At 49.2% G+C, this 102538-nt stretch overlaps 1 protein-coding gene across 3 annotated transcripts; it reads right to left on the bottom strand.

Moving 5' to 3' along the window:
* Positions 1–797: 797 nt before the first annotated feature.
* On the bottom strand, positions 798–98197 carry DPYSL5 (dihydropyrimidinase like 5). Of its 3 annotated transcripts, none has more exons than XM_003125320.4 (13): positions 98140–98197; positions 57449–57713; positions 30855–31013; positions 28569–28748; positions 27419–27487; positions 25521–25565; positions 22825–22900; positions 21598–21754; positions 15842–15983; positions 14091–14233; positions 11906–12113; positions 5581–5749; positions 798–3721 (listed from the first exon to the last, which is right to left on the bottom strand). In XM_003125320.4, the coding sequence occupies exons 2-13, from the start codon at positions 57707–57709 to the stop codon at positions 3636–3638; spliced, it is 1695 nt and encodes a 564-aa protein (XP_003125368.1). In that variant the 5' UTR covers positions 57710–57713; positions 98140–98197; the 3' UTR covers positions 798–3635. The 3 variants fall into 3 exon arrangements, with proteins under 3 accessions (XP_003125368.1, XP_084875983.1, XP_084875982.1); XM_085019857.1 differs by having other exon boundaries at positions 97998–98197; XM_085019856.1 differs by lacking the exon at positions 98140–98197 and adding an exon at positions 97191–97218.
* Positions 98198–102538: the final 4341 nt, after the last annotated feature.

A 102538-nucleotide genomic window follows, 5' to 3' on the forward strand; every position in this document is an offset into this window, starting at 1 on the left:
TCTGGCGTAGGCCGGTGGCTGCAGCTCCGATTGGACCCCTAGCCTGGGAACCTCCATATGCCGCGGGAGTGGCCCAAGGAAATAGCAAAAAGACAAAAAAAAAAAAAAAAAAACCAAAAAAAAAAAAACTTTCCAACTGGGAGAATCATTTAGCAAACACCTACAAAATTTAGTAAAAAAAAAAATACAAAGTATGTGTATATATATATATATATATATATATATATATATATATAGCTACCTAAGGAAGCTGCACAAGGAGCTTGTAGCCCATAAAAGGGAATAATGTAAGCTCATAAAAGAGGAAAAACTAAAATTTAAAAGCTGTATGAGGGAGTTCTCATTGTGGCTCAGCCGGTTAAGAACCTGATGTTGCCTCTGTGAGGAGGCGGAATCCATCCCTGGCCTCTGTAATACCTCAAGCTGAAGTGTAGGTCACAGTTTCACAAGAGTTTTTTTTTTTTTTTTTTTTTTTTTTTTCCTTCTTTTCAGGGCTGCACCTGTGGTATGTGAAAGTTCCCAGGCTCGGGGTCAAATGTGGGCTGCAGCTGCCAGCCTACACCACAGCCAGAGCAACTCAGGGGTCGAATTGGAGGTCTGCAAAAATGCAGAGCAATGCTAACCTCAAGGGCATGTAGATTCTGCTCAGGCTTCTCCCTGAGGTGCCACCTGCCACCCAACACAAGGGAAGACCCAAAGCCAAATTGCTTTTAGCCATCGAAGCCTCAGCTCAGCCACTGTAGACACGGTCCCCTATCAAAGTCCCTCTGCTTTGAAGAAACACAACTGAGACCAAGTGAGAAGTAGCTACAGTTTAATACAAACCTGCACCAGAACACAACGAGTCGGGCTGTTTTGTTTTTGCCTCCATCGGGTGGCCAGAGCACAGGACCATGTGTCGTTCTGGGGTTGACACAATCTTAGCACCATGACATTTACAGAGGAGTGAGGAAGTCACTTGGGTGCTGGGTGCTGGAGCTCCATCCCGACCCCAGGCTGTGCAGCTGGAGGGGGTTTGGGTTTCCGCGTGGTTCTGGGGTTCCTGGGGCAGTACTGGAAAAGCCCTCATCACGGCATGGCTTGACCGGGACCTACTGTGGACTCCTAGCACTACACACACGCACACACACGCGCACACACAGGAGCACAATTTTCTTGTAACTTAACCCCACAAACCTAGAGAGCAGCTAAGGCAAGAACAACAGTATTTATTCAGCAAGTACAAGACCAGTTCGAGAGCTGCATTCAGTGCAACCAGGAGCCTTTTCATTCCAACCAGGAGCCGGCAGCGGGGCTGGTGATGGAGCTGCCCGGGCGCGGCACAGGGGCAGGAGATGGGTGGGTGGGGCGGGGCGGGCCTTTCCTTTGGTTCCTTGAACCTCCTTTTGATTTTCATCTAGAAGCTCCTGGGCAAGGGCAGGGTCTCTGTAAGGAGTGGGGGGGGGGGGGTGAATGAAGCGGAAGGCCTTCAATGGACCACGGCACCGCGTGGCCTCCCAGAGCCACGGACCATGCATCTCTCGGGCGGAGGCACTCAGAGAAGGTAAAGCTTTCCTAGCCCAAGCAGGGATGCTCTGCCCGCTGGCCACCACCACTGCTCGGCTCTTTGGCATCTGCCCAAGGCCCATGACCCAGCAAGGGCTGCCAGGCATAAAGATGATGGGCGTCATACCAAGGGGTCAGCGTCACAGTTTCCCAGGCTCAGATCCCTACGGACTGTCCCCATGGCTACCGCCCTCCGTGAGTGCCTTTGCTGCCTCTGCTTCCCGGGTTCCTGTCTTGGTCCTCTCAGCCCCGAAGTGAGGAAGAGGAGCATGAAAGGAGGAGTGAGGAGGCGAATGCAGCTCAAACCACCGGGCACCCCTCAACGTGTACCTAGTTCTGGCTCAAACGGTGACTATGCATTAGTTTGCCTACAAGCAGAATCTAGCTACCCGTGCCAAACGAAGCGGAATGCCTCCTGGGGGAGTTAAGTCTTCTAGTTGGTTGAAGGCTCAGGAGGGACCCACACGAGACATCAGGCCATTCCTCCTGTCCCCAGCTGGGGTAGACAGCGACATTCCAAAGGGCAGTCCTGGACATTTCTGGAGTCAGAAGGCCTAAGCTTCCCGGGCCACATCTGTGAAATGCGGAGGGTAGCACACGCTTTGTTGTCGTGAGGAGCAACTGAGAGCTCACAGATGGAAGCACTTGGAGAACATGAGAAGGGCCACAGAGAGGTGCAGGGTATGCCCACAGGCCCAAGAGTCCAGGAGCCACGCGTAAGCCTGGGGGCTTGAACCAAATGTGCCATGTGATGCCATGTGACCTCACTTCCCCGAGGGGGGACAAGACTTAGCAAGGGCAGCCTCTAGGGTTTCCATGGAAACCTCCTGGAGCTTCTGGAGGCAGGGAGGCCCCTACTGGGAGTAAGATGGAGGCCACCAGCAGGTGAGAGCAAGGTGCTGACCACAGGGGACCATGGGCCCTGTGCAGCAATGCAGGCTCTGCAGCCAGGTCCTGCTGGCCTGGTCTCCTACCTGGCATCTAGCTAGCCCACTCCCCCGAGTCCTGCTCCACCTCTCTTAGCAGGCATGAGGCCTCTGGCCAATCACACGGGAGGAGCGGCTGGGCCTCTGTCCAGCAGGGGGATGCTTCCAGGCAGCTGGGTGTGTGGGGGGATTAGTGCTGGGAGTCAGAGCTGGGAAGGTCTCCAGGGCAGGCATCCTGGCCACCCTCTCAGAAGGCAGGAAACTAGACCAGGCGGGGAGGGGAGAGGAGAGGAAGGCTCCAGGTAGGGAGAAGGCCCGCGAGTCCCGTGGCCCCTCTCGCCCCCGTCATTTGTGCCCTCGGCTGTCTGGTTGGTGTCGATGCAGCATCTCCTCAGGTCCACATCTATTCCTGTTTCTATGCTATGCTAGTGACACGAAGCACCGTCATTGTTCACAGGATGCACAAACAAGTCAAACCAAACCACCGCGCAAACCAAACGTGCAAAACAAAATCATGTACACGCGCTTGGCACCAGCCTCACGCCTGCCCAGCCAGCGCTTCTGGGCCTGGGACTCTGGGGGCGGGGGAGCAGCCGGCAAAGGGTGCAGGGTGTCCCAGCCACACCCAAACAGGGGCCGGAGGTGAGTCGGGGAAAACGGGACGTCCCGGGCAGGGCTGGGATGCTGACACCTGTCTGACTTGGGGAAAGTGACCACCGGGCGAGGGGGCTGGGGGAGGGAGTCCTTTCCTTTTAAAACACATCTGCTAAAATGCTCTGGACAACTGGCAGGTTAGCCAGGGGCAGGGCACTAAGGTCAGGGCTTTCCCAAGGCCAGCACGGGAGGCGGGGGTGAGGAGGGGCTGGGCCAGGCTCTATGCATTGGGCTCTGTGCATAGTATGGGCTTCCTGGGGCCCAGGAAAGCCTGCCGAGGCCGAGGCAGGAAAGGACTGCAGCAGGAGGAACACATCTCAAAGTGCCTGTCAGGGTTGGCTCAAAGCACAGTGAATCACGTGTCAGACATGGGGAGGGCCTCCCGGGGCCCGGGGCCCCGTCAGGTGGTGTGCTGCCCAGCCCGGCCTCTCCTGCCCCTGAGCTGCGGCCGGAGGGGGTGCGGGCTGGTGGCAGCGGTGCATCTTCACGTGGGGGGGCTGGGCAGTGCTTTTACCAAATGCCGCTTGACCTGCCCCCCGGGGGTGCAAGAATCCGGGCTGAGGCTCGCTTTGGAACATGGTCATCGATCTGAGAACCTGCAGGGAAGGAAGCAGAGCGTGAGCTCCTCTGGGAAATAAAACCAGGGTTCTCTGTGCACAGGATCTCATTTACTCCTCCATCCCATTTTACAGGCGAGGAAACTGAGGCTCCCTGAGGTTAACGTGACCAGTGTCACACGGTGTAGAAGGGGTAGAGCTTGGATTTGAACTCAGGTCTTCCTGATTCAGAGCCTCCACGATCAACTGCCCTGCCCTGCCACCTTCCCTGCTCCCTGCCCTGGAGGGCTGGCCTCTTGTCACGCTCACAGACCACGGAGCTGCCTGTTAGCAGGTGGGTCTCTGCACGCGTGTCTCAGGGAGCAGGAGAGGCAGAAGGAAGGGTGTGCCATTGTTTCGGAAAATCGAAGACCACCGCCCCCAGAGGCCCCCACGTGGTGAAATCCTGAGACTTAGAACAGGAGGCCTGATGTCCCAGGGAGCGCAGGGGGGACATTCTTCAGCTTGTCCCATTGAGAACAGAGTTTGGGGCACAGGGAAGGTGAGAGGCTGCCTGATGTCTGCGGAACCTGAGAGCCATTCTGCTCAGTCTTGGCTCTGTCCCGACTTGGGTGGGAGCCAGAGAAGCCAGGAGCCAGAGGGGGCCCGGGGCTTTGGGGGCCTGGCCGCTTCTCCTGGGGCCAGCTGTGGCAGGAAGGGCCGTGCCCAGGCAGCGTGGCCATCTACACCTCCTGGACTGGCAAAGCCGGGGGGCCCCCACTCCACACCACAGACGCCCCTCTGACTCCCCGGGCCTGGTCACTGGTGGCAGAGGCGGTGGTCCTCCGGGTGGGCAGGAGTTATCTCTGGGTTGAGGTTGGCTCTGAGAGGATGGGGAGGGTGATGGAGAGGCCCCTCCCCACAGGCGATCAGCTCCTCAGACAGAACCCCAGGCGCTGCTCGCAGCACACGGCTGGGCACAGAGGCAGCTCAGCGGGCAGCCGTGCTCCCTGGCGGGCCCCTGACTTAGCTCCCTGCCTCTCGTGTCAGGACAGCTCGTTTGTGCGTCTCATCTCCCCCCGTAAACGCCATGCTCCACTGCGGAAAGATCTGGATCTTGCTCCTCTCGCCTTCTGGCCCCAGCACAGCTTCTGCCAAGCGGAGGCTGGGTCTGTGCCTGGGCTGGTCTTAAAGGCCGTTTCGGGGAGACCTGGTCCCCTGGCCTTTTCAAGTAGGGATCCCAGCTTCCAGCAAAGCTGCCTGCGGAACCAGGGCATCTTACGGCCTCTGCCTGTTCTCCAACAACGCTTGCTTTCAATGTGGCAATGACCCCCCCACCCCCTTTAACTGCTGCCGGGCACCTGGGCTGCAGGCTGCCAGCAGTAAAGTCGCTAAGCACAGACACACCCCATATGTTCTCACTGTGTTACATACAACTGCAGAATGAAAGAGGGGGCGCGGGAGCAAATGTGGTGATAAGGTGCAGGAGGGGAGATATGAGATACCAACCAGGTCTTTCAGAGAGGCTGGCGAGGAGCAGGACGGGAAATGGGGGTGCAGCCCCACGTGCCACATTCAACCCTTCTGAGCTCAGCTCATCTCTGGGGCACCCCTATGTGCAGGGCCCTCAAGATGCTTCAAGGGGGGGAAAATCTCTGAACGGAGAACCATGGGGAACGCACCAGAGCCTGTTAGAGTGGCTGGTGCCCAGGGACCAGGAGAGCCCTCCTTCCCTGCCCCCCAGTATTTGTGTGTCTCTAGCGGGGGGAGCAGCAGCTTAGGGGAGGGGAGGGAGGAGACGGTGATGAAAGCAGTGTGGGTCCCACTGCCTGAGCAGAACTCCTGGCCCCTCTGCCCTCCTCCCGGCACCCCAGTTTAGTGGAGACGCAGGTGCCAGGCCAAGCGGCCCTTGCTTTTACCAGAGAGGCTGAAGCTGGATTCATGAAGGTCCCTCATGCCCCCGTGTCGGGTGACGGGCCGGGTAGGAGTGTCTGCGAGCGGCGTTCCCATCTCTTTTTTCCCGGGATGCACCACGATGGCTACATCCCCCAGGTAGGGAGTGCGGTCCACCCCCTTCACCTTCAAGGTCTAGTGAGGATGGAGAAGGAGAGAAACAGAGAAGCGGATACGGTTAGAGCACAGACCCCATCAATCATCGGGGCCAAGACATGCCACCCCCAGAGCCTCCTTGATGGCTGACAGGACATTGGACGCCGCCCCTCAGCTCAGGACCCAAATGACTGCATGTGACAAAGCCTTCCTACATCTTGAACCAAGGAGGTAAACAATCTTCTCGTACCTCCTACATTGTGTGTGTGTGCGTGTGCGTGCATATGTGAGTGGGTGCGCACGTGTGTAGAGCAGATACCCCCGGCTCCCCCTCGTCATGGGTGGGTCCTTTCCAAGGTAGCAGGGAGACCCCTGAGGCGGTCAGCTTTAGAGAGCACGCCTCACACGGAGCAACGTCATCCCCTTCCTTGCCAGGCTCTCACGAGGCCATGCCTTTCGCGGTGACCTGACCACGCTGTGGGAACAGAGGCTAAATACAGCTGATGTGGCGCTAGAATCCCCCACTGGCAAGAGTAGTTAACTTTTCGCACAAAGGCAGTAGAGTTACGAGCCTGTGTTCTGCCCCACACCGCCTAGGTGCTGATCCCAGCTCTGGGGCTTGTAAGCTGTGTGACCTTGTGCCGGTTACATAACCTCTCTGTGCCTGTCCTCTTATTTATAAAGATATAGACTTGTTATGAAATCAAATGACAGAGTATCATAAAGCTCTGGCACATGGCAGGTGACCCCTACGTCCCAGCAGCTGTTATTCGTGCAGAATTCATTGATGGCGCTTAATCGTATTAAAAAGCGCTCGTGTAGGAGCAAGTGTACTGGAGAGTGTGCATGAGGTCTGACATAAAGAATCTACACCCCAGGCCCTCACTTGAGGCAACCTCAATCTCCTCGCTGCTCAGGGCTAAATGAAAAGCGCCTTGAGAGAAACAATAGACACGGGTGATTTCTGGAAGGCTCTTCAATTTACATATTCCTTTGCATCCTCCAAGAGAGCAGCCCTCTGAAGCATTTTAGCCTTTAGCGGGCTGCACTTGGGGGTTCCAGTAGTGAAAGGCAGGAGTAGAGACCCCAGGTGAATCTGAGTGAGTGACCTTGGCAGGTCACCCCTCCCAGCAGTCCCTGGCTTCTTGGCTTTATTTTTTAATTTTTTGTCTTTTGAGGGCCGTACCCGCGGCGTATGGAGGTTCCCAGGCCAGGGGTCGAACTGGAGCTCGTCACAGCCACAGCAACGCAGGATCCGAGCCGCATCTGCAAGCTACACCACAGCTCATGGCAACTCTGGATCCTTAACCCACTGAGCGAGGCCAGGGATCGAACCCAAAACCTCATGGTTCCCAGTCGGAATCGTTTCCGCTGCAACACGATGGGAACTCCTGGCTTCCTGGCTTTATGCGCTGGGCCCTACCCTAGAGCTGTTTTCTTCCCTGAGGTCGCTGCTCTGTAGGGGCTGCTCATTTATAATTTTTGGAAAATGAGTTTTTCTGATAGTCTTCTTTTTCTGCAGACATGTATTCTGTTACATAAGGGCTGTAACAGAGAAGAGGGAAGGACTGGCTTTTTCTTGAGGAACTCACGTTGTCCCTACAACAAGTGCTTTGGATAAAGGGACTTGGAGTTGAATTTATGTCAATCCTGGAGGCTGGGACTCTTCTCCTGTGGCTGGCCCTAAGAGCAGCCTGCTGCGAAGCTGACATTTTTGTGAGGCTGGTTTTGAGTCAAACACTTTCTCTGCCCTCTTTTGATCCTATTTTCTGACTAAAATATCTTTTTTTTTTTTTTTTTTTTGGAAAGCCACTGAACTGTGGCCAGATATTTTTTCAATATATTTATAATTATATTTATATAATTATATAATTATTATATATTATAATTGTATATAATTTTGGCCATGCAGAAATTCCCTGGCCGGGATCAAGCCACAGCAGTGACAATGAGCCAAAGCAGTGATGACAATGAATCCTTAACCCCTAGGCCATAAATTGAGATACAATTCACATACCATAAAATTCACCATTTAGAAGAAGTATATACATCAGTGGTGTTTAACATATTCACAAGGCTGTGCCACCATCACCACTATGTAATCCCAAAATATCTTCATCACCCTAAAAAAATCCCTATATCCCTAAGTGGTCACTCCCATTCTCCCCTCCCACCAGCCCTAAGCAGCCACTAATCTATTTCCTGTCTATGGATTTGCTTCATCTGGACATTTCCTAGAAATGGAATCATATAATATGTGGTCTTTTGTGACTGGATTCTCTCACTTAGCATGATGTTTTTAAGGTTCATGCATGTTGTATGTAGCACTCCATCCTTTTTTACGGCTGAATAATATTCCATCGTGTGGATATACCACATTCATTTATTCATTCAACAGCTGATGGACTTTGGGGCCTTTATGAATGATTCTGCTGTGAACACTCATGCACAGGATTTTGTGTAGACATATATTTTCATTTCTCTGGAGTATGTATATGCCCAAGGGTGGAACAGCTGAATCATTTTGGCAACTCTGTATCTAACTTTTTGGGAACTGCCAAACTGTGGTCCAGAGTGGCTGCACCATGTCACATTCCTTCCAGCAAAGGATGAGGGTTCCTATTTCTCCACATCTCCACTGACACTTGTTATTTTCCCTTTTCTTGTTTCAAATCACAGCCACCCTTTGTCAGATGGTCTTGTGTGGGGATGCGTCACTCTTACAGCTCTTTCTGGCACAACCCTCCAGAGGTGGGGCTGAGGTCTCCTGCCACTGTCCACATCTGGAAAGCATTCTGGAGATGGAGCCCTTCACCTGCTCGAGAGACTGAGTTTGCTTTGGGCTTGAACACTGGGAAAACCAGAGTCATGCTTGTCTTAGGTAACACAAGTCTCTTCCCCCACTGAAGACCTGGCTTTGGATTTCTTTGGTGTTTTTTTTTTTTTTTTTTTTTTTGGCCTCTGGGAAGGAAGAGTCTTTAGTTATTCTGACGGCTCTGGGCCTGTGCACGTGGAAGGCTCTCCAGCAGAGTTGATCTTTTGGTGAAAATATGCCCCATGTAATCTTACGCTTTAGGTGATGGCTCCTCAAATATTAATTTGACTCTCCCTGGCTTTCATCAAGAGTAGAGGGAACCACACAGCGGCACTACCTCGAGGCCCCTGAACCTATGAATCAAGAGGAACTCCTTGGCCACAGACATGCTCGCATTTCCCTCTTAGGCCTTCGGTGGCTCAGGACTCCCTGTTTGCCTGATCCTTGACAACTGTACCCGGTAATCGGAGATGGGGAACGGAAGTCACATTACTGATGGGCATCCCCCTGCCCTGCCACATGCTCCTCTCTCAGCACAGAAGAGCTGGCCCGCAGTTTGGGAAAGTGGTTTTTGTGAATGAACTTATGGCAGAGGGGCTTCATGGAGGACCAGACTCAGGGTGAAGTGAACTCTTGGTTAGGGCGCTCGGAGAGAGCAGGAAGGCCAAACTGCCACCCCACCAGATGGAACCCCCTTCCTTCTGGCCCTAGGGCCAGCCTAAGGCGGGGGCTTCACGGGTCAGCACGAGGGAGGGTGTTCAGGAGCAGCTGGGAGGGCAAAGGCTGAAGGAGCTACTCCTGAAAGGCTTTGGGGGGTTCAGGACGGAACAAGGAGGGGGAGCCCAAGGCACTCAGCAAAGGAATCTGGCTTTTACATAAAGGATTTGCTTAAAGATAATAAGGAGGTTTGGTTTAAGAGGAGAGGTCATGTGACCCTGTGATGGCAAGGGTGCCGAGTCAGAAAGAGCTCTTAAAAGCCCTGGTCCTGGAGGTCCCCTTGTGGTGCAGCGGAAATGAACCCCACTAGGATCCATGAGGAGGCAGGTTGGATCCCTGGCCTCGCTCTGTGGGTGGGGGAACTGGCATTGCCGTGAGCTGTGGTGTAGGTCACAGACTTGGCTCGGATCCCATGTTGCTGTGGCCGTAGTGTAGGCTGGCGGCTACAGCTCCGATTGGACCCCTAGCCTGGGAACCTCCATGCTGTGGGTGAGGCCCTAAAAAAGCAAAAAAAAAAAAAGCCTGGTCCTAAGATATTATTAAGCAAATTTCTAGAGTTCAGTGGTAGGACGGCGGTGGAGTCTAGTTTCAGTCAAATCCTTTGCATCTCTGGTTCCCCTGGAAGCCAGAGCCAGTGGTGAGCGGAGAGCAGGGGACCCGGGAACAGGAAGCTGATGCTGATCTGGGGCATCGATCCCAATATGGGGGTGGGTGGGGGTGGACAGGTCACCTGGACGGGGGCCCAGAAATTGCCTCCCTGCCCCCGCTGGTACTTAGAACCTCAGGCTAAAACACACGGGCCATTTTACAGGGTCTCCCTGCTTGAGTGAGAAACAGCGGAATGACAAGGCCGGTCTGGGCAGAAGCCGTCGCTGTTACTACCCGACTCTCATCCAGACGCCCTTACTGTTACCACCTCCAGAACACAGATTAGGCGCCTGCTGTGTACAGAGGACCGGGATGTCCTGAGGGAGAAAAAGAGAGCAATAGAGCAGAACACAGGAGAAGCCAGGTGAGGGAATTTTAAAAAAAGGATGAACATGTCTCCAGAGCGTCGTGATTACAGCAGTGGCCTCCCAGAGCCTGGGCAGGAGAGAGCCGTTCCACCCAGAGAGGCTGGGGCTCCTAGGCCCTTGGTTGTGATACTTTTTTTTTCTTTTTTCGGTCTTTTCTAGGGGCACTTCCTGCGGCATATGGAGATTCCCAGGCTAGGGGTCTAATCGGAGCTGTAGCCACTGGCCTACGCCAGGGCCACAGCAATGCGGGATCCGAGCCGCGTCTACAACATACACCACAGCTCATGGCAACGCTGGATCCTTAACCCACTGAGCAAGGCCAGGGATCGAACCCACAACCTCATGGTTCCTAGTCGGATTCATTAACCACTGCTCCACGACGGGAACTCCAATTGGTCATGATACTTTTAAGCACACTCACGCTTTCTAGATAGAATCCGGAAGCAGCTAGGAGGATGGGCTCCGGATAGGCAGGAGCATTCTGAACCACAATAATACTGCTTTATGCCAGAGGAAGGGGAGGGGAACCAGCATGATGCCTCGCCTGTCAGTTTGTCAGATTCACTCTTTTCTGATGATGCGGGTCCTCCACCCAGAGGAGGTCAGGGCTGCAGCTCGTTCCCAGCACCCAGAGGTGTCAGGAAAGGTTTGGGTTCTCTAGGGCAGCTCTCGAGGATAAGGCTGGACAATCAGTACCCAAGCACAAGGGAAAGCCAGCCTGCTTTGAGGGGAAACGCTACTCAGAGTTTGGGAGTCCTGGGGATGAGGTAGGGCCCCAAGCTGCAGTGAACACCCAGGGTGCTTACGGAACTGGGGGACTGGCTGAAACTCTCAAGACTTCAGGCCGCCCCCACACTGCAGATCTGGCCTGACCATATCAGTGTTGGGGGGCAGGCAGACTCAGAGAAGCTCACTGTAGTCACAAGGTTGGGGGGGGAATTGGGGAAAGAGAACTTGGGGCCAATATAACTCAGGCCAAGCCAGGCGTCCCTGGCCGGAGGGACGACAAGCGGTCTAGCGGTCAGGGGCAGCTGTGAGCACCTCGTAGCATTTCTCTGGCTCCAAGGGAGGTGGGGACCCTTCCTGATAAATTTCACTTTGTTATAGGTTCTCCCCCCCTTTTTTTTTTTTTTTTGTCTTTTTAGGGCTGCACCTGCAGCATATGAAGGTTCCCAGGCTAGGGGTTGAATCGGAGCTGTCATCGCAGGCCTACACCACAGCCACAGCAATGCAGGATCCAAGCTGTGTCTGCGACCTACACCACAGTTCATGGTAATGCCGAATCCTTAACTCACCGAGAGAGGCCAGGGATCGAACCCGCGTCCTCACGGATGCTAGTCGGGTTCATTAACCACTGAGCCACGATGGGAACCCCTCCTTTTCTACTGTTTTGATTGTTCCCAAAGTGACTCTTGAGGCAATAAGATTTGATGGAAACAATGAGAACACCTTTGAGATTTAAGACACTGGAGTTCTCTTGGGGACAGTGGCTACGGATCTGGTGATGTCACTGCAGTGGCTCGAGTCACTGCTGTGGCGCAGGTTCACTCCCTGGCCCGGGAACGTCCACGTGCCCTTCCCCTGCCCCCCCAAAAGAGTCACAGAAGATGTGGCCAGCAGGGCCTTCGACCTCCCCCCACCACGCACCTTTTCTCTCTGGACCAACTTCTTGTAGACGGTGTCTGGGAAGGACCTCAAGGGACAGAACTTGCCGGTGCCCTCGGCACACATGAAGACGCCGTTCTCATACACGACCCGCCCCCGGCTGATGGTGACCAGCGGGACGCCGTGGCAGCGCATGTTCTCGTACAGGTTGAAGTCTCCTCCCTGCACCTGGGTGCTGCCTGAGATGGTCCTGCGGGGAGGCAGTGGCAGGAGAGAACACGGTGAGAGGACCTAAAGATGTCACAGCTCAGCGGGAAGGGAAGGTGCTGGGCGGGAAGGGAAGGTGCTGGGCGGGAAGGGAAGGTGCTGGGAGGGAAGGGAAGGTGCTGGGAGGGAAGGGAAGGTGCTGGGAGGGAAGGGAAGATGCTCAAGGGGAAAGAAGGGTGCTCAGGCAGGAAGGGAAGGTGCCTGGAGGGGAGGGAAGGTGCTCAGAGGGAAGGGAAGACCTTCAAAGGTTAGGATGAACTGTGTCCCCTCCAAATTTATATGTTGAAGTCCTAGCCCCCCGTATCTCAGAATGTGACTGTATTGGGAGATAATTAAATTAAAGTCAAATGAAGTCAGAGATGAGCCCTAATCCAATCAAAGGGGTGTCCTTCTAAGAAGAGGAAATGGAGACACTGGAAGTACACACACAGAAGAAAGGCCTTGTGAAGACGGAGGGAGAAGACAGTCTCTACAAGCCAAAGAGCGAGGCCTCAGAATGAAATCAACTCTGCTGACACCTTGATCTTGGACTTCTAGCCTGCAGAACTGTGAGAAAATGAATGTCTCCTGTTCAAGTCTTCCATCTGTGGTATTTTGTTACAGCAGCCCTAACTGACTAACACACGGGGCTAAACTGGAGGGGTCATTCTGCCAAGCGCCGTCGCTAACAGCCACGCCTGCAACAGCACGAGGGTCCAGCCCTCTCATCCCCCATGCAGAACCCGGCTTCTCAAGTGGCCTCACGGAGAAGCAGTGTGGGGATGGGTGCTGGGGTACCAGGTGAACTTTCTTTGCAGTTGGATTTTTAACCTTCACAAGCCTAGCGCATTTCTGTCTATCTTGTTCACTGCGAGCTTGTGCACCTTGAAAAGTCCTCAGCAAGTGGTGGCACTTAACAGATATTTGTTGACTGAATGAATGAAATTCATGTACTTATTTCTTTGAAGCTCACCACTTTATTTTATTTTATTTTTTTTGCCCTGCCATTTAAAAAAGTTGTTGTCTGCCAATTCTACTTTATTTAAACAATTTTTTTTTTTTTGGTCTTTTTGTCTTTTCGGGCTGCGCCAGTGGCCCATGGAGGTTCCCAGGCTAGGGGCTGAATCGGAGCTGCAGCCACCAGTCTACACCGCAGCCACGGCCTCAGCCACGCGGGATCTGAGCTGCGTCTCTGACCTACACCACAGCTCATGGCAATGCCGGATCTTTAACCCACTGAGCGAGGCTAGGGATCAAACCCACGTCCTCATGGATGCCAGTCGGGTTCGCCAACCACTGAGCCACGATGGGAATGCCATAATTTTTTAATTATAGTTGATTTACTATGTTCTGTCACTGAAATTTAATAGTAAACAATTCCCTTCTCCTCTGCCCAAATCTCTGAATTAAGAGGATGCTCTGTATCCTGTAGCTTAATAATTCCCGAGGCACTTCATTTCTTCACTCAACCTGTGCTCATTAATGCCGTGGGTGTCAAGTGCTGTGGGCCGGCGCCCACACGCTCAACGAGAGAAGCAGAGTGTTGGTGGAAGAGCCTGGAACTGAGCGTCGGGACACCTGCCTGGTTCAGCCACTTATTAGCTATGTGATGTGGACAATCCCCTTCTCTCTGGCTTTAGTTTATTCCACAGAAAAATCAATGCCAGGCTCAAGTGCTTCTGGGGGCTGCGTGAAAAATAAATGAGGTCCTTGATGTGAGGCAGCTGTGACAAACTGTGAAGTGCGGTGCACATGGAGCTGCACTGCAGCAGGTCTTAAGACCATCTTGTTCACTCTTGTGTTCCTAGTGCCTGGACCATGGGGAGCTCTCAAGTATTTGTTGAACTAACTGAACACACGTCAGGGCCACCCTGATCTATGCTAGAAGCAGTGCAAAGACAATAAGCTTTTGGGGTGCTGTGAAACCAGCTCCTTAGACACCCCAGTCCCTCTAGCCCGGGAGGCTAGCAGCGGGTTTTACTTGGTGGCTTCTGGGTCCCACACCACCACGTCGGCATCGGCTCCGGGGATGATGCGGCCCTTGCGGGGATACAGGTTGAGGATCTTGGCTGCGTTGGAACTGGTAACGGCCACAAAACGGTTCTCATCCATCTTCCCTCCAACCTGGAACAGTGCAAAAGAGTCTGGTCAACCAAAGGCCCTGCGTAGGTGTCTCAACCCCCCTCCCGTCACCCTGGCCCCTGGCCCGTGGGCTGGTAGTTGGTTGGAACCCTGGGGCTGGGAAGGACAATGCCACGGGCATCGTCTCAGACGAGCCACCTGCTGGGTTTGGTTCCACACGCTTGCTGATTCCTCTTTCCTTCTTCCAACAACATCAGGGGGTGGGCCCTTGTTCCAAAAGGTGGCTTTCCTGGGGCAAATCTACCTCCTGTTTGTAAGAGTGATCTTCTCGTGTGTTCCCTATGGATAAACCAGGAGCTCCCCTGCATCCACAAAGCGGCACATACTCTGTGCTGGAAAAGCATCTTATCTCCCCATCCAGAGAGCACCGTAGGGGATTCTTGAGCTGCCTCAGGGGGTCTCCCCTGAGCTGGTGGCTTAGTTTTTACGAATTCCTAATCTCTTTGGGCTCACACTCTATGCTGCATCCTAGCTGTAATAGGTCAAGACCAAAACTACGTATTCTTCATGGGCAGAACAGGTGGTATTCCAATGCAGTCCCAGTCTTTATTTTTATTATTGGACAAAATATGTCAAGAGCCTTAAAAATGTTCATATCCTTTGACTCAGAAATCCACTTCTAGGACTCTGTTCTCAGGAAAGAATTAGAAATGCTGACATACACCCGTGAGCAAAGAGATTCTCTCTGCAGCATTATTTGTAAGGGCAAACAGCTGCAAGTTCCAAACATCAGGGAAGGCTGAACTGAAGTACAGTACTTCCATCAGAGGAAATATTACTTAGCCATTAAAAAAGATGTTTTTAGGAGTTCCAGTTGTGGCTCAGTGGGTTACGAATCCGACTAGTATCCATGAGGATGCAGGTTCGATCCCTGGCCTCCCTTAGTGGGTTAAGGATCCAGCATTGCTGTGGCTGTGGCATAGGCTGGCAGCTGCAGCTCTGATTAGGCCCCTAGCCTGGGAACTTCCATGTGTTGCAGGCATGGCCCTAAAAAAGCAATAAAGAAATAAATAAAGGAAACTGTTATATGAAAAAAGATGAACCAAGTTAGTGAAGTAATGTATAGGTCATGCATAGAACTAGAAAGAAATATACCAAAAGATTAGTAATTTTTCAGTATGGAATTACGGGGATTTTTTTTTTTTCTAATACTTTTCTGTAGTTTCCAAAAGTTCATACTAGGTCTTATGATACTTTCCTGATAGGGGGCGGGGAGAGCCTTTTTGTTTTTTTGTTTTTTGTTTTTTTCTCTTTTGGGGGCTGCACCTGTGGCATGTGGAGGTTCCCAGGCTAAGGGTCCAAACGGAGCAGTGGCTGCTGGCCTACACCACAGCCACAGCCACATGGGATCTGAGCCACGTCTGCGACCTACATTATGCCATAGCTGACAGCAAAGCCGGATCGCTAACCCACTGAGGGAGGCCAGGGATCGAACCGCATCCTCATGGAAGCTAGTCGGGTTCGTTAACCGCTGAGCTACGACGGGACCTCCTTGTTTTGTTTTTGAGTGAAGGGGAGCTGTGGTTGACCCAGTCCTTCTAGGGGTGAAAGTTCTTCGAGGCCCGGAGGGGGAGGGGTCCGGGAACATACCACGCCTCTCTCCCAGATGACACTCATGCGGTCCTGCACGCCGGTCACGCCGTGCGGGATCTTGGTGAAGTCCTCCTTGCCCATGGCTTTCTGCTTCGTGGTGAAAGGCCGGTGATCTGATGCCACGATGTTCAGAGTATCACTGGGTAGAGAGATGGATGTGACCAGTGAGGGGAGGGAAGGCCAGGGTCCCAGAGGGTGGGGACAGGTACCAAGAAAAAGCCTTTGCCTGGGAACCCGGCAAAGCTGGCTTCCATCTTGGCTCTGCCACTTCGCAGCAGCATGAGCTCTAATGAGTTATTCTGTGAGAGCCTCAGTTTACACGCCTGCAGAATAGGAGTCTGTGCCTACTTGTGGCGCAGACTGCCAGTGTCGCAGGAGACACGGAAAGTCTTCGGGATGTCGACTTTTAAGAGTTACGATATCAGGTGGAGAAAAACTGAACAAGAGTTTAGCTGAAGTGAGAGGGCAGATGTCATTTTACTTCCATGAAACCACATGCCAGCTCCCTCTCCTCTCCTCCCTCAACCCCCACCAGGCTCTCCTGGCAAGAAGCTCGTGCCTGGTCAAACGCTCAAGTTCTGTGTTAAGCTTTGCTTGGATGCGGGGGCTCTCCTGGCCCAGCGGGAGGAGAAGGGACGAGACACAAGAGAAGTCTCCCCTGATCAAGCAGCCATGGCGGGGCTCTCCAGGGGCTCCTGGACCAGCTCAGAACTCAAGGCACGGCGGCAGCCCACCACCCCAGGACGGAGGCAGACTGCGGGGTGGTGTTCAGAGATCTCTGTAGGCCTCAGAGGTGGTGAGACTCGGGGGCGGGGGGGATGTTTCTGTCACCCAGGACAACTTCAGAAGGAAGTACCCTTGGGGGGCAGGGAGGGACTTGGCTGTTGATGGAGAGAAGGACAGCAGAGCGGGGGGCCTAGAGGCTAGTTTAACTCGTAGCAGGTCCCTCAGCCTTATGAGTGCCCGTGCGCCATCCAAGATGCCCGCTTCAGAAGGGCAGCTGGGAGCAGAGGCATGGTTTGGTTCGGTGAGGAGGCATATTCTTTTTTTCTTAGGGCCGGACCTGCAGTGTATGGAGGTTCCCAGGCTAGGGGTGACATCAGAGCTGCAGCTGCCAGCCTACCCCACAACCACAGCCATGCCAGATCCTTAACCCACTGAGTGGGGCCAAGGATCGAACCCGAATCCTTATAGATACCAGTCGGGTTTGTAGCCCGCTCAGCCACAGTGGGAACTCCAGGAGGCCATATTCTTAAGGCGGTCAGTTGTTCGAGGCAGGCTGCATATGGGGCCATCTCCACTGGGGGCCTGGCAGAGCTCTGGCCAAATGACGGCGATCCTTGGCCAAGTTCACAGTGAGACGGCTGAGCTCCTCCCTGGCACAGGCTGGTATCTCCCTGCACCAAAGACACTGCTCTGGGCCTGCTCAGAGACTGCGGGAGGGGCTCTTCCACACAGCAGGTCCTCCCCGGGCTCCACATGGTCCCCAGTCCTGCAGACCCCACCAGAGATGAGCACAATCTCTAGGTTTTCACTTTCTCCTTGGTGGGCCTGCAGACACCCAAGCAGGGCTCAGACCAGAAAAGGTGCCCATCAGAATCACAGGCTGCTGGCTGGGGACCCCTGGACCCCATGCTTAACTGACAAGTCTTTTTTTTTTTTTTTTTTTCGGTCTTTTTGCCTTTTCTAGGGCTGCTCCCGTGGCATATGGAGGTTCCTAGGCTAGGGGTCGAATCGGAACTGTAGCCATCGGCCTACACCACAGCCACAGCAATTCGGGATCCAAGTCGAGTCTGCGACCTACACCACAGCTCACGGCAACGCCGGATCCTTAACCCATTGAGCAAGGCCAGGGATCGAACCCGCCACCTCATGGTTCTTAGTCGGTCGGTTAACCACTGAACCATGATGGGAACTCCATTTTTATTTTATTATTATTATTTTTTTTGATGGGACCCAAAGTATGCAGAAGTTCCTGGGCCAGGGATCGAACCCCCCCCCCCCCACAGTTGTAACCAGAACCACAGCAGCGACAACACCAGATCCTGAACCCACTGAGCCTCGAGGGAACTCCTGACAAGTTTTATTGAGCACCCACCTTTCTAAAAAGGTCCCTATACAAGTGCTCACTAGGCAGGAGTGAATGAGGGGGGACACATTCCAGAAGGACTTTTGGGGTCCCCTGATGCTGCCCTGAATCTAGGAGATATGACACGTCCATCCCTACTCTTAAAAGTTTAAAACATCACTGGCTTGTGTTGAGTACTTTGAAAGTATATATATTCAAATAAGGAAATTTCCGGTCCCACTGAGAAGCCAGATTTTATTTATTTTTTATTTTAAAAATTTTTTTTTGTGTGTTTTTATCTTTCCTAGGACCGCACCCATGGCATATGGAGGTTCTCAGGCTAGGGGTCCAATCGGAGCTGTAGCCGCCAGCCTATGCCAGAGCCACAGCAACTCGGGATCCGAGCCACGTCTGCGACCTACACCACAGCTCATGGCAACGCTGGATCCTTAACCCACTGAGCAAGGCCAGGGATCGAACCTGAAACCTCACGGCTCCTAGTCAGATTCGCTAACCACTGAGCCATGACAGGAACTCCGAGAAGTCAGATTTTAAATAAGGACACATCCCTACACCTCTAGATTGTACTTTTTATCCTGATATATACGAGGAAGTCATACCCTAAAGTAGATCATTATGAAGCAGCTCCTATTTTCCTATAGAAATATGGTAATTGGTGTCTGGATTTTCTATGAAGTATTTTGCATGTCAATTATCACCAACAGTGTTATAAAAGCAAAATTACGGTAATCATAAATCCCTAAAAATGTTAAAATCATGCTCCAAATGGTATAAAATTGCACACATTTACAACATGCACTGTTTAAAAAAAAGAGATTCAGACTCTTCTCATAATAGTTCCCATGAAATTATAATTCTATTTAAAGGTATAGAATTCAGCTAAATAATTTAAATAGATTTGACAAAATAGGGTAGATATAAAAACTTACATTATTCAATTAATAAAGCTTTTCTCCCCCTGCCTTTTTAAATTTGGGGGGGGGGGGTTGGGCACTGCTTGGTTCGGGTGGGCTGAGGGACTCGCTACCTCTGTTCTTTCAGTACATTTGCTTTTAGTGAGCAGAGGTATTTCAACATATTCTTTGACCTTGGAACTGGGCCCCGTTTTTTTTCTCCTCTTTTGGCTTTCCCTTGGCATATGGGTTAGCCGCAGTTGCAACCTGCAACAACGCCAGATCCTTTAACCCACTGTGCCAGGCTGGGGATTGAACCTGTGTTCTGGCGCTGCAGAGATGCTGCCAACCCTGTTGTGCCACAGTGGTAACTCCTGAGCCCAAATTATTATAGTGGGTTCTTGAGACTTGTTTGTGTTCATTGTGTTGATAATGATGAAAAAGAAGATGGCTTTTCTCAACAATAAGCATTTTTAAAAGTAAGAGCTGATCCTATTATGGTTCAGCAGTAATGAGCCTGACTAGGAGCCATGAGGATGCAGGTTTGGTCTCTGGCCTCGCTCAGTGGGTTAAGGATCCGACATTGCTGTGAGCTGTGGTGTAGGCTGCAGATGCAGCTCAGATCCTGTGTTGCTGTGGCTGTGGCAAAGGCTGGCAGCTACAGCTCTGATTCGACCCCTAGCCTGGGAACCTCCATATGCTGCAGGTGCGGCCCTAAAAAAAAAAAAGTAAGAGCTGATTGAGCCTTTCTCCCTTTCTTACTCTCTCAGTTTGGTTAAATCTGTCAGAGCTGCGCCTGCTCAGAGTCACAGCAAAGCTATGGGACTGGCTAGAATTACTGGCGCAGTGCCATGGCACATCCTGTCCCTCCAGGTGCCACCTTCACCCCAGGACCCTACGGCTTGCACTCCTGTCATACTTGCAAAGTCGCACACTGCTCTTTACGTTGTTAACATAGCAGGATGCCGAGTGGAAATTTTCCAGTTGTTAGCCTACCAGGACTGAAACCAAAAGGACACAGATAAAATAAACACCCCATTATCTAGTGACAGCCACCTCCACTGGGACTGGTTATCTCCCTCAGCACCCCCACCATCACCCGAACTGAGGCATATCCCCACCCCCAGTTCCGTACAAGCAGAAGGCGGGGAGGGTGGCCGAGGCGGTGGCAGAATGAAGAGTCTTGCGGTCTTTCCCTTCTCCCTCTTTTCATGGCTGGAGTGGTGCTTCCCTACCCTGTGCCCTCTCTACCCCGAAGTCAAGGAGGGGACATTTCAACAGGTTCACCTGCGGAGAATGGAGGCGACAGTGGGCACCTGCCTTGGTGGGGGATGGGTGGGCCTGGGGGAGCCCCTGGGGGAGAAAAGCCGGCGGTTGTGGGGGTGTGTGTGGCAGTGATGGGGCAGCGCTTCCTCTGGGCCCCAGACGCTGTAGAAAGTGGCCAGGCTTAAGGGACTTGCTAGTTCTCCGAGCTGGGAAGGTGCCGCTAGAAGAGATCAAGCTGGACTCCATCTTCCATGTCAGGGGACCGCATGAAGGTGGCTCAGTAGAGCCCGTATCTGGGCACATGTCCTGCACAAGGGGGACCCCCCGAAGCCAGTCACGTTCAACCAGAGAAGCAGCAACAATGACAGCAGGAGTCCAGCTCATGCTTGGGTGTGGAGCAGAACCCCCGCACTTCCTTAATCTGACCCCCACCGACTTCCTGAGCTGGGGGTGGGAGGGGAGGAAACTGGACTTTGAAACTGGATTGGACTTTAATAACCAAAGAGAAGACAAAGCAATGGCCTTTACCGTTACCTACATGTCACTAGAGGAAAGAAAGAATTTGCAAGCAGTTATTAGGGCAAAACAAAATCTTTTCATGTTTGTGTCCCACCGAATTCAGACAGCTCTTTTTTTTTTTTTTTCTTTTTGATTCTGATTGAATGCAGAAATGCAGTATTAGAAAAAGAGGAGCTGGAGGAGTTCCTGTCGTGGCTCAGTGGTTAACGAACCAGACTAGCATCCATGAGGACGAAGGTTCAACTGGCCTCGCTCAGGGGGTTAAGGATCCAGCGTCGCCGTGAGCCGTGGCGAAGGTTGAAGATGTGGCTCGGATCCTGCATTGCTGTGGCTGTGGTGCAGGCCGGCAGCTGCAGCTCTGATTCAACCCCTAGCCTGGGAACCTCCATATGCCATGGATGCGGCCCTAAAAAGACATAAAATAAAAAGGAAAAAGAAAAGAAAAAGAGGAGCTGGGGAAACGGAGGTCTGGAGGCAGAGGGAAAGGGGAAAAGAGGGAGAAGGCACAGAAGAACAGGGGGAAGAGGAAAGAAAAGAGGGAGAAACATCCAGAAGGAAGGAGAGATGCACAAAGAGAGAAAACCACATGGGAAACAAGGAGAAGAGGGAGAGGAGAAGAAAGAAACCCTGAGAGAAAGCTCCACGATATTCTGGGATACTCCAGAGACCACATCCTACAGCCCCCCGAGGTCTTGAGTGTACGACACCACTGTCCCTCGAAATTCCGAGGAGCCACCGTTCACAGGTTTACACGCACTCTTTACTTGTCATCCCAGAAGCTCTCACCCTACATCGAGGGGTCACAGGAGCCCCAGGGGATGGCAACTCCCTGACGGGCAGTGGAGAAGGAAACCAAAGCACCATCGTCCTCTCCGCACAACGAAAGCAAACTTCGGTCAGATGTGGGGCCTCTGCGACGTCACTGAAACCTCTACACCCTCCCAGGGAGGCACGCATTACGAGAGAACACTGCAGAGACAGCTTACTTGGCCAGCAGACTCATGAGGTAGGTGGAGGTGTTGGTGTCCAGTCTCAGCGGAGGCACCGTGACGTAGGCGGCCGCGTGGGACCAGTCCTGGTGGTAGTAGTGCAAGCCGGTCAGTGTGGCGTGAGCAGTGGTGGTCTCGGCCAGCACAACCTTCCCTGCAGGAGGAGGGGTCAGTCCATCACCAGGAAGCCAGGGAACCTCCGAGATCGCGGGTCTGAGCCCCTCACGGCACAGGCGAAGGAGCCTAAGGCAGCGAGGAAGGGCCTTGCTCCAGTATACTTAGCCCCGATTGTGAACACAGCGGGGTTCAAGGCCAGAGTGCTCCCTGTCCCCGGGCTGCCTCTGAGCAAAACAGGAGGGTGAGGGCGCCGAGGCATGATGTGCATGGGGGAGCATGTTCTGGCTGGAGCATGGGCGCTGCAGGGTGCTGATGGGAGGGTGGGGGGCTGTGAGTGCTGTTTTCTGAGCAGGTGGGTGCAGGTAGCAGCTTCGGGAGAATATCAGAAGTGGGAGGCTGGGACAATAGTACAGGTGAGACACCCAAGGGGGTCCCGCTTCGGGGGGTGGGGGGAGGCGGGCTCTAGAGGGCCGCAGCGTGGGAAGGCTGGAAGCCCTTGCTCCTGGTTTATAGCCCCAGGTTTGTGACCATGACCTGTTTCTCCTGTCATCATGACCTCACTGGCACCCCGAGCTGGGCTGGGAGCACTAGCACATATGAAGCCTTCGGGTGTTGGCAGGTGCTCAGCAAGAGGAGACACACGGGTGCCCTGAGGCTGGTACACAGGGTTCCAGGTGGCTCTGAGGGATGATGGGCCCACAGACTGCCATTTCTCCAAGGACTTCCCAGGCCTCCCCTGAAAAGCCCGTTGGAACCGATCCAGGATTGTGTGTTGGTTACCAAGGCAACCACTAGTAAAAACCCAAGAGACCGAAAAAGATACCAATTAAAGAGCTGATTGAAAACTTAGAAAATTTTACCAGACCCAGGAGATGCGACAGACACTTCTGTAAAGCCGTTATGCATGCAAATGTACAAAGGAAAACACTGGTTCTAAAGGACTGAACCTCGGCTAGTGCAGGGTGCCTCTGAGGAAGAGAGGAGGAGAAAAAAGAGAAGGGCAGGCTCGGAGCCTGGCCCAGGAGCTGGGCCGGAAAGTGCACGGAGCTGCCGGGCCCCATCTGGCTCCAACCCCACCGCACAGCCCAGCCCAGCCCACTGACCCACCTTGCATCTTAGCAGCTGCAATGACGTCGCCAGCCGAGATGCTGGATACGTTGACCAGGTAGATGGGACAGTGAGTCTAAACACAGGAAGCACATGGAAGGAGAGCATGTCAACCCCTTAAACCTAACAAGCACCGAAGTCACCGGACCAACTCAATCCTGGCCCCAGGGCCTCCACCTGTATCGCTCAGCCCCCACCCTCGGGGTGACGGTCTTTGGACGGGAAGGCAGGGCTGGCAGCTGCAGGCTGGGGAACCCCACAAAACAAGGAGGGGACAGGCAGCGCCTGGCACCAGGGCCCAGCAGGAGACATCGGGGCAAGATGTCAAGGGCTGAAGCTCACATTTTCTTTCTTTTTTTTTCTGTCTTTTTAGGGCCACACCCACAGCATATGGAGGTTCCCAGGCTAGGGGTCCAATCAGAGCTGTAGCTGCCGGCCGACACCACAGCCATAGCAATGCTGGATCCAAGCCGTGTCTATGACCTAGACCACAGCTCACGGCAATGCTGGACCCTTAACCCATTGAGCGAGGCCAGGGATCGAACCCGAATCCTCATGGATCCCAGTCGAGTTCGTTAACCGCTGAGCCACGACGGGAACTCCTGAACCTGACATCTTCTACCAGCTAACCCCAAGACTATTTACAACCTAAAATGAGGGACTCAATTTCTTGTTCATGGATGTGATGACCTAGATAGAGACAGCTGCATATCATATAAAATCATGAAGCCTGCTACCTGCAGGCTGCTTTATCAATAGACACAATGTACCCTGGAGAAGAAATGAGAGGTTCAAGGTTCAGAGTCTACACCAGACAGAACCCGTCTTGCAAATGGATACTTGGATTATAATACTGATTTTTAATTAATTAATTTATTTTTTTCCTTTTTGTCCTTTTAGGGCCCCACCCGCAGCATATGGAGGTTCCCAGGCTAGGGGTTGAATTGGGACTGCAGCTGCCGGCCTACACCACAGCCATAGCAACGTGGGATCCGAGCTGTGTCTGCGACCTACACCACAGCTCATGGCAATGCTGGATCCTTAACCCACTGAGTGAGGCCAGGCGCTGAAGCCGTGCCTGCATGAGTGCTAGTTGGGTTCACTATCCACTGAGCCACGATGGGAACTTCAGATAGTAATACTGATTACCTCTTCCCCTACCAGGCTGTGCCACCGTGGTCCTTGGCTTCATTTCTCTGGGCTTTTGTTTGAGCCAAGAAAATGAGTGGCTCTTGTGTTGTTCAGATTTTTCCTTCTTCTGGAGTAAGTTTCCATTAGGAAGTAATTGATAACAGAACTGCTGTTATGACAGTAAAACAACATCCTTATCCAGCTCTGAGGCCTCCCAAGGGCTAACGGGAAGCTGTTTACCCACGTGTTATTCTGACACCGTCTTTGCTATCAAGTTAGGAGGAGAGAGAATTTAGGGACTGGCCTGACATTTGATGTGCTTGCCACAGGTTTCCCGACTGATTCTGAGACCGCTAGATCTCCAACCTCTGTGTTCCCTCGCTGTTGCGAACACCACACCTTCTGCCCATGGCCTTCAGGGTAGCCCAGGTCTTTCCAGGAGAGAAGTTCTGAAGTGTTAGCGCCCTAGCCTCTCAGCAGGCTTGTGAAAACAGATTGCTGGGCATCAGCCCCAGTTTCTGATTCAGTGGGTCTGCACAGGCCTGGGCATTTGCAATTCTGAGCTCCTGTTTCTAACAAATGACGCTGATGCAGCTGGTCCAGAGACTGCACTCAGAAAACTGGTTAGTGTTCTGGAGAAGGCAGTTCAGATTGTCTGAGTAAGTCAAACTCTTTAGTGATGGTTTAGGAGGAGAAATGACCTTGGCACGGTGTTCTGCTATTTATAAAGAGATTTTCCTTCCATGACTCCTTTGTGTTTTTTTTTTAACTAATTTTTGCATTTTTATTTGTGCTTTTGTGTCCAAGAAGGCTTTGCCTAGACCAAGATTACAAAGATTTACTATGATTTCTTCTAACAGTTCATAATTTTAGCTATGGTTCAAAACAAGTGGCTGCACCTGTGGCATATGGAAGTTCCCGAGTGAGGGGTCGGGCCACAGCCACTGCAGAAGCAACGCTGAGTAGTTGCGTTGTGACACACGGGAAGTTCCCATGACTCCTTTGATGCTTACAACTATCCTGTGAGGAGTGGGTGATAATATCATTCCATTTTTCAGATAATAAAATAGTCTGTCAGAGTGACTTGCATACGAGCTTCTCTTTGGTCCAGGCCCTGCATCGCTAGCTTGTTCCCACCCTACCCTGCATCAGCGCCCCCTTACACTGAACCGTACCAGGGAAAAATTATGAATGGCCCCAGGGGCAGAGGTCTGAATCATGGTTCTCTATGGAAATGTCTCTCTATTCCTTCATAAGGATCAGATTCCAGTTGTCGTGAGGCTCTGTGGTCCCCACCTCGCCCTGCCCCCCCGGGGGGCCATTTTTCCTTGAGCAATGAACCAGGTCTCAGCAAGAACAGTAGGGTGGAACAGAGAGCCGGTGGCAAGGAGGACTCCTGCCAGGTCTGTGGGAATAACAACATGTATTTCGCAAACGATGGTCATTTGGGGTCCTGTGAGCCAGGCATGGTGCTGGCAACCAGGGCAGAATGGGACTCCACTGGACAGGCTCGTTGCTAATCCCAGAGTTGAGCATGGGCTTAGGGTGAGCTGGGGTCAACTTACCCTGTTTGCAATGGTGATAACCCGGTGAGTGGCTTCTGCTTCCAGCTGTTAGAAAGAAGGAACAGGAAGGAAAAAGCCTTTAGCATCTCTCCAAGCTAGCTTTCTTCTGCCTGGCACCCCACCTCATGGAAGCACTGGGATGTCTGACACAGAGTCAGAGGCGCCAATTGCCCCCGCAGGGGCTGGCTTGGGGTGGGGGGAACTCTGGGCATCCAACCACCTCTACTCACATTGAGAGAATCCTGGGACTTCGTGTTCTAGGCACATCTTTGCCGGATGTTACTCAGGGCTTCATTAAAGGGCAACAAGGGAAGAGCCCTTGTGGGGCAGTGGGTTAAGGACCTGGCATTGCTGCTGCCGTGCGAGGGTTCGATCCCTGGCCCAGGAACTTCCAAAAGCCATAGACATGGCCACCCACACCCCACCCCCACCAAAAAAAAAAAAAAAAAAAAAAGGAGAAAAAAGGCAACAGAACAAGGGCCAATGAAAACCTAGAGTCATATCTCTCCCTGGTTTCTGGGGCATTCTCTGCACAGCCATCTCAGAACTGTAGCCAGGGAACAATACTGACTGATTTCAACCTGGAAATCAGTCTTGGTCAGGATTTCTGAACTGCACCACTACTGATATTTTGGGTGAGATGATTCTTTGCTTGGGGCCTGTCTGGGCGCTGTAGGCTCCTGAGCAGCATCCCCCCACCCTGCCGACCGGATGCCAGTAACATCCTCCTCTTAAGCTAGGATAACCCAACACATCTCTAGACAGTGCCAAATCTCCCTGGGGAGCAGTCTCCCTGGATGCTGCTCCCCTTGAATCGACAGATGATGATGGTGATAATTCTTGCTACGGCTACCACTACAGTCAGCGCCTCGCGCTGCCCCTCATGTAACTCCAGGGAGTCCCGGCCTGTGCCCATTCCCTGCCCACCTCCATCCTCCCAGGCACTCTCAACGCATGGCCTTTGTTGCGTCTGGTGTATCTTTCTCTACCAACTCTGAGCTGCCCAAACAGGAGTGACATTCAAGGGCTCTCACAGACAGGGACCCACCCAGGGCAGAGTGAAGGGGTTCCCTCTGCCCCCGCCCCACTGTCCCCCAGGCTGACCCACTATATGCTAACTTGGTTCCTGTGTGATGGCAGAACCATCACATCCTGTCTCCAGCTCCTCATCCCTCAAGGCCTCCCCACCAATCCCTCATGGACATCCGAGCAGCAATTTGCGTTTAGAGCTTTGAAGAAATGGAAAACAGCTTCCCCTGACCAGTGGCAGGGGACATCCGAACGGGCCACAGGGCAAGAATGCATTATTTATCTTATGTGGTCCTTGAGAGCCGAATTCTTCAGCAAGGGAGGTCTGGGGGATTTGTGTCGACTCCCTGCAAAACTGTGCAAGGGTAAACCCAGAGGGCAGGAGGAGGGCAGGGTTTTAGTTGCTGCCTCAGTGAGGGGACAGGAAAAGGAAGAGCACAGACATGCATGTGCACCTCGTTTCTGGTGGGAAGGGTCCAGAGTTTTCCTCAGATGCTCAAAAGGATCTAATCTTCAAAATGCTGATTCCCGGCTTAGAGTCTGGAATTCCTTTCAGTCTGTCTTTTCTCTCTTGATTCAGTTTTGGGCAAAGCAACCCCTAGCATATGCTCACATGGCCTCCCCGAGATCCTTAAAATCAGAACCCAGTGAGGTGGGTCTGGTTTCCCCAAAGTTGTCTTCCCCGAGGAAGGTCAGCTCCAGATCGGGTCAGCTGGAGGAAGCTGTTCCCTGGGAAGCTTCCAGATGGGAATTTCATGCATGGAGAACACGATACCATACACTTTCTATTTACTGATGTCTCTTGTATCCTAAAGATTCTGTGAATCTACAGGTGAGACGTGGATGAAGGACAAGGAAGTCTGCCTCACCTCCTCTGGACGGCTGATCTCAATTCCTTCTGGGCCCGTGATACCCAAATCTAGCGCCTCCTTAGCGCCCTGAATAATAGCAAAAGAAAGAAAATTGAGAGAATCACAGAGACACAAAAAAGACTGAACCCGAGGGATAATAAAGTATGCTGGACACAGCCCATTCCAATAGGCTTGCTACTTTTCTCACTTCTGTAACACTCATCTTCTAAAGAGGCAGGATAAGTCCAGGGCTCCCCTGAGTCCCAGTTTATAATGATTGCAAATTATCTTTCCTCTTAAAAATACAGTTCAGGAGTTCCCTGGTGGCCTAGCAGTTAAGGACTCAGAGTTGTCACTGCTGCGGCTTGGGTTTGATCCCTGGCCTGGGAACTTCTGCATGCCATGGGCATGCCCCCCCCCCCCAAAAAAAACAGTTTGGTCACCAGCCAGGAGGCCTGGAACATCAAAGACAAGCACTCTTTATTGATCTGAAAATCAGAATTTCCTCATTGGAAATCTAGTTAAATCTCTAGCTTCTAGCAATGTCTAGATTAGCCCTCACCCCAAGTATCCTACTTAAGACCCAGGAGTACAAAGGGGCTTGTCTGTCTTGGTACCAGTGAGAAGGTCTATAAGACCTCAGCTCCGCTCAGGAGATACAGGAAAGTGGAACGCAGACTCATTTATTCTGTATGGCACATCTCATTAAAAACATTTCTTAGATGGAGTTCCCGCTGCGATGTGGTGGCTAAGGACCTGACATTGCAGCAGCTGCAACAGAGGTTACAACTGCAGCTCAGATTCGGTCCCTGGCCCAGGAACTTCCTTATGCTGTGGATATAGCCAATAAAAAAAATTTTTTTTTCCTTTGAGGTGTTCCAAATTCTTTTGCTATAATTTACATATCATATTAGAAAGAAGGCATCATCATCCAAGAATTAGAAACCCTTTTGGACTTTTTAAGAGAGATTTGTTTTTTTACAGACACTAGAAAAGTTTGCATCTTTTGCACAGAGATTTGTCATCTGGGATGTTCCATCTCACACTTTCTTTCATAGTTTGTTTTATCTGAACCCTGTAGGATGGGGTATGGGTGGTCAGAGCCCCGCCTGAGAACTGTCTCTATTGGCGCGCACTGCACTTCCCCCAACATTCCCTACTGCCTTGCCTCTGCCACGAGCTCCCCATTTTCAGCATGGACTCGGGGGATCGCCCCAATATCCTTGCAAGCGTGCAACACTTGGTACAGCTCGCTGTCCCGAAGCATATACAAGTCCTTGTAGGTCATGAACATCTGGAACGAGTTGACGCCTTTCTCCCTCACCAGGGTCTCCATTTCTGCTTTCACCTGGAGAGCAAAATACAAAGGTAATACCACGTGAATAGACGTAGTCCAGAGGCTGACGCGCGTGTACTGGCCCGCGTGGAGGTGAGGAAAGTCAGTGGGTGGAGTCACCACATGGCCACCCCGTAACCTCGCGATATCGCACTCTCCACCCACTCTACAGGCTACAGTGAGATCACGTGAGCAAATGGATGCGGAAGTGCTTTGAAAACTGACCAGCGCTACCCAACTGTAGAAACCGTATCTTGACCTTCTGGGCATTTTTTTTGTCTTTCTTTCTTTCTTTCCTTCCTTCCTTCCTTCTTTTTCTTTCTTATTTTTCTCTTTCTCTCTCTCTCTCTTCCTTCCTTCTTTCCTTCCTTTTCTTTCTTTTTCTTTCTTCCTTCCTTTCTTTCTCTCTTTTTCTTTCTTTCTTATAGAGGCTTGTCCTGTGTGTTCATCTCCAAATCAACCTTATTGTTAAATGCACTAATGACTTTTACACCTATGGCCACAGAGAAGGTACACTAACGCTAAAAATCCAGAGACCTGTGGAAAATAGAGTTTAACAAAGCCAAACATGAACCAAAGCTATGTAAATGAGGAGATTCACCCCAACATTATTTATACTAGAAAAAACAAAAAAAGGCGGGAACATTTGTTCAGTAATAGGAAAATAAACTGTGACTCATTTCCTTGACAGAACATTAGGTGGCCATGGCAGTGATGGTCTGAAGACCATACAGCCAAATGGAAAATGCTCACACCTGAGCGAAACAGTTACTGTGTAAAAAGCAGGTATGAAAAAAGACCAGAAGGAAATAAGCTAACACAGCAATAGTATGTTGGAGCAATTGAATTAGGTGCTTCCTTTCTATTTTTAAAATTTGTAATTAGAAGAAAATTATTTGATTATTATAAAAAAATTCTAGATGCATAAAAATCCTCATAACCTCTGGGACTTAGGGGTGGCTGGCCTGACCTGGCCTCAATGTTGCTGAGAGTCTGGGTGCACCCTCTATTCCATAGCATCACTGGAGGAGGGAAGGGAGAGAAGCCTGGGGTGTGGGTCACCCACCCAAGAGGTGTCTGAAGTGGCCAAACCTCCATCTGAGATAAGAGATGGCTGACATTTAGTGTGGTCTGCACCTTTTGCAGGGAACCAGGAGGGAGGACTTCATGGGATGAGCACCAGTTTGCAAATAATGGGAGAGAATGGGTGAGTCCCAAGCTCAAGGCTTGAACCTGAGGGCAGAAGTACAGCCAGGCTTTTAGCTACCATCTCAGATGGGAGTTGGCCCTTCTGAGAACATAGGGTCTACAGCTGGAGAGCACAGTAAAATTTCTTAACGCTTGTTTATTTTCACAACTCCAGGTCACCCACACAAGTACTGGCACAAGGTGATGAATAAACACTTGACGAAAGAGTGAATATCCAGGCTGCTTTCCTGGGGTAATAAGAAGTAACTCCAGAAGTGAAGCAAAATCTAAATGCCTGTCTACCTGTATTCAGGAAGAACAAGGAAGTGGGAATCTGGGAAAAGGGGGCTGGACTCTGGCCCTGGGGCCTGGGCAACAAGAGGTCAGGAAAGCCAGGGGCCCAAAGACCGAACGGAGAAAGGGCCCAGTGGTAGCTGACCTCAGCTATGCCCCAGGAGCAGCCTGAGGGTGCTCAGAGCAAGAGCTGGGTCCCAGTGGGAAAGAAATGCCTCGGTCCATTGCACCCGGCTGCACTGAGCCAGGATGGGGCCCTCTGTTCTGAGACCTCAGTGCTGTCACTCCAAGCACAAAATGAGATGACCCTTGGGGCCTGACCTTTACTGAGCTGGCTACTCAGCAGCACCCCCTTGGGTATCAGTGGCATGTAGTGTAAAGCATCAGGACATACTGAGAGCTTTGTGGTCAGAGCAAGGAGCCGGCGCTCCCTCTGTGTCTGTTAGAAAACTGGCCCTTTAAGCAAGACAGGCCCACCCACCCATCCCCTCCTTATAGAATCAGAAGTGTTTTTTCTTTTGGCATTTGAGGGAGTTAGGATGATGGTGGGAGGGGTATTACACAGCACAGGAAAAGCATCACCCCCCAGCTGGCTCCCACGGGTTCTTTTGTCAGGGTTCTCCCCACTCCTGTTACCTTGGGTGCCCACCAGGTGATCCCCACGTGGAGGGCATAGTCACAGCAGACCTTGGGGTCGGCCAGACCCCGGCACTTCTCATAGGCATCCACGAGGGAGGTCTCCTTGTCAGGCAGGACATGGCCGATGATCATGGTGGTACCTCCAACCAGTGCTGCCTGAGGGAGGCGGGGAAAAAAAAGTCTCATCACAGCTCTACCTGAACCTAAGTCGCTGGTGTAGGGGGGGGTCCTTGGATGGACCCTCAGGACAGCCACAGACCCCACCGCTCGAGAGGCTGGGAGGCAAGTGCTGCAGCGTTTGGGAAACTGTAAGGAGCCATCTGTTGATGCAGGAGCCAGTGTGAAACCTTCATCGTTCCTGGGGCTCCAGCACACAAACCTGCTGCTTGGTGCTCTGGAAAAAACCACTTTGTGTGTTATCCGAGCCTCTATTTCCCAATGAGAAGATTCCCCCCAAATGATTTCTGGCCAACTTGAATATACAGATGACATAACCAAAGGTCTACTGTAATAAAATATGTCTATTTATAATATTTATTATTTTAGGTACACATAGGTATTTAATGTTAATGTGAATACATTGTTTTGTTTTATTCTCTCACATATAAAGAAACAGTTCTAGTCCAAGTTTTTTTTTTTTGTCTTTTTGCTATTTCTTGGGCCGCTCCTGCGGCATATGGAGATTCCCAGGCTAGGGGTCTAATTGGAGCCATAGCCACCAGCCTACACCAGAGCCACAGCAACGCGTGATCTGAGCCGAGTCTGCAACCTGTACCACAGCTCACGGCAACGCCGGATTGTCAACCCACTGAGCAAGGGCAGGGACCGAACCCGCAACCTCATGGTTCCTATTCGCATTCATTAACCACTGCGCCACGACAGGAACTCCTAGTCCAAGTTTTTACATGATCTTTAACATCAGGATCTTTGTCTTCAGTTCTTCCAAGAACATTAGCTTCACCTCCATCTGTCTTGTAGGACCCTGTACGATTTACCAGTGAAGAATTCTCTTATCCACAGTCTCTGCAAGATACCGCTTAAAAAGAAACGTTTTAAAAAGTCTCACTTGCCATCACAAAGCACACTCCCAGGAATAATTACTAACTCTGTATTAGAGAGCTGCCCCCATGTAATTTTTTAAAAACTACTTTGGTCAGGAGACCTCCACGAATTTCCCAAACTAGCATTGACCAGAGGCTAATTTCATTGGGCCATTTTTCTCCCATATAGAAAACACAGTATTGTTCTCAAATAAGAATAATTGAGACAGGCCTCATAATACATGAGGTTTTGTGAGGGCTCTGATGTAAGGTGACTCTCTTTTCCTGATGAATTAAAATGTGGACAAAACATGCTCTTCTATTTGGATCTTTACAGTGATGTGGAATCAGCCCCAGGTTCAAGTCCCTGCTATGCCACCTCCCAGTTGGATCATGTCAGCCAGCTTACTTAACCTCTCTGATGCAGATTCTTTTGGTTTTTTTTTCCTTTTATCTCATTTATTTTTTAAATATCCTGATGCTGAGTCTTTATACCATAGGGATAGCTCCCTTGCTGGATAGCTCGGAAAGTCCAGGGAGTGGTCACTTTGTAAAGTTTTGTCCTAATATGTGTGTTTAATTATTCAGACTTTAGTTGTTTATCTCTGCTGTGCGAGAGGAAAATAGCACCATGAAATTGTCTGAATGATTTCATGCTTCTCTATTCAGTTAAATCCTTGATCCCAAATCAGAAATATTGCTGGGGAATAAAGGACTGAAAAAAAAAAATAGTTCCGTGGCCAAACAACAAGTACAAAGAAAGCTCTGGCAACACTGATTTTCCATGCTGACCCTGGCTGAGCCGGAGACTACCCGCCCCTCCACAACCCCGTTTTCCTGGGAAACGTCTTGCATAGATTATAGCCACCAACAGAGGGTGCTAGTTCTGCGGGACACACATAGGAACCGTGGTGGGGGAGGCAGAGAGACAGAGGAAAAGGGAAGAGCAGCAGATTGCAGCTCTACTAGCTGGCTTCTATTTCTGATTTTGCTGGATGGTGCCAGGCTGATTCATCATCCTAGCAGGTGGCGGTATTCTGTTTTGTCCTGAAATGCATTTTGAGGTTTCACGTGCGGACGTGGGGGTGTCTGGTGTATTGGGATTTTACACACTCCACTGTTTTACTTTTTCTGTGGTTCTAGGTTGTTTTCCTTTGCACTCCCTCAGGATGTCTGTAGCCTCGGATGGAAAGAAAAGGGAACCTGGATCAGCGCGGTGTAATAAGAGAACCAAGAACGTTCTTAATATCCGTGGGTTTCTGGGCAAGAGCAGAACAGGAGGTCCACCGGCTGCATCTCTAAAGAGTGAAAAGTTACAGATCCAGCTAACAAATGGTTATACAGAATATGTCCTATGCTCCTACTCTAACAGATATATCTTTATAATGACTGAGAAGGCCAGGCTTGAGTTTAGAATTCTCAGGGCCCTTGCAGTTCTGAGCTACCCTGAAGGCGATATTGGCCTTCAGCCTCTGTGCCTGCCTCCAGCCAACACCCTGCACCTTGGATGCATCCTTCAGCCCCCAGGGCTAAGCTCTGCTCACCCCTGCAAGATGCTGCTCTGGGGCCTTGGCGTGCACATAGTGGTGGTCTGGCCCCTAGGAGGACAGATTCAGGCTAATATGGGCCCTGGCAGTGCCCACAGGAGATGCCAGAGCCCCGGAGTGTGGTCCGGGATTGGGACAGTGGGCTCTGGGCAGACATGGCAAGGTGGCCTAGGGTCCATAGCCCCCAGCAGAGGCTCCTCTTGCCTGGACTCAAGGAAGGTAACTGAAAACCATTCTGGGAAGGAGCATCCAGCAGTGGTCCTGACTTTCCCAACAACTGGCTGCAAATCCCACGTGCCTGTTCTGTACCCCACCTCTGAGGGGCCCAGAGAGGATCAGGTGGTAATGGACGTGGGAGCATCTATACGCTGGGAAGGGGCACATAAATATCTGGGATAATTCTTCCTGCTGCTACCCTGGGTCTCAAAAGCAAGAATTTAGCTCCCCCCGCTGCGGGTTTGGGAGCCCGGACCAGATGCTGGATTCACGAGAGCTTGTTTCCTCCCAGGCGAGATAAATGCAGAGCTGGCTTCCCAAATATGCACAGTTCCCACCCACGGGATGAATGCCGACAAGCTCAGTCTTCGCGGGAATGTAATATCACAGATGTGACAGACCTTTTTACTGTCATCCCACGCAAAACAGCCTGGGAGAGATCCACAGCAGAGCGTGACCCGATCCTGTTCTGGAGGCTTTCAAAAGGATTCTGTTTACGATCATCAAAAGGAAACGGGACTGTGTGACTGCTCAATGTTCACGACTGTTTTGATGCAAGAAAAGTAAGCTGTGAACGATCTTTAGAAATCAATTGAGATGATGTTCTCGGAGGCTAAGTCCTCACATGGAACAAGGGTGATGCTATAATGAGAGAAACAGGCAGAATTCAATATGTGTACCCAAGATGCTTGGAAGCATGTTTAAACACACACACACCCACACAAAGGGAAAAAAAATGGAAGGAAATATACCAAAACACTAACAATGACTGTTTGGGGATGATGAGTTTCTGAGTAATTTATTTTTTCTAATTTTCTGAACTTTCCTCAATAGACTATGTTACTTTCATCATCTACATAAAAGTGAATTTGGAGGAAACGAAAACTATTTAAAATTTAGGCACCTATGTTTATGTACTTAAAATACTTTCTTTTCAAGTCATGAAACACTTCAACCACACGTTAAATATAGAGAAAATAGTACAACACAGACCCATGAACCCACTACTCATGTTTGACAGATGTTAATGTTTTACTCTATTTACCTTACATGCTATTTAATTAAAAAAAAAAAAATGAAGAGTTCCAATCCAAGTGAAGCTTTCCCTCCTGTTCTCAACCCTCTCTCCTGAGGTTGATATAAATTTCTCCCATCCATGTTTTTACGCTTTTACGATATTTGTTTTGCAAATTCAAAAAACGCACACAAGTGATATTATACTGCCCATGTCCTCTTGCAACTTGCTTTTTTTTTTTTTTTTTTTGCATTTTAGGGCCACACCTGCGGCATATGGAGGTTCCCAGGCTAGGGGTCGAATCAGAGCTATAGCCGCCGGCCTCCACCAGAGCCACACAACACCAGATCCGAGCTGTGTCGGCGACCTACACCACAGCTCATGGCAACACCAGATCCTTAACCCACTGAGCGAAGCCAGGGATCAAACCTGCTACCTCATGGATCCTAGTTGGATTCGTTGCCTCTGTGTCATGACGGGACCTCTGCAACTTGCTTTTTTATTCAACGTCTCTAAGATTCATTTATGCAGATATATTTCATTCATTTTAATCAATTCACTGTATGAACATCCTGCAGGTATGTATTCATTTCTGAGTTCACGGAGGTTTACCACTACATATAGTTTGGGGACCCTCACGCCTCGAGGGAATTCTCCGGATTCAGGGTGTACGTTGCCAGGAAGTGGAATTGCTGTTCAAGATGCATGCATATCTCCAATTATGCAAGACACGCCATGGAACCGCCAACTCAACAGGGCCTCCTGGAGCCTGCAGGCTGACCAGAATTGCCCCTTTATCAACCCAAGCCCTTATTTTTTTTGACATAAACTACTATCCAGCCAAGCAGTCCCCATTGAGTATGTGGCATTCATTTATCTTGTGAATGAGCCTTCACATATTTCACTATTAATACGGATTTGGGTTTGTTTAACCAACAGACCCAATATCATTACATACATCTAGTAAGATATGAAACGTAATTTTACTATTTCAAAGTGTTACCATTAGTTGGTCTTTTTTTTTTCTTTTTAGGTCTGCACCTGCGGCATATGGAAGTTGCCAGGCAAGGGGTCGAATTGGAGCTGCAGCTGCCAGCCTACACCACAGCCACAGCAACGCCAGATCCGAGCTGCATCTTCACCCTACACCACAGCTCACGGCAACACCAGATCCTTAACTCACTTCGAGAGGCCAGGGATCGAACCCACATCCTCATGGATACTAGTCAGGTTCTTAACCTGCTGAGCCCCAGCAGGAACTCCCACCATTAGTCTGTTTTGGATATTTATGACGTACTGCTGGGTAAATCAAATAAATCGGCATTTATTTGATGCCCAGTCATGTCTCGTCCATTTGTTTCCTAAGAAAAACCAGTATACTGCATGGCAATCCCTTTAGACAGTTTCCAGGCAAACCCTTGGCGTGAACTTGTACTGAACTCACCTAAACCTGTTATTATGAATGTCATCTTTATGCTTCAGAAATTATGCCACGGTGGGCCCAGGGGGGGTCTCCATATTGACCAGGGCTCCGCTCAGCAAGTTGGAAGGAAACTTCACATATCATTTGTTTGCTGACATCCCAGTGTTGGAAAAAAACAACGCACTGGCCTTTCCTGGTTTCATCAGGACAAAGCTCTTTGGAGAGTCACTCTCTCCCATCTTCTACGTTGCTGCAGCTCTAATCACGTTTTGCTGAGGTCCCAGTAGCAGTGGTTTTTTTTCTCTGCCCTTCCACCCACCCCCCCCCCCAAAGGAAAAAGTTTGGTTCTCGGACTCCAAGGCCAAGAACCAATAGCTCAAGACACAAACTCTGTAACCTTGCTGATGAGAAGGCACTTGGGCCAAAGCTTATCTGTGGGGTTTTTCATCAGGGATGGGGTGGGACTTCCTGGAGCATTTTCATACTGGTGCTTAGAAAAGCAGTGTGTTTAGGGGTAAGTGACTGGAATCAGAAGAGCAGAATCTGCTAGTATCTAGATGAATGGATCAAGGGCAACTCCATCTTCACAGAGGGAACAACCCCGCACTGAGAATCGGATAACAAGCGTTTGGATGTGTGTTGCAGACCAAATCCAGGGCACTCCTTTTGTCATTTAACACAACGGAGAAAGCCATCATTTGTTCAGGTGGATCTGCTTCTCTTGGAATTGCTGAATCACTTCCTTTTCTTTTCACATTAAAATTATTATTATTGTTTTTCTTTTTATGACCACACCTGAGGCCTATGGAAGTTCCTGGGCTGGGAGTTGAATCAGAGCTGCAGCTGCAGGTCTACACCACAGCCACAGCAACACTGGGTCCCACCTACACCACAGCTGTGACAACGCTGGATCCTCAACCCACTGAGTGGCACCAGGGATTGAACCTGCATCCTCACTGACACTGTGTCGGGTTCTTAACCTGCTGAGCCACAACGGGAACTCCAAGATTGTTTTCTATCTTCTACTCATACTCACTTGAAATACAAGAGAAAAAAAAATAACCAGCTCAGGGTTTCTCTTTTACTCTTGGGACATGAGACACTCTCAAAAGAAGGGTCTGAGCATTTCACCAAGTGAGACGATAGATGTGTGGTACTTATTTTATTTTATTTTTGTCTTTCTGCCTTTTCTAGGGCCGCTCCCACGGCATATGGAGGTTCCCAGGCTAGGGGTCTAAGTGGAGCCGTAGCCACCGGCCTACACCACAGCCACAGCAATGTGGGATCTGAGCTGTGTCTGCGACCTACAGCACAGCTCACGGCAATGCCAGATCCTTCACCCACTGAGCAAGGCCAGGGATCGAACCCGCAACCTCATGGTTCCTAGTCGGATTCGTTAACCACTGCGCCACGACAGTAACTCCGGATGTGTGGCCCTTAGAAGCATATGCCTGGTACTCAGTGAACACCGTTCTCATCCTGCAGCATAAGCCCACCAGTCAGGGCCAGCTCCATGGGTATGGTCCTGTGCAGTCCCAGAGTGCCCCACATTTAGAAGGCTTCTGTCCTAGTTTAATCTCTGCTGTCATCTTGAAAGTCTTAAAGGACCCTCGTATTTTTATCAGCTACACTGACCTGATCTAAGGTGCTCACGCTCTTAACAGCCTACACTGGCTTCACCGCCGACTCATCAGCTCACACTGGGGCTCAGAACACTGACCCTTTCTCCAGCAATTTCCACCTGAAAGCTGACCCTGGCCTCATCCTTTTTAGGAGTTTTCCAAACACTTTTTTTCTTTTTTAAAGTTGTATTGAAGTATAGAAGATTTACAACTTTCTGATAATATCTGTTGTGCAACAAAGTGATGCCATTATCCATGTACACTCATCCTGAAGTTCCCGTCATGGCGCAGTGGAAACCGCTCCGACTAGAAACCAGGAGGTCGCGGGTTCGATCTCTGGCCTCGCTCAGTGGGTTAAGGATCTGGCGTTGCCGTGAGCTGTGGTGTAGGTCACAGATGCAGCTTGGATCTGGTGCTGCTGTGGCTGTAGTGAAGGCTGGCAGCAACAGCTCCGATTCGACCCCTAGCCTGGGAATCTCCATATGCCGCGGGTGTGGCCCTGAAAAGATAAAAAACAAAACAAAACAAAAAACCCACACATGTACACTCATCCATTCTCTCTTGGCTTCTTTTCCCACATAGATTATCACAGAATATTGGGTAGAATTCTCTCTGCTATCCCCGAACATTTTCTATCAAATGCTCATTTTCTCTAAAAAACAAACAAAACAACACAAACCTTCCCCCCAGCTAGCTTTTCTGCAGGATGCCAAGTGATGCATGATTGCTCCGTGGGGCCACCCACTGTCTGTCTGGCTCCATACAGCTCCCAAGCCTTTTCTTGACCTGTTGAGCTCATTCTTCAGCTGGCTGGTTTTCTCTAATTTGCCCGTTTATACTTATAGTTAATTGCACTCCTAAACATGCTTTATGTTTCCCTCCTACCTTCTGGGTCCCAGCGTCCACTACATCATCTAGCACAGAGCCCCAGTTTCTGACCCTGCCAGGCTCCCAGGCTAAGCACTACCGTGTCTAAGACTCACCCTTCGTTCTTTAAATTTTCAGCCAAGGCGACAGGCAACATTCAATTGGCAATATGCTTTGGGAAAAGGACATTTTCCCACACTTAATCTGCCTGCCATTTAAAGGCACATTAATGCTATATTTGGCAGCAAAATAGCATAGTGACAAGAACCAGACTTTAAGGCAGGCAGCTAGGTTTAAATCCCAGTTCCGTCACTTATGGTTATGAGATCTCGGGCAAGTTATTTATTGCTTGGAGCTCCATTTTCCCCTTTTGTAAGATGGGGTAATAACACACCCTTGTGGGGTTACTAGGAGAATGAAATAAGACAATGCACGTAAAGGACCTGCAATGCAGGAGCCCAATAAGTACGGGTGATTTATACTATTATTACAACTATTACGGTTAATAAACAATAGGCATAATTTGGAGGTAGCACGAATGTGCACACCACTTTATGTGCATCAGATGCTCCAGATAACGTGAGAACTATAAGTACCTTAAGGTGCTCAGAGTCCAGGTAGCAAACAGGACCAAAAAAGTCCCATTTCGAATAGAAATGACTTCAACAGGAGTTCCCGTCGTGGCGCAGTGGTTAACGAATCCCACTAGGAACCATGAGGTTGTGGGTTCGGTCCCTGGCCTTGCTCAGTGGGTTAACGATCCGGCATTGCTGGATGTAGCCACGGTGTAGGTTGCAGATGCGTCTTGGATCCCGAGTTGCTGTGGCTTTGGCGTAGGCCGGTGGCTGCAGCTCCGATTAGACCCCTAGCCTGGGAACCTCCATATGCTGCGGGAGCGGCCCAAGAAATAGCAAAAAGACAAAAAAAAAAAAAAAAAGACAAAAAAAAAAAAAAAAAAAAGAAATGACTTCAATATAATGAAGATACAAAGCAGCACAAGGTAACATTCATTAATGATGACACCAGCATCAAGTTCAAAAGAAGACCAGAGGAAGGGGAGGATACAGTAGAACGGGCAGGTCGAGAGCTGGGAGCGGGGGTAGGAAATGAAGGGGGCAGAGCCAGGGGCACAGCTGGAGGACAGAGAAGAGACCTGTTTGGTTTTGGCTGAGGCCGTTCTGATTATGACCCAACTGTGGGGACCTTGAAGAGCCTGGGGTCCATTGCTCAGCAATGTTTAGTGACTCGTGTTCTGCGGAGGTGGTGGTGGTGAGGGGGCTTCGGGAGTGCGGGGTTAGGGCACGTTTGCAGAGGGAACTCTGGTCACCTTCATCCCTGGACACGTCTGTAGTCACAGCAGGCTTTAGGCAGAGCAAGAACGTGAAAACCAGACTCCAGGACTGCGCCATATCAACTCAACGGCAGTGCTGAGATGATGGACCTGAACTTGGGGACTGGGATGGAAGGACACGTGTGACACCTGTTTCTGAGAAGCAGCAGCCAGGTTTGATGACAGAAGAGGAGGTGACATAGACAATGGGGGAGGTTTTAGGGCTGAAAAAATAGTAGCAGGAGAGGAACAGCCAATAGGAAGGAAGGGAGTTTTTACTTATTTATTTTTCTTTTTTCTTTTTTTTTTTCTTTTTGCCTTTTCTAGGGCCGCTCCTTCAGCATATGGAGGTTCCCAGGCTAGGGGTGGAATCGGAGCTGTAGCCACCAGCCTACACCACAGCCACAGCAATGAGGGATCCGAGCCGCGTCTGCAACCTACACCATAGCTCACGGCAATGCCGGATCCTTAACCCACTGAGCCAGGCCAGGGATCGAACCTGCAACCTCATGGTTCCTAGTCGGATTCGTTAACCACTGAGCCATGATGGGAACTCCTGGGAGGGAGTTTTTAGACATCTTGGAGTAGAGCTGTTGAGGGACACTCAGGCGAAGAAGAAAATCACTAAAACTACTAAAACCAACATCCATCAAGCACGTACTCTGTGCCTGTTTAATTCACAGTCCGGTGAAATACGTGTGTTATTATTCCCATTACTCGGATGAGGACACTGAGGGTTGATGTTCATATATATCTATTAGGTTGGGAAGGACCTCTCTTCCCAGTCATCGGGGTCGGGGGGACAGAGGAGGGGATGATCGGAGGGGAGGAGAGCTGAGGGTGCCTAGGCCCTTGGCCCCAGATTTCCGAGCAAAACAGAGGAAAAGTTGGGGGAAAATTAGGAGTGTTGGTCTGAGCCGAGATGAGCTTTAAGAAAACTATGTGGGGCGTTCCTGCGGTGATGCAGTGGGTTAAGAATGCAACTGCAGCCGCTCAGGTCGCTGCAGAGGTGTGGGTTCCACCCCTGGCCCAGCTCAGCAGGTTAAGGATCCGATGTTGCCACAGCTGTGGCGCAGGTCACAGCTGAGGCTGGGATTTTAAACCCAGGCCTGGGAATTTCCCTATGCTGCTGCTATGGCCATAAAATAAAATAAAAATTTTTAAAAAGAAAATGGGGAGTTCCCGTTGTGGTGCAGTGGTAAACGAATCCGACTAGGAACCATTAGGTTTTGGGTTCGATCCCTGGCCTCGCTCAGTGAGTTAAGGATCCGGCATTGCCGTGAGCTGTGGTGTAGGTTGCAGACGCGGCTCGGATCCTGTGTTGCTGTGGCTGTGGCATAGGCTGGCAGCTACAGCTCCGATTAGACCCCTAGTCTGGGAACCTCCATATGCCGCGGGAGCGGCCCAAGAAATGGAGAAAAAAAAAGAAAAGAAAAGAAAAGAAAATGGTACAGGAAATATGCTACAGAATCAACAAGAGAGGGACTGAACTTAGCATGCCAGGGTAACACCTGCTCTGCGAAGCCAGGGGCAGGGACAAAGGAAGCGGGCTGGGATGCTGAGGGAGGGAGGAGCCCAGGGTTGGGGACGCCGACCAAGAGGGCCAGGCGGAGGAACAGCACCGCCAAAAATGGGGAGGGGCCCCAGAGCAGAGTCTGGCTAGGGCTTAGTGTGACCTTTGAATTTTTATGTTTGTTAGAGATGCAGCTGCATGCTCTGATGGTATGTGGAGGCAGGATGCTCTGGTGGGAGAGGCCTGAACTCTGGAGCCTGGCAGGCCTGGACCCCCGGTCTGGCTTTATTGCCAAGGAGTCCCGTGGTCCTGAGCACGTGGGCTCTGGCTTGGGGGGGGCATATTCGCAGAAGGAGGGGTCCCTGGGAGAGGAGGGGGCTGTGGCCGATGGGTTGAGTTGGGGGCAGGCGCCCAGGCTGTCGCTATGAACGTGGGAGCCATCAGTAACAGATCACCTCGGGGGAGCAGATGGGTGGGAGGAGAGGCAGTCGGGTAGGATCTCGAGAGGCCACCACGGAGGAGAGGAGAAAGATGAAGGCAAGGCCAGCAAGGGGATGGGGAGGGACAGCCAAGAGGCGGGAGGAAGTACAGGCTGCAAGGGCTTGTGGAAACCAGGGAAACCTCCCAGCAAGGCAAGAATCTCCCTGGCTCACTGGCTTCAAGATGAGATGAACTGGAGTCCCTCACGGCTTAGTGGTTAACGAACCCGACTGGGATCCATGAGGATGTGGGTTCGATCCCTGGCCATGCTCCGTGGGTTAAGGATCCAGTGTTGCCGTGAGTGGTGGTGTAGGTCCCAGACAGGCTTGGATCCTGTGTTGCTGCAGCTGTGGTGTAGACCAGCAGATGCAGCTCTTTTTCAGCCCCTGGTCTGGGAACATCCATATGCTGCAGGTGTGGCCCTAAAAAGCAAAAAAAAAAATGAGTTGAGCTCTCTAGAGGTTAAGATGCCCAAGAGGGAGACCCAAGCTCCCCCTCCAAGAGGTGAGCAGACCAGGGTAGCCTTCAGGTGTCAGGGACAGTGAACACGTCTGCTCGGGAAGCCGTGGCTTAAGCCTGCCTGGCTCCTCCTGCTCAGCAGGTAGACCCTGGTGCACAGCGCAGCACCAGCCGCAGGGCTGCAGAGAGTGAAAGGTCTGAGACTCGCCGTGCGGTCCCCAAGCCCCCACTTCCCTTCAGCCTCATCCATAAAGAACAGGCCTGGCTGCCAAGCGCTGGGAGCAGCTGGGTCAGGCACAGGTCAGAGGAGGCTGTGCAAGAGCTCCGGCTCCCCCTTCTCTTCCTTCTGCGGCAAATTCCTAAGGACAAGGAGGTGCCGGCTCTCTCCAGGGCTGTTTGCATAGCAGGCCGGGGGCAGAAGCACTGGCAGGGGCTGGAAAGGCTAATTTCGGAGAACCTCAGAGAGCCCCACAGGGAAAGATGGTTCTTGGCCCAGGGATTCTCACCTCTGGAGGGGCCGAGGCAGCAGCAGAGTAAGCCGCGCTATACAAACTCTCGGATGAAGCTAGACCCAGAGAGATTCTCCTGGAGGGATGCAGACAAGCCCCGGGTCTTGGTCCCCTCCTCCGTCAATGCCCCCAAAAGCCTCAGGAGAGGGTCACCCAGGTATATTTCATAGCAAAATACTTTCCTCATCTAATCTTCACAACCACCATGTTGGACACATGTTTTCACCATTTCAGATTTTTTTTTTTTTTTTTTTTTTAATGGCCATGGGTTCGAGCATATGGAAGCTCCTGGGCCAGGAATCAAATCCAAGCTGCTTCTGCGACCTATGCCGCAGCTGTAGCAACAACACTGGATCTTTAACGTACCCGTGCGCATGCGTGCGGGGCTGGGGATGGAACCAGCAACATCACAGAGACAAGTTGGATCATTAATCCAGTTCGCCACAGCAGGAACTCCCTTCACCATCTCAGCTTTTGGAAGAGGAGCCGAGACTGGGATCTAGGTATTTTTACTCCAAATCTCACACGCTTTGTAACACTGAGAATAGACCTGATACCAACACACAGTAACTAAGCTTGGAGCCTCCTAGCCTGGGGCAATCCCACCCCAGCTTCAGGGTCTCCCAGAGGGTGTCCTTGAAATAGACAACAGATAAGGAAGTAATAGCTCGGCCCTAACATTTTCTCACTTTGGCACCAGGAATATCTGACTACCGAGTGGTGGGAAAAATGTAAACACGTGCATGGTTTTTATTGTGCGATGATGCACATTTCTGTGTGTGAGACATTGCCCTTAAACCTTGGAATGAATTGTGTTCATGCCCAGACCCAACAGACTAGCATGTCCTGGGGACACACAAACAGCCTGCTGGCAAAACAGCAAGCCACTGTCACAGAAGCCATCGGACCGCTGTGGCAGGGAGCCCTTGGGCTGAACTCACCCGCAGGAGAGAAACTGACATTTAGTGACAGCCTGTTCTGTGCCATATTCCTAACATTTGCTATCTTATCTGATCCTTAAAATGACTCTATCATTGAAATCAAAGACTCAAACAGATATTTGTATATCTATGTTCGTGGCATTAGGTATAAGAGCCAAAACGTGGAAGCAAACCAAGTGTCTACTGACAGGTGAATGGATAAACAGAATGTGGTATATGCATAAAGTGGATGTTATCCAGCCTTAAAAAGGAAAGAAATTCTGGCACATGCGACGACACGGTTGAACCTTAAGGACAGTACACTGTGAAATAAGCCAGTGACAGATTGAAAAACTATCTGATTTCCCTTATAGGAAGTACTTAGAGCAGTCGACTGCACAGTGATGGAAAGTGAAATGGTGGGTGCCAGGGGCTAGGGGCTCGGGAATTGGGGAAGTTAGTATTTAATGGCTACAGAGTTTCACTTGGGAAAGATGAAAAAGTTCTGGAGATGGAAGTTTTTATTTTTTTTTGGTTTTTTTTTTTTGGCTTTTTGCCTTATCTAGGGCCGCTCCTGCAGCATACGGAAGTTCCCAGGCTAGGGGTCTAATCGGAGTTATAGCCGCCAGCCTACGCCACAGCCACAGCAACACGGGATCTGAGCCTCGTCTGTGACCTACACCACAGCTCACGGCAACGCCGGATCGTTAACCCACTGAGCAAGGGCAGGGATCGAACCCGCAACCTCATGGTTCCTAGTCGGATTCATTAACCACTGAGCCATGACGGGAACTCCGAGATGGAAGATTGTGGTGAGAACATGGTGAAGGCACTTAACGTCCCTGAATTGTATACTTTAAAATGGTTAAAATAATAAATTGTATGTTACATGTATTTTATCACAATAAAATGTTAAAAAATGTGATTCGGCAGGGTAGAGGTTACAGTTCTCATTTTACATGTAAGAAAAACGGGGCTCAGAGGAAATCCCGCAGCCAAGACAGAATCAGGGTCCACCCACCCCGAGAGCCCCAGGTTTCCTCTACATCTCGCCGTCCCTTCTAGAGCTTAGGGGAGCCCTGACCTGACTGCGGGTTTCCTCTGTCAGAGGATGGAGAAAAGCCCAAGCGAAATTAGACCTAACTGCAGTTCAGAAACAGAGAGGTAGGTGTAGCTTGGGCTTGAATGACAGGGCTAAAGCTGAGAATTGTGCCAACATCTAAAATTATGAAATGAGGAGCTCCGGGCGTCTCTCTAATGCGGAATAATTATCTTCACTGCCGAGCAGCCAATTTAAATTCATTGTGTTTAATACAAAGCCACAGAACAGAGCAGGCTGTCTCCCGACATGCGGTTTCCATGGAGACGGGAGATGATCCTCAGAGGGAGTTATGTGGCAGAGAGGATGCGGCTGCCAGCTCCTGAGAAGCCAGGGGACCTGGGGAAACCGCTCTAAAATAGAGCCGAGAGAAGCCCGTTGTCGCCCTCCTCGGCAGAGCCCCTTCTAGTCCCAAAGCAGGAAAGTTTACAGGCACGCAGGCTGCGACCATCTATAGTAGAATTCCAGGCTGCCCACAGATGCCAGAGAGAAGGGGTTTATCAACGATCCAGAAAGGAACCACACATCACCCCACTTGCTCTTCTTCCCTCATCGCCTTCCACGTTGGTCAGTCCTCACTCTGGTCCCAAAGCGAAGTGATAACAGTGCCATCAAACTGCCGAGGGAGGCCACCCTGGGACCTCCCTGGACGCCTGGTGTTGAGAGACAAGGGCTGGAGTCCAGGCTGGGAGGCAGGCAGACCTGTGCCTGTACAGGTAGCTTGGCAAGGGATTTCACCCCTCTGAGACCCAGCTTCCCCACCTGGAAAGGAAGGGAAATGAGGCCTGCCTAAGGGGGGCTTAGGTGTTGGGGGGATCAGGTGTTGCTGAGAGCTGTGGTGTAGGTCACAGATGCAGCTCAGGTCCTGCATGACTGTGGCTGTGGCGTAGGCCGGCAGCTGTAGCTCCGATTTGACCCCTAGCCTGGGAACTTCCATATACCACAGATGTGGCCCTAAAAAGCAAAAACAAAACAAAACAGAAAAAACATAGGCAAAATGGAGTTCCTGCTGTGGTGCAGCTGGTTAAGGACTGAGTGTTGACACAGCTGCTATGTAGGTCACAGCTGCGGCTCAGATTCAATCCCTGGCCTAAGAAATTCCATATGCTGCAGGTGTAGCCAAAAAAAGGGGGAGGATGTGAATTCTTCATTAAATATATACACAGATCAAATCAACACATGGAAAGATGTCCAACATTAGGTTCTAGAGAAACACAAATGAAAATCGCAGTGAGCTACCACCATGCATCTGTTATAATGGCTAATATTACCCAGTGATAGCAAAAATATGAAGCAATTGAATGGAGTTCCTGTCGTGGCTCAGTGATGAACGAATCCGACTAGGAACCATGAGGTTTTGGGTTTGATCCCTGGCCTCGCTCAGTGGGTCAAGGATCTGGCGTTGCCGTGAGCTGTGGTGTAGGTCGCAGACACGGCTCGGATCCTGAGTTGCTGTGGCTGTGGTGTAGGCTGGCGGCTACAGCTCCGATTAGACCCCTAGCCTAGGAATGTCCATATGCCTCGGGAACGGCCCTAGAAAAGGCAAAAAGCCAAAAAGGAAAAAAAAAAAAAGAAGAAGAAGAAGAAGAAGAAGAAGGAATTTAAAATGTTACAACCACTTTGGAGACCAGTTTGGTAATTTCTTTTCTTTTCTTTCTTTCTTTCTTTTTTTTTTTTGGTCTTTTCAGGGCTGCACCTGTGGCATATGGAAGTTCTCGGGATAGGGGTTGAATTGGAGCTGTAGCTGCCACCCTATACCACAGCCACAGCAACACCGAATCCCTGACCCACTGAACAAGGCCAGGGATTGAACCCGTAATCTCATGGATACTAGTTGTATTTGTTTCCACTGCGCCATGACAGGAACTCTGGTAATTTCTTAAAAAGCTAAACATCTCCTAGGCATTCCACTTCTAGGTAATTACACAAGGGAATGTAAACTTATGTCCATATAAACACTGGTACACAGATGTTCATGAGAGCTTTGTCTGTAGTAGCCCAACACTGAGCAATGCTGAATCCAAGAAACCAGACCAAAAATGGAATACATACCATGTCATTCCATTTATAGAAAATTGTGAGAAAATGCAAATTAATCAATAGTGACAGAAAACAGAGCAGTGTATACCTGGGGCAGGGAAGGATTACAAGAGATAGAAAGAAATTCGGGGGGTGATGGGTATGTTTAGTCTATTAACAGTGATAGCAGAGTTCCCGTTGGGTGCCTCAGCGGAAACGCATCTGACTAGCATCCATGAGGACTCAGGTTTGATCCCTGGCCTTGCTCAGTGGGTTAAGGATGAGCTGTGGTATAGGTGACAGACACAGCTCAGATCTGGTGTTGCTGTGGCTGTGGTGTAGGCCGGCGACTACAGTTCCAATTCGATCCCTCGCCTGGAAACTCCCACATGCCTCGGGTGCAGCCCTAGAAAACAACAACAACAACAAATGTGATGTCTTCACAGCGTATACATATGTCAAAGTGTATCAAACAATACACTTTAAAAATCTAATGTTTATTGTATGTCAGTTATACCTTAACTTGTTTGGGGGAAAAAAAAAAAAGCGTAACACATAGATTAAAAAAAAAAAGAAAAAAAGGTGGCTTCCTGAGTTATCCAATCATAACTTTCTTCATTCTCTTCATACTCTTCCCAAGAGCAGGGTTCACCAACATAATGGAGGTTAATGGTATTTTTAAATTTTGAGAACACGGTGGAGAGTTTAAAGAGGAAAGTTACTTACAGATGAGGGGTTGAATTCATTCATCGCTAAAACTGTGTGTGTGAGGGAGTGTGTGTGTGTGTGTATCTGAGAGTGAGTGTGAGAATGTGAGCGCGGGTATGTGAAAGTCTATGTGTGAATGCGTGTGTAGTGTGAGAGGTAAACATCGGCTAATGAGAAGGTTCTCTCTTTTTTGGGCCGCACTCCAGGCATATGGAAATCCCTCGGCCAGGGATGGAATCTGAGCTGCAGCTTCAACCTATGCTGCTAGCTGCAGCAGTGCTGGATCCTTAACCCGCTGCACCACAGCGGGAACTCCAAAAGTGCTTAACGAGAGTTGGCCTATGCTTTATCCGCATATAGTCACGAATGTAGGATTCTTAGAGCTCCTAATTTTGAGTAAACAAGAAGTAAAAAAGGATTAGGAGAGAGAAGAATGTGGTTGGCTGCAGGGATAATCCGAGGGAACAATGAGGCAGAAACCAACAATGGGAGAAGATATGGTGTCTAAACACATTTCTACCTGCTAAGGAACCATCCCAAACCACGCACCTGACATTCAACACAGAAAGATGGCAACTGCAGATCAGAGGCAACCTCGGTGAGGTTTGGGAGAAGAGATATTTCAGCTGAGATTTTTGAAGTGTTCCATAAGGCCATATGCAACTTTTTTTTTTTTTTGGTCTTTTTAGGGCCGCACCCGTGGCATATGGAGGTTCCCAGGCTAGGGGTGGAATCAGAGCTGTAGCCACTGGCCTACACTACAGCCACAGCAACTCGGGATCTGAGCCATGTCTGCAACCTACACCACAGCTCACTGCAACACCGGATCCCTAACCCACTGAGTGAGGTCAGCGATCAAACCCACATCCTCGTGGATGCTAGTCGGATTCGTTAACCGCTGAGCCATGACGGGAACTCTCAAACATTTCTTGAAATATTCAAAGAAATACACAGGCTTTAAGAAAAGAAAAAGAAGAAAAATACATCGTACCATATGCATCACTGAAGTATACACACAGGATATATTTTTCTTCTTCCTTTTTTTTAAACTCCAGAGGATGGAGTACAAAAGTGGAATTCGTATGAGGTATGAAAGGTTTCCAAGATGCTTGGGTTCAATCACGAAGGATGCATTTATCTCTATTCTTGAACCAAAGGTTTTAAAAAGCAATAATCTCACTGTATAGATTAATTCTTTGCCAATGCTCTCATTCTAGGATTTGAGGAGCTGCTTGGTCACCGCAGGAGATTTTTTCCAATACTGGATGTAAAAATTTGCAAGAAATGATAGGTCTCCTCTCTCCCATTTGTTCTAAGAAGGGTCAACCTAGCCTACAGGTGGGCCTTACAATTAATGGAGATGTTGAATGAAAGATGCCAGCAAGGTTTTTGTTAAGCAAGGTACCCAGTCTGAAGCAGGACTTCTCTTTAAATAGCTCCTGCTACCTGCTGAGACGGTGACTGGCTATTTCTACTTTTAAGAGAAAGAAAGGAGGGGGAAAATTATCTAGAAGTTGTTGTCATTACTATTAGGCTCCATTTGAAATCCAAAACACACCCAGTCAACCCTGACGGTAGAGATGGAAATCAATCTTTTAGCTCCTATTTGATGTCTAATGGTTTAATACATGTGCTTGTGAGGAAACTGTACAAATGGATTTTTCAGGGTCTGGTCCTCAATCACATCATCTATTTTTTTTTTCTTTTTTCTTTCTCTTTTTATTTATTTATTTTTTTTTAGGGCTGCATCTGAGGCATATGGAAGTTCCCAGGCTGGGGGTCGAATTGGAGCTGCAGCTGCCAGTCTACACCACAGCCACAGCAATGCCAGATCCAAGCCACGTCTGCAACCTACTCCACAGCTCATGGCAATGCCAGATCCTTAACCCACTGAGCAGGGCCAAGGATTGAACCTGCATCTTCATGGATACTAGTCAGATTAATTTCCACTGAGCCACAACGGGAACTCCAGCAATCATCCGTTTATTTAACAAACACTCCTATCGTGCTTAGTAAGCACCAAGTACTATTTAAGTCCTTTACTATTATAATTCAACACACATAAAGTATTATCAAAATCTCCATCTTCCAGAGGAGGAAACTCAGAGACAGAGAGAGCATAACTTGTCCGAATCACACGGCCAGTAAACGTGGGGCTGAAATTCACACTCTGGCAGCCTACCCCGGGCTGGGCTCACAGCTGCCACCCTAGGCCAACATTCGTCTCTTTCTTGAGCATCTACTACACATTCAAAGCCATGCAAGCCTTTTTTTTTTTTTTTTTTTTTTTTCTTTTTAGGGCCACACTCACGGCATATGGAGGTTCCCAGGCTAGGGATCGAATCGGAGCTAGAGCTGCTGGCCTACACCACAGCCACAGCAACGCCAGATCCAAGCCGCGTCTGTGACCTACACCACAGCTCACGGCAACACTGGATCCCTAACCCACTGAGCAAGGCCAGGGATGGAACCCGCATCCTCATGGATCCTAGTCAGGTTCATTAACCAGTGACCCACGAAAGGAACTCCTAAACCCTAAACCCTAAACCCATGTGAGTCTGTGGGGAGTCACAAGTTAAATACAAATTGTAGTCTCTGCTCCTCAAAGTTTTCAATCCGCTGAGAGACAACTTTAAAGGAAGCAATTTGAAAGCCCAAGGATGACACCTTATTTCAGCTAGGCAGAAGAAAGTGGAGGGGTCAGTGGATCCTGGGGCTGGATGAGCTGGAGGAAGTTCATGGCCTGAGCTTGGTAGGTCTCAAAGGGTTCCATGGACAGGTGGGAAGGGATGGCAGGGGGGAGCGTGGGATGTTCATAGGGGAGGGGGCTGAGAAAAGCCCTTTCCTGATGGCTGGAGACACGTTGGGAGTGGGGATTGGATGGACAGGGCGAGGTCCACTGGGGAGCTGTCCAGGGTGAAGAGCCAGGACTTCAACCCAGGCAACGGGGAACCACTGCAAATTCTCAAGCAGGACATGACCCTGTGGGCAAACCCAGGGACATAGGCTGCACGGGCTCTAGAGGGAGAGCAGAACAATTTCATTACAAAGCCAAAGTGGTGGATCAGATAACCCAGGAGACTGGAAGACAGAGCCAAGGCCAGGCCCGGGGTGGAAGCAGGTAGGCACAGCCTGGGGACTAACATGTATCGTACATAGAGTCTGTGCCAGGCCCTGGGTCAAGTGTTTTTCATGCATCATCTCATTTAATCCTCTCAACAGCCGTTTGTAAAAGGTAAAAAACTGTCCGCTCTAAGGTCCTGACATCAATATTACTCCTCTAGGGACAGCGGTGTGTTGGAAAGCCGCCCTCTCGGGGAGGCAGAGCGCTCACTCCGCTGTCAGTCTGATGCATCAGGTCTGTGATGCTTTGATCTGGTCCCCGCAAATTTGGAGCCATACAGCGCTGGGTAAACTATTTGCATGCAGCCCACCGAGAGGTCGCAGGCTCTCTGGAAGCGGGGGGTGGGGGTGAGGGGTCTGTCCAGGTCTGGGGTAGTGAAAAGGGACTCAGACTAAGAAACTTACATTCGGCCGAACTGCCTCTGGGAGCTGGGGCCACTCATCCACTCTCACTCCCTATCAGTGGGAGGGCAGGGCTACATTTCTGAGGTCCTTTCCAGCATTTTACAGGAATGAAGACATACGTGGACTTGGGAACATCAATTAATAAGCAAGACCATATGAGCCCAGATCCCAATAAGCAGAAAGTGTTACTGCAGAGCTAAAAGACTGGAAAGACGTTTTGGCTAGAATTACAGAAATGGACAGAATACTGGAGTCACGAAAAAAGAAGGGAAATGAGCAGCATGTGAAGGTTTAATTCCAAAAGAGCAAGTATCAAAGGCAAAATAGCAAAAACAATCTGCCCAGTGGATAAATGGGCTCCTTGGTAAGGATGCTGGCAGGCTGGACAACAAAGGGAATTTATTTACATCCCAGCATCAAGTCTCAGGACTCTGATAGGTTGAGTCCTCTACAGTAGGAGGGGGAGGGGAGGTCAGACCCTCCGCTGGGGGTGGGATGTGGGCCATCCTAGCCCCTGCCACCGAACCTCCCCTAGGCCGATCTCGTGCTGGCCAAGCACTCCCCCAGTTAGGATCTGGCTCCTCTTGTGGTTTGACAACAAGAATAGATGTCCTGCTGCTGCTGATTTTGAGTTAGTGGGAGGCTGTCTCTGTGACCAGATGGTCCTGGCACAGATAAGAGAGAATCCTTGGGTCCTCAAAGAGGGATAGACCCAGCTGGACTTCCGTTTGATGACATCTCCCCTATGGCCAATTTCCCCCTCATTGATGACGGGTACAGACCAGAGGGCAGAACTCAGAGCCAGGGACACTTAGAAGGTACAGGGGTTATGGAGTTCCCGTTGTGGCTCAATGATTGACGAATTTGACTGGGAACCATGGGGTTGCGGGTTCGATCCCTGGCCTTGCTCAGTGGGTTAGGGATCCAGCGTGGCCGTGAGCTGTGGTGTGGGTTGCAGATGCGGCTCGGATCCCGCGTTGCTGTGGCTCTGGTGCAGGCTGGTGGCTACAGCTCCGATTCGACCCCAGCCTGGGAACCTCCATATGCCGTGGGAGTGGCCCAAGAAATGGCAAAAAAAAAAAGACAAAAAAAAAAAAAAGAAGGTACAGGGGTTCTAGGTCCCTGGCAGGGGACTGGGAGCCCAATAATGGTTCCCTATAGTGTGACCAGAAGGAGAGAAACAAATAAATAAGACTGGCAGGGGTGAAGCAAGGCAGGTCCCAGCTTTCAAAGGGGATTCAGATGTCATCCAGGCATATAAGGTGAGGGTCAGACGGGCAACAGAAGCAACAGCCAGGACAATGTGCCACTGAAAGCAGCCAAGAAAATTCCTCAATAATCTGCCTGCGAGTGTTGGACTCATTGGGGATTCTTTAAAAAAAAAAAAAAAAAAAAAACGGATGGGGAGAGTTCCTCTTGTGGCTTAATGGGTTAAAAACCCGACCAGTATCCCTGAGGATGCGGGTTTGATCCCTGGCTTAGAGCAGCAGGTTAAGGGTCTGGTGTTGCCGGGGCTGTGGCTGCGGCTGTGGTGCTTCAGCTCCAATTCAACCCCTAGCCTGGGGACGTGCATATGCCTATCCCTCCACCGGTACCACACAGTCTTGATGACTATAGCTATGTAATAAGTCTTGACATCAGGGAGACCGATTCCTCGCACTTTATTCTTTGTCAAAACCATTTTAGCGATTTTAGCTCCTTTGCCATGCCACATGACTTTTGACAGTAATCTTGCTGCTATTTCTACAAGATTCTGATAAGATCGACATTCAACATGTCTATCCATTTGGGGAGAATTCATGTCTTTACTGTCCCATATGCTTTAGGTGTGGCCCTAAAAAGCAAAAAAAAAAAAAAAAGGCAGAAAAAAAAAGGCAAAAAAAAAAAAAAAAAGAGGCAGACCTAGAGATGCTGGTTTCCTTGGTCTGGGCCAGGAGTTGGGGTGGGGACCTGGACACGTATTTTTAAAAAACTCCTCGAATAGTTCGACTGTAATTTGCTTCCAAAGATTGAAAACCATGGGCCTCGACAGTGGTTCTGGATATATTTTTAGGGGGGTGGGAGGCAGAAAAGGCACCTAGAAAGGCTTTTTCCACTGTCCAGGCCTGCCCCCTCCCTCCCCATCTCAGCGAAGGGGCTGTGCCTGCAGTTTAAAAAGCCTGACGCTGATATCCCCACCGGGCCAAGGGGAGCCATTGGGGGGGTGGAGCCCAGCAGCCTGCATTACCGTTCTTATTATGTAATATTAGATGCACACAAAAGACTAAATAGAACTTAGAAGTAAGCTAAGCAGACGATCCGAAAAGACCCCGTGACCCAAGTGGAATCCTGGGCCTTCATGAGCACAGCGGGTGTTACCCGCGCTCCTCCTCCACCTGCGCCGCCCCCGCCTCCCCACAGGAGATCATTTCGCCTTTTGATGGGGTTGGCATTTTTAACACGCAGGGGGCCTGGCACCTCTGGAAACCAGGTTCTGGGCCTCTGGGAGGGCAGGGCCGGCAGGTTGGGAGGGTGTGGAGGGGGCGGGGAGGAGGATCAAGCGACTGGGCTGTGACCAAGGGAGGCAGAGGCAGGGGAGCCAGGCAGAGCCTGCCACGGCCTCGAACAGAAGCAAAGGCAGGCGGGCAAAGCATTTGTTAAAGAAGTGCTAGAGAAATCCCTTGAGACCCAGTACAATGGAGACCCAGATGCTCTCAGAAAAGCCAGCCTTTCAACTGTTTTGTTTTCCCAGCCCGGGCTGCCGCTGCCAAATTGACAAGCGTGCAAGAGCTCAGGGGGTACAGTGTTCAAGGCCCCACGGATCTGTCGGACAAGAACAAAAAGATGCAACTTGATCTCTCTTTCTCTATAGGCTGATCGCACGGGTGCGCTTTTCCTGGGGGTTATTATTCTGTTATAAAACCGGATGCTTAAAGCGAATTTTCTTGGAAGGTGCAAAGTAGGTCAGCTGCACTTTTCTCGGGGTGCACGGCCTTGGCCTGAGAGCCACAGGCTGTGTGAATAATTAAAGGCACACACCCCTGAGATCAGCCTTGCAACAGGAGAGCCTTTTCTCTCCCCAGGAGATTATCAGGAACTGGAGGCAAGAGGAAGCCAATGAATCCAGCTGTAGGAGCACAGAGGGGGAGGGGCGGCCCAAGAGTCGGGGAGGGGGGTCAGGTACAGGGCAGGAAGCCAGTTCTTGGGAGGCCGAGATGTCTGAGGCAGAACTCCAGGCAGGGTCTGCGGAAGGGGTCTCGGGAGGACTGGGTCAGGGGCCGTGTTATGCAACAGACACTCAAGAGAAGCTGGGGCACAAGGAGAGAGTCCGATCTTGCTCAGGGGATGGAGAGAACAAAGGGCCAGTTGAGGTGACACCCAGCAGCCAGAGTGGCTTGGGGTCTATGGGCCTTTAAGTTCCCTATAACTAAGGCCTGGCATGGCTTGGGGGTGCCTGGGGTAGCCTGAACCTGCAGAAACCGGGAGAGGTGGGACTTGATCACACAAGGGCTTTTCTGGGAAGCCTGGAGAACACGAAGAGTCAGCCACCACCTGGCACAAAGACGCACAGGCAAAGGTCCTCATTGGCTATAAGGAGCAGAAGGCTCTCAGGGGAGGGCTCGTCACTCCTGGCTAATGAGGCCCTGGCAGATGACAGTGTGGAAACTAAGAAGAAGGCCAGCCTGCACCCCCAGAGGCTTGTAGGCAGCATAGTGACAACATGGCACTTGGCCCTGGACTAAAGGTCTCCCAGGTGGGGACAAGAACCAGCAAGCTATAATTTTTGCCACACGGCTGCACAGTATACCCGATTTTGGGTGGGCACTGCAGAATGGACCCCAGCATGGACGGGTAGAGTCGTCAGACTCGTGTTGATGGTACGCCCAGAGGCTTCTCTTACACTCCTCTTGGACGTATAAATTGTTACAACCAGACCGGAAAAGCAATTGGGCAGTATGTCCTAAAGCTGAACACGTGTGTCTTCTATGACCCAGCAATCCCACGGCCAGGGCTGTGCCCAGCAGAACTGTATACACTCATTTGCTAAAAGACACATACAAGAGGCTCATAGCAGCAGCGTTTGTAATAGCCCCAAAGTTGCAACCCCCCAAAGGCCCACTGACAGCAGATCGGCCAGGCACCATGTGGGCTCTCGTACAGTGGAATACTATAAAGCGATGAAAATGAATGAAGTACGACGCAACAACATGAGTGGATGTCGCAACAATGATCCCGAGCGGAGGAAGTCAATGCAAGTGTCCAGACTGCCTGATTCCAACTACATAGAGTCAACTGCCCAACCAACCTACGGTAAAGCCACTGAAAACCACCAACTTCTGCACTTTAAATAGGCGAATTGTATGGTGTGTGAATTTTATCTCAATTAAGCTGTTATTTATTTATGTTTAACCATGGTATTAGACATCAGGATGGTGGTTTTCCTTGGGAGGGGGCCCAAGAGGGGCTTCTGGGTGCTGGAAATGTTTGGTTTCTTGATTTGGGTGCTGGCCACAAGGGTGTGTTCAGTTGCGACAATGGTGTGTACTTGGAATCTGTGCACTTCTCGGTATGGATGCTGAACTTCACTAAAAATGACAATAGCAATAACCACAAACTGAGCAGGCCCGGCCTGGCTGGGCTCAAGTTCATGGGGATGGCGAGCTGGATGTGCTCCCTTACTTCACATGACCGACACCAGGGTCTCCTCAAGAGACCCTGCAAGGGTGTAAGAGCATCATGCGTAGGCCCCGGGGGAATTCTCAGAGGAGAAAGTGGGGAGGGTCCACCAATCACTTCTCCTCCCTGGGTGTGGCTCAGGTGGGCGAGCCAGGGTATTAGGGTGCCAGGGTATTAGGCCTGGGAGCATCCTTGTCTCTGCACAGGCTGGGCCATGGCTCCTGTGACTCCTCATGGCCCCGCCTTCCAGGGGTCTGATCTGCTGCTCCGGGACTGGGCCACCTGCCTGTGGGGGGCCAGCCCCCATCTGCCTGGCAGCCCCAGCCAGGCTTTTTATGGTGGTTTGGGGGAGCCTTGTCAGTTACTGCCTAGCAGCAGGAGCATTGGAGCCCACAGAAAGATGGATTCCAGGGGGAGATCACTGAGCCTGGGAGAGGGGCTCCCTGAGAACCCTAGGTAGAACAGAGGTAAGATTTTAGGATACAGGGCCACTGAGGATTGGAGGCGGTGGGCCACAGTGGGACATAGGACTGCAGCCACTGAGCTAGTGGCTGGTGGGTTTCTTTCACCCAGGGAGCATTAGAGGCCCAGTCCTTTAGAAATCAGACAGTACAATGGGCGGCAGCCAGCCAGCCTTGAGATTCTGATTCAATTCTGCATTTGAAAAACATCTTCGTAGGTAAATCGGAGGTACAGCTGGATATAGAGACCCACATGGATAAGAATGAATCACTTATTCATTCGACCAACATTCACTGATTAGCTCCTCTCATTCCAGGTCAGTGCCAGGCTCTGGGAAAGCAGAAGAATATGGCGAGGACTTGCCCTTAAGGAGCGCATAGTCTGGTGTCCAGGGAGAGGCCTGTGTGTGACAGATACTTCCAAGGCAGAAGGGTGGCAGCAATGACAGGGTTCCGGAGCACAGCGAAAGGGTGAAAGAACCTGTTTGTGTCTCTTTTGGCGAAAGGTAATTTCCTCTTAATTTCACCTGTCTCACAGGTCTGAATTTTGGTATCTTGCTTTTAGGGACAGAAAGTAGCTCCGGCCCAGCTCAGGAATTGCTAAAACGTGTCCATGATAACTCACTCTGAAAAGAGGATCCGCCACCAGTATTTTTCAAGCTGTTTTTAAAAACAACAAGCTAAGGATGATAATAGGAGACAGCTAACTCTGCCTGCGTCATAATTTCTACCATTAAAATCATCTAGAGGAAGCAGATCTATTTTTCACAATCTTCGGGAAGTTAATTTAGCTTATCACACATAAAGGAGTTCATCAGACAAGCCCCCTCGTTCCCTGCCACATCCATGCAGAATAACAAACACCAGCTAATTCTCCTCTTCCTCTAGGTCTGTATTACATGACATACAAATAGAAAAGTAAAATCAGTTCCTGGCTTGAGGACCTCAGTAAGCAATGTGATCAGCAAAACAGGCCCAAATGCCTCCTTTTCCACAACCATGGAAATCTATGCTGTTTAGCCTGGAATTTCCTATTTGAGTGGCCCCGGGGCCCCTTCAAGAGGACCCTCCTCCTTTCAGCGGTACAGTGGGAGCATCCTGTTCACTCGGGTTGGGTCTGGAGCACCCCCAGAAACTGAAGCCACAGAGGAAGGCACCGTCAGCAAGCAGAAGCATTACCTTGGTCCCGTGGTAGAAGTCGTCCACGCAGGTGGCGTTCATGAAGGTCTGGTGGAAGTGGGTGCTGGTGTCGATGCCTCCAGGGATCACGAGTTTCCCAGTGGCATCAATCACCTTGGCCCCTCCGGGGATCATGAGCTCACGGCCCACCTGCTGGATGATGCCATTCTCAATGTAGACATCGGCCTCATGGGTGCAGTCGTCATTCACAACCTTGCCTCCTTTGATGAGAATCCGCACGCTGGCTGAATTGGCAAGCATGTTCCTGTGAAAGGTGACAGCGGGGGTACTGGTCAAGGTCAAAGTCCCTTTTCACCATGACCAAGGTCCCACCCCTTCTCATGAGAGCCCAAACTCAATGGGCAGAGTCAGTGAGCAGGAATGGGGAGGAAGGGTCTCCCTAGCCCGAGAACACTGGGCTTATAGCCAGCTGGGGTCACAAGCCTCCCACAAACATCACAGCAGGACTTGCTGGGGAATCACGACACCACGGCAGTCAAGAGTGAAGCTGGAGCCCCAAGAAACATCGATTTTCACCTTCTCGAAATGATATGGGGGTTCTAAACATTTTCATACTAACTGTCTCATTTTATTCTTGAAACAACCCAAGAAGTGACATTTTATAGATGAGAAAGCAGAAATTGCTAATAAGGAATTTATGGCTACTACGTAGCCAAGACAAACTCAGAGGTCTTGTATGACCAATGTCCCCGCTATACCGCTTGGTCCTGAAGATAACAGAGGCTCCTGGGGTGTGTCTCAGACCAAATTCTCCAAGCCTCATAGCTATTTAATTCATGTCATTCTTCAGATGGGTTCTGTCTCAGTTCATTCTCCTGTGTTTGCCTCAAGAAGTCCACTATCACACTGATGCTCCACAGCCAGCTGCACATGATAAGCTCCTCTGAGGAGTTTTGAAAAGCTCTGCTCAAGTCCCACCCCCCAAAGCTTCAGCTTTATTTGGTCCAGAAATGAGACCCCAGAATCAACATTTTTTCAAAAGCCATAGAAGTCTACCATACACTTAAAAAAGAATTAACACCAATCTTTTCCAGAATATAGGGAAGGAAACTTTCCCAAGTCATTTTATGAAGTCAGTATCACCCTGATACCATAGACAAAGACAGTACCAAACAGCAACAACAACAACAAAAACTGTAAAATAATATCCCTCATGAATGTAGATAAAAAATTTCTAATAAGACATCAGCAATTATAATTTGGCAATATGTAGAAGCATGAAGAACCCTACCATGCAAATGGGATTACTTGCAGGGATGCAAAGCTTGCTCAATATTTGAAAGTCAATGTAATCCACCATTTTAACAGGCTAAAGAAGAAAAATCGCATAATCATATCAATTGATGCAGAAAAATCACTTGACAAAATTCAACATTCATAAAAAATAAGAGGCCTAAAAAAAAAAATTCAACAATCATTCATGATTAAAAACTCTCCATGAAGTAGGAATAGAAATTAACCTCCTTGGAGTTCGCATAGTGGTGCAGCAGTAATGAACTGATTAGTATCCATGAGGACATGGGTTCAATCCCTGGCCTTCTCAGTGGGTTAAGGATCCGGTGTTGCCACGAGCTGTGGTGTAGGTCGCAGATGTGGCTCAGATATGGTGTGGCTGTGGTATAGGCTAGCAGCTACAGCTCCTATTCGATCCCTAGCCTGGGAACCTCCATGTGCCATGGGTATGCCTCGCCCCCACCCCCACGAAAAGACAAGAAGTTAACTCCGCAAGTTGATATTCACCAGGTTCCCTCAAGGTACAGCGGGTTAAGGATCTGGCATTGTCACTCAGTGGCTCAGGTTGCTGCTGTGGCATAGGTTTGATCCCTGGCCCAGAAACTTCTACATGCTGTGGGAGCAGCCACAGACAGGCAGACAGACAGACAGACAGACACACGAGAACATCACCAAAAAATCTACAGCTAGTATCAGAATTAATGTTGAAATACTGAATACTTTCTCCTAAACTTGGAATAAGGCAAGGATGTCTACTCTCACTAGTGTTAATAAACAAAGGAAGTTCTAGCTAGCACTATAACAAAGGAAAGTGAAATAAAAGGCATATAGGTTGAAAGGGAAAAAATAAAACTTCTTATTTGCAGGTGATATGATGAGGGCTAGGCAGAAAATCCCAAAGAATCTACAAAAAAATCTCCTAGAACAAATGAGTTCACAAGGTCACAAGCTACAAGATAACATACAAAAAGCTATTGTTTTTCTATATACAATGCAATGTGCAACAAACACATTGATGCTCAAAAAAATTGAAATACTCGGGAATAAATCTAAGAAAACACAAAGTATGCTGAAAACCACAGTATGCTGATGAAAGAAATCAAAGAAGATATAAATAAGTGGAAAGACATACTATGTTCATGGATTGGAAGACTCAACATAGTAAAGATGTCAATTCTCCCCAAATTGATAATACATGTTTAATGTTGATCTTATCAAAATCTTTTATAAATAGCAGCAAGATTACTGTCAAAAGTTATGTGGCATGGCAAAGGAACTAGAATAGCTAAAATGGTTTTGACGAAGCATAAAGTCCCTGATGTCAAGACTTATTACATAGATAGTAATCAAGACGGTGTGGTATGGGGGGAGGGATAGGCACATCCATCAATGGAAGAGAATAGAGACCCAGAAACAGCCCCATACAACTGATTTTTGACAAAGGTGCAAAAGCAATTCCACAGAGGGAAGATAATTTTTCCAGCAAATGGTGCTGAAGCAATGGGATATTCACAGGCAAAAAACAAACCTCAGACTTTATACAAAAGTTAACTCAAAGTGGATCATATACCAAATAGCCACATTTGACACCACTGATTACTCCCTTCCTCTTAAAGCTCTCCCTTCCCTTAGCATTAAATGTGGTCATGCAATGGAGGGGGACAAGGACCAAGGAAATCTTGACCATTGCTTTGCAGATAACTGTTTTAAGGCACATGTGTGGGAACTGCCTATACAGCTGTCAAGATCTTTGTGAGTAAAGGAAAACTTGAGGAGCGTGGCTGAGGGAAGGTATCAATTTAGGACAGGGGAGACCCAAGATTTTTCAAGCCGTGAAGAAGGAGTCAAGGGAAAGAGATTAAAGTTGGAAGAGATCCCAGGATTATTTATGGTATAAGGTCTTGAAGGAGTAGTGTGGAATAATGATGGCCATCATGGATGGGAGACACTCACCTGTCCACTTACATGGTTGACTTGATAGGATTATTCTAGTAAATGTGTGAGGGAGGTTTTACGATGCCCATGTCACAGATGAGGAAAGATGCGAGAGGACAAGGGCCTGTAGGAAGGAGGTATGTGAAAATGCCAAAGCGGTGGGGGTACTGGGGAGTTTGTGTTCCCTCTGCTCTGAAAGGCAGGAGGCTGAGCGCCCCTGGGAGTAGTGAGGAGCGAGCCAATGGGAGGAATGTGGGAAGTGTGGAGGAGCCACAGTGGGGACCTGGGATGAGAAAGGGAGTGTACAGAGGAGAAGAAGATGGTGCTGAGGGCAGCTCACACAGCCTTGGTCACGGGGATTTAATCAGAATTCCATCCAGGAGCACCCTTTGGTTGATTCATCAACTCTCTTGATCCTTCGGTATCTGAACAGAAGGATTTTCATTGAGACTTAGAAGATACAGGACACAGTCTGACAAGGGGAGAGAGTCTACATCATTGCAGTGTCTCTGTGTGCTCAAATAAAGGCCACATGTCTGCTCGGTGAACTTGTTCTCCAGGATCCAGTCAATTGCCCCCTCTTCTGAGAAGACTTCCCCGACCCCTCTGCACCTTTATGGCACTGGAGTCCATCTCCACCTCCAGACAAAGTCCTCAGAGTCAAAGACATAGGAGTGACCATTGTTTCTGCCCCATGCTCGTCCCCAGTATCCAGTATAGAAAACTCAAAAGTGTGAACAAATGAATGGATGGCTGCAGCGACGTGTTGCACCCCAACAATTCAATGCTTTAAAGCAATGAGTGGTAAGCCAATTCCACATTTGTTGTCTGGATATTTGGCAGCTCTATGTCTAGGATAATGCTCAACTTCCATCCCTTTTCCAATACCACACATATCTCTGGGAACAGAGCAAAGGAAGCAACTTACTATTTATCATTCTCATCATTTAATTTTGCCTGGGAAGCCTGTGTCCCAGGATGAAAAGGCCTTGGAATCTGTTGTGGGAATAGTTCTTATAAGGAAGTAATTCATCTATCTGGAGAGCTTAGCCTGCTCTCCTGGACACGCTTGGTTAGGCAAGGTTTTTTTGGTTTGGTTTTGTGTTTTTGTCAAGTTGACCACGCTGGAGTGCATGGACTCTCCAGCCCAAGAAAGTTTACGGTGTCTATTCAGCCTTGACTGGTCCACTGGGGACAGGGAGCATCTGCTGCTGGGGGTGGTGTTGGGAAAAAAGACAGGTGGCTGAGAGTGAGTCCTGTCCCCATACACAGCGACATTGTCCCCCGTGAACATCTGGTCCCTGCCAGGTATTATTCCAATCTCTGGGGAGAAAGGGCCCCTCCCCTAGAGTGGAAGGGACTGGGAAGAGAGGCAGTGAAGAGGAGTCAGGCAGGGCAGAGGGACGGCAAGACAGGGACAGTCACTGCCACAAGCCCATTGTCTGAAGCTGAAATGAACTTTTGTTCTAAAATCTGAAAACTAGAGTTTAATATGCAATAATCAGGAAAGGAGTTTGATTCTTAGGTGATGGACACCACCATGCTGCCCAAAGGAAAGCCCAGAAAGTCTCACAGTGCAGCCTCTCTCTCTCTTATTACAAAGCCAAGGCTAGGTGTCACCACAAAAGGAGGGATGCAAGTTCTCAGAGGGACATGATGGTGATGGTAAGACACACACCTAATTTTCTGTGCAAACAGATAATCCTCGCCTTTTAAACAGCTTTAAGTAGGAGGAAAAATAGGAATGTGTATGCTGGGAAATTGCTGCCTAGTCATTATGTCAATGTGGTAAATGGGAATATTGATCTGCTTATTAATGCAGAACATGTGCTCATGGCACACACCTGGAAGCTGGAGAGCCTGAAGGGTGATGTGATAATGATTTACAGGGGATTCTTGTCTGAGCTTTGATGCTGGAATCACAAGCCAAGGGTGTCTTCTTCAATAGTAATAAGAGTAAGAGTTCTTATTAAGTTCGAACACCCCGTGCCTGGAATTTAATTCACCCGGCAACTTCAAACTTCGAGACGTAGGAACAAGGCAGGAAGTATTAGCCCTGTTTTAAGAGGCGGAAACAGAGGTTTTGAAAATAACGGGTAGACCAATAAAGGTCACACAACTCCAGGATCTGTGACTTAAGGGAAAGTTTATCGGAGTTAACTCTGGGAAGAAGAGATACAGGAGATGTTTATGTTCTCGATAGTTTTATATCTGTTTCAAATTTGATGCAATAAACTTGTATGATCTTTTGGAATCTGCCAATTAGTAAGTTTTTTTGTTTTGACTTTTTTGCTTTTAGGGACATACCCGGGGCATATGGAAGTTCCCAGGCTAGGGGCTGAATTGGAGCTGCAGCTGCCAACCTATGCCACAATCACAGCAACGCCAGATCTTTAACCCACTGAGTGAGGCCAGGGATCGAACCCGAGTCCTCATGGATACTAGTTGGATTCATAACCCACTGAGCCACAACAGGAACTCCAAGAAGATTTTTTTTTAAGCTACAAAGAAACTAGAAGGAATCCAGCGTGACCTTCCTTCACGTCCAGTGGGCTCAGTCCCTCCCTCTGCCATCCTCTATGCGAGATGAAAGAAGGACCTGCTACCACCAACTATAACCCTGAATCTTTCTCTAGAACCCTTTGCTGCCACCACGACTCACCCTGTCTCTTCCTCTTCCTTGGTGGAAATCCCTGAAGGCTAATCTGGCTCTGAAGAGGCTGGGCTCCCTCATTAATACCGGGAGTCCTGGAACATTGCTGGCCTGGGGATCCCCTTTACACAGGCTTGATTGAGCCAGGCCTGGAAATCCAGGCTGGACTCGGCTCCTAGGACTACTTTAGAGGGGACTCTTTATTCTCAGAACTCAGAGGATACTGTGGATGAGCTTAACAATTAGGGAACACCTACTGTATACTGGGCCCTTCCCTAAGCCCATCCTATACATTATCTGATTTGATCCTTTGATCCAGTCCTCTGAGATCCATAGCATCATTGCTCCCATTTTTTAACCATAAGGAAGCTGGTGCTTAGAAAAGTGAAAGGAACTTCCTCAAGGTCACAAGGCTAGTTTATAACAGAATGGGGACTGAAAGCCCCACAGTCGTTTGTTTGTACCTTCCCCAGATTCGTATGCTGAAGTTCTAACCTCCAGAGTGCCTATATTAGAAGATGAGGCCTCTAAGGAAGTTTCTAAGGTTAAACGAGGTCATAGGATGGGGCCCTGAGCAGACAGGATTAGTGTTCTCATAAGCTGAGACATCTGAGAGCTCCCCTCCCAACCTCCTCCCATATCCTGCAACAAACTCATGCCCAGAAGAAAGGCCACAGGAGGACAAGTGAGGAGGGGCCATCTACCAACCAGGAAGAGAGCCCTCACCAGAAACCAAGCCTGTAAATAATGGCTTCAGTCTAAGCAGTGGCCTGGCCATTAGGTCTGATTCAGCATCATAATATCAGCTCCCTCCAACCTTCCTGAGACTTCCAGCTTCAGACCGAGGGCTGCAGTCATCAGAATGAGCCGCAGGCCTTCAGTCTTTTGGGGTTACCAAGGCCTAGGAACACTCCAGGCCCAGACAGGTGTGTCTGGATAACATCATAGCACAGTTGCTTCATACTCCCTGTCCGAGGTGCTTTTGGAGAATATCTTTTTAAAATGAACGCTTGTGTGCACAAAAACATTCTATAACCTCATTGCTTCCCAGTATCAAGCACTGGAGACAGCTCTGAAGGCCTTGCTCTCAAGAAACTCCATCTAGTGGGTGAGAGACCCACAAATAATCTCATTATTAAGTGGCTAAAGTGTTGAGGGGATACTTTGTGCCTAAAGGCCTTAACTCTAATTTTTTTTTCTTTTTTTTCTTTTCAGGGCCACAGGTGAGTGGCCACATGGAAGTTCCCAGGCTAGGGGTCAAATTGGAGCGGCAGCTGCCAACCTACGCCATAGCCACAGCAATGCTGGATCCAAGCCATGTCTGTGACTTACACCATAGCTCACAGCAACACCGGATCCTTAACCCTCTGAGCAAGGCCAGGGATGGAACCTGCATCCTCATGGATCCTAGCCTGGTTTGTTTCCACTGAGTCACAACAGGAACTCCACCCTAACTCTAACTTGATTTACACTTGGTGTCTCTCGCCATGCACCAGACACCAGAGCTGTGGCTGGGGGAGCCCAGCAGGTTGGTGATGGTGGGGGTGTCTTGTGACACCAGAGTCCTCCCTACACATTTCTACATTTCCAAATCGTCTACATCCCAGAGATGTCTAATCCAACCTGGGCCCCCCTCCCTGTTGCCGGGTGTGACGGTTGACATTCTTTATGCTTCTCACCTCCCCCAGTAACCTCATTAGCACCTCATACCTACAGCTTTCCCTGCTGGTCTTCGCTAAAGGAAAGAAAGTCGCACAGGCATCTTTTCCCACAATGTGCATGCTGTCTGTGCGTGTATGAGCAGGAACCTAACAGAGAGAGGGGGTGGGTACGTGGGGCGATACCTCGGACCTCTTGGGAGAGTCCCCCCAAAAGGGAAAGGGTTTGAGTACAGGTGTGGACACACATGCTCCTAAGCAGGGCCCATGCCACGGGCCAGGGTGGTCTTACCCTCTGCTCTGGTCGGGGCAGCGTATTCAGAGAACGGCCTTGTCAGTTGTCATGGTCAAGAAGGTCAGGGTCAGGTTTACGCATTTCGGATGCTTCAAGTCACTGATGTTATTCCAAAATATAATAACTGTATAGGCAGAGCCAATATCTGGCTCCCTGGCTTCCTACATGCCATAGATTAAAGGTTTAGGCTCTCTCTCCCCCAAATTCATCCACTGAAAGCCTCATCCCAATGCGATATTGGAGACGGGATCCCTGGGAGGTATCCAGGTCATGAGGGTCCTATAGTGCCCTTATAAGAGAATTCACAAGGAGTTGCCGTCCTGGCTCAGTGGTTAGCGAACCCGACTAGCATCCATGAGGACGCGGGTTCAATCCCTGGCCTCGCTCAATGGGTTGAAGATCCCGTGTTGCTGTGAGCTGTGGTGTAGGTCAGAGACGCAGCTTGAATCTGGCGTTGCTGTGGCTGTAGTGTAGGCTGGCGGCTACAGGTCTGATTGGACCCACTAGCCCGGGAACCTCCATATGCCTCGAGGGCAGCCCTAAAAAGACAACAAGATGAAAAATAAACAAAGAAATAAAAATAAAAGTTAAAAAAAAAAAGAAGAGACACAAGATCTCTCTCTCTCTTTCTCTCCCCTCTGCCACATTAAGACACAAAGAGAAGATGGCTGTCTGCAAGCGAGAAAACATTCTTACCAGGGGCTGGCACCTGGATCTTGGACTTGCTAGCCTTAAGAGCTGTGAGGAATGAGGTTCTGTTGTTCAAGCCACCCAGTCTTATTATGGCTTCTCAAGCTGACCTTAGCCATACCTTAGCCATATCATACTAGATAGAAATGAACATTATCATCAGATCACTAGATAACAACTGAGCCTTAAAAATAAATATCACCTCCCTTAAAGACTTCTAGTTGTATCCCCTATTCCCATTTGTTTAACAAAAAATCTTTATCATGCAGCTATTTTATCTAGGCATACAAAAGAGTTCAGACCATATCTCTGTCCTTCCAGGAAGAAATAAGGGAAAATACCAGATAGTTAAATGCAAAAAAAAAAAAAAAATCAGAGGTATGGAATTCTAGAGCTGCATAGACTCATCGAGTCCACCCTGATTTTCCCTCCAGTCTAGAACTTTACCCACAGTGACCTTGAACTGGGGGGAACCAGTCCAGTACAAATATTAGGATCTTAAGAATTTTCCAATTTCTTCAGGGACGCAATGATACCCTTCAAAGCAAGACGGGGCGTATTGCCAATATGCAGAGATTTAGCCAAGTGTACACAGCTCGTAGCCCCCAGTTTCCTGGTTCTCTGGCGTGGATTCCTGATGTTCCTGAACCAGTGCGGGGTAGAGCTGAGGTGACATGCAGACTGGGGAAAGGGATTTCTGTGCGAGGGACAACGCTATAAGCCGGGAGCACAGTCTTTCACGAGAAGCCTCTGCGTATTGAAAACAGGGACAATTATTGCCGTCTGCTCTCCAACAACTGTCTTGCTGGATGACAGTGAATTTCCTGCAACGCCCATCCTCCTGCACTTTTTACTGCGGCTGAGCAATTCTAATGCAGAACCGCACAGGAGCGTCTTGCCGAGTGAAGGTCAAGGCTACGGCAGCCCTGCTTCTGGTTCATGAAACACCCCCTCCCCCAACACACACACACACACACACACACACACACACACACTCCTAGAAGGTGCACCGTGTTAGTCCTGCCAAGGAAATGCCAACCCCAGCACTGTGCTTGGAATTGCCTGCTTCTGTCATCACCTTCCACGGTTCCCCGCGCCTGCCGGGAGGTGCGAGACGAGGAGAGCCGGCACAGTCTGGCCAGCACAGCTGCCTCCTGCCAGCAGCTCAGCTGGAGGACGCCGGGGTACTCGGGCACTTGGCACAGACACACGAGCCAAAATGGAGCAAAGGGACACTTCTTACCGGAGGACCTTACGACTAACTGGACAAGTATTGGTTTAAGGCGTATATTTCCTCTTAACAGGCATTGGCTGAAGACTCGCATCCTCCTTCAGTAGAATCCACAGGAAAATGTGTTGATTGCACAGGCAACTGGTCACTGTCATATCCAGGCACAGGCCAGAGCTACACAACTGCCCTGCGACACGACAGGTCTGCAACATTTAAGCCGACCCTAATGGCAACACAAGCTGGAAGCTGGAGGAGAGGTGAAGCCACTCAGGTCACGGGGGACATGCCGAGTGGCCTGACTTGCTCCTTGCTCCAAGCAAATAACATTTGCTAAAGGATCAAAGAGTAATAGAGACGCAGGGTCTGGAAAAGGAAACGAAACGATGCAGCTAGTTTTCTTCTTCTGATCAGCACTCAGGAAAGACAAACAGAATGACGGGAGAGCCAACCCTGGAGGAGGTGGGGGTGTTTGTGCTTAGAGCACCCAGGGATGATTCTGGAAAGGGATTCACTTGCAGCTGGAAAATGAGGACAAATTAAAGGTTCAAGAGAACACAAAAACCAGAAAGGGAAGTTCGAGGTGAATGGGAAATGGCTAAGACTTGAAGTTAATGAATTTAATTTTTTAAAATGTAAATTGCTTTCTAAGTAGTAAAGTACCTAACAATTCTTAACTAATACCAAAGCAGAGTGCAATTTTATAACGAATTCTTAACTGGCTTTATCAACTCGAGTGGATTTAAAATAATAGTTAAAACCTACACATAAGGTATAAAGAATAATGATGCAAACACCCGTGAACTCAGCGTTGTCACTACTGTTCAAGTGCTGGCACCTCCCTGGTCCCAGCCCATATCCCCCTCCTCAGAGGTAACTAGCTCCCTTAGTCAATTTGTATGAACTAATGACTCGTAACAATGGGGTGACAAGTAAGGGGGAAACAAGGACAAGATCACAGCTGTCCCCCCCCCATGACGACCCAGTCCTACATCCCGCAGTCACGCTTCACCTGCTCTGCGACTGATATCTTCACAACGGATTCTCAACTTGCCAAGGCAAGCAGGAATCTGGGCACCTCTATTATGCTAATAACGAAAGAGTGGGGGTGTTTTCACATCATTCAAATGCCAACTGGACCACTGCACTGGGATGTCCCAGAGGCAGCACCCCTCAACCTGCCCCCAAATGGCTGCACTGTCCTCATCACCCACCCAGAAATCTGGGACTTTTCCTGGATCCCTCTCCAACCCAGGCCAATATCAGTGTCTTGAGGGCTGGCATGCACCTTGCCATCTCATCTGGGGCTCTCCAAGGACCAGTGGGGACCGGGAGGCCAGAGACCTGGACAGAAAGAAGGGCTGGTCAGGCCGAGGGGTAGCACATGGAGGGCAGAGGCTAGAGAGGCTGTGGTGGATGTCACGTCCACGCTGAGACACACTGGGTCCTTCATCCGGTAGCCATACTCTTATTTCTGCACCTAAGTGGCCAGCCAGGAAGTCTAATGACCCAGGGTCCCTGCGTCCATTGACGCAGGGGCTGAGCAGGATCAAGACTACGGGTGGCAGGTGAGGGCTGGCCCAGGGACCATCTGTACAAGACCACGAAGCATCTGCATCTGGAATACTGCCACCGCCTTTGTCGCCACCTAGTAGAGAAGGTAGAACCGGACCAGGTAGGTCAGGAAAGGGCAAGACAAGTGAGAGCCCAGCACCAGGGCAGCGTCCTCAGACAGCAAGAGGAAAGGGGACAACCGTGGTCTGTCAATACGACAGATACGAATATGGTGACCAAGGAAGGGCCTGCCTCTGCGGAAGCATAAAATACAAGCTTAGGACCAGGGCGCTGCTGCAAGTGAAGCCCAAGGGGTGGGGCGGGATGTACAGAAGCCCAACAGGGTGGTTGGGGGTGAGTCCTTAACGGGCTAAGATCAAGTAAGTGGTTTTAATCCTTTGGGTTCATCTGGCCTGGCCTGGCCCAGCGGGGCTGGGCTTACTTACAGACACATCAGTGCGCAGAGGGCAAGAGCAAAATTGCAAAGGATTAACCGTGAGAGGGTGGTAAGAAACGGAGCTGCAGGCCACTTGTTGCACAAGATTAGCTATGAGCGAAATCAGGCAGCTGTCAGAAGGCAAGGCTGACCGTGCGGGTGAGCATGCGTGTTGCCGACTTGGACTGGCTTCTCCGAGGGCTGATGCATGCGTGCGCCTGCGTGGGCATCCCGGCCCCCTGGCACAGTCTCTGGCGCTTGGGCAACAACCTAGCTCCTTTTAGGTGCCCACTGATTCAAGGAGGGCGGGAGGCTCATGTGAGATCTCGAGAGGCTGAGCACCAGCAAACTCCAGTAAGAATGAGTTAAACCCCCCTGCCATGAGCCCAGCTGCTCCAGGGTTCTGGAAGAAAGGCAGAGGAAGAAGTGCACTCGTTGGAGGCAAGGCTCCCTACCCCTGACTGAGGCTTTAGCCAGAGACAGGTCGAGTCACCACCATCGCCACAACCCCCCTGGCTCTGGCCGACCCTCTGGCAGATTCCTCCGCCCTGCTGTGCTGTCTATGCTCTCACCAGCTGTCTCCAGGCCGCAGAAATAATTCCATCAGCTCCTTTGGAAGGAGAGCAGCTGCAGTGTAAGAGTGGCTGCTTCCTAGAACGCTAGCCAAATGGCAGAGAGGGCCAGCGCCACGGCCAGAAAAGGGGAAAAAAATGCCCTTCGGCGACGGGCATCTCAGGCAGGCGGTGAGGAAATTCACAAGCAAGGGAGAGGAAATTCACAAGCAGGGGAGAGGAACGAGTTTTCCCAATTGTAAAAGCATCACGGACGCGGGCTACCTGAAAAAATCTAGATCTGAGATAGAAATTAAGCACGAAAATGAAACTACTTCTTTCTCTTTTAAACGGACAATGAATATGAACTAACTGCAGCCATATACAGCGTCAGGAAAACAATCACTGAAGGAAAGAAAACCCCAAAAGTAAGGTATGCTTCCATTCATATAATATTCATAACCAGGCAAAAGGGAATTATAGGCAGAGAGGGGCGGGATCACGAAGAAAAAATAAGGAAAAGATTCTCAGAGGAGTTCTCCCCTGGCGCAGTGGGTTAAGGAGCCAGTAAGGTCACGTGCCAGAGGTTCGATACCTGGCCCGGGAACTTCCACATGCTGTGGAGCTCAGCCAAAAAAAAAAAAGATTCTCATAAAAGTTAGGTTAAGGGTTATCTCTAGAGGAGGGAGGGGCTGTGTGTGGGGAGGGCCGAAAGCTTCTTAAGAGGTGCAAATACTTACCTGGGTGGGAGTTAAAATCATTTAAATTATTCTTTAAACTGTTCATATATTTTCTGCCCTCTTCTGGATGTAGCTCATATTATGTACAAAAACAAAACAAAACAAAACAAAAAAAACTACATGCTAGTATAGAAAAATGATACATCAAGTATTATTACACCCATGGGAAAATACGCATGCAAAAACAGGCGTGTGAAGCTGAACAAGGTTTGTTATGGACTAATAGGTGATTTTCCCCCTCTAATTTTTCAAATTTTTATATAACATTAATTTTATAATGAGAAATAAATATGGTAATATAAAATATATAAATACTTTTTTTTTTTTTTTTTTTAATTTTATGGCCGAGCCCATGGCATATGGAAGTTCCCCAGCTGGAGATCTGAGCTCACTGCAGTTGAGTTCTTAACCCCTTGTGCCACAGCAGGAACTCCATAAATACTTTTATCTTGTTTGAAAAAAAAGAGGAGTTCCCGTCGTGGCGCAGTGGTTGACGAATCCGACTAGGAACCATGAGGTTTCGGGTTCAATCCCTGCCCTTGCTCAGTGGGTTAACAATCTGGCATTGCCATGAGCTGTGGTGTAGGTCACAGACGTGGCTTGGATCCTGCGTTGCTGTGGCTCTGGCGTAGGCTGGCAGCTACAGCTCCGATTAGACTCCTAGCCTGGGAACCTCCATATGCCGCAGGAACGGCCCAAGAAACGGCAAAAAGACAAAAAAAAAAAAAAAGGAAAAACTGACGTAAGATGAAAAACACTCTTCCTTTCAGGAAGTCTTGTCATCACTGTGCCACCTTCTGGAAGATTTCCTAAAAGAACTGGGCTTTAAGACAAACCAATCTCCTTTATTTTGACTCAAGTAGATTTCAGGACACACATTTTTTTTTTTCTCTGTGATGTACGACTCCTTTAAAGAAGTACCAGATATTTCATCTTGTGCCTAAAATGTGCTTCCAGCCCTCTCTCCCAAATGCAACGCTTTTACCTGCTATCACTTTGCACTACTAATGCTTCCGCTCAATCAATGTGCCATTGACTTTGCGCTACTAATGCTTCCGCTCAATCAGTGACCCCCCACTCCCATCCTGTGCCTGCTTCTGCCAGCTCCCTTCTCACGGACCTGACTCCCCTCCATCACTGAGGCAGATGGGTATTTTTACCCCAATCCAGAGTTCTTGGAATCCAAGGAGCAAATCTCAACAGTGCTTGTAGACAATACTTGACTAATGGAACCTAACTTTGGGGAGATGAGCAGCAAGGCGGGTGAGCCCCTGTGAGCTTATCATCTCCTCGCTAGAGACTAACTCACATGGCTGAGACAGCTGGGCACATCGTGCCCACCGGGAGTGGCAGGCCAAGTGGGCCCTCTTCGCAGGCTTAAAGAAAGGACCAGGGGTGAATATGACAACTTCCGCTTGACTAGGGCAGTGATGCCACTGGCCTGATGGTGTCCACATTTCAGAGACGTGTTCAGAGAGCAGGAAATGGGAGTGATTGGGACTCAGAGGAGGCAAGGAGGGTATGAAAAGGAGATGGCGTGGGCAGTGGGGTTGGGCAGTGCCCCAAGCACTGACTTTGGCTCTAGTCGTGGGGCTGTGGGCCCATCCTTAACTGATCCAAGCCCATCTTCACAGCTGTAAAGTGGCCATCAGCTCTGTCCATGCCACATCATTGCTATAAAGCTCTTTTTGTGTCAGGCACACATACAATTTCATAAAAATCTTACAACAACCTTAGGAGGTAATTACCATCCCCATTTTTTTTCTTTTTTCTTTTTTCACCCCGCAGCATATGATGTTCCCAGGCCAGGGATCAGATCCAAGCTGCAGTCATGACCTAAGCCACAGCTTTGGCAATGTCGGATCCTTAATCCACTGTGCCGGGCTGGGGATCGAACCTGCTACCCAGCACTCCCAAGACGCCACCAATCCTGCTGCGCCACAGCAAGAACTCAGTCATTCCCATTTTGTGGTTGAGGAAACTGAGAGTTGGAATTCATACCTATTAGACTGGAGCTCCTTGAACACAAAGCCTATACCTGATTTTATTCTTCTGAGGGCTTGGCAAGCAGAGCAGACTCATTAAATGCCAGTTGAAGGAAAATACGAGGATGGATCATATGAGACTGTGGTGGGAGAGCATTTTACAAATACACAGTGTGAGCCAGAGTAACGGGCTATTAGCAACGGCAGGAAGGCATCTCAAAAGCGTTCTGTGCTGGTTGTGAGGGTGTTTGGTGCAAGCCTGCAGAGGCACAAAGCAGGCATTCTTTGGGATGAAAAAAAGACCAGAAGCAGAAGGAAGCAAGGATGGACTGGGAATGGCCAGCCAGCTTACTGCCTTTAGGCTGGGATGAGGAAGCAGCTTGGACAGCCAGGGTGTCATGTCAGGAAGCGCAGAGCAAGAGGCTCAGGCTTCTGAGTGAGATGGGACACCGTGGAGCCTTCAGAGCAGGGTGCGGAGTATGGTCAGGGGTTAGATCATGGCCAGGGTCAGTGGCCTGCTTCTTCACCTGGCACAGGTTGGACGGAAGCCGGGAGAGCTGATGGCGGTGATCTTGCGCGAGGACACAGTAGATGGTGCTCACGGAATAGAAAAGGAAAGAGCAGCTCAGAAAGGACTGAATACTGGGAGGCTCTCTAGAAGAAAAGGAAAACAGACTGGGGACAACAGTAGGAATGGCAGCCTGGGCAAACAGAGCGAGCAGAGAGCTGTGGACAGATGGAGACCAGCTGCCAGGCACGCCTGTGCTTTGTGGCAATGCAATAATAAATGCTGATATCAGCTTCTCTCTCTAGGAATCCCTTCGGTCAGTCAGAAGATGGCAACTGACCCAATGAGCCAAGGTAAGGAGGTGGAGGAGGCCAGTGTTGACATTTACAAGTGCTACTGTGTCTCAGGGGCTGCGAAGGCTCTTAACACCTGTCATTTCATTGAAACAACCTCACAACTGCCCTTTTAGGTGATAGGCTATCTCCATGTGACAGATGATGCCTGGAGGTGATGACTAGCCGAGGTCACACAGCTTCATGGAAAGGAGTAGGGGTAATTCGAGATACCAAATAATACCAGAATCAGAGGGTCTGGACTGTGCTAATGGGCTAACATTTCAATTTATCGAACATTTAGGAGACATTTCCAACAGAACGCTGTACTCAAGCACTGTCCAGTCTAGCTACTAAGTCTGTTTCTTATCTTCTTTTCTCCAAACCCACCCCCTCAATCCAGGCCGTTTTCAACGACCTGGATGAGACCATCACTTAGACTTAGATACTTGTATTGGGTCTCCCAGCCTCCACACTGTGAGTGCATTGAGCTTACTGAGATGCCAATCAGATCACAGGGGCAGGCTGAGCACCTGCTAAATGGTCCTGTACTAAGGGCCAGATGCTGCATCCACCCCCACCTCCTCCCTCCTCAGCCGCCCCAGGAGCTCCCAAGGTTGTCGTGGAAAGAAATGCATAAACAAAAAATTCCATATGAGGTAGGAGAATAGCTGAGTCAGTACCAGGAGGGGCAGGAAGCACTTAACACGGACTAGGATGAAGGACCGCTTCTCAGCGGAGGTGCCCTTGAGGTTAGTCTGGCTGGTAACTCAGGTCACCAGACGCTGGCCGAGAAGTCAAGCATGGGCAATTCACCCAGCAGTGGAGCATGCATCCGGGACGGTCGCTATATTTGATGTCTGGGGCTGGAGGGTAGGCAGGGCCCAGGTCATCCAAGGCCTGGCCGGCTACGCCGAGAGTATGATTTAGACGCTGAGTGCGGCAGAAAAGCTTGCTAGTATGGCAAGCAAGAACGTGACATCATTAGATTTGCATTTTACATACAAAAATAAAAGATAAAGTACTAGAAGAAAACATAGATATTCTGATAAATTTTGCATGAGTGAAGCTTTTCTTCGCATGCCAGAAACCATAAAACGTAAGATTGATGTAGAAATGGCTAAAATATCAATGAAAAACTGTAGTGCAGCCAAAGATACCACAAACTCCTTTGGATAAAGACAAATAAAAACTGGTGATGACATGTTTGCAACATCTAACCAAGGACACCTGTAATATCCTGTAATATACCTGTAATATTTACAAGTGCAAGAGCACTTATACATCTTAAGAGAAAGACAAATGTTGCCATACAAAAAATAGGCAAAGGATAAGAACAGATAACCCACAGGGTGGGGGGATCTCAGCTAAGAAGCAAATGAAATGATGCTCATCTTTCTTTTTTTTTGGCTTTTTGTCTTTGCTTGGGCCGAACCCATGGCATATGGAGGTTCCCAGGCTAGGGGTTGAATTGGAGACGTAGCCACCGACCGACCTACGCCAGAGCCACAGCAACACGGGATCCGAGCCGCATCTGCAACCTACACCGCCGCTCATGGCAACGCCAGATCCTTAACCTACTGAGGGAGGCCAGGGACCAAACCCGCAACCTCATGGTTCCCAGTCGGATTCGTTAACCACTGAGCCATGACGGGAACTCCAATGTTCATCTTTATTAACAATCAAAGAAATGTGAATGGAAACAATTACATTGTTCACTTATCATGATGGTACAGAGAAGGAAGAACAACGCCCGGAGCAACTGAAAAAAGCATGCATTCCTGCTCAGGCACTGTTAGTCATTCAAACTGGTACAACTTTACCAGAAGGAAATCTGAACATCTGCATGAAAACTTAAAAAATGTACATTCCACATCTAAAAACTTCTTCTAAGAAAATAATTGGACCGTTGCACAAACATGCATCATGTGGGTATTTTGTTGCATTGTTGTTTCTAATAGCTAACATGCTGAGAACAAGCTGAAGGTCTACCCATATGAAGCTGTTTCAATAATGGCATTTTCACCCAATAGAAGGCTATGCAGCCCTTGAAAAGGAGCGTGTAGACCCTGAAGTACTGCCATGGGAGGTTGTCTATGATACAGTGCTAAGTGAAGAAAGTAGGTTACAGAACAGGATCCATGGTGTGCGTATCTACTTGTGTATTTCCATGTTAAGTGAGATTTCATATATGAATATCAAATCTCATTTATATACAATCTCACTTATATTCATACATGTATATAAACTCACATATAAATGAGGTTTTATATAAAACACTAGTAATCACAGTTGCCCCAGAGAAAGGACATTGCGGCAGAACTCAATCTCTCTGTGCTATTTGAATATTAAGATATCCTTGGAGGAGGTCCCATTGTGGTGCAGTGGAAACGAATCCGACTGGTATCCTTGAGGATGCGGGTTCAATCCCTGGTCCTGCTCAGTGGGTTGGGTGTCTGGTATCGCCTTGAGCTGTGGTGTAGGTTGCAGATGTGGCTCGGATCCTGCGTTGCTGTGCCTGTGGTATAGGCTGGCAGCTGTAGCTCTGATTCGACCCCTAGCCTGGGAACCTCCAAAGGCCGTGGGTGTGGCCCTAAAAAGCAAATAAATAAGTAAATAAATAATAAAATAAAATATTCTTGGAGTTTGCATTGTGGCTCAGTGGGTTAAGAACGAAACTAGTACCGCTGAGCATTCGGGTTTGATCCCTGGCCTCTCTCAGTGGCTTAAAGGATCCAGGGACTCCATGAGCTGTGGTATAGGTTGTAGGCATGGCTCAGATCCTGTGTTGCTGTGGCTGTGGCATAGGCTGGTAGCTGCAGCTCTGATTCAACCCCTAGCTTGGAAACTTCCATATGCCACAAGAGTGGCCATAAAATATGTATTCTTAAAATAAACTAGCTGTGGAATCCATAAGTCCCTGGTCAAGGGGACAGTAGCACCAGAGTTCACTCTGAGGAAATCTGTGCCAGGGCAGGCAATTCACTAGCAAGTTCACATCTCTTGGACATTTATTTAAGCACCACTCATCTGCACATCTCATGGCCTATGGGTTCACTCTGCTCTGATGTCTTCTGATGCCCTTCAAACTCATCACATCTAAAACTAAGCTTATCACACTCTGACTCCACACGGCCCCTCTTCCAGTATCCCCTATCTCAATGAAAGACACCCCCACAGTCCACCCTGGGACCGAGCCAGCACCAGAGGCATCACCTTCAGTGAGGAGACAGATGGGGGGCACCGCCACAGGCAATAATGAATGGCCCCCATCCTCCACTCCTTTCATCGGGGCCCCAGACAAGATAGCATCTTTTCAAATGGCTGTAAAATAGGAGCTGAGCACCCTCTCTAACCCAGCCCATCTGGCTGCTGCCTCCCTTGAATGAGTAGATGGAGAGAGGGAGCAATTGATTGTTTGGGGTTCAAAAGGCTTTTCCTATGGCTGACTCTGAAAAAGTGGAGATACCTTCATTCACTTAAACAAAAAGACATAATGAGCCTTTCCTTCAGCCCTTGCTGGGCTGTGGAGCACCTGCTGAGTAAACCGCCAACAAAAAGGATGAATGAGTCTCCATCTCTTGAAAGCAAGTATATGGGAGTAATGGGAAGTCTGGTTGTCTGGCCCATCTAATTCATCCTGAATGCCAGCATTTCCTTTTTCTGGTTCACCTGCTCCTGCTAGAAGAGGTGGGTTTGGACACCCTGTCACCTTTATAAACACAATTTATTTCCCTCTCCTTTCAGGAAGGGCTGGCTAGATTCCCTAGGTTCCTAGTCCCTGGCAGCCTCCTCCCCAGTCCCAGCCTTCAAAAGAAGGTTTCAGTCAGTATGTTTTAGAGGAAGCAGGTCTGCTCTCTGTGTAGAGAATTCTAGAAGGAATTCAGTGGATTACTCTAAGTAAGAAACAGATATATTTGACTACAGTTTTGCAGAAGGTGCAGAAATATTTTTCCAATGGCCATTTTTAATATAGAGCAAACATCAAAAAAAAAAAAAAAAGGGCTGAGAAAATACCATCAAATTTTAACTTAGCAATGACATTTCTGTGGAGGTTAAAGTGATATAGTCCAATTATAAATTTACCTCCAGTGCTCTAACCTACACTGTAAGGAGAATGCAAATAAGGCTTGTACACCCTTTACCTGGTGATGGTTACGGAAGATGTCTGAATGCCGTCCCTCTAGTTAGACCACCCCCACCCCAGCCATTGCCTAAGCCAAGTTCAATGCTCCCCACCTCCTCTCCCCTCAGCCTAGTGTTCCCAGCCCGAGACACACTAGAGGCGATGTTCCGAGGCAGAGATCCCCCACCCCCGCCACAGGAAAGTGGAGCGTTCCTATGAAACCTTTCCAAGCAAAATGGCCTAAAGCAAAGGAGCAATTACCTTGCGAACAGATGCACAAAATCAATCTAGATAAAGCGCGGATGCTCCGAGACACAGCTCACAGCTATGCTGAGATGCTGAGTGTAGTTCTCGGGGAAGGCGCTTGGTGGCGCCACTCCCCATCTTGAGGTGCGCGGTGCGTCTAGAAAGGGTCGCGGCCAAACAGTAAAACAGCGAAAAAGTCGACCCCTATTCTCTTGCCTTTGGTAAAAGCCGAAATTCTTTTTCTTTCTGTTAGTGAAAACAGGTACTCATGTAGGTCTTTCGTGAAAGCGAAGCAGCCAGAAATTGAGCTTTAGAAACCGGGGAGACCAGGACACATCCCCGGACGTCCGTGACCTTGACCGGTGAGGGAGGAGGTAGTTCCTTTTTGGTTCTCTTTCCCTACCTCTGATTACAGCATGAAAAACATCCCAGGTGGTGCGTGTGTCTCTTCTAATATCGACCACTTGCTAACTTCTCTTTTTAACAAAGGAAGGGGTCTGGCTGGTTAAAGGAGTTTAGTAACACTGGTTGGCTTTCATTCTATTATCTTTCTGGTTATTTGCGGCAAACATTTCCATCGACGGTATGGATAGATTGTTTTCTTTTTCAAAAGGCAAACCTATTTGAAGAGCAACATGAAGCATCTATCCCATAAATAATATTATAATATGAAAAATGGAAAGAAGGGAGATAAAAATGACTAGGATAGACAGAACTCTCCACCCGGGGTCTCCAGACTTTTTCTGTAAAGGCCAGAAAGTGTATGTTTTAGGTGCTGTGGGCCACAATCAGGTTCTATCAGATATTCTTTTTTAAGTAATCCCTTAACGTTGTAAGCAGCATTCTAAGCTCACTAGGCTGGACAGAAACCCTCCGGGTGGTGACTGGCCAGCTCAGAGCCTAGGAGCTGCGCTGTCCAGTGAAATAGCCACTAGCCAGGTGGTTGCTGAACACTTGAAACCGGCCCTTGAAATTGAGGAACTGAAGTTCTAATTGCATTTATTTTTCAGTGGCTAAGACACCATAGAGTGCAGCTCTAGCCAATGATTAAGGAAACATTTAACTATTTCATACCAGGCTTAAAAGAAACGGCAATGGTATGGCCATCATCCAAAAGTCTACAAACAATAAGTGCTGGAGAGGGTGTGGAGAAAAAGGAACCCTAGTACACTGTTGGTGGGATTGTAAATTGGTGCAACCACTGTGGAAAGCAGTATGGCAATTCCTCAGAAAAGTAAAAATAGAACTACCATTTGATCCAGCAATCCCACTCCTGGGCATCTATCCAGAGAAAACCATGACTCGAAAAGACACATGTACTCCGATGTTCACTGCAGCACTATTTACAATAGCCAAGACATGGAAACAACCTAAATGTCCATTGACAGAGGAGTGGATCTGGAAGATGTGGTACATATACACAATGGAATATTACTCAGCCATCAAAAAGAAAGAAATACCAGCATTTTTAGCAACATGGATGGACCTAGAAACTATCATGCTAAGTGAAGTCAGCCATACAATGAGACACCAACATCCAATGCTTTCACTGACATGTGGAATCTGAAAAAAGGACAGACAGAACTTCTTTGCAGAACAGATGCTGACTCACAGACATTGAAAAACTTATGGTCTCCAGAGGAGACAGTTTGGGGGGGTGGGGGGATGTGCTTGGGCTGCGGGATGGAAATCCTGTGAAATCAGATTGTTATGATCATTATACAACTACAGATGTGATAAATTCATCTGAGTAATAAAAAAATGAAAAAAAAAAAAAAGAAAGAAATGGCAATGGTAAGGTAATACCCTCTCAACTTTCTTTTGAACCTTCCCTGTCTCTACAGCTCATGGAGAATTGTCAATAAATTACACTTGATGGCAAGTCATAGACATTATAATCAGGAATAAAGCAGGGATGTCCTCTCTGGCCACAGTTATTAAATGATTTTTTGCCGTTTCCTAAAAAACGCAACGAGAAAAGAAAATTAAATCCTCAAGATAAACGTGGGAAAAAGGGAGATACACTGTGTTACGATTGCATACCTAGAAAACCTAAGAAAATGAGGTGAGACAACAGATTATAAGATAAATAAAATAAAATCCAAAATTTTTTTCCTATGCTAGCATCCAGCCAGCTGGAAATAGAAACGAGAAAAAATGTTGCGTTCACAATAGTGAAAAACTCTGGAAAACACTTAAGCATTAAAAAATAAAGAACAGGGAGTTCCTGTCGTGGCGCAGTGGTTAACGAATCCAACTAGGAACCATGAGGTTGCGGGTTTGGTCCCTGCCCTTGCTCAGTGGGTTAACGATCCGGCATTGCCGTGAGCTGTGGTGTAGGTTGCAGACGCGGCTCGGATCCCGAGTTGCTGTGGCTGTGGTGTAGGCCGGTGGCTGCAGCTCCGATTGGACCCCTAGCCTGGGAATCTCCACATGCCACAGGAGTGGCCCAAGAAATAGCAAAAAAAGACCAAAAAAAAAAAAAAAAAAAAAAAGAACAGTCCAGAAAAGGCAAATGTAAATATAAAGTATTTTCTCTACTTGGATCTATTCTGTTTAGAGGTTACCCAGGGTTGGGGGTAGGAATAGGAGTGAACACAAGCGTGCTTGAGTTTTCTTTTTGGAGTGAGAGAAATTTTCTGAAATTAAAATTATACATCGGTGACTCAGTGAACTGTATACTTAAATGGGTGACTTTTACTATATGTAAGTTATATCTCCATACAACTTCACACACAAAAAGACCAAAAACAAAAAACTAAGACAGGCACAGACTCCTATAGAGCTTCTTAAAGTGTGTAAAATTGGGTCTAAATGAAACGAAACAAATGTATTCTCAGACAGGAAAAAGCTAATACCATAAAATATCAATTCTCCCCCAATTAACAAATAAATGTCGTGAAATTCCTAGTAAAATTCCCAAAGGGTTTATTTTGAAATGGATAACAATGAAATTGAGAGGAGTCAAGAAAATTATGAAAAGGAATACGGTAGGGGTAAGGACATTTATAGGACTAATAAAAGATTCTACATGCAATTACTATAATTAGGGCTGCGTGGCATCAGCATATGATTAGACAGGTAAGTGGAGAGAGTAGGTGCAGATTTCAATTAAATCCACCAAAAGTGATATTTTAGTTCAGCAGGGGGAAAAATGATTTACTTAATAATAGATGGGGCTGGCATCACTAGCTATTTGTCTGGAAGAAAATTAAGTTGGCCCCCTGCCTTACAGCGCATACCTAAATCCATAATCCACCTGGAATTGATTTAAATGTAAAACATAAAACAATTAAAATATTAGAAGAAAGCCTGGGAAAATACATGTACATGCTTGAAGCAGGGGGAGACACAGACATCAGTCTAGAAACCCAGAAGCTAGAAAAGTCTCATTTCTGACTTTCTTAAAATGTTTAAATGTATTATTACAGAAGATGATATCATTTGATGTAAAAAATGGTATCACAGAAATAAAATCAATAAGCAATAAATAGCCTGAGGAAAAACATGCATTGCACCTGACAGCTATGAACTCTTACAAATTGATGATAAAAACACAGCCAAGGGAGTTCCCATCATGGCTCAGTGGTAGCGAATCTGACTAGTGTCCATGAGGATGTGGGTTCGATCCCTGGCCTCCCTCAGTGGGTTAAGGATTCGGCGTTGCCGTGAGCTGTGGTGTAGGTTGAAGATGCTGTTCGGATCCCCCATTGCTGTGGTTCTGGGGTAGGCCAGCAGCAGCAGCACCGATTCAACCCCTAGCCTGGAAACTTCCATATGCTGCGGGTGTGGCCCTAAAAAGACAACAACAAAAATACAGCCAAGATAAAGATGGGCACAGGACGGTGATACCCACAAGGGCAAATCTAAATGACCAACATGGAACAGGAGCTTACTGAACACTCTATAGTGGCGAAAAACTTCTTCTAAAGAACCTTAGACAACATTTAATCATTTCACAGAGGAGGAATTTCCGGGGCAGTTTAAATCCCAGTGAGCTGTGTCAGTGAGAGGATATTAAGCCCTTCCAGTAATCAAGGAGATGCAAAGAAAAGTCACCATGAGGTATTGCTTCACATCCATCAGAAATGGCAAAAATTCCAGAGTGCTGCCTGATGTTGGCAGGACTTGGAGGAGGAGGGGTGTAGGTTGGGGGAGGTTGTGCTGGCGTTGCTGATGGAAATGTAAGTTATTACATGCTTTTGGGAAACAGTCTGAAAAGGCCTCTAGTAAAATTTTTAAAAGCTCTCTGACTCAGCAACTCCACTTAGGGCTCCATCCACAGCAATAAAAGCACGAGGACATAAAGAAGCACATACAGAGAGTCTACTCTGTTTCCCATTTTTTGGGGTTTTGCCCTACCGGAGAGCGCTACTGGTGGGGGGGGAAACAAAAAAAAAAACTGAAAATAAATTGAATGCCCATCAGTGGGGAATGGTTGTCAAACCTGTGGTACTTCCTATCCGGAGGAAAACTGTTTCTCTGCTCACAGCACCTCTGAGCCTCACCACCAGGAGTCAGTGCAGACTCCCCTGGCGAGGACCGCAAGACTGCCCCTGACTGCAGATGTCAGTCACCTGTCCCAATTGTCACCTGTACTTCTGACCATCCAGTCACAAATCAAGGGTTCCCACCATGTCCTCCTCAAGTTGGATAATTCGCTAGAAAGGCTCACAGACCACAGAGAAACACTTTACTTGCTCTTACTGGATGCAGCTCAGGAAGCTGGGCATAGGGCAAGGTATGGAGATGGGAGGTGGTGCTTCCATTACCTGCCCGCCACGCCCCGTGTACCATCCTCCCAGCACCTTGATGGAAGCTCTCAAGGTCACCAGTGTGGAAGCTCTCCAGATTCCTCTGGGTTTTCGTGGAGGTTCCACTATGTAGGCATGATTGATTAGATCACTGCCATTGGTGATGAATTCCATCTCCAGCTCCTCTCCAACCCCCCTCCGGAGGTGGGGAGAGGGGCAAGGGGTGGGGCTGAACGTTCCAACCCTCTAGCACCCAGCTGGTTCCCTAGGCAACCAGCTCCCATCCATGGAGGGAGAGAAACCTTATTAGCATAAACTCAGGTAAGGTTGAAAGGGGTTTATTATGAATAATAAGACACTTCTCTCACCCCAATAGCTCAGAAAATTAAGAGTTTTTGGAGCTCTGTGCCAGGAGCTGGGGATGACAACCAGGTATATATTTCTTATTATATCACTATATCACATTATCCATGTCAGAGAATGTCATGCAATTTTTAAAAAGTTAGATCTATACCAACAGGCTTAAAGCTTATTCCAAGATGTAATAAGAACGACAAATTGCATAGATGATATATTTTACCAGTGGTAATCCAATACATGTATCCATGATATTTTCACACAGACATAGATGTAATAGGATCCTGTTCTGGTACAATGAACAAAACCAAAAAATACCTATTATATGTATATTTATATAAACTAGTGTATAAGGAGTAAAATATGAGTGAAAACACTCTTGCTTTTTTACATTGGTTGCCTGAGGGTAAGAGGTGGTATTTGGTTGGGGAAGAGGAGTGGAAAAGAGAGGGAATGGGGAAAGGGAAGTCTAATTTTTAATAAAAACGAAATGTCAATAATAAAAACAGAATAGATGTGTATGTGTCTACATAATGAGATGGACAAAGAGGGTCGCCAAAATGCAAAGAGCGGCTGTCTTAGGGTTGTGCGATTTCAGGTGGCTTTTACTTTCTTATGCATTTAAGTTGTTTAGGGAGTTTCCTGGTGCTCTAGCAGTTAGGATTAGGTGCTTTCACCGCTGCGGCCCGGGTTCAACCCGTGGTCTGAGAACTGAGATCCTACATCAAGCCGCTGCTGCATCCAGCAGCCAACAACAACAACAAAAAGAATTGCTTACATGTTTCACAGTGAACATATATTATTTATGAAACCAGAGGCTGGGTAAGCAATAAAGTCATTATTATTTAACAATCATAAAAACTACCTATCCATTTAAGGCCAGTCGGATTTACTGAGCCCCTCTGTATGCCAGACATGTTTTAAAGGCTGCATCTATCTTGGCGGGTGAGAGCCGGGATGGCTTTGGAGGACGATGCTCGTGGAGTCGGGGGCTGGAAGAAAGGGAACCTCTCTCCCTCCGCGGAGCGTCCCTTGGCATCGCGTGCCAGATGTTACAGGGCATGGTCCCCAAAAAGGACTAAAATGGGACAGTGCCCTCCCCAAGTACCCTCCCCACCACCAAAACAAAACCCAACAAAAACAACGGAGGAGGGGCTGAAACCACGTCTAGAACAGGTCACACACATGGAAGAGGGCCCAATGATGCAGCATTGGCCACTCCCTAACTGCCTTCCAGTAAATTCCGCTGTAGAGCACCATCCCAGCCTAGCCCCTCACTCTGCCGGACCTCCACCACAGAGGCCAGAGGTGCCCACTGGCCTGGAGACGTCCACCCGCCTTGTCAGAGTCAGAGCACAGCTGCGCTCCGCCGCTGTCCCCTAGGAGCCAGGAGCAGGTGGGGGGTGGGGGTGGGGAAGGGAGAGCAAAGTCTCAGAAAGGGAACGATAAACAAATGAAGTCACGGCTTCCTGGGGTAACATGGGTGAGGAAGACCTGCGCTGGAAACAGGGAGGCGAGAGAGCTGTGGATTAGTTTTTGATGCTGTTGAAAAAATTTCCACAAACTTAATGGCTTAAAACTATGCGTATTTATGACTTGCTTTCTCTGGGTCAGGAGCCCCGAGCTCTCTGCTTCGGGCCTCACAGGCTGCGATCAAGCTGTTGGATGGGCTGTGTTCTCACCTGGAGATCTGGCTGGAGAGAACTCGCTTCCAAGCTCCCTTGGTTTGTTGACTGACTTCATCTCCTTATGGTCACAGGCTTCCAGCTAGAGGCCCCTCAGCCCCTAGAGGCCACCCAATGTCTTGCCAAGTGGGCTTTCCCAGCACAGCCACGTACTCATCAAGCCAGCAGGGAGCATTCCTAGAGCAGGTGTGCCTGCCAGATGGGGTCTCACATCACATAACAGTCAAGAGAATGATGCCCCATCTTGGCCATCTTTTCATCGTTAAAAGTAAGTTGCAGGAAGACAGCACCGAAAGGGGTGAACCCAGGAGTCTGTCTTCCCCGTCTTTACAGAGAAAACATGCCCTCGAGCAACCAGAATGTGGAGTTCCCACTGTGAATCTGACTACTATCCATGACAACGAGGGTTCGATCCCTGGTCGAAAACGCAGCTTGGATCTGGCGTTGCCGTGGCTGCGGTGTAGACCGGCTGCGACAGCTCCGATTCCACCCCTAGGCTGAGAACCTCCATATGCCGTGGGTTCGACCCTAAAAAAGACAAAAAAGAAAAAAAGTAACCAGAATGCAGAATGCAAAGCAGAATGGAACGAAGACTCTACAGGAGGGACCTAATTCTCCAGGAGGATCCAGAGGTCACTTAACCCATCACTGGAGATTAAAGAGGACAGAGCCTCAGAAGCTGTCCCCCAGACACAGCTCATTGGAGGTTAAATTGCCCTGGAGGTCCCTCCTCTGGGAAATGATTACACGCGGTCTAAGGTTCTTTTTAGCCCCAGTATCCTAGGATGACACCTGCCCGGCTCGCTGCAGGTTTCAGTAAGCACCTGTCCCAGGAAGAGAGGGAAGCAGGAATAAGCACAGGCACACAGCACTGTGGGAGGTTGGGGACACCCCACTAGTGCTTATCTTCGGCATTCTAAGATTTACACCACATTTTCCTGAAGAAAAAAGTGACTAACAGGAAAAATATTAGAAAAGCTATTTGCCAGTCAGCACTGATGGGTCATCCTCACTTCCTGACCTCAAAGCCTTTCTTTTTTGAATGGGCTACCCATTCTATCTCTTCGGTTGGCACCAAAGCCCTACTCTGCAGGCTTATTTAGGAGTCCTCCATCTGGGCGTCCACTTGAGAACATGAGCCACGAGCACGGGGCCCAGAACGACACCCTTCTCCAACCTTCTCCAATTGTCTTGAATCTCCAGCAGGTGAGCCAGAGCCAACCAGGGCTGCCAAATTATTATTGTTTCAACAGGTAAAAAGTATACTTGATAGAATTCCTGTCGTGGCTCAGCAGAAACGAACCTGACCAGCATCCATGAGAGCGTGGGTTCAATCCCTGGCCTTGCTCAGAGGGTTAAGGATCCGGCGTTGCCGTGAGCTGTGGGGTAAGTCGCAGATGTGGCTCAGATCCCGAGTTGCTGTGACTGTGGTGCAGGCTGGCAGTCACAGCTCTGATTCGACCCCTGGCCTGAGAACTTCCAGAGGCTGAAAGTTCAGCCCTAAAAAGCAAAAAAAAATTTCTAAAAAGTATGCATGATAAACAGTTTAACCTCAGAAATAGTGAAATGTTCCCCAGGCCCCTCCTCTAGAGAGAAGTACCATCATAGATTTTCTTGTATTTCCTCCCAGGCACAGTCTGTGCATATGTAAGTATATGGGTATATATTTTCTATCACATAAGTGGCAGTATGCATTAAATATTGTTCTGTCCGTTTTCTCCCTATTCAGTGACATATAATGGAGACTGTTCTATATCAGAACAGAAATTACCTGTCTTTTTTTAATGGCTGTATAGTATTTCTTTGTAAGGATGGATCATAATGTGTTTAACTAGCTCTCCAATGATGAGAATTTAGGTTGGGTCTAATTTTTTGCTCTTAAAAATAATGTTGCAATAATATCCCTTCCTTTTGAAAAATCTGTTTGTTTGTTTTTTTTCTTTTTATGGCCCCACATGCGGCATATGGAAGTTTCCAGGCTAGGGGTCAAATCAGAGCTGCAGCTGCCAGCCTACACCACAGTTTCAGCAATGCCAGATCCCAGCCACATCTGTAACCTACGCTACAGCTTTCGGCACTGCTGGATCCTTAACCCTCCGAGTGAGGCCAGGATCGAACCAGCAACCTCACAGACACTAAGCGGGTTCTTAACCCGCTGAGCCACAACAGGAACTCCCCTTCCTGTTTTTCATTGCGCAATATACTTAGTACATGTTTAGGATAAATTCGTAGAAATGGTACTGCTGGGGTAAAGGGTGTGTGCAGTTTCCATTTTGTGCAGATGCCGCCAAATGGCAAGGCTGCTGGTTTGGGCTGGGAAGGAGTCATGACCGTCTCGGCAGCCACACAGCAAGCCTGTCGCAGAACATCGGAGCCACCAGATCGCAGCTGGTCTCCACCTCTTCCCTGTACAGGAGGGAACCCAGCCATTCTGACTGGACTGCCTCTGCACCAGCTGTCACACTGTCCAGCCTGTTCATGTGACAATCATGTACTTTGACGAAACTGTTATATACCTTTAGTATCTCCAAGCCCCTAACTTTAGCACCTAGAGAATACCATTAGCTCCGCTTGCTGAGGGCTTACTAGGTACCCGGCAGGGTCCGTACATGCTTTCCCTTGAGTCCTCCTCAGAAACCTAGGAGAAAGATATTAACATCCCTTTCAATCACAAGGAAACTGAGGCTTGGGGAGATGAAATGACTCTGCCTCTCACACCCAGAAAGTAGCAGAGTCAGGATTCAAACTCCATCTCTCCCCCACGTGCAAGCTCCTCGCTGGAAATTGCGCTGTTCCTCGCAGCCACTCAGGAAGTACATGAGAGGAGGTTCGAGCCCATCTCAAATAACAGCTCAGTGCAACTAAGTCCAGTTCCTGGATTTTAGTAAACAGCTGTCTTACTTGCCGGGCTGTTCTAACAGTCATTTCCACTTCCTGGCTATTTGCATTCTACTGGCAGAGATATATATATAATATATATCTCTGCCAGTAGAATATATATATATTATATATAAATATATGTGTGTGTATATATATATATATATATATATATTTTTTTTTTTTTTTTTTGCTTTTTGCTTTTTAGGGCTGCACCCGTGGCACATGGAGGTCCCCAGGCTAGGGGTCGAATCGGAGCTGTAGCCACCGGGCCTAAACCACAGCCACAGCAATGCCAGGTCTGAGCTGCATCTGCGACCTACACCACAGCTCATGGAAATGCTGGATCCTTAACCCAGTGAGCGAGCCCAGGGATTGAACCCGCATCCTCATGGATCTAGTAGGGTTCATTAACCACTAAGCCATGATGGGAACTCCTCTACTGGCAGATATTTAACTATGTATTGAATGCTTCCCATAACTGTTTCATCTCTCCACAACTCAGATACTATTTAATTTCTTTCACGATGGCCAACCGTTGGTGCTATCTGCTATTAAGAGACAACACAATTTTTTATAGAATTTATTGATAAAAACTGGCTTTACTGGGAATCCTTTGCTCCCTAAATTATCATTACAGGTCCTGTTTTTAATAACTGATTATCTCAGACAATTTTATTCCTATATCTACACAAATTCTTGGATAAACAACTTGCCAGCTAAGACTGATTGGAAAGCATTTTCTGATCAGAGAACTGTGTGACATGTATTATGCATTTCAAGGAATTAACACATATTTATGCAGGTTTCTTTATGTGAAAATTATCAGATATGAGTAAAACTGCATCCCCCACACTAAAAACGGTTTGTTTGGGGTTTTTTTTTTTTTTTGTCTTTTTGCCATTTCTTGGGCCACTCCCTTGGCATATGGAGGTTCCCAGGCTAGGGGTCTAATCGGAGCTGTAGACGCCGGGCTACACCACAGCCACAGCAACGGGGGATCCGAGCCTCTGTCTGCAACCTACACCACAGCTCACGGCAATGCCGTATCCTTAACCCACTGAGCAAGGCCAGGGATCGAACCTGCAACCTCATGGTTCCTAGTTGGATTCATTAACCACTGAGCCACGACGGGAACTCCCTAAAAATGTTTTAAAAGGGAATCTCAATTCTTGAAATCAGCTGGGTTATAAAATCATGCATGTGATGTTCATGAAGATGTAAACACTGTCTAAATTTTTAAGAATCGAACAGAACCTAAATGTTCATCAATTTGGTTAAATATAGTACATTACAATGAACTGGCAGGCAGCCACTTAAAAGTTTGCATTTCTAAATTAGGTACACAGAAAAGTTTTATTCTAATGTCAGATGAGAGAACAAGATACAACATAGTATCCATGCTGTGGTGATTACAACTCTGAAAAAATTACATGAATATGTGGACAAAGGCTTGGTGAAACAAGCAAGTGTTCCATCAGCTGTATCACCAAAATGGTCTACAAGAGGGGTTTTTTTGGTTGTTTTTTTGGGGGGGTCTCTTTTTTTTAGGGCCGCAGCAGAGGCATATGGAGGTTCTCAGGCTAGGGGTCCAATCAGAGCTGTAGCCACTGGCCTACATCACAGCTCATGGCAACGCCAGATCCTTGACCTGCTGAGCGAGGCCAGGGATCAAACCCACAACCTCATGGTTCCTAGTCCGATTTGTTTCCACTGTGCCACGATGGGAACTCCTACAAGTGGTTTTATAACTGATTAAATATTGGATTATACACTTTAAAGTGTGAAATGAAACCCTATATTAAAAAAGATTTGGAATGTCTAAGTGCTTAAGGGACTCAGAGTTTAAGCAGTTAATCTAGGTTTTAAAGCAATGATGAATTGGGTCTCACGCACTTGCTTATAGTACCAAACACAGCAGGCCACGTGGCAGGAAAAAAAAATTCTTTCTTGGGAACAACTTGGGTTGTGAATGGGTCTCAGAGAGAAAAACCAGACGAGTTAGGAATTCAGAGGAGGGTGTCATGCTCCTTCATTTCTTTACACGTCATCCTACAATTGTGCCTGAATTGCTGCCCTTGCTCGCCCCTGGCCCTGTTTGTCACTGCCATCTCTGGCCAACAATGACGAGCAGCCGTGGAGAGGAGATGGGTTTGCCTAGATCCACCATCTGGAGGCTACTGCTCATATCCTTGGGTCTCATCTTCATTGCTTTAGCTGCAGAGGTTTTTTTCATTATAATCCCATCGTAAAAATCATGTGCCTTTTAAATCTTGTTAGAGCCCCTCCCCAGATGGAATACATGCTATACTTTTAATTCCTAAATAAGAAACATGAACTTTGTGATCCCAAGCTGACACTTTTTGAGGAGTTTTTTAAGCCACAGAATTCCCGCAATTCAAATGTACTCTTTGACCTAATACAAGAAATACAAAAGAGTAAATAAACTGAATAAAAAGCACTAAGTTAATCTTGTCCAAGGCGGATAGGACATCTTCGGAATGATCTTTGCAATTATAATGATGCTCAAATTTTCCTTTAGAAACAAGAGGAAGGACATTGCTGCAGCAAGACTAAGGCTAAAGCACAACCACTGGTTTAAAAACGTTCATTTCAGCTAATAGAGTCAGACACAGCTACAGTTCTATTTTTTTTTGCTAAAGAATAAGAGTTTAAAACCAACCTCTGATCAAGCCACAAAATCGTGCCACCATTTAGGGCTTCTAAGAACAGTTTAATTACAGCATTGCATCCCTTGGGAGTGACTTAAAAAAAAAAAAATTTCACCATTAATCTTACTATCTGGCAAGGTCTACCAGAACACAACATATGTGTAGCCTTGACCCAAATTCTACTCCTAAGTATATACCCCCAAAGAAATACATGTTTGTTCACCAACAGACATATACTAGAATAGTCACACGAGCACCATTCATGAGAGCACCAAACTAGAAACTACCCAAGTACCCATTAACAACATGATGGATAAATAAATTGTGGTTCATTTACACAATGGAATGCTACATAGCAATGAAAATGAGCAAATAAAATGCAATAAAAATAACACTGAACAAAAGAAGCCATTCCTGGAGATCCCATCATGGCTCAGTGGTTAATGAACCCAACTAGCATCCATGAGGATGCGGGTTCAATCCCCGGCCTTGCTCAGTGGGTTAAGGATCCAGCATTGCCATGAGCTGTGGTGTAGGTCACAGATGCAGCTCAGATCCTACATTGCTGTGGTGTAGGCCGGCGGCTACAGTTCCTATTGGACCCCTAGCCTGGGAACCTCCATATGCCGCGAGTGCAGCCCTAGAAATACAGAAAGACACACACACACACACACACACACACACACACACACACACACACACACACACACACAAAGAAGTCATTCCTGAAAAAGTACCCACTACATGATTTGATCTATAAAAAGCTCAAAAATAGGCAAAGCTGATCTATGCTGATAGCGGTCAGTGACCTTGGAAGAAGAGCAGTGGTGGCTTGGGGTTTCAGGGGGTTTCAGGGGTACTGGTGAGCTGTTTCTTGATCAGGTGCTAATTACATGGCTAGGTTTCGTTTGAAAATTCATTAAGCTGGGAGCTGCCATTATGGCTCAGTGGTATTGAACCCAACTAGTATCTATGAGGATGTAGGTTCAATCCCTGGCCTTGCTCAGTGGGTTAAGGATCCGGCGTTGCCATGAGCTGTGGTGTAGGTTGCAGATGCGCCTTGGATCCAGAATTGCTGTGGCTGTGGTATAAGCCAGCGGCTACAGCTCCAATTCAACCCCTAGCCTGGGAACTTCAATATGCCACAGGTGCGGCCCTAGAAAAAAAAAAGCAAAAAAAAAAAAAAAATCATTAAGCTATACACTTATGATTTGTATACTTTTGTGCATATCTGTTATACTTCACTAAAAAGTTTGAAAAATAAAAATATTTTAAAAATACATCCTCAGCCCCCCAAAGTCACCATTTTGTGTATGTGTGTGACCCAAATACTTGGCAATACAACAAGCTTAAAACATTCGAGTAACTTCGTTCAAGTTTCACATCTGTTGGAAACAGGAGCAAACAGGCATGAAATGAAAAAAAAAACAAAAACTGGAGGCTACATTTGAATTTTGTAACAGGATGAACACATCAATCCGCAAAGACAGAAATCTAGTTGAAGTGGTAAAAATGAGAAAGGAGGCGATTTTGCCATCAATAGCAGTGGGTCATGCTCTGCAAAGAACAAAGGGAAGGACAGGACCAGACAAAAGCAGGGAGAATAAAGACTCAAGGCCTGAGAAATTAGAGGCAAGCTCATGGCAGATTTGAAATCAACAAAGAGAATGCCTATCCACAGACACTGAGGTGACACAAAGATGGTGTGACTCTGTCCCGGGCACTGCAACTGTGTATGTGACACTGTGACACGTTCATAAGGGGTGAGGCAGTGACAGACCCAAAAACCTTTGCTGAGCCAGTGAAAAGGGACAGATGGTGGCGGGAGGGACACGACACCCAATTCAGGATGTAAATATTCTCCTGTTTTGATTCAAGAGTCTCTAGTTGTTCCTAAAACCTCAACTTCACTTGGGCCAAATGATTACAAATTTAAATGGAGAGCCAGCGATACTCAGTGGCCAGAAAATCCTGTAAAATATCATCTCAATCATTCAGCCTGTCATTCTTTCAGTATTATCTGTTGAATGCTTGCCCTCAGCCATATCTTATGTGGGAAGCTACAGGGATGAAAAAAGTGACCCAAATTCTATTTTAGACAAGGTAAGGATCACTATTCTGTAATGGACTAGCCCATGGCTAAGTTCTTCCGTTTACTGTAAACCTTATACCCAACAAGTAGTGTTTAAAAGCACAGACTGGGAAGGTTAGTTTTTTGCTTTTTTTGTTTTTGGTTCTGTTTTTTAGGACCCCAGGTATGGCATACGGAGGTTCCCAGGCTAGGGATCGAATCAGTGCTGCAGCTGCCAGCCTACACCACAGCCCTAGCCATGCAGGATCCGAGCTGTGTCTGTGACCTACACCCCTGCTCACGGCAACACCAGATCCTTAACCCACTGAGTGAGGTCAAGGATTGAACCCGAGTCTTCGTGGACACTAGTTGGGTTTGCTACCGATAAGTCACAACAGGAACTCCTGTGATGGTTAGTTTTGGGGTGTCAGCTTGGACAGGCTACAGTTGTCAGTTATTCAATCAAACACTCATTTGTTGTACACCTATAAATTCACTAAGTAATTAAAAAATAACCAACATTCATCTTGTGTGTTGCCGGGAAGGAATTTTACAGATGTGGTTAACATCTACAGTCAGTTAACTTTCAGGCGATTTTCCTCAATCATGAAGGTGGGCTTCATATAATCAGTTGAAAGACCTTAAGAGAAAAACTCAGGTTTCCCAGAGAAAGAAGACATTCTGTCTTAAGGTTAAGCATTATAAGGTCCATGCAACATCAGCTCCTACCTGAAAGCTTCCAGCCTGCTGGCCTGCCCTGCAGCACATCAGACTTGCCAGCCCCCACAATCTCATAAGCCAGTCCTCACTGGTTCTGTTTCTCTGGAGAACCCCAACTTACAGAGACCCTAAGCAGATTCTGGGTTTGAAGCTTGACTCTGCTGCTTCTCTGGCTGGGTGGTTTCTGTACTTCTGTTGCTTCATCTGTAAAATGGGGGTAGTAACAGTACTTAACCTATAGGAACCACCTAGCATAGAATGAGTGCTTTCAAAGTGCTTGTTAAAAAAGCAATTCTGGGAGTTCCCATCATGGCGCAGCGGAAACGAACCTGACTAGGAACCACGAGGTTGCGGGTTCCATCCCTGGCCTTGCTCAGCAGGTCAAGGATCCTGCATTGCCATGAGCTGTGGTGTGGGTCGCAGACGTGGCTCAGATCCCTCATTGCTGTGGCTGTGGTGCAGGCCAGCTGCTACAGCTCCAATTCGACCCCTAGCCTGGGAACCTCCATATGCCTCGGGTGCAGCCCTAAAAATACAAAAAGACAAAAAAAGCAATTCTGTGCTGCCACGTTTGTTTCTTAGCTGGAGAACTTGAGATATTTTTAATCCCCACAATTTGCCATCCACCAACCATGATCAGTCTTCCCTCCAAGAACAGAGGAGTCTCCGAACAACAGCACCTCACCAGTTACGGATGCCTGCTTGTTCCTTTAGATGGTGTAGGAGCAGGATGAGTTGCCAGGCCAACTCTATACCCAAGGATGATTTGGCAACGCTGGGGTCAGAGCCCTTCTGGAACATTCTTAACACCGTGAGTCCTCAGCTGCTGAAAACAGCTGTGTTTAAAGAGGCTCAGACTCAGCGCAGAGCTATTCCTACTATTTGCAAGAGTAGGAGCTTCAGCAAGGCATCCAAATCACTCCTTCTGTTCCCACTATTGATACCGCACAGCAGCTTGCTCTGGCCCTTTGGGATGAACGATTCAACAGGGAATCAAAATGCAGTTTTTATGGGCACGCATTCTGGGGGGAGGTTATGATAACAGGTGCCAATGGTCACAACGAACACTTCTTGAGCACTTCCTAGGTGCCAGACTCCGCTCTCAATGCTATGCATATATTAACTCATATAAACCCCATCGTACAAACCCCCGAGAGAAAAAAAACCAACTCTTCTGGGGATAGATGGACAGAAAGTGGCAGAGTTGGGATTTGATCCCAGGCTTTCTGGCTCAGATCTAGGCTCTCCCTCCTGTGTCCCTTGCCTCTGAGTCTGGATTGGGAGAAGGGGGTCTAGGTGGCAGGAGAACAAAACTGGGCTGTGATGGGTGGGAGGGCATGAGGCTCAGGAGAGGCTCCGGTTAAGTCCATTTGCTTACACTGAAGACATGCCAAAGATTGAAACAAATCATACACAGTATTATATACATGAATTTCATTTGTGAAAGGATATAATGTGTCTGCTTTTATACATAAACCTCAAAGTCTATCAAAGATTTACATCACAGTATTTGAACCTTTCATCTTCATATGAAAAATTTAAGACAAAGGGATCTGGACATTACTTCTTATCTATTCACTAGCAGGGCAAAAAAACCAAACACCTTCCCACTTGTTTTTCTCATTTGATGTCATTTTATACCAACTTCTCCCCCACTGGTTTTAACATGGACAAAAATCTCCTGTATTATTGTTCTTCTACAGGATCCTGCCAGCTAAGTCTTAGAAGACGTTTCTGAAATATTTTCTCATCGTTTAGAAAACCAAAATGTATGAACAGGTTCCGATTGTATCAGAATTTGGCTAATTTTGACACCAGAAAGATAGATTGGGTCTTACATACTCTTTTCTAATAATACCAACTTCTCTGGCTCTCACTGTTGATCTAAATCCTAATTTCCCCCAGAGATTCGTCCACATTTGTGATGGCCTTTGGCCTGCAGCTCCCTGGAGCTGACCTCTGTGTCGGAGAAGCTATGATTAAGGAGGGCGAATTCTCAGATATCCATGGCAGAGAACAGGAGCAGTGGAGGAACCACAGACGAGGGCTACACCAGGTCCCCAAACCTAACTTTTGGCCAGGTGTGCAGACTTGCCTCGCTGGGTAACTGTTTCCAGAGGTGAAGACAGTGCATTGAGAATACTGAAACTGCCCGGGCTCACGTCTGCATCTTGGAGAGGCTATGCCGAACATGGGCAGGTGGACATGTCCCGTGAACATGGGTTGTATACCTGGATAAGGTTGGTCCCCAGGGTCAGGGAGGTGGGAGTTAAGAATAGCTCCCTGGAATTTTGGGGACATAAAGTCCTTCTCTGGGGCCACCTGCCTCTCCCCTCTGTCTTCCAGGCATTTTCACAGGAGGCAGCAGGGAGATGCTGCTTTCTCTCTAGCTTCCCCATAGAAATGAGGAATGCCAGCTCATCTATGGACTGACTCCCCATGAGGCAAAGATCAGGATGGACGTTCACACAGCACTTTGAGGATTACACCCTCTAATAAATCCATAAAGTTCTTTTAAAAAGAATAAACCAAAACATTCCCTCTTGAAACCTCCGTGCCACGAAAACACATCTCCTGCTGGAGTTTTTCAAATAAGAAAAGCCTTCAGTATCAGATTTTTGGTGTCCTGATATTGAAGTTCCTGGTTTTCACCTACTCTGGAGGTAGAGAGCTCTATTAATGTAGTTTAAAACACCCAATGAACAACACTCCAGCGACTCCTTCCAGACCAGTTTTGTAAATTCCGAGAGACACCTCCTGAAAGCACCACCCTTTAAAACCAGCAGGATATAGTCAACTGTGGCTGCCACCGGGTACAGCCCAGACAGGAGAACTACACCTCGGCAGCCACCATTCAGTCTGAGCAAGAGCCAACAGGCACATCACAGCCCCTCACCGTTTGCATCAACCTGGGTAAGAAAGAAAATCCTGAGGTTTCAAGGCTGGGCTAAGAGAACCAAAAGGCTCATTTGTCAACTTTATGCCAAATATGTCACACTGGTTTGTCCTATGATGCTCTGTCATTTAGCCAAGCTTCCTCCACTCCTGGAATAAAAATGCTTCTTCCTTGCCCCCCCTCTTTTTTTAAATAAATGACAATTTAAAAGTACACATCTATGCTAAAGAGTCACCCTTAATATCAGCTAGCAATTATCAAAGAAGACCTGTAAAACAGAATGCTGGGTTTTGACTGTTGCTTCCCATGTCAAGACGCTGCAGCCTGACATGAAAGATGCTTAGACAGCAAGCAAGACTCTGAGAGCCTGGAAAGCTCTGTTGAGCCCCTTTTTGTGTTTCCATTTCTGTCCATCTGCTTTCCCATGGGCGAGAAGACACCTCCTATCACAGAGCTGTCTCAGTCTTAGGTCAGCAGACAATACGGGAGGAAGCAGCAAAGGCTGGATGCACTGGCTTGGGTGTGGTCACTGGCCAAGAGAAGCACTGGTCCCTTGGTTGCAGGTTCTAAGACGGGGAGCCGCACCCGTGGAGGGTCATCTCCCCATTTTCCCACAATCCGCACCAGCCCCGGCTGCTCCCTCTATGAACACACAGCAGACCGTGGATGTGAGCCGTCTACCCAGACAAAGCCGGCCTCTCAGGGAACCCGCTCAGCAACGAGGCGACCTCCACAGGTCGTCCCCGACCGTCTCGCTTGTTGGTCAACAGCAAGGGGCAGGGGGCGGCGCCGCAGCCAAGAGGCAGCAAAACCAGGGGCGGCGTCTGTCTGCGGGTCGCACAGTCGGAGCGGACGCGCGGCTCACACCAGGGAACTACCAGCGGGGCTTGGTGGCCCCACACAACCCCCAAGGGATGAGCACGTGCCCTGTGATTTCTCCGGGAGCATCTTCTGCCCCAGAAAACTGCACACTCGAGTTCGGGGGGCGGGGGTCCTGGTTCGCGGTCGGGCGGGTACCAGTGCCGGCTATTGTTCTCCGGGTCTCCCGGGCGGGAGGCGTCCCCCGTCCCGCCTCCCCGGCGGCATCTGCCGCTGGACCAAGCCTTTCAGCTCCGCGAAGGCAAGGGTGTGCCTGCGGCGCTGCAGATGATCACGAAACACTAAACGAGTCCCTATGGGCTGGTGTCAAGCCGGGAGACAAAGCTCCTGGCGGGGACAGGCAGCTCGGTCCCGGATCCGCCATCCTGGGTCCGTCGCCGGGTCCCAGAGCCACGCCCAGCCCGCCGCAGGCCCGCCAGGCCCCCTCGCCGGAGCAGAGGGTCTCCAGGCCCGAGGCCCGCCCCCAGCCACCTGCCCCTCCCTTCCCCGGAGACCTCCCTCCCCAGGGAGACCCCTCCCCTCGCGGCGCGGGTCTCCTCCTCCCAGGCGCCGACCCTCCTCGAACCCAAGCAGTCTCCACCCTCCCGCTGCCCTCCTCCCCTCCGCGTTCTTCGTCAGCCCCAGCCTCGCCTCGCGCCACCTGCTCCAAGCGCCTCTCCTCCGTCCTCAGACCCTTCCCTTTCCTCCCCAAACCCTGCTCTCCTCTCCTCCCTCCTCTCAGACTTGGTCACCTGTCCCCACCCAGTTTCCCCACCTCCCCTCTTTCCTCATCTTTGGTGAAACAGAGGCCTCGTCCCTGCCTCTCCCCATCCCAGCTTCTCGCCAGCTCGGACGCCTGCCTCCTCCCCAGGTCTTGGGGTGTCGACATCTCTCGCCCGCCAACTCGATGCAGCCGGGAGGGCTCCTGCGCTGGGCTCCGGCGAAGGGACCCAGCTTGGCGCCCATTCTGAGCCGGGCAGGGGGCAGGCGGCCTTTGTGGTTCAGACAGGTGCCTCGGAGGCGGCAGGCGAATCGTCCTCGGGCGTCCGCTCGGTTAACCAGGCGGGTGGAACCGGCCGCTGGGTCCGGTCGAGGCTGGGCAAACCCCAACTCGGAGGCGAGAGGGACAGGAGGGTGTGTTTGGGGGGGGGGGGCAGAGGGCCGAGCCCATCTAGGGACTCGGACAAGACGCGCCCAGGACCAGAGAAGCCCCCTCCCGGGCTTCCAGCCATTCGCTGCAGCTCGACGAGTAAGGGTGGGCGCCTACTGTGGCTAGGAGTGAACCCCCTCCAACCAAGCCGCTTTCTCACCTCAGTTCTTTGCAACCCCACAAGCATCTATCTATTAAACGCCTACTGTGAGCAAGGCATCATCGCACGGCGCCCTGGGAGCCCTGCGGGCTTACAAAGAGAAACCGATTCGGGACCCCGTTTAGCCCGGGATGACCTCCAGCAATCCCAAACCATACCTCCGCGCGTCCCCAGCAGCGGGGCCCCTCGACGCACTCCGGCCCCCGCCCTATTGTGCGCCTCTAAGAGAAACAGAGACTGTGTGAGACGATGTCCCAGCCCGGGGAGAAAAAGCCCACCACCCGCCCCGCCATCACCCACTCCTCCGGGGAGCCGCGGCTGCGAGGGTCCGTCGGTGGCTGGGTTCTCCTCCTGTCTCGCCGCGGCGCGGGAGCTGCGGGTGCTCGGGGCGGCGGCGGCTGCACGCGCGCTCGCTCGCTCGATCGCCGCCTTGGCGCGCCGGGCGCTGGAGTCCGAAGCCGCGAGCAGGGGAGGGGACTTGGGTGAGGGCTGGAGGCGGCCTCGGCCAATCACAGTCGCGACGGCTCCTCCCCCTGTGCTCCCCACCTCGCGCGAGCAGGTTAGGGGGAGGCGGGAACCGGCTGCGCCCCGCATCCTCTGCGCCTTGGGACTACAACTCCCAACAAGCCCTGCTGCAGGGCCGGGGGCCGGGAGGGGGCGGAGGGCGCGGCCAGGGAACCCGCCGACCCCCTCGCGCCCTTCTCTGCATTCCTTTGGATTTCCATGGTGACTCCAGACCCTTCACAAAGCCCGGGCGCGCGGACGCGCGGCTGCATGCGTCCCCTGGGAGGGCCACCGCGTCCCCTCCCCCTGCAGAACCCCACCCGAGGGGCTGAAACAATGCCCCGGGCGCCTTTCCTCGGCTGCCGCCTGGCCGGCCGGTCCTTGCAGGCCCGGCTAAAGGCCGCTTGGTTCCAGTCAAGACCCAGTCCGACGCCTTTGAGATGGGTGCCCGGCGAGACTTCAGGATGGAGAGGCCCGGGGGGGTATAGTTCTGGGAAAATAATCTCAAGTACAGCGGGGTCGGCCACTCGGGGTCAGTGAAGTTCGCCTCTGTCCCCTCTAGGGCCTCGAACCTGAGGTGTATTCGGCGGCGCTGAGCTAGGGCTTCTCCATCCGGAGCCCTTAGATCCAGCTGCCTGGGCTATTTCTGACACCTCCTTTAAGGGCATGGTGAAGCCTCCGGAAATGTATTTTTTTTTTAACAATTTACATTCGCGTCATCCTTTTTCTTCACGTTTTGAACGCCCACATAATTTAACAAAATCAACAAATCTTAAAAAAGGAGAGAGAATCACTACGCCTTTGTACCACCTCTCTGATCCCCTCCCAAACCTTTACTGTATATCCTTCATTTCACGTAGTTGTAATAACAGCTCGGATACGGTTTAGTAATCTGCCTCTTTTCACTTAATGTCACGTCAAAGGCGTGATTCGCATGATGATAACATGCAGCATGGAGTCCTCATACCAACCCCAAAACGCGGTCCCTGGGGAACCCCAACGGGCTGCTGCAGAAGCCACTTCACTGCCAGGCCTGCCGGGTGAAGATGAAGGAGTTCCCCTGGCTGTAGCCGCACAACCATGGCCCTGAGAGATGGTTTTCTCTGCAGTATATTTTCAAACAAAATGGTGCTTCACTACTCCGGAGGGTCCCCTCTCCCATCACAGCAAAATCTCTCCGGACGTCTGGCCCCCACAGAACCAGTCGCAATGAGGTTGCCTTGGGCCACTTGCTCTGTAGCCCTTGGTGGTGGGCTTGGAGCCTCCAGCAGCCCAGGCTGGCATTTGGGACTGTACTTCTGAATTACCCCCATAGAGTCTCCACTTCTCATGGGAGGAAGGCTTACTTCTCTGGCCCCCTCTCACACCATGAACTTATTCAAGGAGCCCCCAAATGAGCCTAGGGACTACCTCAAACATCCCCAGACAGGAGGAGCCCCGGGAGGTGACTGTGAAAACTAGAGGGGCATGGCTCCTCCTTGCCACTGCTCCAGCTTGGGGCACCGCTCTAAGGATTCCCCCAGGCTGGCCACTTCTGCGCAGACCAGGGAGTTAGGTAAAACTGGTTGAGCTAGAGGGAGGTGGAGTGGAGGGAGCCCAGACTTGGCTCACCAGAGCTAGGTCTGCGGGCACGGTCCAGGCTGCACGTTTTGCCTAAGGGGGAGGGCGCCCTCTAGTGGCAGTAAGCGTTTTCTGCAGCATTTAGCGGACCTCAGGTTTGGACTCTAGCCTCTGCTTTTTTGAGCCTTTCTCCCCGCCTGTCAGAAAAGAGCTGCCTGGAGGTTATCTGTTGACTTGGGACATTGCTGAAAATTGCACCTAAACCTGAAGTTGCACACTGTCCCGGCAGTTGGTTTTAGTTGTATTTACTTATTTTTAATTTAGGTTCTCTCTTGGGAAGTAGAAGGAACAGAAGGTTTGGAGTCAATTGCTGGGCTGGAATCCTTGCTCTGGTTTCTGGAGAGTTGACCTGGGGCAATTTACTTCGTCCATCAGAGCCTTAGCTCCCCACAGAACATGGGAACCATAATACCTTCTTTTAACCTTGCTGGGATCATTACATGAGGAAATGCATATAAAATGCATAGCACACTCTCTGACATATAGTGTGCCTTCAACAAATGTAACTATTATTATTCATTTATTCAGCAACATATGGTTATCGAACAGTGTGAAGGCTATAAGACTATGACACCCCCATTACAGCAGCCATAAAAGGCAGTATGTTGTGACTTTTATTATAAATCTCCCGTGACCAACTGGGGTGACGTGGAATGGGAATTCAGACAAGAAAAAGTCAGTTCTGAGCAGATCATCAGAGAATGGAGGCATTGAATTTGGATGTCACCTAGATAATGATTTGCTGGATGATTCTAAAAGAGGTCCGAGATTCCAGATTCCAGGATGAAATAAGAGTTTGTGAGTCGGGAAGCTGAGGGGTGTTAGGAAGACAGCTAAGAATCCCACCATCGGAGTTCCCGTCATGGCGCAGTGGTTAACGAATCCGACTAGGAACCATGAGGTTACGGGTTCAGTCCCTGCCCTTGCTCAGTGGGTTAACGATCCGGCGTTGCCGTGAGCTGTGGTGTAGGTTGCAGACGCGGCTCGGATCCTGCGTTGCTGTGGCTGTGGTGTAGGCCAGTGGCTACAGCTCCGATTAGACCCCTAGCCTGGGAACCTCCACATGCCGTGGGAGCGGCCCAAAGAAATAGCAAAAAGACAAAAAAAAAAAAAAAGAATCCCACCATCGCTTGAAAGTCAAGTCCATGAATGGGGGTAGTGGAGTTCCTATTGTGGCTCCGCGGTAATGAACCCGACTAGCACCCATGAGGACTCAGGTTCGATTCCTGGCCTTGCTCAGTGGGTTAAGGATCTGGCGTTGCCAGGAGCTGTGGTATAGGCCACAGATGCGGCTGGGATCTGGTGTTGCTATGGCTGTGGTATAGGCCAGCGGCTGCATCTCTGATTCAGCCCCTAGCCTGGGAACCTCCATATGCCACAGGTGTGACCCTAAAAAAATGACCAATAAATAAATAAATAAATGGGGTAGTGGGAAGAGAAGGGGGATGGCAAGGAAGGCTGGAGTCGGGGCCAGACTTCACAAAGCTCACGGGTTCCTGCTTTTATGAGCAAATGTGTTTGGGGTTCCAATTTGCCTTAACAGCAAGCTTCGTGACAGTAGACAGGTAAAGGGCTACCATTAAAAGGGAGGGAGGGGAGTTCCCACTGTGGTGCAGTGGGTTAAGGGTCCGGCATTCCTGCAGCTCTGGCCTAAGTCTCAGCTGTGGCTTGGATTTGATCACTGGCCTGGGAACTTCCATAGGTCACTGGTGCAGATGAAAAATAAAAGGGGCAGGTGGGGAGGGAGGAAAGACCAGCATGTATTTGTAGAACACATTTGACCCCAACCCTGCACATAGTAGGTAGCACGTGCTCATTTCCTGCTGATGAGGAGAACCGAGCTCAGAGAGCTCAAGACCTGCCCAGAGAGTCACGTTGCTCTAAGTAGCAGAACCATGGCTCCAAACCCCGTCTGCCTGATGCTAAGCTGAGCTGTCTTTGCTCCAGCACGCCCCCCACCCCCTGCAGTCCGCCCGAAGGGGACAGACTGTGGTGACCGTGAATGACTAAGTCTCCAGGAGAGCCTATGCCAAGTCATTGGCACCCAGATGTTCCTCCTGCCATTTCAACCTGTTCCTCCCAGCGCTGTCCCCAGAGAAGGGGTGACTTCTGCCACTGCCGAGGTCTGTGGTGTTCCCCTTCTTCCTCGGGCTTCTCTTTGCCCCTCATCCTTCCCCATGACAGCCCCGCTGGGGAGAAGGCCTCACGAAGTCTACTCAGCTGTTAAAAGAAATTGTGAGCCAGCAGTTAAATCTTTATAGTCAGGTCAGCGCCACAAGGCAGGGGCCAAAAAGGAGTCAGGAAGACAGAGAAATAGACATTGAGAGAGAACAAAGCATAAAGAAGATCAGATAGACAGACAGGGACGGTGGGGGCAAAAGACTGGGAGAGTTTCTGCCCCCAGTGCTGTGGCCACCCAGCCTGACAGGGAGACACAGGAGAGGGGACTCGGGGAGACTGGGGTGTGGGTGAGGGGTGCTTGAGGTGAAAACAGCAAAGTCAGTTGCAGGGTCCTATCGCTACCCTTAAAATGCTGATGAGCTCTGCAAAAATGTAAATCTTTCCTCCTTGGCCT

The sequence above is a fragment of the Sus scrofa genome, chromosome 3 (genome assembly GCF_054392235.1).
Source record: "Sus scrofa isolate SSC_HxYL_T2T_F1_AM1 chromosome 3, Sscrofa_HxYL_maternal_Yorkshire_Landrace_v2.0, whole genome shotgun sequence".
NCBI lineage: Eukaryota > Metazoa > Chordata > Mammalia > Artiodactyla > Suidae > Sus > Sus scrofa.

Bases quoted from the DNA above. Each gene is read 5' to 3' on its own strand.
- DPYSL5 (XM_003125320.4), bottom strand. From the start codon at position 57,709: ATGCTTGCCAATTCAGCCAGCGTGCGGATTCTCATCAAAGGAGGCAAG. The intron at 31,014-57,448 runs GTAATGCTTCTG...CGCCTCCCTCAG, and splicing joins ACTTCTACCACGGGACCAAG to GCAGCACTGGTTGGAGGTAC. The intron at 15,984-21,597 runs GTAAGCTGTCTC...CTCTCTACCCAG, and splicing joins CTCATGAGTCTGCTGGCCAA to TGATACTCTGAACATCGTGG.